This window comes from Hemiscyllium ocellatum, chromosome 5 (genome assembly GCF_020745735.1).
Source record: "Hemiscyllium ocellatum isolate sHemOce1 chromosome 5, sHemOce1.pat.X.cur, whole genome shotgun sequence".
Classification (NCBI taxonomy): domain Eukaryota; kingdom Metazoa; phylum Chordata; class Chondrichthyes; order Orectolobiformes; family Hemiscylliidae; genus Hemiscyllium; species Hemiscyllium ocellatum.
In genome coordinates, this window is record NC_083405.1 from 135,853,029 (window position 1) to 135,985,646 (window position 132,618).

The 132,618-nt window shown below is 42.5% G+C and overlaps 1 protein-coding gene across 3 annotated transcripts; it reads left to right on the forward strand.

Moving 5' to 3' along the window:
• The first annotated feature begins 50,714 nt into the window (after window positions 1-50,714).
• Window positions 50,715-121,678, forward strand: smpd5 (sphingomyelin phosphodiesterase 5). 3 transcript variants are annotated; one of them, XM_060825227.1, is made up of 8 exons: window positions 50,715-50,889; window positions 70,926-72,237; window positions 75,910-75,985; window positions 101,493-101,633; window positions 103,704-103,793; window positions 105,806-105,869; window positions 108,844-108,994; window positions 120,883-121,678. In XM_060825227.1, exons 2-8 carry the CDS (start codon window positions 71,101-71,103, stop codon window positions 121,012-121,014), a joined length of 1,791 nt encoding a protein of 596 aa, XP_060681210.1. In that variant the 5' UTR covers window positions 50,715-50,889; window positions 70,926-71,100; the 3' UTR covers window positions 121,015-121,678. The 3 variants fall into 3 exon arrangements, with proteins under 3 accessions (XP_060681210.1, XP_060681211.1, XP_060681212.1); XM_060825228.1 differs by having other exon boundaries at window positions 103,707-103,793; XM_060825229.1 differs by lacking the exon at window positions 108,844-108,994 and having other exon boundaries at window positions 120,883-121,023.
• The last annotated feature ends 10,940 nt before the right edge of the window (window positions 121,679-132,618 follow it).

Below are 132,618 nucleotides of genomic sequence, written 5' to 3' on the forward strand. Positions count from 1 at the left end.
ACAAAATTACACAATGAAATACAAAGAACGGAATAAAGAACTCCTAATTAGAATCCAAATTAGACTTAATTATGCTGTTCCGAATATCCACTATAGTCCAAATAAGCAAACCCCCTGCTTACAAGTTTAAGTTAGAAGGGCAGAAGGAGAGAGAGTCTAGCAGCCTGTTTTCACACAGCTGAACTCCCAACTAGTTCTGGACTGAACTTCTCAGCCTTCAAAACTGACTACTCCCCTTTCATTATACAAGTCACCTTTAAAACATGATCACTATGGGCTGAAGTCTCATCTGTTTACATATAAACAAAAATCCTTTTTCATCTCTGTACCAAACTAACCACCCCAGAGCCAGGAGGGTTTTATAACCTCTGAAAAAAAAAACAAGGACACAGTATCCTTGAAAAAGGAACAGCTTTTTAGAAAAAAGGACCAACTTTGTGACACTTTTTCTTCACCAAAACTTCAATTTCTCTCATCATCCAGCATTCCCTATACCGAGCAGCCTTTCCTTTCACACTAACAGGAATATACTGTCTCTGGACTCTTGTTATCTCATTTTTGAAGGCTTCCTATTTTTCAGCTGTCCCTTTGCCTGCAAACAATTGCCCCAATCTGCTTTTGAAAGTTCTTGCCTAATACTGTCAAAATTTACCTTCCTCTAATTTAGAAATTCAACTTTTAGATCCAGTCTATCCTTTTCCATCACTACTTTAAAAATATTTGGTCACTGGTCCCAGAGTGCTGCCCACTGACACCTTCATCACTTACCCTACCTTATTTCACAAGAGTAGATCAAGCTTTAGAACAAAGAACAAAGAAAACTCTCAGCCCAAGAACAGGCCTTTTGGCCCTCCAAGCCTGAGCCGATCCAAATCCACGGTCTAAACCTATCACCCAATTCCTAAGCATCTGTACCTCTCTGCTCCCCACCTACTCATGCATCTGTCCCGACGCACCTTAAATGAATCTACCGTGCCTGACACTACTACCTCTGCTGGCAACACATTCTAGGCACCTATCACCCTCTGTGTAAAGTACTTGCCGCGTACATAGAACATAGAAAAATACAGCGCAGTACAGGCCCTTCGGCCCTCGATGTTGCGCCAATTCAAGCCCACCTAACCTACACTAGCCCACTATCCTCCATATGCCTATCCATTGCCCGTATAAATGCCCATAAAGTGGGAGAGTCCACCAGTGTTACTGATAGGGCATTCCAAGAACTCACGACTCGCTGAGTAAAGAATCTACCCCTAACATCTGTCCTATACCTACCACCCCTTAATTTAAAGCTATGCCCCCTCGTAATATCTGACTCCATACATGGAAAAAGGTTCTCATGGTCAACCCTATCTAAACCCCTAATCATCTTGTACACCTCTATCAAGTCACCCCTAAACCTTCTTTTCTCCAATGAAAACAGCCCCAAGTGCCTCAGCCTTTCCTCATATGGTCTTCCTACCATACCAGGCAACATTCTGGTAAACCTCCTTTGCACCCATTCCAGTGCCTCCACATCCTTCCTATAGTATGGCGACCAAAACTGCACACAATACTCCAGATGCAGCCGCACCAGAGTCTTATACAACTGCAACATGACCTCAGGACTCCGGAACTCAATTCCTCTACCAATAAAAGCCAGTATGCCATATGCCTTCTTCACAGCACTATTTACCTGGGTGGCAACTTTCAGAGATCTGTGTACATGGACACCAAGATCCTCTGCTCATCCACACTACCAAGTATATCCCCCTTAAACTTTTCATCTCTCACCTTGTACGAGTGACCTCTCATTATTGAATCTCTCACCATAGGAAAAGCTTATCTCTATCTACCCAATCCATACCCTTCATGATTACACAATGAAACACAAAGAACGGAATAAAGAACTCCTACAGAACACAGTCTATCCAAATTAGACTTAACTATGCTGTTCCAAATATCCACGATAGTCCCAATAAGCAAGCCCCCTGAAACACAGTAAAAATGAAACAAAAGCTTACAGGTTTAAGCTAGAAGGGCAGAATGAGAGAGAGTCTAGCAAATCCTATCTTCCTGCACATGGTCTGTATCCTTCTATTTCCTACCTGTGTAGGAAATGTGTCTGTCTAAATGCTTCCTAAACCACACTATCATATCTGCTTCTACCACCTCCCCTGGCAGCATGTTCCAGACACTTGTTGCCTTCTGTATAAAAATCCTTTAAACTTTCCCACTATCACTTTAAATGTATACCCCCTACAGATTTCCACTCTGAGAAAAAGACTCCAACTATCCACCCTATCCATGCTTCTCACAATTTTATATTCTTCTAACAGATTGCCCCTTAACCTCTGACACTCCAGCAAAAATAATCCAAGTTTGTCCAACCTCTCTTAATAGTTAATACACTCCAACGCAAGTAACACCCTGGTAAAACTCTTTTTGCACCCCTCCACAGCCTCCACATCCTTCCTATAATCATTCCAGAACTGCACACAATACTCCAAATGCGACCTAACTAATGATGCGACATGACTTGCCAACATTTATACTCAATGCCCTGAACAATTAAATCAGGCATGCCATAAGCCTTCTTTACCACCTTGCCTATTTGTGTTGCCACTTTCAGGGCACTCTGTTCCTCTATCTCCCTCTGGACATTTGGAGGCCCATATTATAACCCCATTATAGTGGCTACATCTTTCTTATTCTTGAGCTCTACCCATATGGCCTTGGTACATTAGTCCTCCAAGATATTTTCTCTTAACGTAGCTGTAGCATTGTCTTTAATCAGTAATTTGATATGATTTGATTTACTACTCTCAGTATGCACTTACCAAGTTACAGTATTGTTTTGCATGCTAACCAGACAAGTCATATCTTACACAAGTACAGCAGGATAATAGAACAGAATGCAGAATATAGTGTCATAGTTACAGAGTTGGTGCAAAGAAAGATCAACTCTAATACAGAGTTATAGAGTCCTGCAGCATGGAGACAGGTCCTTCAACCCAAACTGGTCCATGCCGACCAAAATGTCCATCCACACTAACCCCATTTCCCTGCACTTGGCCCATATCCTTCTAAACCTTTCCTATCCATGTATTTGTCAAAATGTCTTTTCAATGTTGTTAATGTACTCACCTCAATCACTTCTGCTGGCAGCTCATTCCACATGCATATTACCTCTACGTAAAACAGTTGCCCCTTAGCTTCCCTTTTATTCTTGCCCCACTAACCTTAAACTGATGCCCTCTGGTCCTTGATTCCCCAACCCTGTGAAAAAGATTGAGTGCATTCACCCTATCCATGCCTCTCATGATCTTATACACTTCGATAAGATCCACCCTCAGTCTCCTCAGGTCTGAAGAAAAGGACCTAGCTTGTCCAACCTCTCCCTCTTACTCAGACCCTTGCATCCTGGCAACATCCTTGTAAAGTTATTCTGCAGTCTTTCCAGCTTAATAGCATCCTTCCCGTAGCAAGGAGATCAAAACTGAACACAATACTGTAGGTGTGGCCTCACCAACATCCTGTACAACTGCAACATAACTTCCCAACTTCGAGACTCAAAGCCCTGACTGATTAAGGCCAGTGTGCCATAAGCCTTCTTCACTGCCCTGTCTACCTGTGACTTCACTTTCAGAAAACAGTGCACCTGAACTCTAAGGTCCCTCTGTTCCACTGCACTCCTTAAAGCCCTAGCATTCACCATGGAACGCCTACCTTGATTTGACTTTCCAAAATGCAAGACCTCACACTCAGCTATATTAAACGCCATTTGCCATAACTCAGGCCACTTCCCCAGCTGATCAAGGTTCTGCTGCAATTACTGATAACTTTCCTCACTGTCCACGCTACCACTTGTTTTAGTGTCATTTGCAAGCTTACTAATCATGCCTAATCATTACTAATATATGAGAAGTCCATACATAAGTGATAACACCTGTTCTTGAGTCTATTGATACTTATTTTCAAACTTTTGTATCTTCTGCCCAATAGAAGAGGGTGGAAGAGAATATAACTAGGTTGAGAGGGGTCTTTGATTATGTTGGCTACTTTCCTGAGGCAGCGGGAAGTGTAGACAGAGTCAATGGAAGGAAGTTTAGTTTTTGTGATGGACAAAAGTTACAGAGTTGCCTTCACAACTCTGTAATATCTTGCTGTCTTGGCAGAGCAATTGCCATACCGAGCTATGATGTATCTGGATGGGATGTTTTCTCTGTTGCATCTATAAAAAGTTGTAAAACTCATTCTGGAAATGCTGAATTTCCTTGGCCTTCAGAGGTGGTAGAGGTGTTGGCGTGCTTTTTTGACTGTAGCATTGATGTGGATGGACCAAGACAGATAGGTGACTATACTTACTCCTTGGAACTTGAGAATCTCAACCATCTTTATCTCAAGAGGGTTGGAATATAAAAGCAGTGACGTGCTTCTGAGACTTTATAAAGTGCTAGTTAGGCCCCATTTAGAATACTGTGTCCAATTTTGGACCCCACACCTTCAGGAAGGATATACTGGCACTGGAGTGTTTCCAACGGAGATTCACATGGATGATCCCTGGAATCGTAGGCCTAACATATGATGAACAACTGAGGATCCTGGGATTGCCTTCATTAGAGTTTAGAGGGTTGAGGGGAGATCTAATAGAAACTTACAAGATAATGCATGGCTGAGAAAAGGTGGACGCTGGGAATTTGTTTCTGTTAGGCGGGGAGACTAGGACCCGTGGGCACAGCCTTAAAATTAGAGGGGGTCAATTTAGAACGGAAATGAGGAGACAATTGTTCAGCCAAAGAGTAGTGGGCCTGTGGAATTCATTGCCATGGAGAGCAGTGGAGGCTGGGACATTGGGTGTCTTTAAGGCAGAAATTGATAAATTCTTGATATCACAAGGAATTAAGGGCTACGGGGAGATTGCGGGTAAGTGGAATTGAAACGCTCATCAGCCATGATTAAATGGCGGAGTGGACTCAATGGGCCAAATGGCCTTGCTTCCACTCCTATGTCTTATGGTCTTATCTCCACCTCAGCATCATTGATACAGACAGAGGTGTGTCCTCCACATTGGTCCCTGAAGTCGATGACCAGATCCTTTGTTTTGCTGACATTGAGGGAGAGATTGTTGTCTTTACACCATGTCACTGAGCTTTCTATCTCTTTCCTGTACTCTATCATGTTGCTATTTGAGACTTGACCCACTAAGGTGGCGTCATCAGCAAATTTGTAAATGGAGTTAAAGCTGAATTTGGCCTCATAGTCATGAGCTTGGTAAAGGACTGATTGCACAGCCTTTCAGGGCACCAGTGTTCAAAATTATCATGGAGGAAGTATTGTTGCCTATCCTTACTAATTATGGTGTGAGGGTCAGAAAATCAAGGATCCAGTGGCAGAGTGGAAAGTAGAGTTCTAGGTCTCGTAGTCTGAGGATGAGTTCAAATTTTGATGTGGAAGATGGAGCTAAAGTTAATAAATAGCAAACTGATGTAGGCGTCCTTGTTATACAGATGCTCCAGGGATGAGTCCAGGCCAGGAAGATGGCATCTATCATGAACCAACTGCGACAGTAGGCAAATTGTAATAGATTAAGGCAATCTGGGAAGCTGCAATGAATGTATGCCATTACTAACCTCTCAAAGCACTTCAGATGATGTGTGTCAGAGCCAGTAGTCATTCAGCCACACTGCCTGATCTTTCTTTAGTCTAGCATAATAGTGGTGTTCTTGAATTAGATGGGGACCCCAGATCAGAGTAAGGACAGGTTAAAGATGTCTGCGAATATTTCTGCCAGCAAGTCTATACACAGTCTCAGTGCACAGCTGGGACTCCATCTGGGCTAGTCGGTCTATCTATGCTGATCTGATGTCTACAGCAAGGACTGTGGGTACGTGTGCACCCAAGGCTGTCGGAGCAGATAACATCATTTCACTGACCTCAGGTTCAAAATGAGCATGGAATGAATTGAGCTCATTGGGGAGGGATACATTGTTGTCAGTGATTCCACATGAATTTGCTTTGTAACCTGTTATATCATTTAAGCCTTACTTCTGTCAACATGTGTTGTGTGATTTGTCTGGGACTCTATGTAACTCCTCTCCTCCTTTTACATCCCTCTCTATCACGCCTGAAATATCTAAACCCTGGAATGTTGAGTTGCCAGTCCTGTCCTTCCCTCAACCAAGTTTCTGTAATTGCTATTACATCACAGTCCATGTATTGATCCTGATTCTGAGATCATCTGCTTTACTTGTTGTTGTCCTCACATTAAAATAAATACACTTAACCAGGCGCTGCCCATTCTTCCTATTAGACTTACTTGATTTAACTTCTACCTTCTCCTTAATCACTCCACATGCTGACATATTGCTCTAGTTCTCAACCCCTGCCACATTAGTTTAAACTCTCCCAAATGGCACTAGCAAACCTCCCTATGCAGGGAACCCACATGTACCTACAGTCCTGGCTGCAGACATCATATCAGCAAAGATAGACCAACTGGTCCAGATGGAGTGCCAGCCATGCACTGAGACCCTGCAGAGACTATTGGTGTCCTTCTGGTTTATCTGCAAACCACCCTTCTTGTGAAGAACCCTCCTGCCCAGGAAGAGATCCCTATGATCCAGATATCTGAAGCCTCCCAGGTACTCCATCTCTTCAGCCATACATTTAGCAGTACTATCTTCCTATTTCTGGCCTCAATAGCATACGGCATAGAGAGTAATCCTGAAATTACAGCCCTGAGGCTTTTCAACTTTCTACCCTACTCCCTTTGCAGATTCCCTTTACAGGACCTTGTCTCTCTTCCTGCCTGTGTTGTTAGCATCAATTTATTTTTATTCATTCATAGGATGAGGGCACCACGGGCTAGGCCCATTTACTGCCCATCCCTAATTGCCCAGAAGGCAGTTAAGAATCAACCACATTACTGTACGTCTGTAAGCTAGACCAGATAAGGATGATAGTTTCATTCCCTAAAGAGTATTAGTGAATCAGATTTTTTTTCTCGACAATTGGCAATGAACTCATGGCCATTATTAGATCCATCAATTTCCACGATCTACCATGGTTGAATTTGAACTTGGGTTCCCAGAGTCTTACCTGGGTCTCTGGATTAATAGAATAGCAATAAAACCATGAGGCCAATGCCATCCCAACCACGACCTCGGGCTACTCACCCTCCCCTTTCAGCACAGTATTTGCATGCTCAGAGACAATCTTGGTCCTGGCACCACGGCACCAATACACCATCATGGAGTCTCACTTGCAGCCACAAAAATACCTGTCTGTGCCCCTGACTCTGAAGTCCTTAACCATTACTGCTTGCTGACACTTTGACCTTCCTTGCTGTGTAACAAAGCCAATTGTGGTACTACTGATCTAGCTTTTGCTGTTGCTTTCCTCTGAGAGACTATCTCAACAACAGTATCCAAAACAATCACTTGTTTAAGAGGGAAATAGCCACAGGAGACTCCTGAACATCCTGTCTGTCTCTTCCGGCAATCACCCATCCATTAGGTTGAACTTTTTGTGTAGCCACATTCCCCCAACTCCTACCTACAAATTTTTTTCTGCCTCCTATATGCTCCTCAATGATCCAATTGCCACTCCAACCAATCCACTCAGTCTGCAAGGAGCTGCAGGTGAACATACTTCCTGCTTGTCCTCCTCATTGATGTCTAACACTCACCAAAGCTTGCACTTTCATCTCAAACAGCCTGGTACTCAATGTGGTGCTCCTCCAGAGCAAGCAGTAAGCTACAGTTGCCAGATACCAATACTGATTTCCATGTTAAGATTCTAGCCTTGTTGGTGTGTTTAGTAAAATGCAAAGCATGAGGTGAGTTGGGCTGTTGGTAAGTTGTTTGACGAACACTAAACCAGATTACTGACGAGCCACTGCTGCCTAGTAAGAAACTCGCTGTGCAACTTGTCAAAGGCTTAAACGATTGTACAAGATGTATCCGATGTTGAGACAGGCCTGGCAGGATATCTTGTCCAGTTCTGCCATGAAACCCACTATCGCCCAGGAAACTCAGACCAATATAAGATTTCCCTCCCTTAGTCTTTTATTGTGGCAAAAGTTGGAATAAACAGAAATTATTAAGTATAAATTATTGCATTTTTCAGGCACATCAATAGTAAAAGAAAACCTAAGTTAGTAATCTAAGTTAGTAACCTAAACTACTGAGGGTGTGTGAGACTAGCCCACAGGAGAGGAAAAGGCAATACAAAACAAATAGTTTGCCTCATTTTTCACTCAGGAGGCAAACAAATACAGAATGGCAACAAAATAAGCCAAGAAGGTCAAGTTTAGTCATAGAAATGTACAAAGCTCGAAGGCAAAATAGCCAAATGTAAGCAAGATAAGATCTGGTGTCCATACTGCATGCATAACAAAACTCAAAAGAAACTAGAAATAACAAGTACTAATATCCACAAATAAAACTTCAATCAAAATGAGAACATCATAAAGCCGGACAGCAAATCTGACTCCTATTTTCAAAAGAGGTAATAGAACTATTTCTGTAAACGAAAAGCCAGTTGATTTATTTGTTGTGATGTATATTTTATTACAAAATACAGTGAAAAGTGTTATATAGTGTTGCCATTCTCCAGCACCATCTTAAAACACAGAAAAATAAACCAAATCATAGAATATGAAGGCAGAAAATTGAAGAAATAAAGGAAGCGTCCAAGTTTACAGTCCTTGTTAAGTGCTCCATCCTCGGCCACATGCCTGCCAGCCAAGCATGAATCACATTCACTGCATTGCCTCCGCTGGAACAAAAGTTGATACTCTTCAGTGCTATCTCGCCTCCATCAACACCCTCGCCAATACCAGTACGCACTGGACCTCGCCAATGCAAACGCCAGTGATGCTGTTTGGTACCAAACTGGCCCACTCGTCTCAACTGCCACCATGAGACCGTTTCTGGTTCACCTCACAGATGCAGCTGTTGCTGATCCACTGGGTTTCACACAGAGACCAAACTTACCTGTGCCACTGCTTCCATCATGAATCTGCACTGGGAGCAGACACCGCCAGTAACCCACTTCAATGTTGCAGGAGCCACCAGGAACCCAAACGCACCTCCAACTCCACCATGTGTGCACGCTGCTGGGCCTATGTGAGTCCACACCATTGAGCTCTTCACCAAGAGCTAAGTAAAATAAAATAGAAGTGAAACAGAAACGAGAGAAGAGAGAAAATAAAGAAAAGAAATGAAAAGAAAAGTGTAATGAAGCAGACATGCCCCAGGCTCAGAAGCCCTATTCCACTTCCATCTTACTGGAAGTTACCATGAGTAATTAGGTAAAGCATAGAATTTTTACTAAAAGATTGGAAATCAAAATATCTAGAGATGGAAAATGGTGAACAGTTTTTGTTTCTCTACTCAATATCCCCTTCCCCAAAACGCATAACCATGGGTAGAATATAGGGTCTGCCATGTCATCATGTTTACAGCCTAAGCTGCAATGAGAAATAAAATAGGATTTTTTGAAAGAAAGCTGGCTTTCAGTTGAAGCTCTGATATTCTCTGGCCTGTCTCTCTTGTTGAAAATAACATTCAAGTTAAAACTGTCCATTTCGTACCAGTGTCCATTGGATGTTCCAATGTTTCCAAAAGACCTTAGGAAATAAGAGTCGAAATAGGCCATCACTCCATCTAGTCTATTCCACCATTAAATGAAATCATGCCTGATCTGATATTCCTTGACTCTACTTTTCTGCCTTGCCCAATAAATCTTGATTCCTTCACTAATTAAAATTCGTCTTTCTCTGCCTTGAATATACTTAATGGCCCAGCCTTGATAGCCCTCTGCTGTAAGGAATTCCACAGATTCACTATTCTTTGTGAGACAAAACTCCTCATCTCTAACTTAAATGAGAAATCCCTTGTTCTGAAATAATACCCTCTGATCTTAGATTCTTCCCGACAAGAAAAAAAACAACCTTTCCATATGTACCCTGTCAAGTCTCCTAAGAAGACTTTATGTTTCAATAAGGTCATCTCTCATTTTTCTAAACACCAGTGAATACAAGTAGTGAGCTTCTAGTACTTACATGCATCAGCTGAAACCATCGATTTTGATTGAAACACGTCATCATCTCCAAAAGATTCATCGTATAAGTAATTTGCTAAGGTGTCATTGGCAGATGAATCTGTTTAAAAAGTCAATAGGTAAAAGCATTATTTATTATTTGATATTTGCATCCTTTTTAGTAGCTCTTTGAAACTTAGGATATCTCAGAAAACACTTCAGTAGCACAGCAGCAAGATGCTCATTAATCTTTTGAAATCAATCAGAATCATTAAAATAAGTAGGAATCAAATGGAAAACTTGGCTGTTTGGATTTATAGTCAAGAGTCTGGTGCTGGAAAAGTGCAGCAGGTCAGGCAGCAACCGAGGAGCAGGAAAATCGACATTTCAGGCAAAAGCCCTTCATCAGGAATGAGGCTGGGAGCCTCAGGGGTGGGGAGATAAGTGAGATGTGGGTTGGGCTGGGAGGAAAGTAGCTGTGAGTGCAATAGGTGGATGAAGGGTAATGGTGATAGGTCGGAGGGGAGGGTGGAGTGGATAGGTGGGAAGGAAGAGGGCAGTGCTGAGCTGAAAGGCTGGAGCTCGAATAAGGTACGGTGGGCGGCACGGTGGCACAGTGGTTAGCACTGCTGCCTCACAGCGCCTGAAGACCCGGGTTCAATTCCCGACTCAGGCGACTGACTGTGTGGAGTTTGCACGTTCTCCCCGTGTCTGCGTGGGTTTCCTCCGGGTGCTCCGGTTTCCTCCCACAGTCCAAAGATGTGCGGGTCAGGTGAATTGGCCATGCTAAATTGCCCGTAGTGTTAGGTAAGGGGTAATGTAGGGGTATGAGTGGGTTTCGCTTCGGCGGGTCGGTGTGGACTTGTTGGGCCGAAGGGCCTGTTTCCACACTGTAAGTCTAATCTAAAAAAAAAAGGTAGGGGGAGGGGAAATGAGAAAGCCGGTGAAATCCGCATTGATGCCATGGAGTTCAAGGCAGAAGATGAGGTGCTCTTCCTTCAGGCATCGGGTGGTTATGCAGTGGTGATGGAGGAGGCCCAGGACCTTCATGTCCTGGGCAGAGTGAGAGGGGGAGTTGAAGTGTTCGGCCATGGGGTGATAGATTTGGTTGGTGCGGGTGTCGGTGGTGGGGTTGGTTGGTGCTGGTGTCCCGGCGATGTTCTCTGAAGCACTCTGTGAGTAGGTGTCCTGTCTCCCCAGTGTAGAGAAGATTGCATCAGGAGCCACAGATACAGTAAATGGCATGTGTGAGAAATGCAGATGAAACATTTATGAATGTAGATGGCCCCTTTGGGGCTTTGGATGGAGGTGAGGGGGAAGTGTGGGTGCAGGTTTTGCAATGCCTGCAGTGGCAGAGAAAGGTGCCAGGAGAAGACAGTGAGTTGTTGGGGGGGGACGTGGACCTGACATGGCAGTCACGGAGGGAACGGTCTTTACGGAACGTGAATATGGGTGAGGAGGGAAATATATCTCTGGTGGTTGCGTCTGTTTGCAGAAAAGGTGAAGGATGATGCAATGTATACAGAGGTTGGTGGGGTGGAAGTTGAGGACCAGGACGGGCTGGTGTTCTGTCCTTGTTGCAGTTGGAGGGGTGAGGTTCGAGGGCAGAGGTGCAGGAAGTGTATGAGATGCCCTGGAGGGCATCATCAACTACGTGGGAGGGGAAATTGCAGTCTTTAAAGTAGGAGGCTATCTGGTGTGTTCTGTGGTGGAACTGGTCCTCCTGGGAGCCGATGCGGCGGAGGCGAAGGAATTGGAAATAAGGGATGGCATTTTTGAACTCTCGAACCCCCTCACCTCCATCCAAGGCTCCAAAGGAGCCTTCCACATCCATGAAAGTTTCACTGGCACTTCCACACATGTCACTTACTGTATCCATTACTCCCAATGCAGTCTCCTCTACATTGGGGAGATGGGACACTTACTCACAGAGCGCTTCAGAGAACATCTCCAGGACACCTGCACCAACCAACCCCACTATCCCGTGTCCAAACATTTTAACTCCCTCTCTGACTCTGCCCAGGACATGCAGACCTATCACCATTACCTCCACCTCCATCCACCTATCACACTCTCAGCTACCTTTGCCCCAGCGTCACCCCCATCCCACTTTTCTCCCCAACCCCCGAGGCTCCCAGCCTCATTCCTGATAAAGAGCTTTTGCCCGAAACGTCGATTTTCCTGCTCCTCGAATGCTACAAGATCTGCTATGTTTTTCCAGCACCATACTCGTCTCTAATCTCCACCATCTGCAGAATTCACTTTCTCTTGTCTGGATTTATACCCAACTTAAAAAAAATTAGTTGCGCCAATGATCACAACCCTGGAACTTTGAAATGAGAGTTCTAGAGTCAAACATTTTAGAATCATATCATAGTTGCAAAGCAAACAAAGGCAGATTGGTCTATTGTATTTCTACTGGCTCCCTGCAAGACCCATTCGAAGTATTCACCTGTCTTTTGTACATAATACTTTTCTTTTGAAAACAATGATTGAATCTGTTTCCACCACACTCCTGAGCAGTGAATTTCAGATTCCAACCACACAAAAAGATTTTCCTCATGTCACCAGATTTTCTACCAAGAGTTGGGGATGTTATGGACCAGGCCCGAGCCCTCAAAACATTTAAAAGCAGGCAGCCCAAACCGTAACTTCGCTGCTAGTTTTAGGTAAATATATAGTGGATATTCCCAGAATTAATTAGCTGATCCAACTGGGAAGGTTTAAACAAACAAGTTATTTACAAAATTACAGAATGAAACACAAAGAACAGAAAATAGAATACAGGATGACTTACCCTATTCAAAAACCTGACAGACTATCATGACTTAATGATGCTGTTCCGAAAATGCTTGCAACAATAACCATAAGCCTTAGCACAAAGAGTAAAAATGATACAAAATGCTTACAGGTTACGAAGTCAGAAGGACAGAAGGAGAGAGAGAACCTGCAGCCTTTCTTCTCACACACTGTTGCTGAACTGAATCAAAAACTCTAAATGAAGGCTAGATACACAGCTAGCTGGCCACTCCCCTTTGTTTATACCAGTTTTTTAAGACATGAAAGCCTTAGGCCAGAGGCATTATCTGTCAGGGGTAAACAAAAAGGGCCCCAATAAACCTTTCAAACTCAGCCTAGTTGCAGCCTGGCCAATTACCCACTCTCTGGGAAAAAAAACTCAAGACCGTAGTAACCTTGTTAAAAGACCAACATTACGTCACCTCCCCCTTTAAAATAATGAACTATCAATATTCAAAGACGGCTTCATTTTTCAAAATCCCAAAAAATATTACCCTAAAACACACATATACATTCACTGACCATAAACATGCAAACATGCACAACTACATTCGGATTCAGTCTGTGGTTCTCTCCCTATCGAACACTTCTATCTTTCATTTGAGTCTTGATAATGCATCGTAAGTATATTTCCTCAACCTGCCACATGCACAATTTTCAACTTGAATGGCTGTAACAACAGGCTCCATCTTAAATAGTCTGGCATTTTTGTCCTTAAATTTCTCCACCGATTTCAATGGATTATGATCAGTGTATACGATTGTCCCAGATACGTCTCTGATAATATAAATACTGAAATGTTGTAGTGTCAACATCAATCTCAAAGTCTCTTTCTCAACTGTCGAATATTTCTGTTGATGAATGCTCAACTTCCTGGAAAAATACCAGATAGGTCTTTCTGTCTTCTCGTCATCCTCCTGCAGGAGCACATCACCGACTCCCACACTATTCACATTGATAGCCACCTTGAAAAGCTTTGCATAATCAGGTGCAGCTAATAATGGGGCTGTGGTTAACAGAGTCTTCAGGTTGTCAAACGCCATCTAACAGTCCACTGTCCACTGAAACTTCTTGCCTTCTTTTAGTAATTCAGTGAGTGGAGCAGCCACACTGCTAAAATTCGGCACAAACTTTTGATAAAATCTACTCAATCCCAGGAACCGTAGTACTGCTCTTTTTGTTGAAGGTTTGGGGAATTCCCCAATTACTTTCTTTTTAACATCCCTTGGGGCCATTTGTTTATGTCCAAGAACAAGGCCTACTACGGTGACTTGGGTTTTGTCAAATTCACTCTCAGCTAGGTTTACCGCCAAGCCTGCCTTTCGAACTCAATCGAACAAGTCCGATAAATGTTACTTCCCTGTGGGAATAAAAATCACCAGGTCATCGATGTACACCACACAGTTGGGTAATCCAGCAATGACCTTATCGGTTAGTCTCTGAAATGTGGCCACAGCGCTTTTCATACCAAATGGCATGACTTTAAACTAATACATTCCATTTGGATTTACGAAAGCCAAAATTGCCTTTGCTCTTTCTGACAAAGGTACCTGCCAGTAGCCTCTGAGCAGGCCCAACTTAGGACTGTAAGTTGCTTGACCCTCCTTTTCAATACAGTCTCCTTTTCAACACAGTCATCTAACCACAGAAATGGATATGCATCAGTCTTTGCAACTGCATTGAATTTGCGGAAGTCCACACATAACCATTAGGTACCATCTGACTTTGGCACCATTACTATAGGTGAGTTCCAGTCATTGTAACTCACTTTTTTTTAGATTAGATTAGATTACTACAGTGTGGAAACAGGCCCTTCGGCCCGACAAGTCCACACTGACCCGCCGAAGCGCACCCATACCCTTACATTTACCCCTTACCTAACACTACGGGCAATTTAGCATAGCCATTCACATCTTTGGACTGTGGGAGGAAACCGGAGCACCCGGAGGAAACCCACGCAGACACGGGGAGAACGTGCAAACTCCACACAGTCAGTCGCCTGAGTCGGGAATTGAACCCGGGTCTCAGGCGCTGTGAGGCAGCAGTGCTAACCACTGTGCCACCGTGCCGCCCATAAAATTATGTCATCTTGGAACATGCATTCTTCCCGATTTTTCACAGGAAGGTAGCTCAATAATTTATCCCAATTTTTGACAACTTCCTCATTGTCCAATTTAATTTGAGGAATGTCCAATTCAGAATCCGCTGAACTTGGTTCTTCTTTCTGCGTTGTAATCATTAACACCTTCTCTTTTTGCTTTCCATCTCTGTCAAATTATCCTTTGAGCATACTCACATGACACACTCTGTGAGATTCGTTCCTGTCTGGAGTCCCGATCAAGTACTTCACCTCACTCAATTTCCTTTCGATTTGCTAAGGTCAACTGAACCTTGTTTTTAAAGGTTCCCCTATTACTGGAAGTAACATTAATACCATATCCCCAATAGTAAGACTGTGAATTTTTGACTTCTGTTTCATTGCCTGCTACAATATTTTTAAATGCTGTCTTGCCAACTCCCCTGCTCTATTCAATCATTCTCTAAAACTTCACACATAGTCAAAATTCATGGTCTCTGAATTTTATCTTACTAACTTCTCTTTAATCAATTTTAATGGTCATCTCACTTCATGCCCAAAAACTAATACAAATGGACTGAATTTGGTCAATGCATTTGGAGCATCTCTGATCGCAAAAAGCAAAAACGGAATTCCCTTATCCCAATCATCTGGATAATCCTGACTATAAGCCCTCAACATGGTCTCTAATGTTTGACACCATCTTTCTAGCATTCCCTGCAACTTTGGGTGGGACGCAATAGATTTCAATTGTTTTATTCCTAAGATGTCCATAACTTCTTTGAATAATTTTGACGTGAAGTTTGACCCTTGATCTGACTGTATCTCTATCAGTAGCCGTATCTAATAAAAGATGTAAGTAATTCCTCTACAATCCTTAGTGTGATATTGCATAATGGGATGGCCTCCGGATATCTACTCTATAGATCCATTATTGTTAACAAATACTGATTCCTATTTTATGTTTGAGGTAGGGGACCTACGCAATCAATTAAGATTCTTTGAAAGGTACTTCAAAACCTGCTATTAAAAGTGCAGGGTTTATTACCGCCTGTGATTTTCCAATTACCTGACATGTATGACACGTCTGGCAAAATTCAACAACATCCTTGTGCAGTCCAGGCCAGTAAAAATGTCTTGTATTTTAGCCTGTGTCTTCCTCACTCCTAAATGACCTCCAAGTGGTAGCTCATGCGCCACTCGCAACACCTCCCTTCTATACCCCACTGGCAAGACAAGTTTATGAATTTCTGCCCATTTCTTACCTGCTTGAATATATGATGGTTTCCATTTCCTCATTAAGACATCATTTTCAGGTAATAACACTCAGGGGTACATTCAAATTCATTCCCTGAATGTGTCTTTTGATACAACTGCTTTAAATTTCTATCTTTCATTGAGTTTTGCAGAGCTAAAGAATCACCTATTTGCTCTTGTTTTGTCTGAACTATCTGATTGAACACTGTCTCTGTTAATGCCACTTCAGCTTCCTTATCTGTCCCCTTTGATTTTTCCTGTTTCAACTGGTGATTCTGTGACCTCGTTACTACACAATCAGGTAAGATTCCAGGTAAAAATTCTGCATTGCTTCAGTTGCCTGAGTCTCAATTGGCTTTTCAACCACACTAGGCTGCACGTTTACAAGTAAATCAGCAATATCATCAGCAAGGACAAACTGTATTCCTGGCCTCATTTTACATTATTAAGTGCATTTGTCTCACAATGAATTCTTGTTACCTGTACCTTTTCTCACAGTAGTCCTTTAGGAGTATATATCTTCTAATCTTTCTGCATCACAGACTGAGAGGATCCTGTGTCTCTTAACATTGTAACCTCTTTACCTGTTGATCCTGGTCTATGTGAATAAACTTTAACTTTGCAGGTATATTTTCTCAGCAGATCTGGCACTTCCTCCTTAAGCAACCTCTGATCAGTTTGTACACTCTGATGCAACTTTCTAGCTTGATTAGATTAGATTACTTACAGTGTGGAAACAGGCCCTTCGGCCCAACAAGTCCACACCGACCCGCCAAAGCGAAACCCACTCATACCCCTACCCTTACATAATACTACGGGCAATTTAGCATGGCCAATTTACTGTGGGAGGAAACCGGAGCACCCGGAGGAAACTCGCACAGACACGGGGAGAACGTGCAAACTCCACACAGTCAGTCGCCTGAGGCGGGAATTGAACCTGGGTCTCTGGCGCTGTGAGGCAGCAGTGCTAACCACTGTGCCACCGTGCCGCTTCCTTTGTGCTTTCTGTTACCATTCCATCTGGCTTTTTCCGAGCACACCAACACTGTGATTTCATGTGGCCCATTTTATTGCAATGAAAACACTGGAGCTTTTTACCTTCTTTGTCCCCTTCAAGGGTTTCCTTTTTACCCTGTGGTAAGTTATCCTTATAATCTTCAACCAAGATCTACCTTTCCCTTTCTGCATAAGGATTTCTCTTTTCTCCAATTTCTAAGCTTCATGGACTGAAATTGATTCTGGAAGCCAAACCATGTTTTATGGACCAACTCATAATCATCAGTCACTTCAGCTGCTAACCTTGGTTTTAACTCTCTGCTCTTCCACGAGTTCGCACTACTTCAGGCAGTGAATTTTTGAACTCCTCTAAAATAATCGTCTCTCTTAGAGCATCATAAGTTTGCTCTTTTTATAAAGCTATCATCTACCTATCAAAACAGGTGATGGATGGATATAGGACAGATGTCAGAGGTAGTTCCTTTACTCAGAGAGTAGTAGAGGTGTGAAAAGCATTACTTGCAACAATAGTAGACTCGCCAACTTTAAGGGCTCTTAAATGATGGTTGGATAAACATATGGATGAAAATGGAATAGTGTAGGTTAGATAGGCTACAGATTGGTTCCACAGGTCTGTGCAACATTGAGGGCCGGAGGGCCCATACTGCGCTGTAATGTTCTATGTTCTATGTTCTCAAATTATTTTGTTTAACCCTTTCAAATTCAATATAGGTTTGACCAGGGTCCGTCCTTAGATTCCTGAAAAGTTGTCTATAGACTTCTGGTATCAGCTCATATGCACTTAAGATAGCTTTGTTCACCTCCTCATACTCCCCAAATACCTCCTGAGATAGTTATGTGAATACACCACTAGCTCTACCCACAAGTTTGGTTTGGATCAACAAAACCAATATGGTCACTGCATTTATTTAGTCACTTTCTCAAATGTGATGAAAAAGGCTTCCACATCCTTCTCATCAAATCTAGGCAAGGCGTGAATATATTTAAACAGTTTCTCATCAGGCTTTTGACTACCATGGGTTTGCTCATCCTCATTCTCTTCCTCACTACATTTACCTTCAGTTTTCATCTCCAGCCTTTTAAGCTGACTTTCCTTTCTAAGTGTCATTTTCTGAAGTCCAAACTCTCTCTCTCTCTCTCTCTCTCTGTTTCTATCTCTCCTGCTTTTAATCCTAACTCAAAATATTTCATTTCTGCTGCCCTTTCCTTAACCCTTGCCTCTAACTCAAACTGTTTCATTTGCAATTGAAATTTTTGCCATCACTACAGATCCTGATATTGTTTTCAGCAAATTTAAATGCTGAGCTATTGCTGTAATCATCTCATCTTTCCTCACATTAGGAGGTAGCTTGAACTCCAGCTTGCTACTACTAATTCCCATAGCTTGGCCTTAACTACTTTTTGTAAAAGCCCCAAGGTCACTTCTTCCACCCCTAGAAAACTCTTGGTGTCTGAAAGAGCCACAGCTATCCCAGTGCTGTTTCATCCAATCAAATCAACACCTGGAACAAAGATGTCAACACCTACCACTCACTGTTTAAATCCCACAAAGAGCCCCCAGTCTGTAATGGACCAGGTCCAACCCCTCAAAACATTTAAAAGCAGGTAACCCAGACCCTAACTTTGATATTTGTTTTAGGTAAGTATATAGTGGATATTCCCGGATTGAATTAGCTGATCCGACTGCCAAGTTTTAAACAAACATAATTTATTAACAAAATTACAGAATGACACACAAAGAACAGAAAATAGAATACTGGATGATTTATCCTATTCAAAAATCCAACAGACTATCATGACTTAGTGATGCTATTCCGAAATGCTTGTAACAATACCCATAAACAGACCCCTTAGCATAAAGAGTAAAAATGACACAAAAAGCTTACAGGTTATGAAGCCAGAAGGGCAGAATGAGAGAGAGAACCAACAGCCTTTCTTCACACACACTACTGCTGAACTAAATCAAAACCTCTAATCTAAACAAAGACTAGCTACACAACTAGCTGGCCACTCCCCTTTGATTATACCTTTTTTTAAGCTATGAAAGCTTTAGGCCAGAGGCATTATCTGAAAGGAGTAAACAAAAAGGGTTCCATTAAGTCTTCAAACACAGCCTAGTTGCAGCGCGGCCAATTATCCCCTCTATGGAAAAAATTTCAAGGGCATAATGTGTGTGTGTGTGTGCGCGTCTGTGTATGTGTGTGGGAGTGTCTGTGTATCTGTGTCTATCTGTGTGGTGCATCATTCTGTGTGTGTTTATAGTAAAATGGGGTCACCTGTAGTGTGACATGAACCCAAGGTCCTGGTTGAGGCCATCCCCATGGGTACTGAACTTGGCTATCAGCTTCTGCTCGGCCACTTTTCGTTGTTCCCTGTCACAAAATCCGCCTTGGAAGACGATCACCCAAAGGTCCAGGGTCAAATGTCCTAGACCGCTGAAGTGTTCTCCGACAGGGAGAGAACACTCCTGTCTGTTGATTGTTGTGCGGTGCCCATTCATCCGTTGTCGTTGCCTCTGCTTGGTCTTGCCAATGTACCATGCCTCAGGGGATCCTTACCTGCAGCATGTGAGATAGCCAACATTGGCTGAGTTGCATGAGTACCTCCCACACACATGGTGGGAGGTGTCCCCACGCGTAATGGCAGTATCCTTGTCGACATTCTGACACATCTTGCAGGGTCCACCGTGACAAGGGTGTTGTCCTGAAAGCCAGTCAGTTTGCTACGAACAATGATCTGTTTGAGGTTTGGTGGCTGTTTAAAGGTGAGAAGTGGAGGTGTGGGGAAGGTCTTGGCGAGGTGCTCATCCTCATTGATAATGTGTTGCAGGCTACGAAGAACATGGCATAGTTTTTAGGCTCCTGGAAAGTACTGGGCAACAAAGGGTATCCTATCGTTTGCAGCTTGTGTCTGTCTCCTAAGGAGGTCATTACGGTTTCTTGCTGTGGCAATCAGAACTGAGCATCGTACCCTGTTCTTATGAAGGCACCCTTGAGTACTTCCAGGTGCCCATCACATTCCTCCTCATCTGAACAGATCCTGTGTATGAGTAGGGCTTGTCCATAGGGTATGGCTGTTTAATAGAACATTACAGTGCAGTACAGGCCCTTCGGCCTCAAATGTTTTGGCCTCAACCGGGACCTTGGGTTCACTCCACACTATAGGCGACCCCATTGCACTATAAACACAGACAGATGCACACACACACTGACAGACACACACAGACACTCCCACACACATACACTCCTATACACACACACCCCTACAGACACACACACTCTCCTACAGATACATACACTCACACATACTTTCTCTCATACGCTCACACACTCGCATGCACCCTCTCACAGATGTATATCCCTTTATACTCACACTCACACACATACACACTCTCTCACAGACACTCATAACCCCCCAACCCCCACCAAACACACACCCACATACATATATAAGTTTGTGGGGTGAATTTATACTTGCAGATTTACATTTTATTTTACTCAAAAACTGCACAAATCCATGTTAGATTCTGTAAATCCCTTTTTTAGAAATACAATCAGTCTGAACATTGGGGCAGAGACAGCTAGATTTTAACCTCACACTTTCAATCTATTATTTGAGCTGACATGCCACCTATTGTTGAAGTTCATTTGAGAATGTAGCTTTAAAAAAGTTCTGGGATTTGCATATGAAAGAACTGAAACCAACATGGTCACTCTAAAAGATGACAGATTTAATAAATAATCCAGGAATTTTTCAATATATCATTTCAGTTGCATCACACTAACCTTTCGCTATAAATTCTGTATCTTACGATCTTATACTGAACAACCACCTCACGAAGCAGCAGTGCTCCAAAAGCTAGGGATTCCAAGTAAACCTGGTGTTGTGTGATTTTTAACCTTGTAAAAAGACCAACATTGTGACAGGGAGGAGAAGCAAGGGTGCAATTATTAAGGATACACAGAGCAAAAGGCAAAGTAAGTATCAATGGCAGCAGAAAAAGATAAAGAGGAAAAGTTAGTGGTGGATGTAAGGATCAAGAATTGGCTGAGCTCACTCACTTTGAACAATTTCTCCCTTAACTCACTTTCCCCAAATAAAAGGTGTGGCTATGGATACCCACACAGGTCTCAGTCATGCCTTTATTTTGTGATGTAAAAGGAATAATTCTTGTTCCAGACCTACTCAGGCCTCTACCTGTAAATCTTTCTCCAATACAGTATTGGCTACAACAATGCTACTTCCTGTTCTTTTCAAAACTTCAAATATTCACAAAGTTTGCTTCCAATTTGCATTCTACTGTAAATTTCACCTGCTTGATCTTTGATTTCACTGTTCCCACCAATATCCACTACAAATGCACCAACTGCCAAAGTTACCCTAACACACGAGGTCACATTCTGCTTCCTGTTAAGCATTCTCTCTATTTCTCAATGTTGTACCTGTTTCAATGACAACACCATGGTGTTTCCAAAGTAACCTCTTTTCCTCACAAGTGATCAGTGGCTCCCCACCATGGTTGACAGTGTCTGACCCCATTTCCCACACCTCAGTCCTCAACTCCTTCAATCCCTTCCAAAATGACAGAGGGATTCTGTTGTCCTCACTTTCCACAATGGCAGCCTCTGTATTCAAAGGATCATCTTCTGCCATTTCACCTATTTCACAAACAACTACATTTCTCACCCTCCCCTGTCAGCATCCACACAGATCATTCCCTTTTCAACACCCTGGTGCACTCCTCTATCACATCCAATTCCTATTCATTCCCCCAAGTCACTTTCTTATGCAACTGCAGAAGGTTTTACATTTGCCTCTCCTCACAATCCTTACATTTACAATCTCCTCACTCCTCACTGACCAAGTCAACAAATATACCTTCCAAGTGAAGAACTGATTTGCTTATAATTTTTTGTAAAATTACATAAGACTGTACTTACTGCTTGTAATACAGCCTCCACTAGATTAGTGTATAGTGTGATGATGATGCTCGTTTAACAAAGTTATGGTGTCAGTAGCTTTTTGTTTCAGAGAAGTCATAAAAGACACAGACTCCAAAAAGTCTGAATTTCAAGGATTTTAGGGCCAGGTTGATTAAAGCTAACCGGTACCGCCTCAGACAAAAAGATTTCAAGCAAAAGAAAACACATTTGTACAATGAAAGGGGAGATGCCTGTTCTCACAGCTCAGCTTTTCTCTGGTTTGAGATGGAAAATCATAGCAGGACAGGCAGCATCCGAGGAGCAGGAAAATCAACGTTTCGGGCAGGAGCCCTTCATCAGGAATTTCTTGTTCTTTGAATGCTGCCTGACCTGCTGTGCTTTTCCTGCACCACTCTAATCTTGACTCTAATCTCCAGCATCTGCAGTCCTCACTTTCACCATTTCTCTGGTTTGATTCGGTTTTTGGTGGTCTGGTTATTTACTGAATAAAGAACAAAGAAAATTACAGCACAGGAACAGCATTTGGGCCTTCAAGCCTATGCCTATCCAAACAATCAAGCAATTGTAAAAGCTGCTGGACCCAAAGAAGCATGTCCAGGCTGATTCTCCTCTCTCTCTGACATCTCTCCTGTAAGACTCTGTGTTTGATTTTACCTTTTGAGCACGGGGTGTTCATGGGGATTGTTGCAAGTATTGGAAACAGAATCATTAAGTTGGTACAATCTGTTGGGTTTTCGGATAGGTTAAGTGATTCAGTATTAAGTTCTCTTTTATTTGTGTTTCATTCAGTAATCTTGTAAATAAATTGTTTTATTTAAAACAAAGTGGTTTGAGCAGCTGAATCTCTCCTGGGATATTAATTTTCTACCCGCTTAAAACAGTCAGCAAAGTTAGGGTGTGGGTCACTTTCTTGAAATGTTTTGAAGGGGTCTGGCCTTATCCATAACAGATAGGTAGCTCATCCGGAATTTATTGTATAGTTCCGATTTTGGATTCGGGTTGTTAGACTTGAAGGCAGCGAGTGTTAGGTGTTAGTGTCTTTTGTTCCAGGTGTTGAATTTGGTTGGTTTAAACAGCATGTGGAATAGCAATGCCTCTTTCAGTTACCAAGAGTTTTCTGGAGGTGGAAGAAGTGACCTTGCGTTCTTTGCAAAAAGTGATTAAGGCCAAGCTATTGGAATTAGCAGACAAGCTGGAGTTGAAGCTGCTTTCTCTCATGAGGAAAGGAGAGATATTTACAGCAATAGCTCAGCATTTAAATTTGCTGGAAATGCCATCAGAATCTTTAGGGATGGCTAAAATTCAATTGAAAATGAAACAACTTGAGTTATAGGCGAAAGAAAAGGAAAGAGCAACAGAAATGAAAATGTTTGAATTGTGGTTAAAATAGAGGAAAGAGAAAATGAATGAGTTGTTTTAGCAGAACTAAAAGAAAAAAGAAAGAAAGACAGAGAGAAGAAAGGAAGAAAGAGAGAGAGTTTGAATTCAGAAATTGATAGGAAAGTCAGCTTAAAAGGATGGAAATGAATGTTGGAGGTAAGCTCAGTGAGGAAGAGAGTGAATATGAGCAAACCTATGGCAGCCAAAAACCTGATGAGAACCTGTTTAAATATATTCAAGCATTGTCTAAATTTAATGAGAAGGATGTAGAAGCCTTTTTCATCTAATTTGAGAAAGTGACTAAACAAATGCAGTGGCCAGTAGGTACAGCTAGTGAGGTGTTCACATCACTATCAGAGGAGATATGTGGGGCATATGAGGAGGCAAAGAAATCCATCTTAAGTACATATGAGCTGGTGCCACAAACCTACAGACAATGTTTCAGGAATCTGAGAAGGGGCCCTGGTCAAACCTACATTGAGTTTGAAAGGATCAAACAAAGTAGTTTTGATAGGTGGATAAGGGCATTAAAAATACAGCAAACCTATGATGCTCTTAGAGAGATAATTATTTTGAAGGAGTGCAAAAATTCACTTCCTGAAGTAGTGAGAACTCATGTAGAAAAGCAAAGAGTTAAAACAGCAAGATTAGCAGCTGAAATGGCTGATGATTATGATCCATAAATCAAAGTTTGGCTTCCAAAATCAATTTCAATCCATGGGGGATAGGAATTGGGGAAAAGAGAAATCCTTGTGTGGAAAGGGAAAGGCAAATCTTGGTGAAGATCGGATAACTTACCACAAGGTAAAAACAAAACTCTTGAAGGGGAAAGAGAAGATAAAAATCTCTGGTGTTTTCACTGTAATAAAACAGGCCACATGAAATGATAGTGTTGGTGAGTTATGAAAACCACTGGGAAGCTGGATGTAGGAAAGCAAGATAAGTCAGGGAATTGCATTGGAATGGTAACAGAACGTACAGTGGAGGCTAGAAAGCTGTACCAGAATGAACAAGCTGCTCAGAGATTGGTTAAGGAAGATCTTCTTAAATCATGTTCCTGCGAAGGTAGAGTTTACTCGCATAGTACATGAGCAGCAGATAAAGAGGTTACAATATTAAGAGACACAATATCCTCTTAATCTATGATGCTGACAGATGAGGAAATATGCACTTCTGAAGGACTATTCCCAAAAAAGGTACTAGTAACAAGAATTCACGGTGAGACAAGAAGCGCTCAATTATGTAAAATAAGGTTACAGTGTCCACTGAAGAGTGGAGAAGTTGTGACAGGAATACTGGACAAACTCTCAGCTCCAGGAATACAATTTGTCTTGCTAGTGATATACTGGGTCACAGGTAGGGGTGCTGCCAACTGTGGTTGAAAAACCAGCGGAAACTCAGGCAACTGAACTCACATATCCTGGGACTTTTTTCTGACTGTGTGGTAACAAGGTCACAAAGTCACCAGTTGAGACAGGAGAAATTAAAGAGTACAGATAAGAAAGTTGAAGTGGATTGAGCACTGACCCTTTATGATCAGATGAGGGAGACAAACCAGGAGCATAAATGACAAAGTAGACATCTTTAGTTCAGATAAGTTAACTGAGTTATAGTAGAAAGATGAAATTTTAAAGCAAATGTTTCAAAGGTCATACACAGAAAAAGAATCCGCATGCATCCTTGAATGTTATTATCTTAAAAATGATATCTTAATGAGAAAATGGAGACAATCGGAGATTTAGGCAAATGAGAAATGTGCAGAAGTCCATCAAGTTGTCTTGGCAGTGGGTTATAGAAAGGAGGTGTTGAGAATGGCATACAAGTTAACACTAGGGAGTCAATCAGGAGTGAGTAAAACTCAAGCTAAAATACAAAAACATTTTTACTGGCCTGGACTGCAAAAGAATGTAGCTGAATTTTGCCAGACCTGTCATGCATGTCAGCTAATTGGAAAACCCGCACCTTTAATACCAATGCCTGCATTTAAAGAAACTTTGACAAGTGTCTTAACTGACTACGTAGGAATGTCTTCCTAAAAGTGGGAATCACTATTTGATAACGATAATGGCTGGGTCCACTAAATGTCCAGCAGTTGTTCCATGATGCAATATCACACCTAAAAGGATTATAGAGGAATTACTCAAAATTTTCACTAGATACGGACTATCAACTGAGATATAATCAGATCAAGGGTCAAACTTCACATTAAAATTATTCAAGCAAGTTACGGACAGCTCAGGAATAAAACAATTCAAATCTATTGTGTACTATCCAGAGTCACAGGGAACACTAAAAAGGTGACATCAGACACTAAAGACCACGGTGAGGGCTTATAATCAAGTCTATCCAGATGATTAGGATAAGGGAATTCCGATTGTACTTTTTGCAATCAGAGATGCACCAAATTAATTGACCAAAATGAGTCCATTTGAATTAGTTTTTGGGCATGAAGTGACAGGACAGCTAAAATTGATCAAGGAGAAATTGGTAAGTCAGAATTCAGAGACCATATATTTGGAATACATGTCAAAATTTCATGAACGATTAAATTGAGTGGGGGAGTTGGCTAGACATTTAAAAGTATCACAGGGAGCAGACAAGAAATCAAAAACTTGTAATTTTGATATCGGGGATAGGTTGTTAGGGTTACTTCCAGTAATGAGTGAACGTTTAAAAGTAAGGTTTAGTGGACATTATCAAGTCGAAAGAAAACTGGGTGAGGTGAACTACTTGATAAGGACTCCAGACAGGAAGAAATCTCACAGAGTGAGTCATGTGACTATGCTCAAAAGGTATTTTGAAAGGGAAGGAAATCCAAAGGAGACTGTGTTATTGGTTACAACACAAAGTGAAGAACCAAGGTCAAAAGATTCTGAATTGGACATTCCTCAAATTAAATTGGACAATGAGGAAGTTGTCAAAAATTGGGATAAATTATTGACTTACCTTCCAGAGGAAAATCAAAATGACCTGAAAGGGTATTACCACATGGGAAGATTTTTAGAAATAAACTGGGAAGTACTAACCTAATTATGCATGATGCAGATACAGGAGATGCTGTTCCAATTGAGCAACATCTTTATAGTTGGCACAGAAACAAAAGGAGATTGAATGCATGCTCCGAGATGACATAATTGAAGTGAGTTACAGTGACTGGGGCTCACCTATAATAATGGTGCCAAAACTAGATGGTATCCAATGATTATGTGTGAACTATTGCAAAGTCAATGCAGTTAAAAGACTGATGCATTTCCAGTTCTGCATTTGGAAGAGTGTGTTGAAAGGGTGAGTCAAGCAACTTATATTTCTAAGTTGGACTTACTCAGAGATACTGTCTATATCCTCTGTCTGTAAGAGCAAAGGCAATTCAGCTTTCATAATGCCAGATAGACTGTATCAGTTTAAAGTCATGCCATTTGGTATGAAAAATGTACCATTTCAGAGACTAACCAATAAGGTCATTGCCAGATTACCCAATTGTCTCATATATATTGATAACCTGATGATTTTTAGTCACACGTACACGGAAAGAACATTTGCAACATTTATCAGTCTTGTTTGATCGACTTTGGAAGGCAGGCTTGGTGATAAACTTGGCTAAAAGTGAATTTGCCAAAGCCCAAGTCACCTTCCTAGACCATGCTATTCAACGTGGACAAATGGCATCATGGGATGCAAAAAGAAAGGTAATTGGGGAGTTTCCCATACCATCGACAAAAAGAAAAATACTATGATTCCTGGGATTGAGCCGATTTTATCGAAAATTTTAGTCATGTGGCTGCTCCACTCACTGAATTGCTAAAGAAAGGCAAGATGTTTCAGTGGACAGTGTTATGAAGATGTGGATGAACTATACCTTTCAAGAGAGTTAAAAGCTAGCAGTGACAGCATCAAGTGTTCTCAATAAGACACAATGTAACATGTGCTCCAGTTACTAGAGTTGCTAGTTGCCTGGAAATGACAAAAAAAAAACAGATTTGAATCAGGCCAATCAGTTTAAATTATTCCCTAAAAAAATACCAATTTCTAATCAAATTTGAATTGAGTACATTGACAATCTTAAAAGCCAATGACACAATCCAATGCTCTGGAGTAGAAGACCGGGGAAAATTTGAACAGTTGGGAGGAGAACTGCCAATGTCCAGCATGTAAAATATCTCTCTTAAAAGTACCCTTTTCGATCAGTAACCTGTGAAGCAGAATCCCTAAGAAGAAGAAAAGTAGACACAAGAAGATCCAAACAGAAGAACCGAAAGCTGCCTGGGGTTTTGAGATAAGAAGTTTTGTTTTGTCAATCTTAATTGGGAATTTTATTGGACTAGTATCATAGAAAGGAAGGTAACAGATAGATTAAGGAATTGATTGGGTAAGGAATTGTAAATAGTTGTTAGTTAATTATTCTCTGTTTTACTTTAAGAAATAAAGTTGTTAATTTTTACTTTAAATAGTTCTTGGCCACTTGAATTTTTACAGATTGCTGCACAGGATAAATCTTTTCTGCATTGCTGGTTTTGAATTAAGCAGGAGGGTCTGCCCCTGTCATAACAATAGCGGACTGTCAAAAGGTATTTGACAGTCTGAAAACTGTGTTAACCACTGTCCCAGTATTAGCCATACCTAATTACATAAAGCCATTCAAGGTGGCTATCAATGCAAGTGATGTGGGATGTCAGCGCTGAGAAGATAGAAATACCTATCGGGTATTTCGCCAGGAAATTGAACATTCATCAGCAGAAATATTTGACAGTTGAGAAGGAGACTTTGAGCTTGGTGTTGGCATGACAACATTTCAATGTTTATGTTACCAGTAATGTATCTGAGACAATCATATATGCTGATCATAAGCCATTGACGTTTGTGGAGAAATTTAAGGACAAAAATGACAGACTGATTAGATGGAGCTTATTGTTACAGCCATTCAATTTGAAAATTTCATGTGGTAGGATGAGAAAACATGATTGCTGACGCATTATCGAGACTTGAATGAGAAACTGAGGCATTCAGTGGCAGGAGTAAAGCAGACTGAAACAAAATGTAGTTGTGCATGTTTGCAATGTTTATTGTCAAAGTAATGTATATGTGTGTAGTAGAGTACTAACTATATAGGATTAAGGGGTTTTAAAATGAAGTCATCTTTGGATATTGATGATTTGTTTTTAAGAGGGGAAGGTGTAATGATGCTGCTCCTTTAACCAGGTTATGTTGTCCTTGGTTTTTTTCTTTCAAACAGGTCATAAAAGACACAGACTCCGAAAAGTCTGAGTTTCAAGGGTTTTAGGGCCAGGTTGATTAAAGCTAACAGATACCGCCTCAGACAAAAGGCTTTCAAGCTTCCAAAAAGAATACTTGTACAATGAAAGGGGAGTGGCCAGTTCTTCTAGCTTAGCTTTTCTCTGGTTTGATTTGGTTTCTGGCAGCCTGGCTATTCAATGAAAGCAGTCAAGCAGTTGTAAAAACTGCTGGACCCAAAGAAACAGGTCCAGGCTGATCCTCCTCTCCAACTCTAACATCTTTCCGGTAATCATGATTTGGAGATGCCGATGTTGGACTGGGGTGTACAAAGTTAAAAATCACACAACACCAGGTTATAGTCCAACAGGTTTAATTGGAAGCACACTAGCTTTCGGAGCAACGCTCAGGTGACTACCACCTGATGAAGGTGCATCGCTCCGAAAGCTAGTGTGCTTCCAATTAAACCTGTTGGACTATAACTTGGTGTTGTATGATTTTTATCTTTCCGGTAAGACCCTGTGTTTCATTTTGTGGTAAGGAGTGTTTACAAGCATTGTTGCAAGTATTGGGAACTGCATCATTATGTTGGTATAATCTGTTGGATTTTCGGATAGGTTAAGTTATTCTCCGCTATCCAAAAGTAGAATGTTCCTATGAAACCTTTCGTAAGCCGAAATGGCGTAAAGCGAAGAAGCATTAATTTATATTGGAAAAACGTTGCCTTTCTCACAAAAGTGAAAATCCTCTTCAGATGTTTCTCAGTTAGTGAAAACGGGTACTAATATCAGTCTTTCTGTTCTCTTTTATTGTGTTTCTCTAGGTAATCTTGTAAATAAATTGTTTGTTTAAAACTAAGTGGTTTGACCAGCTGAATCTCTCCTGGCATACCCACTTTACACCTGCTGAAAACAACTAGCAGAGTTAGGGTCCGGGCTACTTGCTTGAAATGTTCTGAGGGTCTGGCCTGGTCTACAACAGTAGTACTGGCATTTTTAGGAGTTTTGATTTTAAAATATTGGTATCATTTATTTTTGTGAAAGGATTTAAAAACAAGCGAGGTCAGTCTTTCTGTAAATATGATTTTAAACCAGTACATAGAGTCAAACAGCATAAAACAGACCTTTTCGTCTAACCAGTCCAATCCGATTATGTTCCCAAACTAAACTAATCCCATCTGCCTGCGCTTAGCCCTTATCGCTCCAAACCTTTCCTATTCATGAACTTATCCAATTGTCTTTTAACTGTGTAATTGTGCCTGCATCCATCTCTTTTTCTGGCAGTTCATTCCACAAGCAAACCACTGTCTGTGTAAAAAGGTTGCCCCTCATGTCCTTTTGAAATTTTTCTCTTCTCACCTTAGAAGTCCCCTAGTTTTGAACTCCTCCACCCTAGGGAAAAGACCTTTGCTATTTATCTTACCTATGCCCCTCATGATTTTATAAACCTTTACAAGATCACCCCTCCACACCCTATGTTCCAGTGAAACATTCATAGCCTATACTTATAACTCAAACCCTTCAGTTCCTCCAAAACTGCACACATTACTCCAAAAGTAGAAGTCCAACTCCGATACTCAATGGTCTGAGTAATGAAGGCAAGCATGCCAAGTGCCTTCTTAAACACCCTTCCGACCTGTGATGCGAATTTTCAAAGAACTATGTGCCTGAACCCCTAGGTCTCTCTGTTAAACAACTCTACCTAGGGCCCATGAGCTATATAAGACTGACATGGCTATATAGAAAAATACCTGAGGAAATGAAACAGAAAAAGAAAGCTTATGATAGTTACAAAAAACCCAATGCTGCAGGTGGCCTAGAGGGGTTGTGTTGTTTTGCTACACCTACAAACCATCACAATTTAAAACCAACTGCTGCTTCACAGTATCAGGAACCCAGGTTCAATTCCTGTCTCGGGCAACTATCTATGTGGAGTTTGTACATTTTCCCTGTGTTTGCGTGGGTTTCCTCTGGATGCTCCGGTCTCCTCCCACAATCCAAAGACGTACAGGTTAGATGAATTGACCATGCTAAATTTCCCACAGAGTTCAGGAATGTGTAAGTGAGGTGCATTAGGCAAATTTAGGGTAGGGAAATGGTCTGAGTGAGTTACTCTTCAGAGTAACGAAGGGCCTGTTGGACCGAAGGACCTGTTTTCATATTGTAGGGCTTCTAATTCTAATTCTTAAAAAAATTAGTAGTTATGAGCTTCTGGCCACACTTAAGGACCTATATCACAACTGGATCCTGCCCTAGGAACAGGTGTGGGCTGTGATTCAACACCTTCAACCCTGAAATATTTTCATCATAACATACACTTGTCCAGCAAATATCAAATCAACCTTTATCAAATTAATTGATTTGATTTATTGTCACATGTACCCAAATACAGTGAAAAGCTTTCTTTAACAGCAGTACAGACAGATCATAGAAATCAAGAACATACAGATCATAGGGTGAAAAAGCAATTTAGACAGGGGCATGCAGGTTACGTCGCACAACGCGTGCTCTAGACAAGATTAACATTAGTAAGACCAACATTATTTGAAGTTACAGTCCATTCATCGGTCTCATAACAGTGGAGAAGAAGTTGTTCCTGAGCCTGCGGTGCAAGTGTGCTGTATCTTCTGCCTGATGGAAGAGATTGTAGGAGAGCATTACCGGGGTGCAATGGGTCTTTGGTGATGTTCACAGCCTTCCCACGGCAGCAAGCCATGTAAATGGAGTTCATGGATGGAAAGTTCACTTAAACAATGGTCTGGACTGTGCACACCACCTTCTGTAGTTTCTTCTAACATCTACATGGGAAATTCAGGACAGATTGTCAGTTATCATCACCTGTAGGAACTTGATGTTCTCCATCCTCTCAAACTCAGCTTCGTTGATGTAGATGGGGGTGTGTTCTTCTTGTTTCTTTCTGAAGTTTCTAATGGAGCTTTGGATGTGTTGGCATTCTGCTGCTCCTTTAAATATATACTTTGACTGTGACACTGTCTAATAGAGCACTGCATACAATCACAGTGACCCTCACTGAGCCCTGCATATACAGCCTATACAGGAGTTTGGAAAGTACAGGGTTCAAGTAAAAAAGGAAATAAGGAAATCAAAGAGAGGGTATGAAAAAATATTAGCAAGCAAGATAAAGGAAAATGTAAGGACACACTAACAGTATATAAAGTACAGAAAGATAGTTAATGAAAAATTGGGAATTGTCGGCTATAAAGAAGTGAACTTGTATGAAGATGCACAGAATATAGGAAGAATTCTAAACAGATATTTTTTGTCTTCAATTTACAAAAGAAAGGGAGGATGTGGATGTTGTAAACCAAAAGGAGCAGTGTGAAATAATCATAATGAGAGAGGAAAGGTTAGAGGAATTGGAAACCTTGAAAGTGAATAAGCTACCAGCGCCAGATTATTCACTAGGATGTTGGAAACCTACTGTTCATCTACAGTACATCTTTTCTCTAAAACCTTTAGCAAGCCCTTTGTTGTTGTGAGCATTCTTACGGTCTGCTCTTTCTCACCACATTTTTTAGTGTGTAAAACCTATCACTTTTCCAGCCCCTCCTCGGTTTCAAAGAAGAGTCATAGAATATAAGACAGAACAGCACACCTCCAGAAAACTAGAGGATGGAAAATGTTGTGCCGTTTTTTAAGAAAGGCTACAAGGAAAAGTCAGGGGACTATAGACCGGTGAATGTGACGTCAGTGGTGGGTTAAGTTATTGGAGGGGATTCTGACAGATAGGATTCCCATGCATTTGGAAAGGCAAGGACTGATTAGAGATAGTCAGGACAGCTTTATGCATGGGAAATCCTACTTCACAAATTTGATTATGCTTTTTTGAAGAGGTTAACAAGAAGATAGGTTAAGGCAGAGTGGTAAACATTGTCTACATGGACTTTAGCAAGGTCTTCAACAAGGTTTTGTTGAATAGACAGAGCAAGGGGTGCTGGTTCACAGTTTCTTGAAAGTGGAGTCTCAGGAATACAAGGTGGTGAAAAAGGCATTTGGCACATTTTCCTTCATTGGTTAGAGGATTGAGTGTAGGATTTGGGATATCACGTTACAACTGTACAAGACAACAGTCAGACCACTTTTAGAATACTGTGTACAATTCTGTACGCCCTGCTACAAGGATGCTGTAATCTAAAACGCAGACAAAAAAAAATTTACAAGGATATAGCCAAGACTGGAGGGTTGGAGTTATAAAGACAGGTTGAACAGGCTGGAGCATTTTTCCCTATCATCAGAGGCTGAGCACCTGATTCTAGACCTTATAGAAGTTTATAAAATCATGAGGGGCATGGATAAGGTCTAAGATATAGATAAGAATAACCGAGGTCTTTTTTCAAGAGTAGGGGATTCCAAAACTTGTGAGCAAAGATTTAAGGTGAGAAAGGAAAGATTTAAAAGGGAGCTGAGGGGCAACTTTTCACAGAATGATGCATGTATGGAATGAGCTGCCAGAGGAATTACAACATTTAAAAAGCATCAGGATGGATACATGAATAGGAAAGATTTAGAGGGAAATGGGTCAAATGTCGGCAAACGGGGCTAGTTCAGTTTTGCATAGTTGGTCGGCACAGACGAATTGGACTGAAAGATTTGCTTCTGTGCTATGACTCTATGGGATGTGCTGACCATGATGCCATTCTAAACTAATCTCATCTGCCTGCACGTGGACTACTTCCCTCTATTCCCTGCCTATTCATTTGTCTGTCTCAGTGTTTCTTAAACATTGCTTACTGTCTCTGCTTCTACTACCTCCCCTGGCAGCACACTCTAAGAGAAAGTGAGGACTGCAGATGCTGGAAATCAGAGTCGAAGACTATGGTGCTGGAAAAGCATATTCTGTCAGGCAGCATCCAAGGAGCAGGAGAGTCGACGTTTCGGGCATAAGCCCTTCATCAGAAATTGGGCTTGTGGGCCAAGAGGGCTGAGAGATAAATGGAGGGGTGAGGACTGGGGGGATGGTAGCTGGCAATGCGATCGGTAGATGAAGTTGGGGATGAAACTGATAGGTCAGAGAGGAGGGTGGAGCAGATAGGTGGGAAGGAAGATGGACAGTTAGGATCGTTCAAGGGGACGGTGATGAGTTGGGAGGTTGGGACTGTGATAATGCGGGGGGAGGGGAAAAGGGAAACTGGTGAAATCTACAAAGTGTCCCAAGGTGGAAGATGAAGCGTTCCTCCAGGTGCCAGGTGGTTAGGGTTTGGCAATAGAGGCAGCTCAGGACTTGCATGTCCTTGGCAGAGTGAGGGGCAGAGTTAGTGTTCAGCTACAGGGTTGTGCGGTTGGTTGGTGCAGGTTTCCCAGAGATGTTCTCTGAAACAATCTGCAAGTTGGTGTCCTGTCTCCCCAATGTAGAGGAGATCACATCAGGTGCAACGGATGTAGTAGATGACATGTGTGGAAAGACAGATAAATTTCTGTCAGATGTAGACAGATCCTTTGGGGTCTTGGATAGAGATGAGGGGGACATGTTGGCACAGGTTTTGCACTTCCTGTATTGGCAGGGAAAGGTGCCAGAGGGGAGGGTGGGTTGGTGGGGGGTATCGACTTGACAAGGGAGTCGCAGAGGGCACGGTCTCTCTGAAATGCAGATAAGGGCGGCAAGGGAAATATATCTCAGGTGGTAGGATCTGTTTGTATGTGGCAGAAATGGCAGAGGATGATGCGATATATCTGAAGGTTGTTGGGATAGAAGGTGAGGACTAGTGTGGTTCTGTCCTTGTTGCAGTTGGAGGGGCGGGGTTAAAGAGCTGAGGTGTGGGAAGTGGAGGAGATGCACTGGAGGGCACCATCGACCAGGTGGGAGGAGAAATTGCAGTCTTTGAAGAAGGAGGCCATCTAGGATGTTCTACGGTAGAATTGGTGCTCCTGGAAGCAGATGCAGCGGAGGCGGAGGAATTGAGAATCTGGGACAGCATTTTTACAGGAGGCATAGTGAGAGGAGGTGTTGTCCGGGTAGCTATGGGAGTCAGCACATTTGTAGAGGATGTCTGTGTTGAGTCAATAAGCAGAATTGGAGATGGAGAGGTCCAGAAAGAGGAGGGGGTGTCTGATATGGTCCAAGTGAACTTGAGGGTTGGGGTGAAAGGTGTTGGTGAAGTTGATGAACTGTTCAACCTCCTCAGGGGAGCATGAGGTGGCGCTGATACAATCATCCATGTAGCGGAGGTCACTCTAGGCACCTACCCTCTGTCAAGAGTCTATTACTGAGAAAGCACAGCAGATCAGGCAGCATTCGAGAAACAGGAGAATGATTCCTGATGAAGGGCTCCACGAATGCTGCCTGACCTGCTGTGCTTTTCCAGCAACACACTCTCGACTCTGATCTCCAGCATTTGCAGACCTTACTTTCACCTCCCACCTTCTGTGTAAAAAATCTTTGCTTGCACATCTGTAAAACCTTCCCGTTTCACTTTAAGCCTATGCCCCCTTGTATTGAAAAAGATTCCAACTGTCCACCGTATCCACGCCTCACATAAATTTTTAGTCTCCTATCAGTTGGCCGCATATTGGACTCAAAATGTTAACTCTGGACTGAATGTAAGCCAAATAACGTAAGTCTGAGTTGCATCAAGACCTTTGGAGAGTTTTTCACCATGTGGCTTCAACAATAGTTTTTCTCACCTTTCTTACTAAATTTTCGTGGACTCAGCTCCACTTACCCACCTGCTCACCATAACCTTTAATTCCTTTACTTATCAAAAATCTAGAGTAATAGGGTAAGCGAATGGGTTTGGGTGGGATACTCTTCGGAAGGTTGGTCTGGACTTGTTTCCATACTGTAGGGATTCAATGATTATCTATCTGTTAGAACAACATTGTTGCACCTTGAAATTTCATTAGCAAACATCTTCACTTTCACCTTATGACAGAGGGAATGTCATTAATGAAGTAGCTGAAGATAGTTGGGCTGAGCATAATACCCGAAGACCTCCAGCATGAATAAGACAACTGACCTCCAACAACTACAATCACCTTCCTCTATTCTAAGTATGACTCTAAATAGTCAAGAGTTTGCCCCCGATTCTCATTTATTCAAGTTTTGCTAAGGCTCCTTAATGCCACACTCAGCCAAATAAGGCTGTCACTCTCACATAACCCCTGGAATTCCATGTTTGAACCAAGTTTTGTCCATGTTTGAACCAAGGCTGTAATGAGGTCAGGAGCTGAGTGACACTGGATGCCACTGGGCAAGGTTATTGCTGAGCAGATGCTGTTTCATAGCACTGTTCATACTTTTCCATCACTTTACTGACGATTGAGAAGAGACTGATAGGGTGGAATTGACTAGGTTGAAGTTGTCATGCTCTTTGTGCACACGACATAACTGGCCAATTTTCCACATTGCTGAGTAGATGCCAGTTCTATTGCTGTACTCAAGTTCTCAAGCAGAAGTCATCAGTATTATTGCTGGAATGTTGTCACACCCCATAGGCTTTGAGGATATCCTGTGTCTCCAATCATTTCTTGATATCCAGGCCTTGCACTCACAGCATGTGCAGATCAACTGGCAGAGGTCTTTAGATTAGATTAGATTACTTACAGTGTGGAAACAGGCCCTTCGGCCCAACAAGTCCACACCAACCCGCTGAAGCACAACCCACCCATACCCAATCACCTACATTTACCCCTTCACCTAACACTACAGGCAATTTAGCATGGCCAATTCACCTAACCTGCACATCTTTGGACTGTGGGAGGAAACCAGAGCACCCAGAGGAAACCCTCACAGACACGGGGAGAATGTGCAGACTCCACACAGTCGTCTGAGGCAGGAACTGAACCCGAGTCTCTGGCGCTGTGAGGCAGCAGTGCTAACCACTATGCCACCGTGCTGCCCACATCTTCGACATCTGAGACACTGAAGGTACTGAGGGATATATATTTATATTTAGAAAGGAATGGGCTTATCAGTAATAGGCAACATGATTTTGTGCAAGGAGATCATGCATTACCAACTTAACAGAGTTCTTTGAGGAAGCGACCAAGTTGATACATGAAGGAAGAGATGTAGATGTCATACCCATGGACTTTAGTAAGGCGATTGATAAGGTACGCTATGGTAAACTATTAGAGAAAGTGAAGTCACATAGTGTGCAGGGTGTTCTAGATGGTCGATAAAGAACTGGTTGAGCAACAGGAGACAGAGAGTAGTAGTTGGAGGGAGTTGCTCCAAATGGAGAAAGGTGACCAGTGGTGTTCCACAGGGATCAGTGCTGGGGCCATTGTTGTTTGTGATATACATAAATTATCTGGAAGGGGGCATTGTTGGTATGATCAGTAAGTTTGCAGATGACACGAAGATTGGTGGAGTAGCAGAAAGCATAGGGGACTGTCAGAGAATACAGGAAATGGACTGGAGAGTTGGGCGGACAAGTGGCAGATGGAGTTCAATCCAGGCAAATGTGAGGTGATGCATTTTGGGAAGTCTAATTCTAGAGCGAATTATACAGTGAACAGATGAGCCTTGGGAAAAGTTGATGAGCAGAGAGATCTGGGAGTTCAGGTCCACTGTACCCTGAAGGTGGCTGCACAGGTGGATAGAGCAATCAAGAAGGCATATGGTATGCTTGCTTTCATCGGATAGCGCATTGGGTAGAAGAGCTGACAGGTCATGTTAAAATTGTACAAGACTTCGGTTTGGCTACGTTTAGAATACTGTGTACAGTTCTGGTCACCACATTACCAAAAGTATGTGAACGCATTGGAGAGGGTGCAGAGAAGGTTTACGAGGATGTTGCCTGATATGGAAGGTACGAGCTATGAAAAGTAGTTGAGTAGATTAGGATTGTTATCATTAGAAAAAAGTAGGAGGGACCTGATTGAGGTCTACTAAATCATGAAGAGTATAGACAGGGTAGATAGAGATAAGCTTTTTCCCAGGGTGAAGGATTCAATAATGAGAGGTCATGCTTTCAAGGTGAGAGGTGAAAAGTTTAAGGGGGATTCATGCAGCAAGGACTTTACTCAGAGGGTAGTAGGTGCCTGAAATGGCAGAGGTAGTAGAGGCAGGCACAGAAGATTCATTTGAGATGCATCTGGACAGATGAATAAGTGGGGAGCAGAGGGATACAGATGCTTAGGAAATGGACAATAGGTTTAGACAGTGGATTGGATCGGCTCAGGGTTGGAGGGCCGAAGAGCCTGTTTCTGCGTTGTAAATTTTCTTTGTTCTTTGTCTCCCTGCAGCAGGGATGATGTTGGCTCTGCCTGTTTCAAGTGGGCCAACATCATCCCTGTGCCTAAGAAGGCTCATGTAGCATGTCTTGATGACTTCTGCTCAGTGGCCCTAACCTCGGTGGTCACAAAGTGCTTTGAAAGGCTGGTCCATGGCATTAATCACCTCCACCCTCCCCACAACTCTTGACCCACTCTAATTTACCTGTCAGACTAACAGCTCCACATCAAATACTATATCACTTGCACTTCACTCCTCCCTAGAACATCTTGACACCAAGAACAGCTGTGTAAGAATCCTACTTGTTGACTACAGTTCAGCCTTCAACACTATTATCCCCACGAGACTGATTACTAAACTTAGTGATCTCGGACTAAGTCCCACTCTCTGCAACTGGATCCTCAGTTCCGTAACACTCAACACTGGAGCCTCCCAGGGTGCATACTCAGCCCCCTAGTGTACTCACTGTATACCTGTGACAGCATCGCCAAATGCCAGACTAATGCCATTTACAGATTCGCTGATGACCATAGTTGGTCAAATCTCAAATAGCAATGAAACATACTAAAGACGAGAGGTGGAAAACCTGGAAAAATAGTGTACTGAGAACAACCTAGCTCTCAATGCCAGCAAAACCAAGGAACTCATTATTGACTTTCGGTGGAATGTTACTTATGCCCCCATACACATTAACAGCACAGAGATGGAACGAGTGGAGAGTGTGAAGCTCCTGGGAGTAGTCATCAACATCAAGCTTTCTTGGACTTTCATGTGGACACACTGGTTACAAAGGCCCAACAACATCTCTTCTTCCTCAGGCAGCTGAGAAAATTTGGCATTATAGCGAGTACCCTTGCCAACTTTTATAGGTGTGCCATCGAGAGCATTCTGTCTGGATGTATCACTACCTTGTATGGCAACTGTACCATCCAAGAACAAAGATGGTTTCAGAGAGTGGTGAACTCAGCCCGGACAATCACAAAGGCTAACCTCCCATCTATAGAATCCATCTACCAGGCCCGCATCAAGGAAAGGCCGCCAGCCTTCTCAAAGATCCATCCCACCCTGGCAATCCTTTTCTACAACCTCTACCATCGGGGAGAAGATACAGAAGCCTGTACACATGCATCAGCCAGTTTTGAAACAGTTTCTACCCTACTGTCGTGAGAATACTGAATCCACTCACAAACTCTTAGCATTTGCCTGTACTTGTGTTTTTGTTTTTGCCACTATTTACCAATTATTTACTTATCCATGCTATTTAACTATGTCATCCGCTTGTATTGCTCGCAAGACAAAGCTTATCACTGTGTCTCAGTACACGTGACAATAAATTCAATTCAAATTCAAATTTTTTTCAACGACTACTCATAGACAAAAAACGCTGGCCTTGATAATCATGTTCAAATATAGCAGAAATGTTAATTTTCTGTGCAGGTGCCCAGTTAAGTAAAATTAGTGTGCAAATTACGGTAATTTGAAAAGATGGTAAGGCAACAGCCCCATTTATATCTCTCCTGAATTTTATACTCACCCACTCAAAATCCTACACATGACCACAACAGTCACTGGATTATAGAATACAGAATGCAGAACATAGAACAGTACAGCACAGGAACACGCCCTTCCGCCCACCATGCCTGTGTCACTCATGATGCCATTCTACATGAATCCCACCTGCTAGCACATGGTCCCTGCCTGCTCATGTGTCTATGTAAATGCCTCTGAACCATTACTATTTTGTCTGCTCTTACCGCGCAACCCCTTCACGCCCCCCACTCCAATACCGCAATATTCTCAGTAACTATCCACCCTCTGTGTCAAAAAAAGCTTTCTCACACATCTCTTTTAGACTTTTCCCCTCTTACCTTAAACCTACGCCCTCTAGTATTTGATATTTTCAGCCTGGGAAAAAGACTCTGATCAGAGATGAGAATATGAATGTATGTGTTTGTTAGACCTTCTCTTTCTACTTCTCAGGACAAAGGACCCAGAAACCAATTTGTCCAGTGACACCTATACGACCACAAGCCAAGCAGAGAACCTAGCAGCATATATGAGAATCACATCATAATTAGATGCTTCCAACTTGCATAAATTATAATTTAGGGGTCCTTTTAACCAAACCTGTCCATGAATAAACAAACACAGTTGAATGTATTGCTGGTTTATCCCACCCAGAATAATTCTCCACTAACTTCAATAAAGAATCGTAATATTGGACAGGGTTTATCACTGCCTTTCCACTCAATTCCATTGAAATTCCACCTTGCAAATTCGAACTCTCTACCTCTAGAAACAAGGCAGCAGAGTGATTCACTAACATCAGTTTACAAAAGTGTCACCAAGCAGCAGCAGAAACATCTATTTACAGACTAACCATTAAGTGAATCACATGGTTGGTTAGGTGGTGTAGCCATATCCTTCTCCTCCTCTGGTTCCTCTACTTGGCTAAAAGCCCTTCGCAGAAAGGATATGAACAACCCATCCTGAGGTGACCAGTTTAAAGCTTTGTGACATATTAGAAAGCTAATGATGCAATCAAGTTGCTACTGCAAGCATCAAATTATGATTCACTATGTTGTGAGAGTTAAAAATTGTTTCAGCTGAACAGGAAATTGTGGTTGGTGTTATACAGAGGTACTTGAAGCATTGGGAAGAGCAGGCCTCAGCCTAAGGTCACGTATATGGCTAAGGGAGGCCTCATTCTCCTTCATTTCAGTTAGAAGTTGGAAGTTGGGTATAGTCATTGTTTTTCAAAATAGGTGTGAGACCTCTTGTATCCTATTCGTGGTCCCATTAGCAGCACACTGAAGCCCAAAATACTACTGAAATTTCTAAGGACCCCAACTGTGCTCAAATTCAAAAGTTACAGTATGTATGGACTCCAGATTTTCTTGTGCTGTCTTGCCAGGACATCCAAGCAAAAACACCTTTAAAGTTAAAAGTCACACAACACCAGGTTATAGTCCAACAGGTTTAATTGGAAGCACACTAGCTTTCGAAGCGTCGCTCCTTCATCAGGTGGTAGTGGAGGGCTCAATCCTAACACACAGAACTTTTAGCAAAAATTTACAGTGTGATGCAACTGAAATTATACATTGAAAAATTGATTGTCTGTTAAGCCTTTCATCTGTTAGAATACCATGATAGTTTCACTTCTTTCATGTGTAAATCACAAAACTTTTTTTAAAAAGTTGCATTCTCAAGTTAGCTGTTAACAATGGTGATAGCTAGACAATATGTTGAAGGTGTTAGCCCCCTGTGTTCTCTGTCTATGCCATGATGTTTAGATTGATTCTAATCTAAAAAGTGAGATAACGGAGTTTTACATGAATTCATGCGCTTTTTGAGCTCAGAGTTCTACACAAATGCATGCAGTTTTTGAGCAAAGTACAATGTAACCCTGCAAGTACAAATTCACCCCACAAAATATATGCATGCAGATGTCTTTGTCTGTGTGTGTGTCTGTCATGCACACATATATTTTGTGGGGTGAATTTGTACTTGCAGGGTTACATTGTACTTTGCTCAAAATCTGCATGCATTCGTGTAGAACTCTGAGCTCAAAAAGCGCATGAATTCATGTAAAACTCCGTTATCTCACTTTTTAGATTAGAATCAATGTAAACATCAAGGCATAGACAGAGAACACAGGGGGCTAACACCTTCAACATATTGTCTAGCTATCACCATTGTTAACAGCTAACTTGAGAATGGCAACTTTTAAAATAAAAGTTTTGTGATTTACATATGAAAGAAATGAAACTATCATGGTATTCTAACAGATGAAAGGCTTAACAGACAATCAATTTTTCAATGTATAATTTCAGTTACATCACTCTGTAAATTTTTGCTATAAATTTGCAGCTATAAATTCTGTGTTAGGATTGAGCCCTCCACTACAACCTGATGAAGGAGCGACGGTCCTAAAGCTAGTGTGCTTCCAATTAAATCTGTTGGACTATAACCAGGTGTTGTGTGATTTTTAACTTTGTACACCCCAGTCCAACACCGGCACCTCCAAATCATATACACCTTGACTGTTTGCACATATATTTCTGTTGATTTCTCTTGCTGCAGGAATACAGTTCTTTAGGTCAAAAGGAATGTCTAAATATTCTTGTCATCCCAGAAGCCTCTGCTCCCTGACTTTCTAGGTCCAGATTCACCCTGTCATCACATCAATGCCTCTACTTTCTCGGAAGGCTAAAGAAAATCAGCAAAATCACAATGACTCCTACCAGTTTTTAAAGATGCACCACAGAAAGCATCCTATCCAGATGCAACACAGCTTTTACTCTGCCAAGATCACAGGAAATTACAGAGAGTTATGAAAACAGCTTTTCTTCCATTGACTCTGTCTATACCTACACTGCCTTGGGAATGGAGTCAACGTAATCAACGTATCCCACAAAACATAGTGTCAGGTATTATCAGTGGGATCTTGATCAGATGGGCCAATGGGCTGAGGAGTGGCAGATGGAGTGTAATTTAAGTAAATGCGAGGTGCTGCATTTTGGGAAAGCAAATCTTAGCAGTACTTATACACTTAATGGTAAGGTCCTAGTGAGTGTTGCTGAACAAAGAGACCTTGGAGTGCAGGTTCATAGCTCCTTGAAAGTAGAATTGCAGGTAGTTAGGATAGTGAAGAAGGCGTTTGGTATGTTTTCCTTTATTGGGCAGAGTACTGAGAACAGGAGTTGGGAGGTCATGTTGCGGCTGTACAGGACATTGGTTAGGCCACTGATGGAATATTACATGCAATTCTGGTTTCGTTCCTATTGGAAGGACATTGTGAAACTTGAAAGGATTCAGAAAAGATTTACAAGGATGTTGCCAGGGTTGGAGGATTTGAGCTATAGGGAGAGTTTGAATAGGCTGGGGCTGTCTTCCCTGAAACGTCGAAGGCTGATGGGTGATCTTATCAAGGTTTATAAAATCATGAGGGGCATGGATAGAATAAAAAGACAAAGTCTTTTCCCTGGGCTGGGGGAGTCCAGAACTACAGGGCATAGGTTTATGGTAAGAGGGGAAAGATATAAAAGAGACCTAAGGGGCAACTTTTTCACACAGAGGGTGGTACACGTAGGGAATGAACTGCCAGAGGAAGTGGTCGGGGCTAGTACAATGGCAACATTTAAAAGGCAACTGGATGGGTATATGAATAGGAAGGGTTTGGAGAGATATGGGCCGGATCCTGGCAGATGGGACTAGATTGGGTTGTTTCCGTGCTGTACATCTCTATGACTCCACAAGGACTGAGCGGTGGTCATTCTTACTGATACTGTCATGGACAGATGCATCTGTGGCATGGAGATTGATAAGGATAATGGCCAATTGGGATTGGGAAATAAATCCTAGCCAGAGATGCCCATATCCCATGAATGATTTTTTTTAAATGCCCAGTTCGGGTTTCACCAGAGTTGCTCTGCTGCTAACCTCAATACCTTGGTTCAAACATGAACAAAACAGCTTCATTCCAGTGGTGGGGTGAGAGTGAAAGTTCTTGACAAGCCACATTTGACTGAGTGTGGTATCAAGGAGTCCTAGCAAAACTGGAGTCAATGGGTGTCAGATGAAAATCTCTCCAATGGTTGGACTCATATCTGATGATTGACCAAAATGAAATTAAATCAAGAGGAAGAAAGCATAGAATCTATGTGGGAAGAGCTGAGGAACTGCAAGGGAGAAAAGACGCCAATGGAAGTTCTCGACAGTAGTAGTCCCCCTAGCGGTAGTCAGGATGTGAGGAAGAAAATAAATCAGGAGATACAAAGGTAAGTAAGAAAGGTACTACCACAATAATCGTGGGGGACTTAATTATGCAAGTGGACAGGAAAATCAAGTCAGTAGCAGATCTCTAGAAAATGAATGTGGAATGTTTACAAGATTTTCTAGAGTAGCCAGAGATATTACCCACTAGGGAACAGGTGATTATGAATTTGGTGATATGCAATGAGGTAGACTTGATTAGGGAGCTGCAGATGAAGGAACCTGTAGAGGGCAATGACCATAAAATGAAAGTATTTAACTTGTGGTTTGAGAGGGAGAAGCTGGAATCAGATTTAACTATTTTATAATTGAATGAACGTAACTTGACATGAGGGAGGGACTGACCAGAGTTGACTGGAAGGGGAGCCTAGCAGGAAAAATGGTGGAACAGGAATGACAACAGTTTCTGGGAGCAATTCAACAGGCACAGCAGAAATTCATTCCAAAGGAAAAGAAACATACTGAAGGGGAAACAAAGCAACCATTGCTGACAAGGGAAGTCAGAGACAGCATAAAAACAAAAGAAAAAGCATGCAATGTGTTGAAGATTAGTGAAAAGTCAGAGACTGGCAGCCTTTAAAAAGCAGCAGAGAATAATTGAAAAAGCAATAAGGGGGTGGTGGGGCGGGGAGAAGATTTCATATGAAAGTAAGCTAGGCAGTAATACAAAAGAAGATTGGAAGAGTTTTGTTTAGCTATCTGTAAGTAAGATGGAGGCAAGAGTGGATATTGGACCACTGTAAAATGTGGTTGGAGGCATAATAATGGGGAACAAAGAAACAGATGAATTAAATAAGTATATTGCATCAGCTCTTACAGTGGAAGACAGCAGCAGCATACCAAAACATTAAGAGAATCAAGGAGGTAGAGATAAGTGTCATGGCCATTACTAAGGAGAAAGTGCTGTGGAAGCAGAAAGGTCTGACAGTAGATAAATTACACAAACCAGATGGACTACATCCCAGAATTCTAACAGAGATAGCTAAGGAGGTTATGGAAGCATTAATGGTAATGTTTCACGAATCCCTAGAATAAGGGAGGGTCCCATGGCTCATGTAACTTCCCTGTTTAAGAAGGGAGGAATATAGAAGACAGGAAACTATAGGCCAGTCAGCCTGACCTTAGTTGGTGGTAAGATTTTAGAGTCCATTTTAAAGGATTAGGGTGTGGAATACTTGGAAATGCATGTAAAATAGGGCTGAGTTAGCATGGATTCATTAAGGGGAGGTCATGCATGACAAATCTGCCAGACTTTTTTCAGGAGGTAACAAGCAAGTTAAACAAAGGACAGCCAGTGAATGTGATTTATTTAGATTTCCAAAATGCCTTTGACATGACACTGCGCAGGATGCTATTTAAAAAGAGCCGAATAGGGACAAGGTATTGACATGGATAGAGGATTAGAGCTGAAAATGTATTGCTGAAAAAGCGCAGTAGGTCAGGCAGCATCCAGGGAACAGGAGATTCGACGTTTCGGGCATAAGCCCTTCTTCAGGAATCCTCATGGATAGAGGATTAGCTGACTTGCAGAAGGCAGCGAGTGTAGATAAAGATGGCAACCCTGACTAGTGGATTTCCACAGGGGCCAGTGTTGGGAGCACAACTACTCACATTATACATTAACAATCTGGTCAAAGGAACTGAGGGAATTTTTGTTACATTTATGGATTATACAAATATAGGTAGAGGGACGAGTAGTGTTGAGAAAGTAGGGAGACTGCAGAAGGATTCCTGATGAAGGGCTTTTGCCCGAAACGTTGATTCTCCTACTCCTCTGATGCTGCCTGACCTGCTGTGCCTTTCCAGCAGCACACTCTCGACTGCACAAGAATTTGGACAGATTAGGAGAAAGAACTGGCAGATATAGTACATTGTGGGAAAGTGTGAAGTTATGCACTTTAGTAAGATGAATACAGGAGAAGACTACATTCTAAACAGGGAAAGGTTTCAGAAATCTGAAGCAGAATGGGAGTCCTAATTCAGGATTATCTTAAGGTTGTCTTAAGGAGTTCAGTTGGTGGTAAGGAATGCAATGTCAGGACTCATTTCAAGAGAGCTGGAATACAAGAGCAGGGATGCAATGCTGAGGCTATATAAGATTCAGGTCATATTGCACTTGAAATGTTGTTTGCAGTTTTGGGCCCCATTTCCAAGGAAAGATGTGTTGGTACTGGAGGTGGTCCAGAGGAGGTTGATAAGAATAATCCCAGGATGATGAGCTTGTCATCTGAGGAGCGGTTGAGGAATCTGGTTCTGTATTCAAAGAGTTTAGCAGGATTAAAAGGGATCTGATTGAAACTTACAGAATACTGAAACTTACAGAATAATGTGGATTCTGGATTAGTGGTGCTAGAAGAGCACAGCAGTTCAGGCAGCATCCAACGAGAGTGAAAATTTCGCTGCTCGTTGGATGCTGCCTGGACTGCTGTGCTCTTCCAGCACCACTAATCCAGAATCTGGTTTCCAGCATCTGCAATCATTGTTTTTACCTAGAACGGATGTGGAGATGTTTCCATCAGTAGTAGAGACTAGTACCCGATGACACAGCCTCAGAGAGAAGGAATGACCCTTTAGAACTATGAGGAATTTATTCTGCGAGACAGTGGTTAACCTGTGAAACTCATTGCCACAGAAAGCCAAGGAGGTCAAGTCATTGAGTGTATTTCAGACAGAGATAGATAGGGTCTTGATTGGTAAGGAAATCAAGGGTATGGGGAGAAAGCAACAGAATGGGATTGAGAAATATATCAGCCATGACCAATGGCACTGTAGACCCTTCTGCTGGTTTTTAAAGTCTTACCAATCCTCTGGCTTCCTAATTATCTTCTCCCCATTATATTACACAATCATCAAGTCATAGAGTCCTACAGCACGGAGAAAGGCCCTTTGGCCCAAACTGCTACATGCCGACCAAAATGCCCATCCACACTAACACCATTTCCCTGCACTTGGGCCATAAACTTCTAATCCTTTCCTATCCATGCATTTGTCCAAATGCCTTTTAAATGTTGTTAATGTACCCACCACTTCTGCTGGCAGCTCATTCCATATGCGTACTATCCTCTGTGTACAAAAGTTGCCCCTCAGGTTCCCTTTTATTCTTTTCCCTCTTACCTGAAACTGATTCCCTCTAGTCTTTGATTCCCAACCCTGGGAAAAAGACTGAGTGCATTCACCCTATTCAAGCCTCTTATGATCTTGTACACTTCTATAAGGTCCCCCCTCAGTCCCCTATCCTGTAAAGAAAAAAGTTCAGGCTTGTCCAACCTCTCCCTGTAACTCAGACTATTGAGTCCAGGCAACATCCTTGTGAATTTTTGCTGCACTCTATCCAGTTTAATAACATCCTTCCTATAACAAGGTGACCAACACTGAACACAATACTCCAATACTGTGGCTTCACCAACATCCTGTATATCTGCAACATAACTTCCCAACTTCTATATTCAATGCCCTGACTGATGAAGGCCAGTGTGCCAAATGCCTTCTTCACTGCCCTGCCTACCTGTGACTCCACTTTCAGAGAACTGTGAACCTGAATCCCAAGATCCCTGTGTCCCACTACACTCCTTAAGGCCTACCATTCACCATGAAACTTCTACGTTGATTTGACTTTCCAAAATGCAAGGCCTCACACTTATGAATATTAAACTCCATTTGTCTTTCTCGGCCCATTTCTCCAGTTGATTGAGATCTTGCTGCAACTTCTGATAACCTTCCTCACTGTCATAATACTGCCTATTTTAGTGTCATCATATTCTTTTCATAAAACATAGAACATTGAACAAAATAGCACAAGCCCGTTAGCTCTTGATGTTGTACCTGCCCTTGGTCCATTCCTTGCATATTCATGTCTCTCTAAAAGCCCTTTAATGTCTCTATCATATCTACTTACATCACCATCTCTAGCAGAGTGCTCCAGACTTTTACCGCGCTGTGTAAAAACTTGCCCTTCATCTCTCCTTTGAACTTTTCCCCCCTCAACTCAAATACCAGCCTCCCAGTATTGGACATTTCAACCCTGGGAGAAAAATTCTGATCATCATGCTATCTACGCATCTCCTAATTTTATAGACTTCTATCAAATCTCCCCTCAGTCTCTGCTACTCCAGAGAAAACAACCTGAGTTTATCTAGTCTATCCTTATAGCTCATACCCGCTAATCTAGGGAGCATTCTGGTAAACTTCACCTGTACCCTATCCAAAGCCTCCCCATCCTTCCTGTAACGTGACAACCAGAATTCAATGCAATACTCAAATGTAGCCAATCCATAGTCTTATAGAGCTGCAACATGACATCCTCACTTATGTACTCAGTGCCCCATTCAATAAAGGGGAACATGCCATACACCTTCTTTACCACTCTATCTACTTCTGTGCACACTTTCATGGAGCTATGGACTTGAACCCCAAGATCCCTCTGCACATCAATGTTGTTCAGGGTCCTGCCATTAATTGTATACTCTTCCTTAACAGTTGATCTTCCAAAGTGCTGCACCTCACATTTACCTGGATTAAACTCCATCTGCCACTTCCAAAGTGCTGCACCTCACATTTACCCGGATTAAACTCCATCTGTCACTTCTCTGCCCATATTTCCAAGTGATCTATATTGTGCTGTATCCTTTGACAACTTTCTACACTATCCATAAATCCACCAATCTTCGTGTCATCTGCAAACTTACTAACCCATTCATCTACATCTGCAGACTTACTAATCCATCCAACATCCAGGTCATTTATATAGTACAAACAATTCAGAGGTCCCAATGCAGATCCCTGCAGAACACCACAAATCACATCCAACCAGTAAAACACTCTTCCACCATTACCTTCAGTCTTCTATGGGCAAGCTAATTCTGAATTCAAGTGGACAAGTCACCACTGATTCCATGCATCTTAATTTTCTTGTTGGGCCTACCATGAGGGACCTTGTCGAAAGCCTTATTATAATCCACATAGACAACATTCACAGCTCTATCCTCATTGACCGCCTTTGACAACAAGGACTCTATCTCACCTCCAGAATTCAGTTCTTTTGCCCATAGTTGAGCCAAGGCTGTTATGAAGTCACGCGCCCAATGACCCTGGGGAATCACAAACTGGGACCACCAAGCAGGTTATTGCTGAGCAGTTGCTACTTGGTAGTACTGTTAATGACACCTTCCATCACTATACTGATGATTGAAAGTAGACTGATTGGGCAGTAATTGGTTGGGTTGGATTTGTCCTTTTTTGTATACAGGACATACCTGGGAAATTTTCCATAAGGTCAAATAAATGCTCCTGTTTTAACAGGACTGGAACAGCTTGGCTCATGGTGCGGAAGGTTCTGAAGCACAAATCTTCAATCCTATTGCTGGAATGTTGTCACAGCCTGTAGCCTTTGCAGTATCCAGTGTCTCTATTCATTTCTTGATATCACATGGAGTGAACCGAATTGGCTGAATGCTGGTATCTGTAATGCTGGGGGCCATTGAAATAGGACAAGTTGGATCATCCACTCGGCACTTCTGGCTGAAGATTTCTGCAAACTCTTCAGCCTTATTTTTTGCATTGATGTGCTGGGCTCTTCCATCATTGAGGACGGGGATATTTATGGAATCTACTCTTCCAGTGAGTTGTTTGATTGTCACCATCATTCACAGGTTCAGAACTGCAGAGCTAAGATCTGAGCAGTTGGTGGTGGAATCGCTTATCTGTCACTTGCTGCGTTTGCTGTTTGCCAAGCAAGCAGTACTATCTGGTAGCTTCACTAGGTTAACACTTTACCTTTAGGTGAGCCTGGTGGTGACCCTGGCATGCCTTCCTGCATTCTCCATTGAACCAGCATTGATTATCTGGCTTGATGTTAATGGTTGAATGGGGAATATGCCAGGTCATGAGGTTGTAGATTATACTGGGTTACAATTCTGCTGCTGCTGATGGCCCACAGAGTTTCAGGGATACCCAGGCTTGGTTTTTAAATCTGTTTGAAGTCTGCCCTATTTAGTACAGTAATAGTGCCACACAAGTATTGACTGTGGAGAAACACATGGAAATTTGGAGGGGGGGGGGAGGAATAGTGATGTCTTGAAAACAGCCCACATTAAAGAGGTGCCTGACAGAACAAGACTTATTATATGAAAGCAACTGGTACAAGCTACACTGACTAGTTAACATAATTATAAAGACTATCAGGAATCAGAGATGATGCATCAGGGACACTCCTTTCTTCACCTATGTGACATCATTAGATTGCGTAGAGTTTAGTGGAGCTTCAACTTCGAGTCTTCTGAAGTAAGTCATGTTCCAATCCAGACATGGCAAATTGAGAATTGAAAAACTGAATAGATGAAAATGACCGAAGAACTGCCAGATTGTTGTAAAATCTCAACTCGCTTGCAAATGTTCTTTGGGAAGGAAATATTCTGTACTGAGCTGACACGTCTACATCTGAAGGTAAAAACAAGGACTACAGATGCTGGAAACCAGATTCTGGATTAGTGATGCTAGAAGAGCGCTCATCAGGAATACGTCTATATCTGAAACCAATCCCACATCAAGGCGGCTGACACTCAGCTACATGACGTAGTTGGATATATTGTTCTGTTTTACAGGGCGGCGAGGCATCAATAATAAATGCCAACCTTTTTAAACAATTCTTCCACGTCGAGAATAAGAAAGCAAAACTTAGTTGTCCACGGAGAACTGACAATCCTTTCCCTGACTACCTTTTTGAAAATATTTTATATCTCCGTTCTCTAAAGAAGCCGAAACAAAAACACAAAATGGAAGTGATAAACATAAGAAATATAAATACGGAAGCATATCTTCGTAAAATCACTGGGTGACCCACACCCGCGCAAAACAAAATACAAATTTTGCCTCGAGCTACTTGGGCGCGCGCGCGCGCAAATCCCAACGGTCACTCCACCCTTTCGGGACCGCCTTCGGACCGTACCTGCCGGGGGGCGGGACTACGTTCGTACGCGATGATGTCAGGTGGGCCGGCAGGTGGTGTGTGGATGAGAGTACGCTTGCGCGGAGGGCAGGTGATGCGGAGTTGATTGAGGCGGAGGAGGGGAGAATTCCAGGAGCTTCTTCTCGTACGGCTGTGTCGCTTCCAGGTGAAGAGGATAGGAGCCACTTGTGTGTCTCTGCGCTGTGTGACACCACCGCTCTCGTCCTGCGATGGATACGCGGCTGCAGGTGAGGTCGTGCCCCTCAGTCGAATCAAAGTGAGCAATGTTGGCCCTCCTCTTCACACCGGTTCCTATGGGCGTGCTCAACCTTTCAGTCCTGTGCTTTGCTGCTCCTTGGATGCTGCCTGAACTGCTGTGCTCTTCCAGCACCATTAATCCAAAATCTGGTTTCCAGCATCTGCAGTCATTGTTTTTACCTCGGTATGTGGAATAGTCCATCTTCCACAGCTACACCAGCATCACTCCCCATGTTTTCCTCTGCTACATTGATGATTAGATCGGCATCAATGTGTGCTTCCATGAGGAGGTTGAACAGTTCATCAATTTCACTAACACATTCCACCCTGACCTTAAGTTCACCTGGACTACATCAGGCACCACAGTCCTCTTCCTGGAGCTCTTCAACTCCATCAAAGGTGGCTGACTCAACACGGTCATCTTCCAGAAATCCACCAACTCCCATAGCAACCTAGACTATACCTTCTCCCACCTTGCCTCCAGAATCCTTTCCATCCGTTACACCGAGTAGTGTACTGTATCTCTTTTACTCTTTCTGCCTGACGTGATAAATCAAATGATGTGGATTGTATTATTAAATTCGGTCGTAATTTGTCGCTTTAACGCCTGAGTGAATCTTGCCATTGTGGTTCTCGACTTGTCAAGTCTGTGATGGGATGTGATTAGATTACTTACTGTGGAAACAGGCCCTTCAGCCCAACAAGTCCACACTGACCCGCTGAAGTGCAAACCACCCATTCCCCTACATTTACCCCTTTACCTACCATTAGCATGGCCAATTCACCTGGACATCTTTGGACTGTGGGAGGAAACCAGAGCACCCAGAGGAAACCCACGCAGACACGGGGAGAATGTGCAAACTCCACACAGTCAGCAGCCTGAGTCGGGAATTGAACCCGGGTCTCTGGTGCTGCCTGCCCCTCTCTTTTTTTTAAAGAAAGGTCTTCTAGATAATTAAAAATGTGTTGCTGGTTAAAGCACAGCAGGTTAGGCAGCATCCAAGGAATAGGAAATTCGACGTTTCGGGCATAAGCCCTTCATCAGGAATGTCTTCTAGACAATTGTCCATTTAAGGATGGGAGGAAATCAGTTTACATGGGGAATGAGTCACACATGCATAGAGGTGTACAGCATGGAAACAGACCCTTCGGTCCAACCCGTCCATGCTGACCAGATATCCCAACCCAACCTAGTCCCACCTGCCAGCACCTGGCCCATATCCCTCCAAACCCTTCCTATTCATATACTCGTTTAAGTTGGTGATGAGGGCAATTGATAAATAAACTTGGCCAAGCCTATTTATTTCATTACTGATTTAAGCTTCTCAACCATTAGTTTTCTGGAATATATATGATTTTTAAAAATTGTTATTTTTTTAGTTCTTTACTAAATTCAGAGATTGTCATGTACCTGTGTGTTTCTTAGACACAGCAAATAGTATCAAGAATAGAGACCTGGTTAGGACCTCTGGATGAATAGGAGTGTGAGTACTGTCCTTACAGATTGAAGTTTAGACGAAGGATGGCTGGGCTTACTGAAGGAAGGTGACTCAGTTGCACAATCTTTATTACAGTATAGTCTTTACTCTCTGGGTGACTGGACCTGACTAAAAGAAGGGAGAGTGGGCTGGAATTGTGAGATCTGCAAACGTAAGCTTGTAATGAAAAATCAGATTGCTGGTGTTGGACTGGGGTGGACAAAGTTTAAAAATCTCTCAACACCAGGATATAGTCCAACAGGTTATTCTGGAAGGGGGTGGTGGTGGTGAGGAATGTGTGTGTGCGTGCCTGAGTGTGTGTAAGTGTATGATAGAGGGTCTGTGCCTGTGTGTGTGTGTTAGTGTAGTGTAATGGGATCACCTGGAGTGCAACGTGAATCCATCCTCATGGGTTTAGAGGGGCTATCAGCCTCTGCTTGGCCATTCTGAGTTGTTGCATATCCCAAAGTTGGCCCTAGAGGACGGTCACCCAAAGATTAGAGGGTAACTATGAAGTATTAAGTATGAAGACAGTAAATAAGTATTACAAAGCATCAGGTACACACTCTTGGCCAACTGGAGTGATCCAGAGACCTTTTGACGCATACTGGGAACACCCATGTGTCATCCAAATTTAATTATCTGAGTCCGGGCATCCCCCTCTAAAACAGTGCACAGTGACTACCTGGGCATGCCTGTTGTTTTCGAGGCAGGAGTTCAATTTAGCACCTGCCAGTTCACAGAGAAACAGTAGAATAGCAAGCTTTTGCCGCGCCTTTGGCAGCTCGATCAGCTCTGGCATGTTGATGTCCATATTGTCCATTACTTGCGTACCACATTATGATTATGGCCAATTGCATAGGGAGGAGGTTTTGAACATGTAATCAGTTCTGAATAGGCCTCCCTGAGGAGGTCAGAAATCTCTTTTGTGACCATGGCTGGTTATCAATGTCATTATTTTAAAGCATTATTGGCAGACCAGACATGTTAGGAGGAACTGGATTAATGGTGCTGGAAGAGCACAGCAATTCAGACAGCATCCGAGGAGCAGTAAAATCAGCGTTTCAGGCAAAAGTCTTTCATCAGGAATACAGGCAGAGAGCCATCTCTCCACCCTTCAGGCTCACCACTAAACCAGAATCTGGTTTCCAGCAACTGCAGTCATTGTTTTTACCAATGTTAGGAGGAACCTCCATTTTATTCCCACCTGATGGTCTGGCTTGGCATTTCAACCCTGATTCCTTATTTTGTCTCTCCTTTCTCAATTTTTCCTATATTGTTTTTCTCCAATCATGTCATTAATCCTCACACTGACTCTTCAGCACCATCCAAGACTTAGGATTTCTGTCATGTTCACACACTCTAATCCCTCTTTAATGTCTGTTATTCTCCCAGCTGGCCTATTTAGATTTGTTTGTTATTTCCTCGGCAGTCTTTCTCCACGTGGATATTAAAGTTTTCCATTTAGTCCCCATATTACGTTTCCAAATTACAATTCCATTTATCTATATCTCAAGTTGCTCCGAGCGGCCAAATTTCATTTCTCAATTTTTTTATTTAAACATCCTGACTGACGCCTGAACCATTCCTCATTTTGGGAGGCATCCCGGCATAACCAATGCAAAGAGATTCCAACACCTGACTTGTCCAATGTCTATCCCATTTTTAAGTCTCAACTTCCAAACTTATCTCTATATACTAGTCCAATGCTTTCAGTCTCCACATGCACTTCAGCATCCTGACCTTCGCATGGGGATTTCCTGTCTCAGTAATCTGTTTAAGGCAGGGTATTTGAGACAGTACATAAGATAAATGATAACTACTTGTCTATGTTCTGGGGCCTCATATCCCTCTATTAGAAGACTCTAAACCCCAAATTCCAGGGGTACTCTAATCTCCCTGGGACGAACTCGTCAGCATGGAAGTGCAAAGGTTACCTCCGAGATTTCCTGTCACTACAGAGTCCTAGAGGACGAGGGGTCAACTGAGTGATAAGTTAGTGAGAAAGATCAAGGTAAATCTTACCAAGTGGGACCGTCCATCTTGCGTTACCATCACGCATGTGATCACTTACTCAGTCTGTCTAGAATCTCTGTATATGTTGAAATCTCACCGCTGCCACCAAATGTTAGGTTCTTCTTGAGATTCTTATGTGCTTGATGCAAATGCAATGTGCTAACTTCTGTGAACAGCCACAATTTATTTCAGCAAGTACCCAAACAGTGTGAGATTAGGTTATTCCTTAAAACAGTGTGTGATTAATGTAGACTATGATTAATCATTGCCTAACAATGATTAATGATTAGGGCGGCACAGTGGTTAGCACTGCTGCCTCACAGCGCCAGGGACCTGGGTTCAATTCCCGCCTCAGGCGACTGTCTGTGTGGAGTTTGCACATTCTCCCCGTGTCTGCGTGGGTTTCCTCCGGGTGCTCCGGTTTCCTCCCACAGTCCAAAGATGTGCGGGTCAGGTGAATTGGTCATGCTAAATTGCCCGTAGTGTTAGGTAAGGGGTATATGTAGGGGTATGGGTGGGTTGCGCTTCGGCGGGTCGGTGTGGACTTGTTGGGCCGAAGGGCCTGTTTCCGCACTGTAAGTAATCTAATCTAAACATACAACGGACGGATCCTGGGATTGTATTCATTAGCGTTTAGAAGGTTGAGGGGAGATCTAATAGAAACTTACAAGGTAATGCAAGGCTGAGAAAGGGTGGATGCTGGGAAGTTGTTACTGTTAGACAGGGAAACTAGGAGCAGTGGGCACAGCCTTCGAATTAGAGGGGGTCAATTTAAAACGGACATGAGACATTTCTTCAGCCGGAATGGTGGGCCTGTGGAATTTGTTGCCATGGAGCGCAGTGGAAGCTGGGACATTATCAATCTCTGCCTTGAAGACATTTAAAGTCTTGATCTCACAAGGAATTAATGTCTACAGGGAGATTGTGGATAGGTGGAGTTGAAATGCCCGTCAGCCATGAATAAATGGCAGAGTGGACTTGATGGGCCGAATGGCCTTACTCCCACTTCTATATCTTTTATGATTATGATTAGGTTATTCTTTAAAACAGTGTGAGATTTAGGTTATTCCTTGAAACAGCATTTGCAGAATATAATTAGATTGTCACGTCCTGCCTCCAAGACAGAAAAATACATTCCAAGAACATCCAATTTCTTACATGTTAGCAGAACAAATTAATCTTTTAACATTTTAGAGGTGTTAGTGGGTAGCATGAGCGCCCCCTATGGACAAGGAGGGAAAAGTCTCCTTTTTCTGTTGGTTTACTGTCAGAGTAGATATTGGGGTGCTATAGCAAATGTTTTGGAAGGGATCTTGGGAACCGAAGTCAAGGTAGATTCATTATCCCTCCCCTTGGGCCTGTTGAATCTGCCTTCTTTAGATGAGCATGGGAAGAAACTTTCATATTCTTACATGTTGTACAAGGAAGAACATTCTGATGAGCTGGATCTCAGAAAATCCCCTTGGCCTATTGGGATGGCACAGGTTAGTTATGGAACATGTCCTGCTAAACTTCCTTACAAGTGTGGTGCATCAGAAAACGGAACTTTTTTATAAGAGTGGCGGCCCTTTCTGAACTATATAGATGCAGACTTGTTGGCTATGTTGATTAGGTCCTTTGTATAGCCACGAGGACTGGGTCTGTCAGGCCTCATGGTCAGAGAGGAAGAATCCTGAATAAATATAGGTACTGATGCTCACAATGGGGTTGTGCTGAGTGGTGTAATTTAATTTAACTTTAAATTAATTTATTCTGTTTAATTATTTATTGAGTTGTAGTATGGGCAGATTTTTTTCTTTGATTTGCTTTGTAGAGTAGTAGTTAATTTATTATTGTTATAATATAGGATTGTTATACTATTCTTACTGTAATATTATAACTTTATTGAAATAGGTTTTTATTTCTGATAAACAAAAATCAGTGTAGCCCCCTTAAGTCACCCAGGCAAGCCACACCTCTAGCTGCCCATAGTTTAAACCCAAGAGTCCATCATCCCCAGCCAAAAACCTACATACCAATTGTAGTTGTATTTTTAAAAAAAGGTTTTAGCAGTATTGCCCTCATTCTGACGTAATGCCTTCCATGCTTTAATAGAATTAATAACAATTAAGCTATGGCAATATTCCTTAACTGTCCTCATATTTTGTCCAAGAACAGCAAGCTAGTAAGGGAGCATCTCACCTGAGATGCTTCAATGTCCAACCACAGTGAGTGAGGGTCACCCTGGGCCCAGTCATTCACATAAGATAGCAGTGAGCTTAATTAATAGTTTTTCATATCTGGGAGGTCCATTCCTCCCAGTCTCTGGGGTAGCTGCAGTTTAATAAGAGGTCACTTGTGATACCAGATTAGGGAACTGAACCAACCATTCAGTCTTCTAAATGTTTGCTTAGTAAAAAACAGAGAAAGCATAGGATACAGCAGATGGGGGAGAATGTTCATTTTAACAAGGGCTATCTGACCTAACCAAGAGACTGGAAGCGCCTCCCATCTTTGAAGGTCTTGTTTCATTCTGTTGAATAAATGGGTAAAATTTATTTTTAAATAGCTGATCAAAGACAGGAGTAATAAATATACCTAAGTAGAGAAATCCCTCCTGTGACCGTCTAAAGGGAAATAGAGATTCATCCTCAGGACCAGGCATTTTTGGGAGACCTCCCAAGGGCATGGCCTCTGATTTCACAAAGATGATTTTGTAACCAGAAAAGCTGCCAAACAAATTAATGCATTGTATCAGCTGAGGCACCAGAACTGTTGGGTTTGATAAGACAAGAACATCATCTACATGTGATGTTGTGTGAATTGTCCCCATTTCTGGAGCAGATATACCGGGATCCGTATTGCCTCTTCCAGCAGTGCAATCATCAATGTGAAAAGCAACGGTGATAAGGGACAGCCCTGTCAACTGCTCTTAAAAATACTGAAATTGCTTGACTGCACACCATTGGTGAGGACTGCGGCAAGAATGTCACTACACAAAACACTTATCCATCTGCTAAAGACCTTGACCAAGCCAAACCACTTTAAAGTGTAAACAAAGATATGGCCAGTCGACCCAGTCAAATGCCTTCTCCACAACTAAAGAGATCACTAATCCCTGTACCAATCGTTGTTGACAATCTTGTGTTAGGTTCTTTTTCTTGAGATTCTTACATACTTGATGCAACATCAATGCACTAAATTCTGTGAACAGGCAAAATTTATTAAGCAAGTACAAGCTTGCCGAACATGTCAAGTGAGGCTACTGAACAAGGGAACAGATCTCCTTTTTACACGGGGTATGACATCAACAGTAAGTCATGCACACAAGACACCACCCGCTGCCACTCCTCCATAGTCGCATGCTATACAAAAATAAAGTAATTCACTTATTTCCAGAAATAGTGTTTGATTGGTTATTTCTTCAAAGTGTGTGAGTGTAATTATATTTAATTATATTGACACAGCCTGATTGCAAGACGTAAGTCTCCCAACTCTTTCACCCCCTCGCCCATGACATCCAATTTCTTACATGTCAGGAGAACAAATTAACCCTTTAACATCTTGCTTTGATCATATTAAGTAACCACCTGACATTATTCGGCGATGTGCAACCTTTTATAAAAACCCTCTGATCTTCAATGATGGAGGGCAGCACAGGTTCTAGTCTTAGTGCAAGACTTTTAAATAGGATTTTGATATCAACATTCAGGAATGAGATGGGCCTATAGGAAGCACAGTCCTCTGGGGTCTTTCCTTTTTTAAGGATGAGAGAGATCTTTGCCTCTTGAAGATGATGGGAAGAGGCCCCGGCTTTGTGAATCGTCATTGGTCCTGACAGTATACTTAAGCTCCTTATAAAACTCACTGGGAAGTCACATACCACCAATTTAAAATAGTGGGAATGGAGGTTAGGACAGTTTAATGTTCCTCCTGCACAATGTGGGAGGTAAGGGTCCCTGCTGACTTCCTTTGTGGGAAGTGTACCCAACATTTGATTCCTCAAAACATGTTAGGGAACTGAAGCTGGATGAACTTTGGGTCATTTGAGAGGTAGAGGGGTCTATTGAGAGGAGTTAAAGGAAAGTAGTCATACCTCAGGTACAACAAAAAGTCAGATGAGTTACAATCGGGATGGAAAGGCAACGGGTAGACAGTGCAGGGATCCCCTGTGGCCGTTCCCCTCCATAACAAGTATACCATTTTGGATACGGTTGGTTGTGACGACTTACCAGGAGTAAGCCATGGAGTTCAGGTCTCTGGCACAGAGTCTGTCCTTGTTGCTCCGAAGGGAAGGGGCGAGAGGAGCAGAGTATTAGTCATTGGGGAGTCCATAGTTAGGGGTCAGAGATTCTGTGGGAGCGGGAGAGATTCTTGTGTGTTGCCTCCCAAATGCCAAAGTTTTTGATGTCTGAGGTTTTGGGATCCTTGAGGAGGGTGGGGCAGTCCCCAGTTGTGGTCACATAGGCACCAATGACATAGGTAGGAAAAGGGACAGGGATTTAAGGCAAAAATTCAGAGAGCTAGGGTGGAAACTTAATGCTCCAAAAAAAAGAGTTGTTATCTCTGGTGCGTTACTTGTGCCACGTGCTAGTGAGGCAAGGACTAGGGAAAGAGAGCAGTTGAACACATGGCTGCAGGGATGATGCAGGAGGGAGAGTTCAGATACCTGGATAATGGGGGCTCATTCTGGGGTAGGTAGGACCTCCTACAAATGGGATGGTCCTCACCTGAACTAGAGGGATACCAATATCCTGGCGGGGGGTAGATTTGCTAATGTTCTTTGGGAGGGTTGAAATTAATTCAGCAGGAGGATGGGAGCCTAAATTGTAGTTCCATTGTCCAGGATGTTAAGAACAGTGAGGTCAGAAATGAGGTTTCTAGGTCACGAGTTCACTGCAAGCAGGAAGGTGGTTTGAAGTGTGGCTACTTCAGCACCAAGTGCATCCGGAATAAGGTGGGTGAACTTGCAACTTGGGTTGGTACCTGGGATTTTGATGTGTGGCCATTGTGAAGGGCAGGGAAGGGTTTTGGTTGTTACAGATTCCTGGATTTAAATGTTTCAGTAAGAACAGAAGATGGTAAAAGAGGGAGGTGTAGCATTGTTAGTCAAGGGCAGTATTACGGTGGCAGAAAGGATATTTGAGGACTTGTCTACTGAGGTAATATGGACTGAGGTTAGAAATAGGAGGAGAGTGAGGTCTGCAGATGCTGGAGATCAGAGCTGACAATGTGTTGCTGGAGAGGCACAGCAGGTCAGGCAGCATCCAAGGAACAGGAAATTCGACATTTCAGGAATGAGGAAAGTGTGTCCAGCAGGCTAAGATAAAGGGTAGGGAGGAGGGACTTGGGGGAGGGGCAATGGAGATGTGATAGGTAGAAGGAGGTCAAGGTGAGGGTGATAGGCCGGAGTGGGATGGTGGCGGAGAGGTCAGGAAGAAGATTGCAGGTTAGGAAGGCGGTGCTGAGTTCGAGGGGTTCGACTGAGACAGGGTGGGGGGAGGGGAAATGGGGAAACTGGAGAAATCTGAGTTCATCCCTTGTGGTTGGAGGGTTCCCAGGCGGAAGATGAGGCGCTCTTCCTCCAACCGTCGTGTTATGTTCTGGCGATGGAGGAGTCCAAGGACCTGCATGTCCTTGGTGGAGTGGGAGGGGGAGTTGAAGTGTTGAGCCACGGGGTGGTTGGGTTGGTTGGTCTGGGTGTCCCAGAGGTGTTCTCTGAAACGTTCCGCAAGTAGGCGGCCTGTCTCCCCAATACAGAGGAGGCCACATCGGGTGCAGCGGATGCAATAGATGATGTGTGTGGAGGTGCAGGTGAATTTGTGGCGGATATGGAAGGATCCTTGGGGCCTTGGAGAGAAGTAAGGGAGGAGGTGTGGGTGCAAGTTTTGCATTTCTTGCGGTTGCAGGGGAAGGTGCCGGGAGTGGAGGTTGGGTTGGTGGGGGGTGTGGACCTGACGAGGGAGTCACGAAGGGAGTGGTCTTTTTGGAACGCTGATAGGGGAGGGGAGGGAAATATATCCCTGGTGGTGGGGTCCGTTTGGAGGTGGTGGAAATGACGGCGGATGATACGCTGTATATGGAGGTTGGTGGGGTGGTAGGTGAGAACCAGCGGGGTTCTGTCCTGGTGGCGGTTGGAGGGACGGGGCTCAAGGGCGCAGGAGCGGGAAGTGGAGGAGATGCAGTGGAGGGCATGTTGGTTCAGGGGTCCCAGAGGTGTTCTCGAAAGGAGCTTGAAAAACAGGGTAGTTGTTATGGGGAATCTTTTATTTTTCCAAATATTGACTAGAAATACTATTGTTTGAGTACCTTAGATGGATCAGTTTTTGTCCAATGTGTGCAGGAGGGCTGCCTGACACAATATGTAGACAAACCAACAAGGGGTGAGGTCACATTGGATTTGGTTCTGGGTAATGAACTGTACCAACTGTTAGCTTTGGAGATAGGTGACCACTTTGGTGATAGTGACCACAATTTCTTTACTTTAACGAAGGAAAGGGATAGGTATCCACTGCAGGGCAAGACTTATTGCTGGGGGAAAGGCATTTATGATGAGGTTAATCAAGATTTAGGATACATAGGATGGGGAAGAAAACTGCAGGGAATGGGTACAGTTGAAATGTGGAGCTTATTCCTTTAAGTATGTGCCTATCGGGCAGGAAGGAAGCGGTCAAGCAGGGAAGCTGTGGTTTACAAAAGGAGTTGAATCTCTTGTCAAGAGGAAAAAGAATGCTCACTTTCAGATAAGTGAAGGCTCAGTTAGGGTGCTTGAGAGTTACAGGTTAGCCAGGAAAGACCTAAAAGAGAGAGCCAGGAAGGGTCATGAGAAGTCATTGGTGGATAGGGTCAAGGAAAACCCTAAGGTTTTCTATAGCTACATCAGGAATAAAAGAATGGCCCTAATCTTTCTTTCTTCAATCAAGAATAGTAGTGGGATGTTAAGGGAAGTCCGAGGAGATAGGGGAAGCGCTAAATAAATTTTTTTTGTCAGTGTTCACACTGGAAAAAGACAGTGTTGTCAAGGACAGTACTGAGATACAGGCTACTAAACTAGATGTGATTGAGCTCAACAAGGAGGAGGTGTTAGCAATTCTGGAAAGTGTGAAAATAGATATATTCCCTGGGCCGGATGGGATTCTCTGGGAAGCCAGGGAGGAGATTGCAGAACCTTTGGCTTTGATCTTTGTCATTGTCTTCAGGAATAGTGCCAGAAAACTGAAGGATAGCTAATGTGGTCTCCTTCTTGACAAGCCTGGTAATTATAGACCAGTGAGCCTTACTTCAGTTGTGGGTAAAGTGTTGGAAAAGGTTAGAAGCGAGAGGATTTATAATCATCTAGAAGGAATAAGTTGATTAGGGATAGTCAAGTGTTTTTATGAAGGGTAGGTTGTGCCTCACAAACCTTACTGAGTTCTTTGAGATGGTGACCAAACAGATGGATGAAGGTAAAGTGGTTGATGTGGTGTACATGGATTTTAGCAAGGTGTTTGATAAGGTTCCACACGGTAGGCTATTGCACAAAATATGGAGACATGGAATTGAGGGTGAATTAGCAGTTTGGATCATAAATTAGCTATCTGAAAGAAGACGCAGGGTGGTGATTGATGGGAAATGTTCATCCTGGAGTTCAGTTATGAGTCATGGGCCGCAAGGATCTGTTTTTAGCCCCTGCTTTTTGTCATTTTTATAAATGAACTGGATGAGGTTGTAGAAGGCTGGGTTAGTAGTTTTACTGATGACACGAACGTCAGTAGAGTATAGACAGTGCGACAGTTGCCGGTTATAGAGGGACATAGATAAGCTGAAGAGCTGGGCTGAGAGGTGGCAATGGAGTTTAATGCGGAAAAGTGAGGTCATTCACTTGGAAGGAGCAACAGGAATAGAGAGAACTTGGCTAATGGTAAGATTCTTGGTAGTGGAGATGAGCAGGGAGATCTGTATCCATGAAAGTTGCCACCCAGGTTGATAGGGTTAAGCATTGAGTTTGAGCCATGAGGCCATGCTGCAGCTGTACAAAACTCTGGTGTGGCCGCACTTGGAGTATTGCATGCAGTTCTGGTCATCATGTTACAGGAAGGATGTGGAAGCTTTGGAGAGTTCAGAGGAGACTTATTAGGATGTTACCTAGTATGGAGGGAAGGTCTTATGAGACAAGGCTGGGAGATTTGAGACTGTTTTCATTAGACAAAGGTTGAGAAGTGACTTAATTGAGACATATGAGATAATCAGAGATTTAGATCGGATGGACAATGAGTTCCTTTTCCACCTATCCACTCCACCCTCTCGGACAGTGATGGTTAGCACAAGGCTACATAGCTTTAAATTGAGGGGTGATAGATATGAGGACAAATGTCAAAGGTACTGGATTAGTGGTGCTTGAAGAGCTCCATCTCCATTAATGACGATTGACTTGACACTGGCATTTTTTTACAAACCCACCAACTCCCATAGCTACCTGGATTACACCTCTTCCCACCCTACCTCTTGCAAAAATGCCATCCCGTATTCCCAATTCCTCCGCCTCCGTCGTATCTGCTCCCAGGAGGACCAGTTCCACCATAGAACACACCAGATGGCCTCCTTCTTTAGAGACCGCAATTTCCCTTCCCATGTGATTAAAGATGCCCTCCAACGCATCTCGTCCACATCTCCGCCCTCAGACCCCACCCCTCCAACCGTAACAAGGACAACGCCCCTGGTGCTCACCTTCCACCCTACAAACCTTCGCATAAACCAAATCATCCGCCGACATTTCCGCCATCTCCAAAAAGACCCCATCACCAGGGATATATTTCCCTCCCCATCCCTTTTTCACCTTCCGTAAAGACCGTTCCCTCCATGACTACCTGGTCAGGTCCACACCCCCCTACAACCCACCCTCCCATCCTGGCACTTTCCCCTGCCACCACAGGAACTGTAAAACCTGTGCCCACACCACCTCCCTCACCTCTATCCAAGGCCCTAAAGGAGCCTTCCATATCTATCAAAGTTTTACCTGCACATCCACTAATACCATTTATTGTATCCGTTGCTCCCGCTGCGGTCGTCTCTACGTTGGGGAGGCTGGGCGCCTCCTAGCAGAGCGCTTTAGGGAAAATCTCTGGGATACCCGCACCAATCAACCACACCGTCCCGTGGCCCAACATTTCAACTCCCCCTTCCACTCTGTCAAGGACATGGAGGTCCTGGGCCTCCTTCACCGCCGCTCTCTCACCACCAGATGCCTGGAGGAAGAACGCCCCATCTTCCGCCTTGGAACACTTCAACCCCAAGGCATCAATGTGGGCTTCAACAGTTTCCTCATTTCCCCTTCCCCCACCTCACCCTAATTCCAAACTTCCAGCTCAGCACTGTTCCCATGACTTGTCTGGACTTGTCCTACCTGCCTAGTTCCTTTTCCACCTATCCACTCCACCCTCTCCTCCCTGACCTATCACCTTCATCCCCTCCCCCACTCACCCATTGTACTCTATGCTACTTTCTCCCCATCCCGACCACCCTCCTCTAGCTTATCTCTCCACACTTCAGGCTTACTGCCTTTATTCCTGATGAAGGGCTTTTGCCCGAAACGTCGATTTCACTGCACTTTGGATGCTGCCTAAACTGCTGTGCTCTTCCAGCACCACTAATCCAGAATCTGGTTTCCAGCATCTGCAGTCATTGTTTTTACCAAATGTCAGAGGTAGTTTCTTTACTCTTGGTAGGCATGTGAACATACTGCCTGCAACAGTAGTTGACTTACCAACTTTAAGGGCATTTAAATGGTGATTGGATAAACATATGGATGAAATTGTAATAGTGTAGGTTAGATGGACTTCAGATTGGTTCCACAAGTTGGCGCAACATTGAGGACCAAAGGGTCTGTGCTGTAACGTTCTAAATCCATCAGGGCCAGGCACCTTTCCATCCTGAAGCTGCCTCACAACCTCCTGCAGTCTTGCACCGATAACAGAGCATTAAGGAGAGACTGTTGCTCAGGGGTAATTTCCAGGAGGTCCAAGTTCTTCAGAAAAATACTCCATCCCAAGCCGCCCATACTCTCAAATTTCAGGCTGGTATAATTCAGAGTAAAATTTCCAAAATGCCGCATTAATCCTTTTAGAATCATGGCTTAAATTTCCAGTATCTTCTCTGATCGAGGCAATGGCTTGAGGAGCACTAGTTTTCCTGGCGAGATATGCTAAGTACTTACCTAGTTTATCCCCAAGCTCAACTAACCTTTGTTTTGCAAATGTAAACTCCCTCTTGGATGTCTGTGTGAGCATGGATTTCAGTGTGTACCAAAGTGCTGTGATCCCTTGCAGATTAGCCAATGAGGGCCTAGCAAAGTATGCCTGTTCAATTATCTTCTTCAGCTCTGTCTCGAGGAAGCATTGCTTTTCAGCCTTCTGCCGTTTCTTATGAGCAGAATAGGAAATAACTAACCCCCTAGAGTAGGCTTTAGCAGTTTCCCAGAGAATGGATGGATTACTGGCTGAGTCTGAATTCAGTAGAAAATAATTCTGTAAACTTGCAATGTCTGGGGTCCAGTCACCAGTGCCTTGAGTCTACCACAGTAACTCTTAATCAGTAGACACACTGGAGCATGATCAGAAATCATGAGATTGCCAATTGTACATGACACCACCAAGCCCAAATGCGCTGCAGGGGTCCAAAAGAGATCAATCCTCGTACGACATTTGTGCGGATTCGAGAAAAACATAAAGTCCCGTGCCTCCAAACATCTTCTAATCCTAGTTCAGTGCACAAATTCCTTTAATTGCTTAGGGAAGAAATCATCGGGAGCCTTTAGGCAATCTATCCACTGTATGTCTGTTAGATAATTAAAATTCCCAACTATAATAATATGCGAGGTTAAGCCATTTAAAAAGTACATCTATGAAGACCTTGAGGGAGTGGGATAGGAGACAGTAAACATTTTAAGATCTTATATTCCTCCCCATTTACCAAAGCTTTAAGGATTACAGATCTCCATGAATGTCTTTAATACAATGTAACAACTTAAATGGGAGATTCATCCTAACAAGTACTGTCACCGCCTCTCTTCTCCACCCCCCCACCCACCCCACCAAACTCCCAGTGTTGAAAGCTGAGAAATAAACCTGGTCATACATTCTGTTGCAGTTTCAGATGCTCTGCATCATCTGTGTATTTCTTGCAACAAAGCAACATCCACCCTCTACCTTATTCCTCTTGACCGGTGAGTGACTCCCCTTAATGTTCTGGGTACACCATTTGAACACATCCTGAGCTGTAACCTTCTCTAGCACCATTTAGCCTCCAGAGAGGGAGAACTGTAATTATGAATTGCTGAGCTTCAGTACAAGAAGGTCTATAAAGCACAAACTAGATAAACTAAAACAGCTACAATCCACAAAACTTGTAAAAATTATATACACCAAAAACAGAAAAACAAAGAAGAACCAAAGGCACTGATTGGAGGAATTTACCCCCCCCCCCCCCACTTTCTCTCTACCCACCCCCACACAACCATTCAATGGTGGCACCTACACATTCCAAAACCCTGTTAACCATTCCCACCACCCTCTTTATCCTGCTAGCTAGAGTCGCGCCACAGACACAGGCAATGTATTAGGAAAAAGCAAAATTAATAATATACACAGGTAAATTAAAAGTAAATACGTCGCCCATCACTTGGTATAACTTAGAAATTAAAGGTAAATACTCTATCCGTCTCCAGCATAATTTAACATTGCTTATTACCAACAAAAGAAGACTCCACCAAGTCCTCTCTAAAGAAGGTCAAACCCAAACAACTCTTATCTGTGCCTTTTCAATCATCTGGCTTAAGTCAGCATGTCCTCTCTTTCTGGTGAGTCAAAGGAAACAGATCCATTATAATTAATCCAAAGCACCACTGAATATCTTAGAGTACAGGATCTCAAGCTCTCTGAATCTTCTTGATGCTGCCATAGGACTTCCTTTTCTGAAAAGTCTCAGAAAAACATGACCTTGGAGCCCTCACACACCAACACCCTCTGATCCTTCCCTTGGTCTCTGGAAGCTTCCAGTGACTCGCTGTTTGTCTTTATAATGGAACCGAATCATGACCTTCGTGCCGCGACTCTGTGGGCTCTCAATCTTTAGATGAAAGTGAGGACTGCAGATGCTGGAAATTAGAGTAGACAGTGTGATGCTGGAAAAGCAAAGCAGGTCAGGCAGTAACTGAGAAACAGGAGAGCCAACATTTTGGGCAAAAAGCCCTTCATGATTGAGGCTGTGAGCCAAGAGGTGGTGAGATAAATGGGAGGCGGGTGGGTTTCTCTCACGAGATGCAATTCGTACACACCAACTTCTGCAAACAGTTTATTAAAGGTTTTACAAGCTAGGTGGCCCCCTTTGACCCTCTTCACAGGCATGTGAAGTTGAGTTAAAGTAAGGCCATGAACAAAGAGAACAATCCCCTTTATGCAGGTCAGTTGGCAATGCTTATGGATACTCTGGCCACTCCCCACAGTCACATGCCACCCAAGACACACGCGCACGCACACGTGTTACCTCAGGTACAATGGTAGGATGAGATCATCATCTGACATAATGCAAATGTAAATGCCCTAATCTGGAGCAATCAATTTGCAGATGATTTCCTGACTGAGTAATTCTCCAAGACAATGTAGGTGTGATACACCTAGCTTCAGGGAATGGCTAGAAAGCATTTCTAAATGGAAGAGATTGAATGATGGTTTAATTTGATAATAGTTGGGGAAGTAGTAGCAAATGACTATCCAATTGGAGTCGGAATCATTTGCATTCCTGCACGACTGTCGCCCCCATCTAAGACAACAGTGCATTTTTACCCTTTAATATTACATTAATGTCCAGAGAGAGAGTACAATTTAATCTTTTAATATTACATTCCTCCCTTATATCATTCCAGGATAACCACCTAGATGACACTGCCAGCTTTCATAAAACTCTGACAGCTAGTATTTAAGCAAATTATTGACACACAGCATGCAATGATTATAACAACAAAAATTACTAGTCCATATAGTAAATAGAATTTTCAGAATCCTCCCATGTGGAAAACAAAGTTCACCAGTAAAGTTCTTAAATCCACAGATATTAGTGACCACTCCTTCCGCCCCCCTAGTCAAGTGGAAACAAGTCAGTTCTCCAAAAACTCCCTCTAGTAAAGTCCAGCCTGAAAACAAAATTCAGTCTGTCCTTGCACACCACTCTATGAAGAAATCTGAATTCTTTGATAAGGACAGTTAAATACTTAACAAAACGGATGGGCCTTCCATCCTTCCGGAGATGCTTCACATGGAGGATACAAACTTATCTGAGCATGCAGCAGCAGGCCAGGTGAACCCTGCATTCTTTGCTGCTTCTGCTCGTACTCTGCTGTTAAATGTAACAAAGCCAACTGGCTGTTGTGATGTTAGCTTGATCAGTGAACTTTCATTTCACTTAAATGATCGAAAGACTAGGTGAAGTTCACGTGGTTTAATATCCATATAAAGGCCACTGACAAAAAGTGTATAAACCTCCTCTTCACTGTTGTTAGCTTCTTCACTTTATATCCTCTTGACTGAGGAGCTGATGGAACCTGATCCAACAGATTCAAGAGGGGTGGGTAGTGGTCCAAAGGCATGCTTTACCTGTGAATGGAGAAACTCTAGAGACGATATTCGCTGTTGAAAGTATCTCTGCATTTTCTCTGTCATTCCTTGCCAAGGTGGTTATCAGTATGAAGACAGTCAACATTTGGCAACACTAAATTGTGTTTGCCTATTTCAACATTCTCAGTCATCTTGAAGTCTGTTACTCTGTTCACCATTTATGACATTATCAAGTTTTATGCAGTCCATAAACATCTAAATTGTACTGCCTAAACAATTCAGTCAATTATGAACAACATTCAATGGTCCTAAAATCAAACCCCTTGGGGGACTCCATTCAGGTTATTCAAAAATTATTTTCCTTTAATAAATTTAAAGTAATACTTGGCTAATGTGAAAACTGTCAGGAAAAGTATTTTAAAAATCTGGAACAGCAAGAAAACTACAAAATGTTTCTTGTGCTTTAGCAATTGAAGAGGCAGTTTCAGTTCAGATTTAAATCTCAAATATTTCCGGGAAACATGCAGAATATATATAAGACATTCAGAATTACAGTGACAAATTTGACGCAGATAACATTCTTTTAATTTGCAATATGAGGAGGCCAATGAGGTCTTAGTTATAATTGACAGAATTTAAACAGCTCAGCGTCAAGTTCTGATATTTTGCAAAATCTTAACAAAACAAACTTAAAATGCACTCTTCTTTTTGTCTTTGTTTTTATTATGCAGAGTTTTCACATCTTAATGCAATACTCTCATCTGGCTAAAGGACAACCACTGACACAATTACCTTTTTAAAACAGGCAGTGTAGAATTTGAAATCAATCAGGGACTCAAGGCACCCAGCCTGTTTCAAGGTTACAAGTTTGATCATTTTAAAAGAACCTTTCAGTATAAAAACAAAATCTGCCCTTTTTCATAGCCCACAAAACACATTGGATTGAAATCCTGATTCAAACAAGGCAAAACAGTTACTTAAAAGAATTTTCGAAACCAGTATTCTAACCAACCAAAATATTTAAATATCAAACACTCTCAGCATGGCATAATTTACATTGAAACTTCATTCCTCGACCCAAGTATTAGTACAGCCTTAATTTTAGCATTTCTCTTCGTTTTGAAGAACCTCTGGTCAGAATTCTTCTCATTTTAATACAGGGAGAAAACATGCACATTTGAGGCCCCCCTCAGTTCACCCAGTGATGATCCGTGAAATGGAAATCGAAGAGTCAAAAAGCTGGAGGAGGTGGCTCCAAAAGATCCACACCAAAGTCGGACAAAAATAAATCACGTCCACAAACTCCCAATCAACCACCACGGCACAGAAAAAAAAACACTAGCATTGGTCCAAGATTCCCAAAGCTTCACGAACCCCACAGCACCTGGCGCGTGCACACAAAAAGCTCATTAAAATATCCTCACCTCAGTGGAAACCAGACACAGGAATGCCACCTCACCACCGAATGCAGCTGTAAAGGAAAAAAAGACCAGCCGTGCCTTCCTGGCAAAATCACACCGACAAAAAAAAAGCTCTCGCAGCAAACCACATGGCACTGCGGTCCAAACAATTCCCCTTCCCCCAGAAGAGAAGCTTGTAGAGTTGGGTCCACAGCCCAGAAACTGGCTCCCACAACAAAAACCCAGATAAAGCTTCCCGACAGTCAATGCATTCCGAGCAGACTGGCTCCACTTTCTCCCCTTTTTCCTGGTGACACCATATTGCCCTAAAAGTACTTTTAAGGGGAGGTGTGGGGGACAAAGGCAACAATTCCAATACTAAATTCTAACTGTTTTTGGAGTTGCAAACCTCATGTTTGTAGAGGACTTTAACCCCTTTTTCACTTTACTTCTCACTTTTTAACCCTGGAGACTCTAACCCCAATTTAACTCTTTTTGCACAAGTATGCGAGTTACTCAAGAATTCCGTCACCACTGAGTCCCAGGAGACAAGGGGTTGACTTAGCCTCTCTCTCAACTTAATACTAAGGTGGACCTTACCTTGTGGGCCAATCAGTCTCACGCAACCAACACTCAGTTGCTTATCCAGTCCTCCTGGAAGCACTATTTATGTTTGAATCCCACCATTGCCACTATATGTTAGGTTCTTTTCCCAAGGTTTCACATAAGAGATGCAATTCACACACACCATCTTCTGCAAAAGTTAAAAGTTATTAAAGGTTGTACAAATTTGGACTTGTCATGAGTACTTAAGTGCAGAAATATAGTGAAAAGACAAAGTTGCCGTTCTCTCAATCTTAAAATACAAAATCAGAATTTAAAAAAAATAAATAAAAGAAGCAGATCCAAAAGAAAAATGTCCAGAGTCCTTATCCAAAAGAAAAGTGAGAAAGTACAGATATTAATGTCTTATCTCCTTGTGCCTAGCCCTGGCCTGGGGTTTCTGTAAACCTCCTCTTGGGATGAGCTCCACCAATCACCTTTGCTACTGCCACTAAAAGTCAATTGACATGATGAATGACCAGACTGTGTGTGTGTGTGTGTGTGTGTGTGTGTGTGTGTGTGTGTGTGTGTGTGTGTGTGCGCGCACGCGAGAGAGAGAAAAAGTGTGACTGAGAGAGAGAGAGAGAATGAATATTGATTGAATGATGATAAATATTCATCTTGATACAAAGAAGCTCTTCACTTCAAAAAGTGGTATTTTAGGTCACTTGGGAAGGCAGAGCTGCAATGGAACACTTGATCTGAAAGACTGCACCTCTGACCATGCATATTCCTTGGATGCTGCCTGACCTGCTGTGCTTTTCCAACACCACATTCCTTGACAACAAGGAATGTGGTGTTGGAAAAGCACAGCAGGTCAGGCAGCATCCAAGGAGCAGGTGAATTGATGATTCGGGCATATGGCCTTCATGAGGAATATCGGGCAACATTCCTTGTTCTGTACACAGGTTGACAAGATCACTTCTATTTTAAGAAAGGATACATAGTGTTTGTTTTATTATAGGTAACGAGCGGGCAAAGAAGAGTCATCTGCTATAGCCACCATTCTGATTCAAGAGCTCCTGAAATGTGATAAAATGCAAGATATGCACAACAATATATAATGGTAAATGATCGTTTTTGCAGTCTGGAACCAATCAACTGCTTCAGAAAGTTAAATACAAAATTTGTATGTAAAGATGGTTCTACGTGAGTCTCCTTTCCCCAATGCCTGTGTCCATGACTTACACACTGCAGCCTGGGCCTTGATTTTCCCCTGTTTCTGGTCCCTAGATCACATGGTAGCTTCTTTTAAACCAACAACTTATGAGCAGCAACAGAAACAAGAGCAAGAGTGCTATATTTGGCCAATGAAAGTTTTCTTCAAATTCCTTATGTATCTGATTCTATTGGTAATCTCTATACCATTGGCACTAGTTGGGTTCATCATCTGGGCGCCTCTACAACAGGTGAGAAGACCCTTCAGTTTTTCCCATGTGAAAACCCCAAAGGTATACCTCCAGGAAGAGTGGATGGGATATGGAGATGGCAAAGGATTTAGCTTTGTGGAGGCAAACCTGTGTTTTCTGCCCAACTGCTTGGCCCGCTTTAACAATCTGTCTCAGACTCAAAGGAGAGCTGTTCAGATTGCTGGCCATATCAGCGATTCTGTCAACCGGCCAAGGATTCAGGTTTGCGTGGACTCTCCAACAAGCATGACTGCTAGCTTACAGAGCAGCCCCTTGACTGCTGTTAGACAAGTATCCTACAGTGCAACTGGAACAGAAGGGTCTGTTCTGGCTGTGAACAATCTACACCATATTGATAGCTCGGAGGAGAATAGCGAAGTAGAGAATGTACATGAATATTTGGATGAATGTCAAAGCAACAAGGATCCTTTGGATCTTACAGTGGTGGAAGAAAACAACATGTCAAGTGCCATGGATGAGATGCAAGCCAACCAGCCCAGCAAGCAGCAAGCTGTGTCTTCCAGCTCTCTGAAGTGCCAAGGTAAACCTCAGAAAAAGCAAAACGGGAAAGACGACCTACCTGCAGAAATATCTCCACTCTTTCCTGCTGATGTAGCCTTTGTCTGCCTTCTGGAAGTGTTTGAGAAACGGGCAGCAGCCAAACTGAAGCAGCTTCTCCAACCAGTGTTTGGACACATCCTTTATGATGTGGGTGTTTATGGCTTCCAAGGCTGTTGTGAGTTTAAATTCTTCAACAGTGGCATATTCCTTGCCAGCCGCTATCCCATCATAGATGCCAAGTTTCATTGTTTTCCCAGGATCCGAGGAGAAGATGGACTTGCTGCTAAAGGTCTCTTGTGTGTTAAGGTAAGGGAAGATTTATTTCCCAGAATTGTTTCCATTCATGTTTTCTACATTGCTACTGGGATTCTAGTACATAAAAATGAGGGCATGCTATTCAATGTTCAAGCTATGATTTGACTGACTAATTTTGCTGCTTTAGATTAGATTAGATTTACAGTGTGGAAACAGGCCCTTCGGCCCAACAAGTCCACACCGACCCGCCGAAGCGAAACCCACCCATACCCCAACATTTACCCATTACCTAACACTACGGGCGATTTAGCATGGCCAATTCACCTGACCCGCACATCTTTGGACTGTGGGAGGAAACCGGAGCACCCGGAGGAAACCCACGCTGACACGGGGAGAACGTGCAAACTCCACACAGTCAGTCGCCTGAGTCGGGAATTGAACCCGGGTCTTCAGGCGCTGTGAGGCAGCAGTGCTAACCACTGTGCCACCGTGCCGCCCACCATTGGATGTTTAGTTGGATGTTAACATCAAACCTTAAGAATTCACAGCTTCACTCTTGGCTACCTGAACTTTCTGGGTGCATATGTAGCTTTTTGTTTTGATCTGATTGAAAAATTAATTGGGCCATGGAATAAAAGGTGGGTGGGAGGGAGGGGCCTTTGTTGGCTACAGGAATCTGGAGTAAGTCAAAAGAGGATCTGAGCCGTGAATCAGCAAACCAGTGGCAGATGCAAAAAGAAATGAGTGCATTACTAAAAAGAGACCAGAAGTCAAAGCTTTCATCTTGCCTTCGTACATGCTGTAAATGCTCTTTTTTACACTCATTAGAATGCAAGATGAAAAGCTTTGATACTTCTTCTAGAGAAAATTGAATATGTACAGTTGGAGTTCAGCAGAATGAGAGGTAATCTTATTGAAGCATAAAAATATTCTTAGGGTCTTGACGGAGTAGATGCTGTGACATTGTTTCCCCTTGTTTGTGGGCAAGTCTAAGACTAGAGGGCATGATATTAGAGTAAGGGATCATCCATTTAAAACCAATGAGAAGGTTCTTCTCTGGTCGGCAGTCTGTGGAATTCTTTACTGTGGAAGGCTGTTGAGGCTGGGTTGTTAAGAGTATTTCTAATTTTTAATTAGATCAGCCAAGACATCATTGAATGGCAGAACAGACTTAATGGGCAAAATGGTCTATCTCTACTCAGTCAAATGGAGAAACTAAAATTGTTATTGGAGTACTTTTAATACTTTTTAACATGGAGAATTTAGGTAGATAAAATCTTTAGAAACCTTTTCCAATGACTTGAGTCCATAGTAAAACAGCCTAGCTTTAAAGTGATCAGCAAAATTCCTAGAGAAGGCACAAGACATAGGAACAGGTGAAGATTATATGGCCACTCAAGTCTGTTCTATTGTTCAATAACTGGAATTTAAATCACTTTTGCTTTCTGTCCAATCCTGTGTCTTGCTAAATTTGTGGATTCAAAAATTCAACTCAATCTCGAATATACTTAATGACTGAGTACCGCACCCACTGAAATAAAGAGTTCCTAAGGTGAGTAAAAACCTTTTTTATGCAACAAGTCATTAAGGTTTGGAATATCTGCCTGATATGGTGTTGAACACATACAAAAGTGGTTTCTAAAACGTTGGAAAATTCTTTTGAACGAGGGGAAAAAAAAACTGAGAATCATTCAGTACCCTAATTAGTATGCTCTTCCAAAAAAACTGAAGGAAATTAAATGGCTATCTTGTTTCTCTGATCCTCTGTTCAATTAAATAAACATTGGAGATGGGGTGTCAAAATCCTGTATGTGATAGCTGTCATGTCCCATAAGGTAGAGGTACCTACCAAAATAGAGGAGGGCACGATTAGGCTTGCAGAATGATAAATGATATCCAATACGTAACTATTACGTGCTTAATTTGGGAAGGTGAAATAAGAGGCTGTTTAAGAGCTTTGACGAAGGGTCAGTTCGACTCAATGTCAGTTCTTTTCTCTCCTTACAGATGCTGCCAGACCTGCTGAGATTTTCCAGCATTTTCTCATTTGCTTTTGTCCTTTACCCTCATTCTTTTTCTCAATGCTGATTCAGCAATTCTGATCTCCATCCATTTTCTGATTCTGATCATCAATATTGAATGGGGCACCCAATGGGAATATACAGTTGTGTTATTAAGAAACTGGCAAAGCAATTAGAATTCATCCCAAATTTGAGTTGTTACTGTTCAGCCAAATGATGGCCTCCTCTGCCATAAGGTCTCCGACTCAGTGACTTGAAACAAACAAAATGCTTCCTTATCCACATGTTAACTTGAGCCAGTGTGTTCATTCTACCCAGTGAAAACAAAGAACGACAGATATTGCAAATTAGAAACAAAAACAGAAGTTGTGCAATATTTCAGCAGGTCTGGCAGCATCCGTAGAGAAAAATTAATGTTTCAGATCCAGTGACACTTCATTCTGAGAAATGGTACGTAAGATTAACTCTGATCTTTCTCCACAGGGTTTTTACAAATATATTAAGGTCAAAAGGGTAACTAGGGAGAGAATAGAGCCCCTCAAAGATCAGCAAGGTGGCCTTTGTGTGGAGCCACAGAAAATGGGGGTGATACTAAATGAATAATTTGCATCGGTATTTACTGTGAAAAAGAAAATAGAAGATATAGACTGTAGGGAAATAGATGGTGACATCTTGCAAAATGTCCAGATTACAGAAGAGGAAGTGCTGGATGTCTTGAAACGGTTAAAGGTGGATGAATCCCCAATGCCTGATCAGGTGTACCGGAGAACTCAGTGGGAAGCTATAGAAGTGATTGCTGGGCCTCTTACTGAGATATTTGTATCATCGATAGTCACAGGTGAGGTGGCGGAAAACTGGAGGTTGGCAAATGTGGTGCCACTGTTTAAGAAGGGTGGTAAAGACAAGCCAGGGAACTATAGACCGGTGAGCCTGACCTCTGTGGTGGGCAAGTTGTGAAAGGGAATCCTGAGGGACAGGATGTAAATGTACTTGGAAAGGCAAGGACTGATTCGGGAGAGTCACATGGCTTTGTGTGGGGGAAATCATGCCTCACAAACTTGATTGAGTTTTTAGAAGAAGTAACAAAGAGGATTGATGAGGGCAGAGCAGTAGATGTAATCTATATGGACTTCAGTGAGGCGTTCGACAAGGTTCCCTATGGGAGACTGATTAGCAAGGTTAGATCTCATGGATTATAGGGAGAACTAGCCATTTGGATACAAAACTGACTCAAAGGTAGAAGATGGAGGGTGGTGGTGGAGGGTTGTTTTTCAGACTGGAGGCCTGTGACCAGTGGAGTGGCACAAGGATCGATGCTGGGTCCTCTACTTTTTGTTGAATGTCTTACTGAAGTCCAAATAGATCACGTCGGCCACTCTGCCCTCATCAATCCTCTTTGTTACTTCTTCAAAAAATCTCAATCATGTTCTTAAGAGGTGATCTTCCATGCGCAAAGCCATGCCGGCTATCCCTAATCAGTCCTTGTCTTTCCAAATACATGTAAATCCTGTCCCTCAGGATTCCCTCCAACAACTTACTCACCACCAATGTCAGGCTCACCGGTCTATAGTTCCCTTCACTTTTCCTTAACACCTTATTTTTGCAAACCACATCCTGGTGATGTATAGACCAGATTAATAAAAAACAACAGTCTTATAATGTGACAGCAACAAACGCATCATAAACATTTTTTTACTTTCAGATCCAGGTTGGTTTGACTGAGAAAGGCCAGAAGATTGTGGGGTATCTCAGCTGCACTCACCTGCACGCCATAGCAGGTAAAGAACATAGGTTGTTGGCCACTGAAGTAACTGAAATTGAGCTCAGGGCATTACCCTGAGGAACTCTCTCAATGCTGTCCTGGGACAGAAATGATCAACCTCTGAACAACTACAAGCACCTTCATTTGTACTAGATATTGCACCAACTAGTGCCGAGTTTTCCCTCTGTATCCTAAGAGATCTAAACACCACACCGCACTAGACATTACATGCAGCCTTGTATCCGTTGCTCCCGATGCGGTCTCATCTACATTGGGGAGACTGGGCACCTCCTAGCAGAGCGCTTTAGGGAACATCTCCGAGACACCCACACCAATCAACTACACTGCCCCGTAGCCCAACATTTCACCTCCCCCTCCCTCTCTGCCGAGGACATGGAGGTCCTGGGCCTCCTTTGCCGCCGCTCCCTCACCACCAGGCGCCTGGAGGAAGAACGCCTCGGAACACTTCAACCCCAGGGCATCAATGTGGTCTTCAACAGCTTCCTCATTTCCCCTTCCCCCACCTCATCCTAGTTTCAAACTTCCAGCTCAGCACTGTCCCCATGACTTGTCCGACCTGCCTTGCTCCTTTTCCACCTATCCACTCCACCCTCTCCTCCCTGACCTATCACCTTCATCCCCTCCCCCACTCACCCATTGTACTCTATGCTACTCTCTCCCCACCTCCACCCTCCCCTAGCTTATCTCTCCACGCTTCAGGCCCACAGCCTTTATTCCTGATGAAGGGCTTTTGCCCGAAACGTCGATTTCGCTGCTCGTTGGATGCTGCCTGAACTGCTGTGCTCTTCCAGCACCACTAATCCAGAATCTGGTTTCCAGCATCTGCAGTCATTGTTTTTACCTCATTAGGTTATTGTCAGGATGTGTAATGTTTACTGATTCCAGTGTATCCTCGGTATCAGCAGAAGTGAAGTTGGCCCCTGTGATGAAGATGATCCCAGGCAGAAACATACAACTTTGTGTTCTATGTAGAAGGGCATTGAAGTCCCTTGAATACCATCATTTACTAGTTTTTCATTAATTAAAAAAAACTTTCCCACCAAATTCAATAGCCTTATATTTCCTATCATTAAACTCCATCTCTTCTTCTCCACTCACCTAAAACTATCTGATCCTTTTACGGGACATTGTGTCCTCCAACAGATTAGATTGACACTTAACTTTGTCTCATCACACCTGGATACATTTTTATTGAATTAAATTCAATTAATTGAATTTATTCGCATGTGTACTGAGGCACAGTGAAAAGCTAGGTTGTTCTTGGTGCACCACCTTCTCGGTCTTGTACCTCCCGTCTTAGTCTATTTTGTCACCATCTGAGATTCGACCTTCTATGATGGTGTCATCAGCGAACTTGTAAATGACATTAGTCTGGTATTTGGTGACACAGTCATGGGTATCCAGTGAGTACAGTAGGGAGCTGAGTATGCACCCCTGGGCAGCTCTAGTGTTGAGTGTTAGTGACTATGAAATATTGTCTTCATTGATTGTGGCCCGTGGGTCAGGAAACTCAGGATTCAGTTGGAGAGAATGGGGCTTCGTCCAAGATCACTAAGTTTAGTAATCAGTTTCGAGGGGATAATAGTTTTGAAGTCTGAACTCTATTCTATGAGTAGGATTCTTATGTAGCTGTTCTTGGTGTCAAGATGTTCTCTCGTAGAATGTTAGCATCACTGGCTAAGCCAATGATTTTGCCCATTGCTAAAGAAAAGATGGTGAGTTGCCGTCTTGAATCACTGCAGTCAATGTGATGTTGAACATTCAAAGTGCGCTTATACTTCATCAAAGTCCTCCTCCATAAAATATGAAAATGAGGCCCAGAACTGAATCATGTGCCACATGATTAGGAAATCTTTCAACCTGAAAAATGGCCCATCCATCCCTTCAACCTGTTTCTTGTTCTAAAATCTTGCCATGTTAATACACCACTTTTTCCTTTATTCTTGTCACTTATTTTGATTATGTAAAATGTTTAATTATAATGCATCGACTTGTTTGCCTTTATAGGGGCAGATTATGCTGAGCAACAAAGAGAAAAACAAATGAAATTACAGTCAGCATTCCATAATGGTTATTTGTTTGTATTCTTTATTGCAATATCAGGATTGTATTCAAGGATAGCATGTGTTACCCATCCCATAGGTTGATCAGATCCTATATCAAAAATCTTTTCAAGAAAAGATTCAAATTTGTGTTAGAAGCAAAATACTGCAAATGTTGGAAACCTGAATTAAGAACAGAAAATGTAGGAAGTACACAGCTGATGTGGCAGCATCTGAAGTAAAATAAGCATTTCCTGTCTAGGATCTAGTCCCCTTGCATCAGAAATAGGAAACATTCCACATGAGTACAGAGGGAGGCAATGGGTTGGGGTGACTATGGGGGGAGAACGTGGAATGGCTGTGACAGTGCAAAAAGCTGCAGATGTAATATGTCAAAAGACGAAAACGTGAGGTAAACAAAAATGGTAGTGAACAAGTTTGTTGATTTATGATCCTTGCCCAAAGGCAAATACTTAGCTCAATGTCAGCTGACTCTCAGGCATTTCCTTGGCTATTTTTCTATGATGACTTACCATTGCATCTCCTTCATAGAGATACAAAGAACAAAAAAAAATTACAGCAAAGGAACAGGCCCTTAAGCCCTCCAAGCCTGCGCCAATCCAAGTCCTCTATCTAAGCCTGTTGCCTATTTTCCAAGGATCTATATCCCTCTGCTTCCTGCCCATTCATGTATCTGTCTAGATACATCTCACATGATGCAACCATGCTCTCTTCCACCACCTCCACTGGCAACATGCTCCCGGCAACCACCACCCTCTGCGTAAAGAACTTTCCATGTATATCTCCCTTAAACATTTCCCCTCTCACCCTGAACTCGTGATCCCCCATAATTGAGTCCCAGCTCGGAGGGAAAATGCATTTTATTATCCACCCTGTCCATACCCCTCTTGATTTTATAGACCTCAATCAGGTTCCCCCCACAACCTTCATCTTTCTAATGAATAAATCTTAAACTACTCAACATCTTTTCATAGCTAGCACCCTCCATACCAGGCAACAGCCTGGTGAACCTCCTCTGCACCCTCTCCAAAGCAACCATATTCTTTTGGTAACATGGTGACCAGAATTGTATGCAGTATTCCAAATATGGCCAAACCAAAGTATTATGCAACTGTAACATGACCTGCCAACTCTGTACTCGGTAACCCGTTTGACGAAGGAAAGCATGCTGTATGCCGGCTTGACCACTGTATTGACCTGTGTTGCTACCTTCAGCATACAATGGACCTGAACACCCAGATCTCTTTGTACATCAATTTTCCCCAAGGCTTTTCCGCAGATCGCTCTTGAATTGGATCTTCCAAAATGCATCATCTCGCATTTGCCCAGATTGACCTCCAACTGCCGTTTCTCTGCCCAACTCTCCAATCTAACTATATTTTGCTGCATTCTCTGATAGTCCCCTTCACGATCTGCTACTCCTCCAATCTTAGTGTCCTCTGCAAGCTTGCTAATCAGACCACCTATACTTTCCTCCAGATCATTTATTTAAATCACAAACAGCAGTGGTCTCAGCACGGATCCCTGTGGAATACCACTGGTCACAATTTCTCCATTTTGGGAAACTCCTTTCCACTACTAATCTGTCTCCTGTTGCCCAGCTAGTTCTCTATCCATCTAGCGAGTATACCCTGGACCCCATCGACTTCACTTTTTCCATCAGCCTTCCGTGGGGAACTTTATCAAACACCTTACTGAAGTCCATATATATGACATGTACAATTCTTCCCTCATCAATTAATTTTGTCATTCCTCCAAAGAATGCTATTAATTTGGTAAGATATCATCTTCCCCACATAAAACCATGCTCCCTATCACTGATAAGCCCATTTTCTTCCAAATGTAAATAGATCTTATCCCTCAGTATCTTCTCCCACTGTGGGCTCACCGTTCTATAATTACCTGGGTTATCCTTGCAACCCTTCTTAAACAAGGGGAACAACATTAGCAATTCTACAGTCCTCTGGGAACTCATTCATGTTCAAAGATGCTGCAAGAGTGGATTCTTTCTTGATTATATGTTTTTGGAGATAAAATATCAGCCATAGCCATTAATTTAACCTGGGGCAGTGTTTGTAGAGGAATAAGACGGCGTTATTTTCTGGGTCTGTAGGTTGTGAAGGAGCAAAAATGGCCTTTGCAGTGATATGTGCTTCTTGTCAGATGTGGGAGTTTAAAGAGAGTTTAAGGGTTACTGCAGATTATATCTGCCATAAATGCTGTTGGATGCAAATCTTATCACATCGAGTGGATCTGTTGGAGACACAAATAGAAGCGATGAGGAATTTGCAACAGCTACAGTATGTGATGGATGGCAGTTATAGAAAGGGGGAAAAAGTCTCAGATACAGTCACATAGATGGGTTAACTCCAGGAAGGGTGAGAGGTAGGCAGCTAGAGCAGGAGTCTTTTGTGGATATTTCAAACAGGTATTCTGTTTTGGAAAACATAGAGGATGATGAATTCTCAGGGGAACGTAGCACAAGCAGCCAAGTTTCTGGTATTGAGACTCGCTCTAATGCAACGAGGGGTACATGGGCTTCCAAGAGATCAATTGTGTTAGGGGATTCTGTAGTCTGAGGTACAGACAGACGTTTCTGTGGCCAGCAGAAATCGCAGAATCGTGTGTTGTTTCCCTGGTGCCAGGATCAAGGATGTCTCAGAGAGGGTGCAGAATGCTCATACGGGGGAGAGGGGCCAGCAGGAGGTCATTGTCCACATTGGAACCAACGACATTGGAAGGGAAAAGGTTGAGACTCTGAAGGGAGATTACAGAGAGTTAGGTAGAATTTTAAAAAGGAAGTCCTCAAGGGTAGTAACATCTGGATTACTCCCAGTGCTACGAGCTAGTGAGGGCAGGAATAGGAGGATAGAGCAGATGAATGCATGGCTGAAGAGCTGGTGTATGGGAGAAGGATCCACATTTTTGGATCATTTGGAATCTCTTTCGGGGTAGAAGTGACCTGTACAAGAAGGATGGATTGCACCTAAATTGGAAGGGGGCTAATGTACTGGCAGGGAAATTTGCTAGAAATGCTTGGGAGGATTTAAACTAGTAAGGTGGGGGGGTGGGACCCAGGGAGATAGTGAGGAAAGAGATCGATCTGAGACTGGTACAGCTGAGAACAGAAGTGAATCAAACAATCAGGGCAGGCAGGGACAAGGTGTGACTAGTAAATTAAATTGCATTTATTTCAATGCAAGGGGTCTAACAGGGAAGGCAGATGAACTCAGGGCATGGTTAGGAACATGGGACTGGGATATCATAGCAAGTACGGAAACATGGCTCAGTGATGGGCAGGACTGGCAGCTGAATGTTCCAGGATACAAATGCTACAGGAAGGATAGAAAGGGAGGCAAGAGAGGAGGGGGAGTGGCATTTTTAATAAGGGATAGCATTACAGCTGTGCTGAAGGAGGATATTCCCGGAAATACATCCAGGGAAGTTATTTGGGTGGAACTGAGAAATTAAGGGATGATCACTTTATTGGGATCGTATTATAGACCCTCCCAATAGTCAGAGGGAAATTGAGAAACAAACTTGTAAGGAGATCTCAGCTATCTGTAAGAATAATAGGGTGGTTATGGTAGGGGATTTTAACTTTCCAAACATCGACTGGGACTGCCATAGTGTTAAAGGTTTAGATGGAGAGGAATTTGTTAAGTGTGTACAAGACAATTTTCTGATTCAGTATGTGGATGTACCTACTAGAGAAGGTGCAAAACTTGACCTACTCTTGGGAAATAAGGCAGGGCAGGTGACTGAGGTGTCAGTGGGGGAGCACTTTGGGGCCAGTGACCATAATTCTATTTGTTTTAAAATAGTGATGGAAAGGATAGACCAGATCTAAAATATGAAGCTCTAAATTGGAGAGAGGTCAATTTTGACGGTATTAGGCAATAACTTTCAAAAACTGATCGGAGGCAGATGTTTGCAGGTAAAGGGACAACTGGAAAATGGGAAGTCTTCAGAAATGAGATAACAAGAATCCAGAGAAAGTATATTCCTGTCAAGGTGAAAGAGAAGGCTGGTAACTATAGGGAATGCTGGATGACTAAAGAAATTGAGGGTTTGGTTAAGAAAAAGAAGGAAGCATATGTAAGGTATAGACAGGATAGATCAAGTGAATCCTTAGAGTATAAAGAAAGTAGGAGTATACTTAAGAGGGAAATCAGGAGGGCAAAACGGGGACATGAGATAGCTTTGGCAAATAGAATTAAGGAGAATCCAAAAGGTTTTTACAAATATATTAAGAACAAAAGGGTAACTAGAGAGAGTATTGGGCCCCTCAAAGATCAGCAAGGCGGCCTTTGTGTGGAGCCACAGAAAATGGGAGAGATACTAAATGAATATTTTGTATTTACTTTGGGAAAGGATGTGGAAGATATAGACTGTAGGGAAATAGATGGTGACATCTTGCAAAATCTCCAAATTATAGAAGAGGAAGTGCTGGATGTCTTGAAATGGTTAAAGGTGGATAAATCCCCAGGACCTGATCAGGTGTACCCGAGAACTCTGTGGGAAGCTAGAGAAGTGATTGCTGGGCCTCTTGCTGAGATATTTGTATCATTGATAGTCACAGGTGAGGTTCCGGAAGACTGGAGGTTGGCAAGCGTGGTGCCACTGTTTAAGAAGGGTGGTAAGGACAAGCCAGGGAACTATACACCAGTGAGCCTCGGTGATGGGCAAGTTGTTGGAGAGAATCCTGAGGAACAGGATGTACATGTATTTGGAAAGGCAAGGACTGATTCGGGATAGTCAACATGGCTTTTTGCATGGGAAATCATGTCTCACAAACTTGATTGAGTTTTTTTGAAGAAGTAAAAAAGAGGATTGATGAGGGCAGAGCAGTAGATGTGATCTATATGGACTTTCAGTAAGGCGTTCGACAAGGTTCCCCATGGGAGACTGATTAGCAAGGTTAGATCTCATGGAATACAGGGAGAACTAGCCATTTGGATACAGAACTGGCTCAAAGGTAGAAGACAGGGTGGTGGTGGAGACCTGTGACCAGTGGAGTGCCACAAGAATCGGTGCTGGGCCCTCTACTATTTGTCATTTACATAAATTATTTGGATGCAAGCATAAGAGGTACAGTTAGTACGTTTGCAGATGACACCAAAATTGGATGTGTAGTGGACAGCGAAGAGGGTTACCTCAGATTACAACAGGATCTGGATCAGATGGGCCAATGGGCTAAGAAGTGGCAGATGGAGTTTAATTCAAATAAATGCAAGGTGCTGCATTTTGGGAAATCAATTCTTAGCAGGACTTATACATTTAATGGTAAGGTCCTAGGGAGTGTTGCTGAACAAGGAGACCTTGGAGTGCAGGTTCATAGCTCCTTGAAAGTGAAGTCGCAGGTAGATTGGACAGTGAAGAAGGCGTGTGGTATGCTTTCCTTTATTGGTCAGAGTATTTGTTACAGGAGTTTAAAATCTGATTGAAGATTTGTAGCTCGGGTATCCGTTGTTGTGGTTCTGCTCGCCGAGCTGGAAGGTTTTGCTGCAAACATTTCGTTCCCTGGCTAGGGAACATCATCAGTGCTGTTGGAGCCTCGTGTGAAGCGCTGCTTTGATGTTTCTTCCGGTATTTATATTGGTTTGTTCTTGCCGCTTCCGGGTGTCAGTTTCAGCTGCAGTGATTTGTATGTGGGAACGAAACGTTTGCAGCAAAAACTTCCAGCTCGGCGAGCAGAACCACAACATTTGTTACAGGAGTTGGGAGGTCATGTTATGGCTGTACAGGACATTGGTTAGGCCACTGTTGGAATATTGCGTGCAATTCTGCTCTCCGTCCTATTGGAAAAATGTTGTGAAACTTGAAAGGGTTCAGAAAAGATTTACAAGGATGTTGCCAGGGTTGGAGGATCTGAGCTACAGGGAGAGGCTGAACAGGCTGGGGCCGTTTTCCCTGGAGTGTTGGAGGCTGGGGGGTGACCTTATAGAGGTTTGCAAAATTATGAGGGGCATGGATATGATAAATAGGCAAAGTCTTTTCCCTGGGGTTGGGGAGTCCAGACTAGAGGGCATAGGTTTAGGGTGAGAGGGGAAAGATATAAAAGAGACCTAAGGGACAACATTTTCACACAGGGTGGTACGTTTATGGGATGAGCTGCCAGAGGAAGTGGTGGAGGCTGGTACACTTGCAACATTTAAGAGGCATTTGGATGGATATATGAATAGGACGGGTTTGGAGGGATATGGGCCAAGTGCTGGCAGGTGGGACTAGATTGGGTTGGGATATCTGGTCTGCATGGACGGGTTGGACCGAAAGGTCTGTTTCCATGTTGTATACCTCTAAGACTGAGTATCCGTTAAGCCCCTAGCTACTTCCTCTCTTGCTTACCTCAGTACTCTGGGATAGATCCCATCCAAACCTGGGAACTTGTCTACCTTAATGCGTTTTAGAATACCAACACGTCCTCCCTCCTTTTTGCCAACGTGACCTAAAGTAATCAAACATATTTCCCTAACCTCAATATCTGTTGTGTCCTCTCCTCAGTGAATACCGACATCAAGTACCCATAAGAATTTCTCACATTTTCTCTGACTCCACACATAACTCCCCTCCTTTGTCCTTGAGTGCGCCAAACCCTTTCTGTAATGGAGATGGATATGGAAGATATAGAATGTGGGGAAATAGATGGTGACATCTTGAAAAATGTCCATAATACAGTGGAGAAAGTGCTGGATGTCTTGAAACACATAAAGGTGGATAAATTCCCAGGACCTGATCAGGTGTACCCTGGAACTCTGTGGGAATCTAGCAGATTGACTGCTGGGCCCCTGGCTGAGATATTTGTGTCATTCATTGTCACAGGTGAGGTTCCAGAAGACTGGAGATTGGCTAATGTGGTACCATTATTTAAGAAAGGTGGTAAGGACAAGCCAGTGAACACTAGACCCATGAACCTGACATTGGTGGTGGGCAAGTTGTCGGAGGGAATCCTGAGGGACAGGTTTTACACGTATTTAGAAAGGCAAGGATTGATTAGGAATAGTCAACATGGATTTGTGCATGGGAAAGCACTTCACATGAACATGATTGGGTTTTTTGAAGAAGTAACAAAGAGGATTGATGAGGGCAGAGCAGTGGATGTGATCTTTATGGACTTCAGTAAGGCATTTGACAAGGTTCCCTGTGGGAGATTGGTTAGCAAGGTTAGATCTCATGGAACACAGGGAGAACTAACCATTTTGATACTGAACTGGCTCAAAGGTAGAAGATGGAGGGTGGTGGTGGAGAGTTGTTTTTCAGGCTGGAAGCCTGTGACCAGTGGTGTGCCACATGAATCAGTGCTGTGTCCTCTATTTTTTTGTCATTTATATAAGTGATCTGAATATGAACATAGGAGGTGTCAGTAGTAAGTTGGCAGATGGCGCCAAAATGGAGGTATAGTGGACAGTGAAGAAAATTACCTCCGATTACATCGGGATGTTGATCAGATGAACCAATGGGCTGAGGAGTGGCATATGGAGTTTAATTTAGATAAAAGTGAGATGCTTCATTTTGGGAAAGCAAATCTTAGCAAGACTTGTACACTTAATGGGAAGTGTCACTGAATAAAGAAACCTTGGAGTGCAGGTTCATAGCTGCTTGAAAGTGGAATCATAGGTAGAAAGGATAGTGAAGAAGTCATTTGGTATGCTTTCCTTTATTGGTCAGAGTATTGAGTACAGGAGTCGGGAGGTCATGTTGCAGCTGTACAGGATGTTGGTTAGACCACTTTTGGAATATTGCGTGCAATTCTGATCTCCTTCCTATCGGAAGGATGTTGTGAAACTTGAAAGGGTTCAGAAAAGATTTACAAGGATGTTGCCAGGGTTGGAGGATTTGAGCTGTAGGGATAGGCTGAATAGGCTAGGGCTGTTTTCCCTGGAGCGTCAAAGGCTGAGGGGTGACCTCATAAAGGTTTACAAAATCATGAGAGGCATGGATAGGATAAATAGTCTTTTCCCTGAGGTAGGGGATTTCAGAACTAAAGGGTATAGGTTTAGGGTGAGAGGGTAAAGGTATAAAAGGGACCTAAGGGGCAACTTTTTCATGCAGAGGATAATGCGTGTATGGAATCAGCTTCCAGCGGAAGTGATGGAGGCAACATTTAAAAGGCATCTGGATAGGTACATGAGTAGGAAGGGTTTAGAAGGATATGAGCCAAATGCTGGTAAATGGGATATCTGGTCGGCATGGACGAGTTGGACTGAAGGGTTTGTTTCCATGCTGTACCTCTGTATGACTCTTATTAGCCTCTTGCTCCTTATATATGAAGAAAGGGCTTTGGGATTTTCCTCAACCCTGTTTGCTAAAGATATTTCATGACCCCTTTTAGCTCTCTTAATTCCTTGTTCAGCTTGGTCCTACTTTCCCGATGTTCTTCCAAAGCTTCATCTGTTTTCATTCACCTAGATCTAATGTATGCATCATTGCGAAGTGATTGTGAATTACCCTCAAACAGCTGCTCCAATTCCCATTCCTCAGCTCCTGCCAAATTTTGGTATAGTTGGCCTTTCCCCAATTTAGCACTCTTCATCTTTGTCCATGAGTATTCTAAAACTTACAAAATTGTGATCACAATTCCCAAAGTAATCCCAGATTGAAACTTCAACCACCTGGCTGGGCTGAAACCCAACACCAGGTCCTGTTGGACTATTTACGTAGTGCTCTATAAAACCCTCCTGGATGATCCTTGCAAATTCTGTTCCATCTAAACCTCTAACCCTAAGTGAATCCCAGTCAATGTTGGGAAAGTTTTCAGCTCTGATCTCCAGCATCTGCAGACCTCACTTTTTACTCAGTTTTAAATCTCCCATCACCACCCCCTGTTGGTTCTTCATCCTTCCATAATCTGTCGACATATTTGTATGTATCAACCCTTTCTGATAAAGGGCTTTTGCCTGAAACATCGATTCTCCTACACCTCGGATGCTGCCTGACCTGTGCTTTTCCAGCACCACACTCTCTACTCTGATCTCCAACATCTGCAGTCCTCACTTTCACCTACATGTTTTCTCCTCTTTCTCATGCTCACTGTCAGTAGGCCTGTAGTACAGCCCCAACATTGTTACTGCACCCTTGCTATTTCTGAGCTCTGCCATATTGCCTCACTGCTCGAGTCTTCCGTAGTGCCCAGCTTGAGCTCCTCTCTGACGAGTAATGCAACTCCTCCACCCCTTTTACCACATCCACTATTCTGCCTAAAGCATCAATATCCTGGGATATTTAATTGCCAATTTTGCCCTTCCTTCAACCAAGTCTCGGTAATCGCAATAACGTCATGCTGCCAGGTACGAATCCAAGCCCTAAGTTCATCTGCCTTATCTACTATACTTCTCTCATTAAAACAAATGCATCTCAGGCCACCTGTCCCTTTGCTTTCATCATCTACTCCATGCCTATTCTTTCCCCTTAGTCACGCTGACTTCATTATCTAGTTCCTTCCAGGTTTTAGTTGCTGCTTCCTTACTGTCCACTAATCACCTCATTTGATTCCCATCCCCTGCCATGTTAGTTTAAACCTGCCTAACAACATTAGCAAAAGCATCCCTGAGGACATTGGTTTCAGTTCTGCCTGGTGTAGACCATCCGATTTGTAATAGACCCACCTCCTGCAAAACTGGTCCCAATGTCCCAAAGATCTGAACCCCTCCCCTCCTGCCAATTCTTTCTTTGCTACCAGTGGCACATGCTAGTAGAAATCTTGAGATTACTACCTCTGAGATCCTACTTTTTAACTTGGCTCCTCAATCCATAGAATCTGCTTGTAAGACCTCATCCCATTTATTATCTATATCGTTGGTCACAACAGTTGACTGTTCACCCTCCCCCTTCAGAATGTCCTGATCTGAGGCATCCCTGACCCATGCACCTGGGAGGCAACATACCATTCATGAGTCTCATTTTTGACCACAGAACTGCCTATCTACTCCCCTTATAACTGAATCTCCTATGACTATAGCCCTTCCACTGTTTCCTGCCCTTCTGTACAGCAGAGCCAGCTGTGGTTCCTTCCCCTGGTGAGCCTGGGATTGGATGAGGAAGTATGTCCCAAGCCTGGATTCAACTGGGAATGGGAATTGAACCTGATATGATTAAAGTGATTGTTGGAGATCAGCCATTCCTGTTCCAGGACATTTCATACAAGAGTTCTTCAGGGTAGTGTCTGTTAGGACGGAATTCGTCCAAGCGTGTTCTTTTAAGGAGTGACCACACTTACCCAATTATTTGATAAAAAGCAGGTACGTTTATTTAGCAGCAGAAACTTAGCTGTTACAGCGAAGCACGAAAGATCGAATGGTTCGCTGGAGAAAATGTACAAGTTCTGAAAATCTATCGATAAGCTCCATTAGTTATACTATTTTCTAATCTCAATTCATGCAACGTGATCTTTCACAAACAAAAGCCTTCTTCAAAATGGTATAATTTGCAAACAAAGGTTCTATGTATTCTGGAAACATTTTTACAAAGGCTTTACATATATTAGGAACATTCTGTATCATGGACACAAAGAATTACTATGATCGAGACATTTTTCCTAGTCTTTTTATCACATAGTTTACCTTAATCTAATCACTTAGTTTAGCAGGCAAAATTGACCTTGCTGATGTTCTTTCATTTGAACATCAGCTTTGTTAGTTGGCATGGCAACAAGCCCAGAATTAAAAATTACTTTGATCATTTTAAACTATAGGTTCACAGCGCCCCCAATGTCCTAAGAGGTAACTACATCTCTGTCCTCTCATGGGCTTCTATAATATCCTAACATTCCCCCCCTTGGCCTCTTCAGAGGCCATAACAACATAAACCGTTACAAACGCAATATTGTGCGGCAACCGGGGCCAGGTGTCTCTACGGACGCATTCTTCGTGTCCTTTTTGCTTTTCTGAACATATCATCTTGACCTGGCCGTCTGGTTCTAAGGAGACATCAGTTAAAAGTGTAGGGGTCCCTAAGCAGCATCTTACTACAAAAAAATCAACAATTAGTATTTGATTCTAAATTATTCTTATTTTCACAAAAGAACTACAAAAACTTTATTAAAATTAACAAAATATAAAGTATAAATGAGCATGATAACAAATAGTAGAGAACCATAGAGAAAAAAAATGAATGAGCTTGGATGCTTGTAGAGTGAAGGTCAGTTGTCCAAAGAACACCAGATTGTACACCCACCAATTAACCAGTCACACTATACTATATCATGAAATCCCAAAATAGCTTTTCATATTACTGGCACAATGCCGAATTTTCTTGTAATAGATTTAAATCGGCTTCAAAATCAGCCGTATAGCTTGCATTTATTATTTATCTTATCAAAAACAATGTGAATATAATGTGCTGTGTCCACAACTTACTTATATCTGCTGCTCAGCAAGCCAGAGACTAGTCCAGATTCCCAAGACAGATGCCAAGGCCAGGCATCCGTTAAAACCACATGTCCACAGGCCACCATTCTGAAAGTCAATGCGCGACTGTGCCTGTCTTAGGTTGTCCCTCAGCTCGAGGAATCTTACCCGTCATTGGCTAACCAGTCGTTCCTCAATGACCAATGCAATCCACATTCATTTCAACGTACAGGGCAGTGGCACCTGGCTTATCATAGTGATCAGTGGCTCTCGATACCAGACGATGTTTAGGAATCTCTTGCGTGATCAATAGTCTCTCAAGCCTCGAGACACACAGCACTTCAAAATTCCTGACTATTAAGGCACAAATTTAACTGTCTCCAATCTGTAACGGGAGAGGAGGAAATAAAACACAACTAGGGGGTCTCTGGACTACAGCCCTCACAATTAGAGCTTTGGAATGAGTAGGATTAAAAAAATACAGTTATATAGTAAAATCATTAGTTGTCCTGCGCTTCTCTTAGACATGTCTCCTCCATCCTCTCTGGTTCTGATTCCGTAATCCTTCCCTGAGCTGCCCCCATCACAGGCTCCTTCAGCTCTGCTGCGGAGCACCAGTATGCAGGTGTTGAGTCATCCTTTCTCGTCCGGTCATGGTCAATCGTTCGTGTCACCAGCGTCCTGATACATGGCACACATATAACAATAACCACAGGTAATAAAAATAGCAGCAGGGATGCGTAAACCAAGGGTTCCCCCCCCACCCCCCCCACTAACAACAGAAGCTACTGACATGCAGCCAGAAAGTCACCAATTCTGTCTGACTTGTTTGCTTTTCTAGTGTATGAGCTTTGCCAATAGTGATGGAACACTGCACAGAAGCATACCGTGTCATTCCATCTCCAATAGGGAGATTTAACTAGTTGTGCTACCCTTGAAACATGCTTCTTGCTGGATAGTGACAGAGTTTTGTTGGCATAAACTGTAGAAACGTTTTCAGCCTAAATTGAGATTGATACAGCATTGAATTCTGTAAGGATGGATTAGCAAAGCTAGATGTATTGGTCTGCTCTGTACCAGGTAAAAAATGTAACTGATTCAATCTTCTGGTGATTTTACACATACTTGCAACTATTTGGTACAAATTTTACTGATCTGTTGGTTTTGAAATTACTAAATGTATTGCTCTTCTTTAAGTAGGGCAGCAAGTACTCAATTGTTGCTATTGACAGAGCAATAATTCAAAACATCAATTGCGAGCAATCTTAATCATGCAATGATAAATTCAGAAATCTCATTTTTGGAAATTTATGTAATATATTGATACCCCATCTGATTTTAACAAGTAACTTTTTAATCTAATTTTGTTAGTGATCCTGCTAGTGACCATGATAGCTAGTTAGTTTGGACTATATAATTTGCAGATTGATTTACACTCTAATTCTATATACAATTGGCTTTCAATTTTTCTCCTAATTACCCCATCAACCGCAGCTATCGCCAATTTCGCCTTCTGCTTCTGTCACTCGCCCTCTCTCTCTTTACAAACACTTTCCGTGCCCCTCCTAACAATGCGTGATGACAAAATGTTCAAGAACAAACCTTTCAGCTCAGTGAGTAAACTTAGAACCTGAGCTACATATCTTCTCAAAAACTGCAAATACACCTCCTTTCTGAAAGATAGTCCTAATTTACTAAACTAGGCAAGATTCACCTGTGATCTGTTGTTGAATCTCAGAAGAGATTAGCGTCTGGTATTTGTACTGTAACCCATACCCATTATCCATTCACAAATTAATTACAGACCCATAAGCTCCTCCTTCAACAGGGGTAGGGTCATCTTCCAGTTTTTTGAAATCTTGTACTAAATTCATATCCAGTACTTAATAGTGAACAAGGGGAATAAGTCCCTTACTCTTAACCACAACTAAAATTTAGTGAATGAAAAAGCTAAAGTTAATCATAGCTGTCTTTGTACAGCCTACTAGGTATGTGTCCAGATGCTTATTAACGAAAACCTGTTCAAAGTATTAAAAGATTTTAGCCACCATCAGATCTGCATAATTGAAAAAATGGAGAAAGTGCTTGACTTGAAGTCTGTAGGAATATAAATGCAACATTTTAGTACATAGTGTTATATTACCAATATGGAAAAATCTATCTGATTTCTTATCTCCTCTTTCCTAGAACCGTCATAACCAGGTTTGGAATTGTGGAATTAAAATTAGGCGTTTGACCACAGTTGTATTAGGAATTGGCACAAAATCTGTGAGACCAGGACTGAATCCCTCCTGTTAGTGAATAGCTGTGAAAAGTACTATAAAACAACCAGAAATTTAAATCCAGACTTTGTAATACAAAAATATAATATTACTCTATCATCCAAGCATCCTTAAGACTTAAAATTTATTCCTCTTCAGAAAATCCCATTTCCCTCTAGAACTAAATTTCGAATCAACCTTGTGCAAATAAACCATTTAGCAAAATTGATACCATAATGATTTCATTCACTGTAGAGTGCGAAGCTTGAATAGATAGAGTTTCAACACCCATTCCACACAATAAGCTCAGCTCAGAATCTAAGCAAAACCGATGGCAGAATATTGGCATCTCAAAATCATTGATTACTGAGGCTAAAGCAGTAGCACGATGGATCATGTAAAAATGCTTGCCTGCAGGTCTTAGAAAAGACAGACATAGAGACCTACTAAACTTCCTCCACAAAACTAAATATTAAATTGAGAGAAAAAAAATGCTGTTTGATTATTTTGATAAACTGCAAACAACTCCGGATGGTGCAAATGTCTTGTTAACACAAACAAAAGATACATCATTCCAGTCACTTTATGTGAATAGCCTGATAATTATTTACAATGTGGCGAGAAAATACAAAAAATAACAAAACGCATTGAAGTAGAAGACTATCTGGAGAGGGAGGGAGGAAAGAACAGCAGCAGGTTTCACTTTCCGTAACACAATGCTTTCAACAGACGAGCGCTCCAGTATCCCCATATAAGTTTCCTTTTTTCCCTAGTAAATAGTATATTTAAATTAGACATTAAACCAGCCCACATATACATACTGGGTTTTTATCATAGATTAATCTGTTCTGAAAATCCTATCAAATTCTCAACCAAGACCGTTATTTCCTCTTATATGTTCCGACCTCCCCACTAGTGAGGGGAACACAGACTCACCTAATCTCCTCGTCTCCTATCGGTACTTTCCAAAGTTACAAGTCATTACGTTCTTCCCTTTTCCTTTATTCTGAGAAATATTGCAATGTCCTTAGATTCCCATATCCTTAAACACCAATTTACCAATTCATGCTTGTCTTACTTTAATGCCTGTAACTAACTTGTAAGCATATTTATATATTTACGTCCATTTATCCAGTATTCAATTTTCAAAATGTAAAATGCATACAGTTACCAATTTTGAAGACCATTGTGATCACTCAGTTTTAGTTCCCCATTTTAGATCCAAAATTAGTTTTCTTAAGTACTGCTGGTCAATCATTACTCAATTAAAATACTTTAGGTCTTAAAATAATCAGAGATGTCTTACAACAATTTGTCAATTCCAGTTTAAAAACTTCTAACGCATGCACAATGGTCGAATCCAAGGTCATAGATAATAACCATGGAAGTTTTTGTTTTTACAACTACCCACTGTTGAACTTAAACTTCAACTGACCTTCACATATTTTGTATGTAAAAAGATAAAAGAAAAAGACAGTTAGACACTCAGTTTAATCATGTTAAGTTTTCATAAAACTCACATTTAAAACAATCCTGGAACTCAAACTTCAGTGAATAAAACTTACTCATTCAATCATCAACAAATGTGCATTCAAACCAAACCATAAGGTGTTAATTGTTTTGCTAGCTGTACACACACTCTCCCTCTCTTTCCACAGTCTTTTGTGAGTATCCTTACCCCTAACCCTTATTTCTCGCAATCCTTCTATCCGCCCTTCTCTTGGTTCCTCTTCCCTTTGTCTCCTTCACCTTCCATTTTTCTTTATCTATCTCTGTTTGTTCTGGAACTTCAGTTTGTTATTTTGGTTAAAAGAAAAATTAACTCTGTCTGCAACTTGACCATGAAGTCACTGTCAACATAATACTGGATCCAGGGCACTACATATTTTGACGCACACACGCGCACACACACACACCACAGTCTATGGAAAAAAAATCATTATAAACCACAAGCAATTCACACCCCAGTGGCAATGGAAACCAGAGAGAAAAGAAAAGAAGAGAAAAAAAATTGAAAGTCAATGACTGCCAAACCATAAAAATATATACATTAAAACATATTTACAATTTATTTGGAAGTTGTACTTGCTATGAACTGACACAGGGAGTACATAAAAGGGAACTTTATAGGTTCAGTAATTATACCAAAGTTCAAAGCTTTTCTTTTTCGTAATGTTTTAAAAACTTTACTCACGCAAAATAGAGTGTCTGAGCTATAGCCGAATCCCATAATACAAATACTCTAATATCTGGACTAAAAATTGCTTCACTTATAATCCTTATCTGCAGCTTTAATACTATATTTTGAAATTGAATCAACAATTATTAATTTAGAACATTAATTATTAAAATCAGTTTGTATTTCATAACTGATTACTAAATTCCATATTAATTTAGTTGCTTTACTGTCCTGATTCCCACAATGCAGACATCCCAAGCTTTTTGGACCCTATCCAATAAAATGCACTCTAAACAAGATTTTTTTTTGAAATATTAATTTTGTTTTCCAACGTGTTACCTGGTGTGATAAATTTTGAGCACGATTACCTACTGTCTCTTCTATATTTATAAGAACATTGGAATAGTCGGATGGAAAACTTTTTTTTATAATAGAACATAATCAAATCTGCCCTGTCTATCCCCAGCTAACTCTGCAGTCTCAATAGTGGGCAGCGTTAGTAAGTGGCTCTGGAATCGTGCCAATAATTCCCGTAGATAGACGTCCTCATCATCTACTTTCGTTGACAATTTGATTTTACTAAAAACATTTTCCTTTGCTTCCTCTTTTCTCTCTGTCAAATTATCTTTAATTTTTGATTGAAATTCGTCAAAATCAGCAGCTGTAAAAAACAGTTGGTCATCTGCGGGGAACCCGTTTCTGCTCCTCCACAGCTTAAGATTCTTATCCAGATTCTGTATTTTTCTTTGAGCTTCTTTAAATGTATTATTTTTTTCAATAAGTTTCTTAACGTCTTCTAAAACCTTCCCTGCCTGTGTTATCGGGTTTGTCGTTACAGGTGCTGGGTTGGACTCATTATTTTTTAACTCCGGGGGGATGTACACAGACGCTACCAAACAGTTCAAATCCCATTGTGGTGTAAAAGTTACCACAAATTTGGTCTTCCACCCCAGTGACTCATTCGTGTCCTTACTTATCCCCTTGGTAGGGGGTTTGCCCAAGTCAATCACTTGGCGTACTAAAGTATTAGGAGATTCTCGAAGACCCTCTAGTCATTAATGTAACATTCTGAAAAGTCTCCTTAATCTTTTTTATAATAATTTCTTTTTGATTTAAAGCCTGTCCTAAGACTAGGTCTAAAGTTTCTTTCTGTAAAGCTACACAGTCCAATAGCAGTCGACCCGCTAGGGTCGTATTCCCACCTAGACTGAGTCTCCACCAGGGAACTCCAGGACATTCTGTCCTGAGGTGGCGCAATTTTGGTGGTCCAAAATTTAATTCCTCCATCTTATTTTCTCTTATCTGACTCTAAGCTTGCCCCCCCTTTGTTTCTGTTTCTATCTTTCTTTGACACTTTCTCCTTTTTCTCACTGTAAGCTGTTGTCAAAAATAATTTTTTCTGCTGTCCACCTTATACTACTTTCATTTAAACATTAAATTTTCTCTCAAAAAATGGGGTTTAACCTTATCAGTTACCAACTAATCTTTTCTCCTTTCTCAATATCTATTAAAACTCTATCCTGAAAGAAAATCACGTTAAGTATTCATAAAATTACAATAAAAAAAATAGCACACTGAATCAAATGACAAACAACAAGTTTCAAACATAAAACCATTAACAAACAGATGAATTCAAGCCAGAGCACAAAGTGTTAAACTGCTTGTTAGCTGAGAAGCCTTCTGCTCACAGACAGACACACTGATAAAGCTTGCAGCAGTAAAATTCTCTCTCTCTTTTTGAGATATGACACGCAGTTTCTTAATTTCACTGACCCATACAAATTTTCAGAGATTTTTTTTTTACAGAGATTTTTATACAAAAAGATTCTTACACACACACAAATTCTCACATACACACAGAGACTACCTTTCTCTCGCAATCAGTTTTACACACACACAGATTCTTATACACACTTAGATCTTCACAAATACAGAAACTCTCTTACTCTCACAGATTTTTACAAACTTAAAAATACTTAAACACACAGATTTTACACACCCAGAGACTCTCTCTCTCTTATAACGAATAGATTTTTTACTCATACATACACATAGTCATTTATATTAGCAGCTTCCGTTTGTTCTTCCTATTCTGGCCGGCCCCTTTATCACATACTTACATAAACATACAAATTCAGATATCACTTCAATCATCTGACTCTTCTCCCTATTGGTGTCCACTTTCAAAACAGTACATCTTTAAGAATAGACGTCTGAGCGGAAAAAATCCCTATAAGGAAACGGTTCAGACTAATTCCTACTGTAAGTCTCCTCACTCCCAAGAATTTTTAGTGTACACTTTGCGCGTCAAGGTTAGCCACACCCCTCACTTGGAAGAATTTTAAACTGGCGGAGACAAATTCTACGACACTTTCCCTCCTCACTTCTAGGACTTTTACATTTGCACGGCAGAGATAGCTAATCCCCTCACCTAGAAGAATTTTAACGGCGGAGACTCCTCACTTCTAAGAATTTTCAGTGTACACCAGCGCGTCGGAGTTAACCAAACTCCTCACTTAGAAGAATTTTAAAGGCGGAGGCTCCTCACTTCTAGGAATTTTTAGTGTGCACGACGGGGTCCGCGATTCCCCTCACCTAGAAGAATTTTAACATCGGAGAGAAATTAACACTAGAAGATTTAAAGTGACTTACCAGCTAAGATTCTGTACCTTTGTGTCCAAATCAATTCAATTTCAAGTTGGTGAGGACTAAAAAGCAGACAAATGTCTAACTCAAAAGTTAACTACTGGAAGCTTTTGATGTAACAGGCGCTTCCTCACCTTAAAGTTTCGGCCGAAAAATTTGTCTGCCTCCCAATCTGCCAACCTGTGGCCTCCTCCTCCATTTAGAGGGTCACCATCTGTTAGGACGGAATTCGTCCAAGCGTGTTCTTTTAAGGAGTGACCACACTTACCCAATTATTTGATAAAAAGCAGGTACGTTTATTTAGCAGCAGAAACTTAGCTGTTACAGCGAAGCACGAAAGATCGAATGGTTCGCTGGAGAAAATGTACAAGTTCTGAAAATCTATCGATAAGCTCCATTAGTTATACTATTTTCTAATCTCAATTCATGCAACGTGATCTTTCACAAACAAAAGCCTTCTTCAAAATGGTATAATTTGCAAACAAAGGTTCTATGTATTCTGGAAACATTTTTACAAAGGCTTTACATATATTAGGAACATTCTGTATCATGGACACAAAGAATTACTATGATCGAGACATTTTTCCTAGTCTTTTTATCACATAGTTTACCTTAATCTAATCACTTAGTTTAGCAGGCAAAATTGACCTTGCTGATGTTCTTTCATTTGAACATCAGCTTTGTTAGTTGGCATGGCAACAAGCCCAGAATTAAAAATTACTTTGGTCATCATTTTAAACTATAGGTTCACAGCGCCCCCAGTGTCCTAAGAAGTAACTACATCTCTGTCCTCTCATGGGCTTCTATAATATCCTAACATGTCCTAGCTCCAAGCATCTTCAGCTCTCCATCGATTACCTTCCCTCCATTAGGTTAGAAGTGGGGGTGTTTGCTGATGGCTGCCCTAGTCATAATTCCTCAGACGCTGAAACAGTCCATGTCAAAATGCCGCAAGACTTGGGCAAGATGCAGGCTTTGGCTGAAAAGTGGCAAATGCCAAGCAATGACCATTTCTAATGAGATACCGTATAGCCATCACCCCATGACATTTAAGTGTTATCAACGCTGAATCCCTGCTATCAACATGCTCAGGGTTACCATTGACCAGAAATAAGAAATATTCCCCACATGCCCATTCTGCAACTTACAGAATACTGAATGGCCATACAGAGTAGATGTCATAGTCATAGAGATGTGCAGCATAGTAACAGACCCTTCGGTCCAACCCGTCCATGCAGACCAGATATCCCAACCCAATCTAGTCCCACCTGCCAGCACCCGACCAATATCTCTCCAAACTCTTCCTATTCATATACCCATCCAAATGCCTCTTAAATGTTGCAATTGTACTAGCCTTCATCACTTCCTCTGGCAGCTCATTCCATACGCGTACCATAGCTCCTCTGCACCTTTTCCAATGCTTCCACATCCTTCCTGTAATATGGTGACCAGAACTGTTCACAATATTCCAAGTGTGGCCACACCAGCAGTTTGTACAGTTGCAGCATGATATTGCGGTTCTGGAACTCAATTCCTCTACCAAGGAAACCTACCACACTGTAAGCCTTCTTCACAGCACTATCCACCTGGGTGGCAACTTTCAGGGTTCTATGTACATGGACTCCAAGATCTCTCTGCACATCCACACTACCAAGAATCTTTCCATTGACCCAGTCCTGTTTTCTTCCCAAAGTGCATCACCTCACATTTAGCTGCATTGAACTCCATTTGCCACCTCTCAGCCCAATTCTGCAGTTTATCCGAGTCCCCCTGCAACCTGTAACATTCTTCCAAACTGTCCACTACTCCACCAACTTTAGTGTCGTCTGCAAATTTACTAATCCATCCACCTATGCCTGCGTCTAAGTCATGTATAAAAATGACAAACGGCAGTGGTCCCAAAACAGATCCTTGTGGCACACCACTAGTAACTGGACTCCAGGCTGAATAGTTTCCATCACCCACCACTCGCTGCCTCCTTCCAGAAAGCCAGTTTCTATTCCAAACTGCTAAATCACCCTCCGTTCCATGCCTCTGCATTTTCTCCAACAGCCTACCATGTGGAACCTTATCAAAGGTTTTACTGAAGAACATGGATATCACGTCAACTACCCTACCCTCATCTACATGCTTGGTCACCTTCTCCAAAAGCTCAATGAGGTTTGTGAGACACGACCTGCCCTTGACCAAACCATGTTGACTATCTGAAATCAAGTTGTTGCTTGCTAGATGATTATAAATCTTATCTCTTACAATCCTTTCCAAAACATTTCCTACAACAGAAGTAAGGCTCACTGGTCTATAATTACCTGGGTCATCTCTGCTGCCCTTCTTGCACAATGGAACAATACCTCCAGTCCTCAGGTACCAAAGCTTAAGACAATGACGACTCGAATATCAAAGCCCTAGCTTCCTAGAAAATCCTCGGATAAATCCCATCCAGCCCAGGGGATTTGTCTACTTTTCATTCCTTCTAGAATTGATAACACCTGTGCATAACTAACCTCAATCCTTTCTAGTCTAATATCTCGTATCTCATTCTTCTCCTCTACAATATTCTCCTTTTCCTGAGTGAACACCAGTGAGAAATGATCATTTAGCACCTCTCCAATCGCTACTCAACTTCCCACTTCTGTCTTTGACTAGACCTATTCCTACCCTGGTCATCCTTTTATTCATCATCCTAGACAACATCCTAGTAAATCTTCTCTGCACTCTTTCCAAAGCTTCCACATCCTTCTTATAATGCGGTGACCAGAACTGGACACAGTACTCCAAGTGTGGCCAGAGCTTTGTACAGCTGCAGCATAACCTCCTGGTTCCGGAACTCGATCCCTCTATCAATAAAGGCCAAAGCACTGTATGCCTTCTTAACAATCCTGTCAATCTGGGTGGCAACTTTCAGGGATCTGTGTACATGGACACTGTGATCTCTCTACTCATCTGCACTCCCAAGAATCTTGTCATTAGCCCAGTACTTTGCATTCCGATTACCCCGTCCAAAGTGTATCACCTCACTCTTGTCCACATTAAACTCCATTTGCCACCTCTCAGCCCAGCTCAAATCCTATCTATGTCTCTCTGCAACCTAATACATCCTTCGTCATTATCCACAATTCCACTGACCTTATTGTCATCCGCAAATTTACTAACCCATCCTTCTAAGCCCTCATCCAGGTCATTTATAAAAATGACGAACAGCAGTGGACGCAACACCGACCCTTGCGGTATGCCGCTAGTAACTGGACACCAAGATGAACATGTTCCATCAACTACAACCCTCTGTTTTCTTTCAGCAAGCCAATTACTGATCCAAACTGCTTTGTCTCCCACAATCCCATTCCTCCACATTTTGTATAATAGCCTACTGTGGGGAACCTTATCGAACGCCTTGCTGAAATCCATATACACCACATCAACCGGTTTACTCTCATCTACCTGTTTGGTCACTGTGTCAAAAAACTCAATAAGATTCATTCGACATGACCTACCCTTCACAAAACAGTGCTGACTGTCCCTAATCAGATTATTCTTTTCTAGATGGTTATAAATCCTATCTCTTATGACCTTTTCCAACACTTTACCAACAACTGAAGTGAGACCCACTGGCCTGTAATTACCAGGGTTGTCTCTTACTACCCTTTTTGAACAAGGGAACTACATTTGCTATCCTCAAGTCCTCTATTCCTGTCGACGATGATTTGAAGATCAATGCCAAAGGCTCGACAATCTCTTCCCTTGCTTCCCAGAGGATCCTAGGATAGATCCCATCCGGCCCAGGAGACTTGTCTATTTTCACACTCTGCAGTATTTCTAATACCTCTTCTTTGTGAACTCAATCTCTTCTAGTCTAGATGCAAGTATCTCTGTATCTTCCTCGCCAACATTGTTCACTATAGAAAATGAAAATGTTGAAAAATATTTTAGTGCTTTCCCTATCTGTACACATTGGAAAAAAACCAATTCATCCGATGTAATAGAGCTATAACATTTCCAGTCACTGTTGGGGAAGTTAAATCCCCCACAATGACCACCCTGTTCCTTTCACTCCTACTCAGAATTGTTTTGCTAATCCTCTCTTCCACCTCCCAGAAAATCTGCGGAGGCCTATATAAAAAAAAACTCCAAGCAGTGTGACCTCTCCTCTCCTGTTCCTTATCTCAGCCTACACCACCTCAGTAGACGAGTCCTCTCAGCTGCCGTTATACTATCCTTGACTAACAAGGCCACGCCTCCCCCTCTTTTACCGCCTTGCCTTTTTTTAATGAAAGATCTCAACCCTGGAATCTGCAAAATCCATTCCTCACCCTGCTCTAGCCATGTCTCCAAAATGGCCACAACATCGAAGTCCCAGGTACCTATCCACGCTGCAAGCTCACCTACCTTATTTCGGATACTTCTGGCCTTGAAGTAGACTCACTTCAAACCAGCTTGCTGTCTGCCAGCATATTCCTGTGACCCTGAAATCTTGTCCCTGTTCTTCCTATTCTCGTCCTCCTGTACACTGCAGCTACACCTCCGGTTCCCATCCTCCTGCTGAGCTAGTTTAAACCCACCCAGATGGATGTGATCTAACTGAGAACAACAGGTGGTGTCTGAAAAATGGATACATTGAAAGTTATGATTTGAAATTATTAAACATCACAACCTACAATTCCCCTCCAAGCCACTTGCCATCCTGATCTGGAAGTATATCACTGTTCCTTCATTGTCGCTGCATCGAAATCCTGTCACACCTCCCTAATAGCAATGTGGGTCTACCTACAATGCATGGACTGCAGCAGTTCAAGAAAGCAGCTCAGCACTGGGGCAATAAATGCTGGCCGGCCAGCCAGCCACATGATTTTTGAGTTTGTCTTAAGTAAAATTTGAGTGGTTATCATTCCTGATATGTGTAAAATTGAACTTCCCTCTATTTAAAATGTCAAACTAAGACTGCTAATTCAAATGTGATTTTGAGTCTCGGGTTTCGAGTCTGTCTGGTTTCAAGTCTGTATGCCTCTTCCAGAGGATTGTCACATTCGTCAAAGTCAACTCAGTCACATAATCGTGTGGATCAATGACTTCCAAAGCACATCTCGGAGTGAGGAAGAGAAGGTTGTGTTTGATGTTCTTTGTGGGGATTTCAATTTTGACAACTGCTCACTGGGTAAGTTTCTGTTCGTACAATGAAAAATAATGCTCTCTGCTCCACTGCTAATGACACCATGGTCACTTTTCTTACCTAATTTAGTCTGGCAACAGTCAAAAGCTAGCCATATTTGTCAAGTCTTTGTGTCACTATTGATCTGACCTAATTTGGACTACTACCTATTCCCATCTTAGTAACTTTTTCCCAACTTTGCCCATTTGTATTACCTCATCTGCTGAAATCATTAACCGAGCTTTTGTTGACTCCTGTTCAAACAAGAGTTGAGTTTTAAAATTCTGATCCTTGTTTACAAGTCCCTCCTTGGCCTTACCCCTCCAATCTCTCAAATTTTCCTTCAGTTTTGTAACCCTCCAAAGATATCTGTACTACTCTAATTCTGGCCTCTTGTACATACCAAATTATAATATTTCAATATTTGTGGTTCTGCTTTTAGTTGCCTAGACACCAGGCTGTGGAATACTCCCTAAACATTTATGGTTTAAGCAGCATAAAGTGTACCACGTTAACCAAGCTTTTGGTTATCTAATCTAAAATCTCCTCAAGTGACTTGGCGTCATACTTTTGTTTTATAATGTCCAGTGAAGTGTTTTGATAGCATCTTGAACATAATAAAAATGTATGTCAGTATTTTGTTGTAGTTAATCATCTGTGCGGACTGTTCACTACAAATGTAAATTTGAATTCCTGTTCTGGATATATCACTCGTAATTTGGGCTTTTACTACCATAGAAGATAAGGGCTGCCTTCTGAGCACTTTGGATCGAGATTAGAATGGTGCTGGAAAAGCACAGCAGGTCAGGCAGCATCCGAGGAGCAGGAAAATTGATGTTTCGGGCAAAAGGCCTTCATCAGGAATAAAAGCAGTGAGCTTCCGAGGTGGAGAGATAAATGGGAGGGGGTTGGGGCTGGGGAGAAGGTAGCCAATGGTACAATAGGTGGATAGTGGTGGGGATGAAGGTGATGGGTCACTTTGCTTTTCAGTGATTCACTTGACCACTTAGGCAGTGACCAATTTGCATGGGACGAGATGCACCAGTTTGGTTAATGACTGCAAGTTCACTTTGGTATAGGACATTTAGACAGGGCTGTGAAGAAGGCTTTTGGCACACTGGCCTTCATCAGTCAGGGCAGTGAGTATTGAAGTTGGGAAGTTATGTTGTAGTTGTACAGGATATTGGTGAGGCCACACTTCGAGTATTGTGTTCAGTTTTGGTCACCTTGCTATAGGAAGGATGTTATTATACCAGAAAGAGTGCCGAGGAAATTTACAAGGATGTTGCCTGGACTCAATGATCTGAGTTATGGGAGAGGTTGGACAAACTAGGACGTTTATCTTTAGTGTGTAGGAGACTATGGGGGGACTTTATAGAACTGTATAAGATAACGAGAGGCGTGGATAGGGTGAATGCATTCCATCTTTTTCCCAGGGCTGGGGAATCAAGGATTAGAGGACATTAGTTTACAGTTATAGGACACAGAATAAAAGGGACCCGAGGGGCAACTTTTTTTTTAAAAAGAGAGAGTGGTATACATATGGAATGAGCTGCCAGCGGAAGTGGTTGAGGTGAGTATATTAACAACATGTGAGAAGGCATTTGGACAAAGACCTGGGTAGGAAAGGTTTAGAAGAATATAGGCCAAGTGGAGAGAAATGGGATTAGTGTTGATGGACATTATGATCGGTATTGACCAGTTTGGGCCAAAGGACCTGTCTCCGTGCTGTACAACTTTGACTCTAGGACATTATTAGATGAGTAAGGTGTTACTGAACTTGCACTACAATTCAGCTGCTGGTTATTTTTATTTAGCCAGTGTTAGTAAAATCTAAAGTTGTGCTGGAAGAACCCAGGTTTAGCCTTGATCTCTGCAGAAGTATCTGGTCTTAATATTATTATTAGATAGTCTTATCTGGAAAATTAAAAGAAGATTATCTAATTTTGTTGTATTAGAGCTGAATGCTAAAGTAGTTCCACTCCAATCTACTCAATCCTGAGGCCATTTGAGGATTCTACTTGGACTGGGTGATGCTAACTGAATAACACCCTTAACTACTACTTTTTCCTCCAGAAGACCAATTGGAACAGCAGCATCAGATACTCCAAATATATAAAGATCCCTGCTGTTCTGGACCGGGTCAAGAGAAACCTGGAGTCATAGGTTAGTACAGGTACTCTGTTAACTTACTCAGTCATAGATTCTTAAAGCACAGAAATAGAACATTCAGTTCAGCTATTCCATATGGACCAAACTAAAACTAGTTCCGTTTGCCTGTTTTCTAAATGTGACTCCTAATTTTATTTGTTCTTTTAAGGGGTGTGGGTCTTCCTGGTAAAGTCAGTATTTGCTTACTTCAAATTTTCCTGAACTGCATGGCTTGCCAGTCCATTGCCGTGTCAACCACATTGCTCTGGGTCTAGAGTCATATGTAGACCAGACTGTGTAAGGGAGTTAACGCAACTCTTATTTTTCACTCTCTCTGGGCTCCATCTCCACCTATCGTTTACTCTTTTTTGTTTCTTTTTCCCCTCCTCCCAGCCCCCCCCCCTCTCTGGCACATATGCCAACCTTTTCTCAGCTACACTCAGTTCTGAAGAAGGGTCACTGAACCTGAAATGTTAACTCTGCTTTCTTTCCACTGATGCTGCCAGACCTGCTGAGATTTTCCAGGTATTTGTGATTTTGTTTCCATTACTAAGACTGCTGCTTTTCACCCAACTCCATGGATCCCAGCTTATCTGCTACTGAAACCCTCATTATGGTTTGTTACCTTTTACACTTCCAATGTACTCTGAGCATCCCATCTTTCTCCTTCAAAAATATAAGAGCATCTGAAAATTTATCCATGTTTGGTCTCTCTCCAACATCAGTTCACCCATCACACTTCTGTCTCACTTGAAAATGTTAAAAGCATTATTTTCAAAATTCTCATTTTTTGTTTTTAAATCCCTTGTTGGACTCTACCCTCCCTAAAATTCTCCGACACCTACACTCCTCCAGTACATGGGCGTTAACTTCAGGTGCCAAGGTCCTGAGCTCTGCAATTCCATCTGTACACATCGCTGCCCCACTATCACTTTCTTTCTTCTTTTAAAGATTCTTCTTTAAACCTATGTTTTTGATCAATCTTTTGATTATAGATTCCCTACAGTGCAGATAGAGGTCATTTGGCCCTTCAAGTCTGTACCAAATGTCCAAAAAGCATCTCATTCAGACCCATCCCTACAACCCTGAATTGAACATCCCCCTTCCCCCGCGCCCCCCCCCCCCAACCTTAACCCAATTCCAACCTTTCAGTTCAGCACTGCCCTCATGACCTGGCCCACCTGTCAATCTTCCTTCCCACCTATCCGCTTCACCCTCCTCTCTGACCTATCACCTTTACCCCACCTCCATCCACCTATTTCACTCTCAGCTATCTTCTCCTCAGCCTCATTTCCCTCCCATTTATCTCTCCATCCTCAAGGCTGCCAGCCTCATTCCTGATGAAGGGCTCTGGCCTGAAACATCGATTTTCCTCCTTCTCAGATGCTGCCTGACCTGTTGTGCTTCTCCAGCAATACACTCAACTCTGAATTTAACATGGCCAATCCTCCTAACCTGCACACCTTTGGACTGTGGGACAAAACCAGAGCATCCGGAGGAAATCCACACAGACACTGGGAGAATGTGTAGACTCCACACAGATGGTCGCCTGAGGTTGGAATCAAACCTGGGTCCCTGATGTGAGGCAGCAGTGTTAAGCACTGTGCCACTGATATCCAGCCAAACTCCCATTTATGACAATCAAGTTTTGATACAACTCCCATGTCTTGCCTTGGGGCCTTTTACTGCATTAAAGGGCTGATGTACTGTGTAAGTTGTTATGGGTGAATAGCTTAGTCTAATTTCTGTGTTCCTGGAAGAAATCAAAATTTTAAAACCAACTTCATCAAAGATCTAATCTTTACCATTCAACTTGGATTGAATAGGTCTTCAGTAGGTCTGTCCCATGGGATCCCAAGGAGTTATTAACATCCCAAGTCTCTTTAAGGTGGTGGTCTGACTGTTCCCGGGCAATTATCCCATGGTCATCTTGTTGCAAACAGATTATCTAAAAGGATCCACAAAGAAAGTTGTTAGCCACAGATATCCTTGTGTAATAAAAGGTTTGTCCCATCTTTTTTGTTTAGGTACGCTGTTACAACAAAGAACCATGTATGAAGATCCAGTGAAGAGCCCAGAAAGCTTGCAGCGGTGAGTATGGGCATGAGATGGAGTGAACAAACAATAGAACTGGACTCAACTGCAAAATTCTCTGCACTTGAGTGCCAATTGTGGCTCACTGGGTGAGACATTTGCCTTTTAATCAGAAGATTTTCTTCATTCACTTGTAGTACGTAAGTGTCTGAGCACTGAGCTGTTCTGCACTGTCAGATGGCAAGTACTTTGGGAGAACAGTTTTCCTGGAAGAGCCATATTTTGAATATGACATTAAACCAACATCTGCTTTCATAGACAAACAAATAGATCTTCTGCCAAGTTTCACAGGAATAGAAAGTGCTTCTCAGCTCCTAGCGAATGTTTAAATATAAATATCTGACCATTTATCTCACTGCTGTTTGTGGGACTGGACTTTGCATGCATTGGATGCCACATTTTCTTTATTCAGTCATGGGACATGGGCATTGGTGGCTGGTCAGCACCCATTGTCAATCCTAGTTGCCCTTAAGATGTTGATGGTGAGCTGCCTCCTTGAACCGTTACAATCATGTGTTCGAGGTTGACCCAGTGCCCTGAGGGAGGGAATTCCAGAAATTTGATCCAACAACAGTGAAAGAATGGCAATATGTTTCCAAGTCAGGATGCTGAGTGCATTGGAGGAGAGCTTGAAGATGGTGGTGTTCCCATGTCTCTGATGCTCTTGTCTTTCTAGATGGAAGTGGTAAATTTTGAAGGTGCTGTCTAAGAATCTTTGATTTTTGTGCAGTGCATCTTATGAGTGTTGGTGGCGGAGTGAGTGGATGTGGTGCCAGTCATGCAGGCTGATTTGAATTGGATGGTGTCAAGTGTCTTGAGTGTTTTTGGAGCTGCACCCACCGAGGCAGCTGAGGAGTATTCCCTCGGACTCCTGACTTTCCCTTTGTAGATGGTGGGCAGACTCTAGGGAGTCGGTTGATGCCTTAGTATTCCTAGCCTCTGACCTGCTTTTGTAGTCAGTGTTTATTTGCCAAGTCCACTTGAGTTTCTGATCAATGGTAACCCCAAGGATGTCAATTCAGTGATGGAAATGCCATTGATTGTCAAGGGTTAGATTTTTCTCTTATTGGAGATGATCTTGCCTGACATTTGTGTGGCACAAATATTACTAGCCACTTGTCAGCCAAAACCTGCTTGTCCGGATCTTGTTGTATTTGAATATAGACTGCTTCTGTATCTGAGGAGTCTTGAATGGTGCTGAGCTTTTATACAGTCATAGGTGAACATCACCACTTCTGACTTTATGATAATAGGAAGGTCATTGAAGCACTTGAAGAAGGTTGGGCCTAGGACACTATACTGAAGAGCTCCTGTAGAGATGTCCTGGAGCTTAAATGACTGACCTCCAACAACCACCCCAATATTCCTGTGTGTCAGTTATAACTCCAACCAGAGGAGAGTTTGCTCCCAATTCCAGTTGGTCTGGGGCTCCTTGATGTGACACTTGGTCAAATGCAACCTGGATATCAAGGGCTGTCATTCTCACCTCAGCTCTAGAATTTATTGATTTTTATTTTGTCTGTTTGAACCAAACTGCAATGAGGTCAGGAGATAAACATAGTTAGGCCTAGAACACCTGCAGTGAGATCCTGGGGGTGAGATGACTGACAACAACTACAACCATGAGTGTTCCTGGCAGAATCCAAATTGGACATCAATGTGCAGGCTAATATTGAGCAGGTGCTTGACAGCTCTATTGATGCCACTTTCCATTGCTTTACTGATGATCAACAGTAAACTGGGGCAGTAATTGGTTGGGTTGGATTTGTCGCACCTTTTTTGTACAGAACATACCTCGGCAATTTTCAATATTGTCAGACAAATGCCTGCATAGTAAATATACTGGAACTTCTTGGCTCATGGTGCGGCAGGTTCTGGAGCACAAATCTTCAATCCTACTGCTAAAATATTGTCAGGGCCCATAGCCTTTGCAATATCCATTTCTTGATATCACGTGGAGTGAATTGCATTAGCTGAAGGCTGGCATTGATGATGCTGAGGACTACTAGAGAAGGTCAAGATATACCATCCACTTGGCATGTCTGGCTAATTACTGTCATGGATAGATGCATCTGTAGCCTGCAGATTGGTGATGAGATCAGATGGTTTTTCTTGGTTCCCTCACCACCTGCCACAGACCCAATCTAGTAGTTACATTCTTATAATCCATTCAGTAATGCTGCTGTCAAGCAACCCTTGATGGTAGATATTGAAATCTCCCATTCTATTTTGCACCCTTACTACCCTCAAAAGTTCCTCCAATAGTTGCTCAATGTTAAGGAGTACTGATTCATCAGCCGAGGGAGAATGGAATGTGATCACCAGTGGGTTGACTTGTCTGTGCAACATTTTTCCCAATTTTGGCACTAGTCCCAGATGTTAGTAAGGAGGACTTTGCAGGATTGACAGGGTGACTGTATAGCTATGTTATGGGATCTTGCCAGTGATATGTTGTTGTAATGTGGTTCAGTACTTTGTGAAAGATGCTATAAATGCAAATTTGGCATTTCAATTTCTTAATAAATGCAGCTTTAAATAGTTCGGTTTGCATGACTGACTTTGAGCTATTTCCATACTGGATTTATGTTCAGCTGCCCCTGTGGCGCATTTCTTTTTTATTTTTAGAATCCCCACAGTGTGGAAATAGGCCATTTGGCCCAACAAGTTCACACTAACCCTCTGTAGATCATCCGACCCAGACCCATCCCCTACCTTATCCCTATAATCCTGCATTTCCCATGGCTAAGGTATCCAACCTACACATCCCTGAACACTGGGTAATCTAGCATGGCCAATCTACCTAACTTGTACATCTTTGGACTGTGGGAGGGAACCGGAGCACCCAGCAGAAACACTTTCAGACGCAGGGAGAACGTGCATAATTACTGGCTAAAGCGATTGCTAGAAAATTACAGAATGAAAGATAAATGAATGATCCCAGATTTAAAACACACATCTTCAATCTTTTCAGAGCTTTAGAGATTGAAGAATTGAGGAAACAATACCTGGAATTTCCCATCAATCCTGCTGTCAACAGCACAGAGCAGAGAAGTGTAGGAGGTGGACGTAGAATTGATTATTTGCTGTATCGGGAAGACACTGTTGCAAAAGGAGTGATTACTGTGAGTATGACCTATCTGTACTCTTATCTCCTGGTTCCATTCACCCAACAGTCTTGGGCTCACTGACTTAAATTGCAGCATTGCCAAACCAATCTAAAATTCTCATCCTCTCCTATTCCCCCATGGTTTCACTCCTCATCATCTCTGAAACAGCCCTGCAAGCTGACAAGATCTTGCAGTTCAAATGTTCAACATTCCATGACTGGTGGTTGTACTTCCAACTATCTTGGTCTGAAATTTCCTCCCTAAATCTCTAACTTCCCTTCCTCCTGCAGTATGCTCCTTTAAAACTTCCATCTTAGACAAAAGGTTTGTCACATGATAACTCATTGACAGAAATATTTTTGATAATATTCCAGGAAATTTTATTGCATGCCACGTAAATGCAATGTTTTTTAGTACTGTCAATCAGTGACACTTAATCGTCAAAACTTGTTTATAAGATGATTAACACTTGCTTCACTAGTTCTGAAGCTATGTTTTTAATGTTCACACTTGAATGTAGGCAACACAGAAAGCTACTCTTCACAGCACTTTTCTTCCTGCAACTGAATGGCGTTGACTGTTAACTGGGCCAAGCAAATAATTGTGCCTACAGGAATGATGAGTAACTCACCTCCTAACTTTTTTTAAAGCCTTTATGTATAGGCACAAGTCAGGAATGTAACAAAATTCCAACTTGCCTGTATGAGCGCACTGCCACCAACATTCCACAAGACTATAAGATGTAGGAGCACGAGTAGGCCATTCAATGAGACTGAAGCTAATTTAGTAATCCTCAACTCTACTTACTATATGTCTGTAACGCTCAGTTCCCTTACTGATTTTAAAAATCTAGGTAAAAAAAAATGACTGCAGATGCTGGAAACCAGAGTCTACATTAGAGTGGTGCTGGAAAAGCACAGCAGTTCAGGTAACATCCAAAGAGTAGTAACATCGACGTTTCATTCCTGATGAAGGGCTTTTGCCTGAAACATCGATTTTACTGCTCCTTGGATGCTGCCCGAACTGCTCTGATTTTAAAAATCTGTCCATGTTGGCCTTGAATATATTCAATGGCACAGCCTCAAAATCCTTTGCAGTTAAGAATTCTCACAAGTTCAGTATTCTCTGAAAGAAGAAAATGATCCTTCTCTGTCTTAAATGTACAATTCCTTATTTTGAGATAATGGTCTCTGGTTCTAAACTATACTGCAAGGGGAAACAACTTCCTACACCCTAATAATCTTATGTTTCAATAAGGTCTCTTTGCATTCTTCTAAACTCCAATGAGTACAAGCCCAACCTACTCAACTTCTCTGAAGAAAATCCCTTCAAACCTTAAATCAATCAAGGGCAACTTCTCTGGACTGCCTCCAATCTCCATATATCTTTCCCTGTATAGAGTGCCCAAGACCGTTCACAGTACTCCAGCTGTGGTCTGACTAATATATTGTATAGTTTTAACAAGACTCCCCCTCAATTAATATTCTCTTCCCATAAAATCATAACATAGAGGAGCAGAATTAGGCCATTCAGCCCACTGAGTCTGTTCCGCTATTTGATCGTGGCTAATATGTTCCTCAAGGAGAAAGTGAGGACTGCAGATGCTGGAGATCAGAGCTGAAAATGTGTTGATGGAAAAGTGCAGCAGGTCAGGCAGCATCCAAGGAGCAGGAGAATCGACGTTTTGGGCATGAGCCCTTCTTCAGGAATCAGGCTAAGAGAGCCTGCTTGGCACACTTTCCTCATTCCTGAAGAAGGGCTCATGCCAGAAACGTCGATTCTCCTGCTCCTTGGATGCCGCCTGACCTGCTGTGCTTTTCCAGCAACACATTTTCAGCTAATATGTTCCTCAACCTAATTCTTCTGCTTAATCCTGTGTATTAAGAACCTATCCATATCTGTCTTAAATGCACTCAATGACCTGGTGTTCCACAGCTTTATGCAGCAATGATTTCCACAGATTGAAAAGAATTCTTCTCTGACTGAAGAAACTCACCCTCATTTCTTCTCTCTCAGGCTGTGCCATCAGGCCAAAGTTTCTCCTAATGAAAACATCTTCTCCATGTCCATTCTGTGCAGGCTTCTCAGTATTCTGTAAGTTTCAGTCAGAACCCCCCCCTCCCTCAACCTCCTAAACTCCTTAGAACGTAGACCCAGAGTCGTCAACCACTCTTCACGTGACAAACCCTTGATACTGAGGATCATTCTTGTAAACTTCCTTTGGATTTTTTCCAATACCAGCACATCCTTGCTTAGGTACGAGGCTCATGGTATTCCATATGTAATCTGATCAGAGCTTTCTGCAACATCAGCAGTATATCGCTACTTTTTTTTTTCCAAGGCCTCTTGAAATGAATGTTAAGATTGCATTTGCCAAGTGAACCTGCATGTTAACCTTAAGAGAATCGTGAACCATTACTCTTAAGTCAAGTCAAGCCTTGGATTTCTGAAGCCTTTCCCCTTTAGAAAATAGTCTACCCTTTTCTTCCTACTGAAATACATAATTTCCCATTTGTATTCTATCTACCATTCCTTCGCTTGCTCTCTTAGTCTGTCCAACTTCTTCTGTAGCCTCACCACTTCCTCAACACTATCTGTCCCACCACCTATCTTTGTGTCATCTGCAAACTTAGCAACTATGCCCTCAGTTCCTTTTGTCCAGATGGTTAATATACAATGTGAATAGTTGTAGTCCCAGCTCGGACTCTTACTAGGACCTCCACTAATTACCAGCTGCCATCCTGCAAAAATCCCTTCATCCATTGTCTCCCCCTCCTGCCAGTCAGCAAGTCCTCTATCCATGCCAGTACCTTTCTCCTAACACCATGGGCTCTTATCTTACTTAGAAGGCTCCTGTGCAGCATCTTATCAAAGGCCTCCCAGAAATCCAAATAGATTGTGTCCACTGGCTGTCTTTTGTCTAATGTGCTAATTTACTCCTCAAACAATTCTAACACATTTGGCAGGCATGACCTCCCCTTAATGAAATAAAAACTGAAAGAACTGCAAATGCTGTAAATCAGAAACAAAAATAGGAATTGTTGGAAAAGCTCTGCAGTCTGGCAGCATCTGTGGAGAGAAATCAGTGTAATGTTTCAAGTCAAGTGACCCTTCCTTAGAAATGAGGAAGACCCCAGTGTGTCTGCGTACTCCTCCTTCAGATGCATCGGATATAGTCCATCTGGTCCGGATGCATGGTTAGTAAGTTTGTGGATCACAACAAGATTGGTGGTATAATGGATGGTGAAGAAGAATTCAGAGAGATTTTGGTCATTTGAATGAAAAGGCTGAGGATTAATAGATAGAGTTTAATTTGAATAAATGCAAGGTATTGTATTTTGGTAAAACAAATAAAGACAGGGCTTGTAAAGACAGACCTAGGGGTTCAGACACACAATTCTTTGACATTGTGTCACATGTAGACAGGGTGGTTAAGAAGGCATTTAGCATGCTTGCCTTCACTTGTTGAGTATAGGAGTTGGGATGTCATGTTGAGATTGTACAGAATGTTGGTGAGGCCTGTTCTGGATTAATGCGTCCAGTTCTGATGCCCTGTTGTAGGGGATGTTATGAAGTCAGTGTTCAGAAGAAACTTACCAGGATGTTGCCAGGAAATGGAGGTTGAGTATAAAGATAGGCAGGGACTCTTTTAACTGGAGCTTTCATGGTTTATAAAAGTACTAAAAATCTTTGAGGGTTATAGATAAAATGAATGGCAGGTGTTCTTTCCCTGGGGTGGGGAATTTCAGGATAGGGGCGTATTTTTAAAGTGAGAGGAGAAAGATTTTAAAGACATTAGTGGTTCGTGTATGGAATGAATTTCCAGAGGAAGTAATGGATGGGGAAGTAATTCTCATAGATTTCCCCTTATCTGCTGTATCTGAAGTTAGATTTCTAACCTTTTCTATACCAACTGTCCTATTCTTCTAGAAACTCTAATAGCCTCTGCTGAGCTCTCCCTGTCCTTCACTTCAAAAGTTATGGGGAAAGCTAACACCATTGTCTACCCACTCATACTTTCTACCCCAATTATTTAGTCTAAATCACAATCCATTGCCATCATTCTGTAATTTGCCAAGACCCTGAATTCAGCATGAAACTCCCATTGAAACAGCCCTCTGCTTCTCCAGATGTGGTGCCAATGTCCAATGATTTCAAATCTATTTTTCCCATACCAATCCTTTTGAACCATGGGTTTACCTCTTTTTAATCTTGTTGACGCTCATGGTTCAGATAGGAATCCATAGGTTAATACATTTTGTTTTGGTTCTGGCTTTTTAATTTAGCCCATAGCTGATCATTCTCTCTCAGCAGAACCTCTTTCCTCTTGCTATCTATGTCATTGGTACCAATGTGGACCCCTGCAACTGAGGCTTTCCCTTCACACTCTTAATTCCTTTGCACCCCAAATGCTCAGAGTTCTACATGAGTGCATGCAGTTTTTGAGCAAAGTACAATGTAACCCTGCAAGTACAAATTCACCCCACAAAATATGTGTGCATGTGGGTCTTTGTCTGTCTGTGTGTCTGTCTGGGTTGGGGGTTGAGTATAAGAAAGTGTATGGTGTGTGTGTGTGTGTGTGTGTGTAGGAGTATCAGTGCATGTGGATATAGTGCAATGGTGGTCACCTGTAATGTGACATGAACCCAAGGTCCCGGTTGAGGCCCTCCCCATGGGTACAGAGCTTAGCTATCAGCCTCTGCTCAGCCACTTTTCTCTGCTGCCTGTCCCGAAGTCCACCTTGGAGGATGGTCAGCCAAAGGTCTGAGGCTGAATGTCCAGGACGCACACGCGCACATTTTGTGGGGTTACATTGTACTTTGCTCAAAAACTGCATGAATTCATGTAAAACTCTGTTATCTCACTTTTTAGATTAGAATCAATCTAAACATCATGGCATAGACAGAGAACACAGGGGGCCAACACCTTCAACATATTGTCTAGCTATCACCATTGTTAACAGCTAACCCGAGAATGCAACATTTTAAAAAAAGGTTTTGTGAGTTACACATGAAAGAAGTGAAACTATCACTGTATTCTAACAGATGAAAGGCTTAGCAATCAATTTTTCAATGTATAATTTCAGTTACATCACACTGTAAATTTTTGCTATGAATTCTGTGTTAGGATTGAGCCTTCCACTATCACCTGATGAAGGAGCATTGCTCCGAAAGCTAGTGTGTTTTCAATTAAACCTGTTGGACTATAACCTGGTGTTGTGATTTTTCAGTTCTCATTCTAGTTCACAGTCAAAAATACAGAAAAATAAAAGATGCGGTCTCTCCAGGTTACTCGCTATCCTGACTTGGATCTTTAATCACTGTTCTTTCAGTGTTGCTAGTTCAAAATCCTTTATTAACCTTTTCACTAGACCTCTGAAGTTTACACTTGTTTAATATCTATTTGGGGAAAAAAAACAATGTTCCATTTGTTTTTCCTATTTCCTGCTGAACCTGCTGTTAGCTTTCCCCAGCTCTGTGCTGCAGCTTCCTGCAGCCTTTCTCCATTTACATTCAGCTCTTCTATTCTTCCTGAAAAAGTGCATACTCTTTCATTTCCCCACATTTTATTCCATCTGACAAGTTTCTGCCTGCTGTCTTGCTGTCTATCTCATTTTTCTTCTGTAAATGCTGTGTCATCCTCACTATTTGCTTTCACTCAAAACTCAGCACCATTCTAGACAAAACCTACTGCTTGTTCACTTTAAACATTCACATGGGAGCAGTGTTCTATGTACAAGGAAGTACTGCAGAAACCTGCCTAAGCTCCTTTAACAGTGCTTTCCAAGACCACAGCCTCCAGCAGTTAGAGGAACAAGGGCAGCAGCAGAAAAGCCACTTATCTTAATCAACAGTAATTGTCATTCCTTCACTGGATCAAAATCTAGAGCTCCCTCACTGCATGCAGCAGGCCATCAAATACATTGGTCGCAGCAGTTCAGAATTCTCACAAACTTGATTGAGGTTTTTGAAGGAGTAACAGAGGATTGATCAGGTTAGAATGGTGGTCATGATATATTGATTTTAACAAGGTTCCTCATGGGAGAATGGTTAGCAAGGTTACATATCATAGAATACAGGGAGAACTAGCCATTTAGATGCAAAACTGGCTCGAAGGTAGAAGACAGAGGGTGGTGGTGGAGGGTTGCTTTTCAGAATCTAGGCCTGTGACCAGTGGTGTATTACAAGGATCAGTGCTGGATCCACTGTTTTTCATCATTTATATAAATGACGTGGAGCTATAGGGGCACAGGAGCTATAGTTAGTTTGAAGATGATACCAAAATTGGAGGTGTAGTGGACAGTGAAGAAAGTTATCTCAGAATACAATGGGATCATGATCAGATGGGCCAGTGGGCTGAAGTGGCATATGGAGTTAAATTTAGATAAATGTGAGGTGCTGCATTATGGAAAGGCAAATCAGAGCAGGACTTAATGGTAAGTCCTGGGGAGTGTTGCTGAACAAAGATCTTGAAGTACAGGTTCATAGCTCCTTGAAAGTAGACTCACAGTTAGTTGGGATAGTAATAAAGATCAAAGAAAATTTACAGCCCATGAATAGGCCTTTCGGCCCTCCAAGCATGTGCCGATCCAAAACCACTGTTTAAACCTATCGCCCAATTCCTAAGGATCTGTATCCCTCTGCTCTCTTCTCTCTTTTCCCCCCCACCCCCAACTCATGTATCTGTCCAGATGGACCTTAAATGAATCTACCAGGCCTGCCTGTACTACCTCTGCTGGCAACGTGTTCCAGGCACCTACCACTCTCTGTGTAAAGTGCTTTCCACGTGTATCCCCTTTAAACTTTTCTCCTCTCGCCTTGAACGCGTGACCTCTCGTTATTGAATCCTTCACCCTGGGGAAAAAGTTTTTCTCTACCTACCCTGTTTATACCCTTTATGATTTTGTAGACCTCAATCAGATCTCCCCTCAATCTCCTTTTTTCTAATGAAAACAATCCTAACCTATTCAACCTTTCTTCATAATTAGCATCTTCCATATCAGACAACATCCTCGAAAACCTCTGCATCCTCTCCAAAGCGTCCACATCCTTTTGGTAATGTGGCGACCAGAACCATACACTATTCTAAATGCAGCCAAACCAAAATCTTGTACAATTTTAATATGACCTGCCAGCTCTTATACTCAAATACCCCAGGCGACTGACTGTGTGGAGTTTGCACGTTCTCCCCGTGTCTGCGTGGGTTTCCTCCGGGTGCTCCGGTTTCCTCCCACAGTCCAAAGATGTGCGGGTCAGGTGAATTGGTCAAGCTAAATTGCCCGTAGTGTTAGGTAAGGGGTAAATGTAGGGGTATGGGTGGGTTGCGCTTCGGCGGGTCAGTGTGGGCTTGTTGGGCCGAAGGGCCTGTTTCCACACTGTAAGTCTAATCTAATCTAAAAAAAAAATCCCCGTCCAATGAAGGCAAGCATACGCTTTCTTAACTGCTCAATCTACCTGTGCAGCCACATTCAGAGTACAATGGACCTGAACTCCCAAAATTCTCTGCTAATCAACTTTTCCAAAGTTTCTTCCTTTTACAGTATAGTTCACTGTAGAATTAGACCTTCCAAACTGCATCACCTCTCATTTGCCTGGATTGAACTCCATCTGCCACTTCTCTGCACAACTCTCCAGTCTATCTATACTCGCCTGTATTCTTCGACAGTCCCCTACGCTTTCTGCTCTTCTACCAATCTTTGTGTCATCTGCAAACTTGCTGATCATACCAACAGTGCCCTCTTCCAGATCATTTATGTATGTCACAAATAACAGTGGCCCCAGCAATGATCCCTGTGGAACACCACTGGTCACCTTTCTCCATTTCAAGAAACTCCCTTCATCTCCTACTACTCTGTCTCCTGGTGCTCAACCAGTTCTTTATCCCCTAAATAGAACACCCTCCACACCATGTGACTTCATTTTCTCCATTAGTTTATCATGGGGAGCCTTATCAAGTGCCTTACTAAAGTCCATGTCTGTGACATCTACAGCCCTTCCTTCATCTATCAACTTGGTCACTTCCTCAAAGACCTCTTGAGTTGATAAGGCACAATCTCCCCCACACAAAATATAAATAGATCCTATCCCTCAGTACCTTCTCCAGTACCTTTCTCACCACTCACGTAAGGCTCACTGGTCTGTAGTTACCTGGAAAATTCCTACGACCCTTTTGAACAGGGGGACAACATTAGCAACTCTCCAGTCCTCCGGCACTTCACCTGTGTTTAAGGATGCTACAAAGATATCTGTCAAGGCCCCAGCTATTTCCCCTCGTGCCTTCCTCAGCAACCTGGGATAGATCCGATCCGGTCCTGGGGATTTGTCCACCTTAATCTCCTTTAGCCTACCCAACACTGCCTCCCTCCTTATGTCAACGTGATCCAGAGTAAACAAACGTCTATCTCTAATCTCATCCATTTTGTCAGGTTCAACACAACCTTCCTTCCTTAAACATTAGTGGACCAACCATTTCTCTCGTTGCCGTCTTGCTTCTTACATGTGAATAGAAGGCCTTAGGATTCTCCTTAATTCTGCTCGCTAAAGTTATTTCATGACGCCTTTAAGCCTGTGCTGTTCTTAGCTGCCTGGACCTTATGTACGCTTCCATTTTCGTCTTGGCTAGTCGCATGATTTCTCCTGTCACGGTTCACAAATCTTGCCTTTTCTATCCCTTATTTTCAATGGGACATGCCTATCCTGCACTATCTTCAACCTATCTTTAAAAGCCTCCCACATATCAAATCTGGACTTTCCTTCAAATAGCTGTGTCCAATCCACATTTCCAGCTCATGAAATAATTGGCCTTAGCCCAGTTTAGTACTCTTCCCTTAGGGCCACTGTCATCTTTGTCTACGAGTATTCTAAAACTTACAGAATTGTGGTCACTGTTCCCAAAGAAATCCCCCACTGCAACCTCTACCACCTGGCCTGGCTCATTCCCCAAGACCAGGTCCAATATGGCCCCTTCTGGAGTTGGACTGTTGACATACTGCTCTAGAAAACTTTCCTGGATTCTCCTTACAAATTCTGTCCCATCCAGACCTCTGACACTAAGTGTATCCCAGTCAATATTAGGAAAATTAAAATCTCCCATCACCACCATCCTATTGCCTCTGCCTTTCTATATTCTGTTTACCTATTTGTTCTTCTACCTCTCGCTTACTGGCGGGAGGCCTGTAGTACTGCATCGACAATGTAACTGCACCCTTCTTATTTCTCAGCTCTCCCCATAATGCCTCACTGCTCAAGCCCTCCATATTGTCCTCCTTTAGCACAGCCATTGCATCATCATTAACCAGCAATGCAAATCCTCCCTGTCCTTTTACTTCCCTCCCTGTCCTGTCTGAAGCATCTATATCCTGGAACATTTAGTTGCAAATCATGCCCTTCCTTTAACCAAGTCTCTCTGATTGCAATGACGTCATACTCCCAGGCACCAATCCAAGCCCTAAGTTCTGGATGTAGATTTGCTCACTGAACTGGAAGGTTCATTTACAGACGTTTTGTTACCCTACTAGGCAACATTTTAAGTGGGCCTCAGGTGAAGCAATGCTGAAAATTCCTGGTTTCTATTTATATGTTTGGGTTTCTTTGAGTTGGTGGTGATATCTCCTGTGGTGAAGTTGCTTCCTGTTCCTTTGTTAAGAGTTAGACTCCATCTACCATCCCTGAGGAAAAGGAACAGGAAGTGACTTCACCACAAGAAATAACATAATCACAGGAAATGACATCACCAACCCAAAGAAACCCAAATATATAAATAGAAAGCAGGAATTTTCAGCATTGCTTCGCCTGAGGCCCACTGAAGGTGTTACCTAGTAGGGTTACAAAACGTCTGGAAATGAACCTTGCAGCTCAGTGTGCAAACCTACACCCAAAACCTCGACCTGAGCTACACATCCTCTCAGAACATGCTAAGCCCTAAGTTCGTCTGCCTTACTATTTTTTTCCTTGCATTAAAACATATGCACTTCAGGCCACCAGTTCCTTTGCATTCACCTTCTCTCTGCCTACTCTTCCCCTTGGTAATGCTAACTTCATGATCCTGTTCCTTACAGTCTCTAGTTTCCACCTCACTGTCTACTAGTCTTCTCTTCTGGTTCCAAGCCCCTTGCCACATTAGTTTAAAACCTCCCCAACAGCAGTAGCAACAACTCTCCCAAGGACATTAGTTCCAGTCTGGTTCTGGTGTAGACCATCCAATTTGTAATTGTTGCACCTTACCCAGAACTGGTTCCAATGTCCCACAGATCTGAACCCCTCCCTCCTAAACCATCTCTCAAACCATGTGTTCATCCCGCCTGTTTTTTCATTTCTACGCTGGCTAGCACATGGTATTGGTAATAATCCCGAGATCACTATCTTTGAGGTCCTCCTTTTTAACTTTTCTCCTAGATCTCTGTATTGTGCTTTCAGGACCTCACCTCGTTTTTTACTTGTATCATTGGTGCCTATATGCACTACGACTACTGGCTGTTTACCCTCCCTTTTCAGAATGCTCTGCAGCCGATCTGTGACATCCCTGGCCCGAGCACCTGGGAGGCAACATACCATCCGAGAGTCTCATTTTAGGCCACAGAGTCGCCTCTCTATTCCCCTCACAATAGAGTCTCCCTATGACTGTGGCCCTACGAGTCTATTTCCTACCCTTCTGAATGGCAGTGCCCACGACGGTGCCATGATCCTGGCAGCCACTGCCCTCTCCTGGTGAGCCATCTCCCCCAACAGTATCCAAAACGGCATACCTGTTTTGGAGGGAGATGACCACAGGGGACACCTACACTGCCTTCCTACTCTTTCTCTGCCTTCTGGTCACCCATTCACTGACTCCAGCAATTCTAACCTGCAGTGTGACCAATCCACACAACCTCCTCAGCATCACGGACACTCCACAGTGTGTCCATCCGCAGCTCCAGAGCCTTCATGCAATCAAACAAGAGCTGCAGCTGGACACAATTCTTGCAAGTGTAAGAGTCGGGGACGTCAACCGCTGCCCAAATATATACTAAGTCCATACCTTCCTGACAACTCCCTGGTCCCAACGTCACCTCTGCTCTGTGTCCCGCTGCTCCTGGACAGGAAAATGAAGGTGTTTGGTATGCTTTCCTTTATTGGCCAGAGCATCGGGTATAGGAGTTGGGTGGTCATGTTGCAGCTGTACACGATATTGGTTAGGCCACTGTTGAAATATTGCTTGCAATTCTGGTCTCCTTCCTATCAGAAAGATGTTGTGAAACTTGAAAAGGTTCAGAAAAGATTTACAAGGATGTTGCTAGGGTTGGAGGATTTAAGCTGTTGGGGGTGGGGGGGAGGTGGTTAATCGGCTGGGGCTGTTTTCCCCGGAGTGTCAGAGGCTGAGGTGTAACCTTAGAGGTTTATAAAATCATGAGGGGCATGGATAGGATAAATAGATAAGGTCATTTCCTTAGTTTGGGGAAGCCTAGAGCTTGAGGGCATAGGTTCAGGGAGAGAGGAAAAAGATATAAAAGGGACTTAAGGGGTAACTTTTTTGCGCAGAGTGTGGTGCATGAATGGAATGAGCTGCCAGAGAAAGTAATGGAGGCTGGTACAATTACAGCATTTAAAAGGCATCTGGATGAGCATATGAGTAGCATGGGTTTAGAGGGATATGGGCCAAGTGCTGGTAAATGGGACTGGATTAGGTTAGGGTTTCTGGTCAGCATGGATGAGTCGGACCGATGTGCCTGTTTCTGTGCTGTACATCTCTGATTCTGTGGTGATTCATCACCTCAAGGTCAATTGCCAATGGGCAGTCAATTCTGGCTTTGATGCTCACATCCCATGAATGATGTTTTTAAAGTGTATTATAAATTCTGAATAATGTATCCTGATTTGTTGACTGAAGTTATTCAAATGTATTGATTTTTTTTTCCCACTTGGCAGGAGCTGGAAGAATTCACCTTTATCACCCAGCTGGCTGGACTAACTGACCATCTTCCTATTGGAATGAGGCTCTTCATTTCCATGGTGCCAGAGGAAGATGATGCAAGTCATGATCTAGCTGATGAACTTTGACCAACACCCTGCCACCACTGCTACCAAAAGGATTTGAATAAGTGCCAAAATCCTCAGAGAATAATGAACAACTTTTTTTTTGTTAGAAATTTTAAATACAACTTCAGAATTTCTCAATGCTGATCTGAACAAAAATGATAGAAAGAATTCTTCAGCTGCTCCAGATGAGCAATGTTGATAATGGAGAGTCGGGCATACACCAAAATAGACACTTGGAACTATGTTTTCATCATGGTTGGGAAACGTGCAAGACTTGTTAGTAGCTATGGAACCTACCTGAGGCAGAAAATTAATTAAAGTCACAGTTTTCAAGGGCATGGACCCTTAACTGATTTCAAGACTAATTCCCTGCTCAACTGGAATCAGTGGGAGTTGGTCAGGTCAAGTGTGGGACTTCATTGCTGATTCCCATGGGAAGTTTAACTGAGGTTTCTGTTTGTCTGAATGGAGAAATCTGATGCTATATCTTCTGGCAGAGGTGAGGAAATTGCCACAGGAGACCCACATTCTTAACACAAAGCAGAACTGACCCAAATCTAATGTTGGCTGGGAAAGAAAAGGGTGTTATGTGTAGGCTGCTGTAGGTGCAGAGCACTGTCTGTCATTTTTACTGTCTCTGGAGTGTTTTCCTCTTTTGCACTGTATAAATGACATTTAAACAAGACATCTGCGACTCATTGCTCATATAACAGAAGAGTAGCAGGTAGTGACACAGATAACTAGATGATCCACAGTAAGAGTAAAGCCTCTGGACACATGGGCTTCCTCCCTTTGTAAGTGACTAGTCCAGGCTTTATCTTCCATACTTTATTTTCTCAGCTGCCCAACCCATCATCTTGCACACCATGCCTTGAACCTAAGTCATTAGCTGAGTTGAAATGTTGTTGTGGTTCTGTTCGCTGAGCTGGAAGTTTTTGCTGCAAACGTTTCGTTCCCTGGCTAGGGAACATCATCAGTGCTATTGGAGCCTCCTGTGAAGCGCTGCTTTGATGTTTCTTCATAGTGGTTATAAATACCGGAAGAAACATCAAAGCAGCGCTTCACAGGAGGCCCCAATAGCACTGATGATGTTCCCTAGCCAGGGAACGAAACATTTGCAGCAAAAACTTCCAGCTCGGCGAACAGAACCACAACAACGGACACCCGAGCTACAAATCTTCAACCAGACTTTGAGTTGAAATGTTCCTGATGCAGAAGATCTTTAACCTCCAAGGCATTCCCCAAAATGTTGACTACTTCACCTCCTGATGCTGCCTGGCTTGCTGTGTTCTTTCAGCCTGTCTATTTTGGATTCAAGCATCTGCAGATTTTTTTGTCTCTATTCCTATTGCATGAAGCATTTGGCAGTAGTATTGAGGATATGGCCTGTATTGCCTTCTGCTGACTCTTCCCACACTTATGCCTTTCTGATGTGCAGGATTCCAACAGTTTTGTGGATGGTATTGTTTCTTCTTGCCACTGAGCCCAAGCTCATGCTTGTCTCCCTTACCAGGGGCAGTTTTTCTAATACTAAGTAATTACCTCCTTTTCACCTGCCCTCTCACCAATACCAGGGGTTGACAGCTTCAGTTTAAATCCATAAGTTTTGATTGGCCACGCTCCTCCTCATGTAAAGTCTCATCTCCCTTTTTCCCATTGATCTTCATACTGGGCTGGGGCAGTCTCCCAGAGAACCATTACCAGCTCCACACAACATGCCCATCTACCTAATAACAAGGAACATAGTATGGTCTTTCAGTGCAGGAACAGAGACAAGTTAAGGATTTTATCAAATGGAAAGACGTACAATCCTGAAATAATGATTCATAGTTTTCTCATTCTCCAGTCTAACAGTAAAGTAAATTTAAAGGGGAAAAATTGGAAATAGTGTATTTTGTTCACTCCTGAAATGTTGGCTTTGCTAACTACATTTATTGTGTATCCCTAGTTGCCCTTGAATGTGGTACTGAACTGGTGCCTTGAACCACTGCAGTTCTTTTGGTGTGAAGTAGACCCCCCCTATTAGGAAGGGAGTTCCAGTATTTTGATCCAGCGACACTGAAGGAACAGTGATTGTACTTCCAAATCAGGATAGTGAATAGCTGAAAACGTGTTGCTGAAAAAGCGCAGCAGGTCAGGCAGCATCCAAGCAACAGGAAATTCGACGTTTCGGGCATAAGCCCTTCATCAGCCTTCCTGCTGTGCTTTTCCAGCAACACATTTTCAGCTCTGATCTCCAGCATCTGCAGACCTCACTTTCTCCTCCACGATAGTGAATAACCTGGAGAGACCGTACACTTATTTTTTTCTGTATTTTTGTTTGTGAACTACAATGATAAAAGATCTGCTTGTGGAAGAAATTGCTGCAATCTTTAAAAACGTAGGTGGTGTTTACATTCCTTGCTTTGCTCAACCAGGAATTTGCCAGGAATTGGTGTTGGAGAGACTGTTAGGTCTGAAGGCTGATACGTCCCTAGGGCCTGATGGTCTACATCCCAGGGTACTGAAGGAGGTGGCTCGAGAAATCGTGGATGCGTTGGTGATTATTTTCCAGAGTTAGATTCTGAATTGGAGGGTGGCTAATGTTGTACCACTTTTTAAGAAAGGAGCGAGAGAGAAAGCAGGAAATTATAGACCAGTTAGTCTGACCTCAGTGGTGGGAAAGATGCTGGAATCTATTATAAAGGATGAAATTACAGCATATCTGGACAGCAGCAACAGGGTAGGTCAGAGTCAGCATGGATTTATGAAGGGGAAATCATGCTTGACTAATCTTCTGGAATTCTTTGAGGATGTAACTCTCAAGATGGACAAGGGAGATCCAGTGGATGTAGTGTACCTGGACTTTCAGAAAGCCTTTGATACAGTCCCAAATAGGAGATTAGGGTGCATAGTATTGGGGGCAAAGTACTGACTTGGATTGAAAATTGGTTGGCTGACAGGAAACAAAGTGTAGTGATAAACGGCTCCCTTTCAGAATGGCAGGCAGTGACCAGTGGGGTATCGCAGGGATCAGTGCTGGGACCGCAGCTTTTTACAATATATATTAATGATTTAGAATATGGTATTAATAGTAACATTAGCAAATTTGCTAATGATACAAAGTTGGGTGGCAGGGTGAAATGTGATGAGGATGTTAGGAGATTACAGGGTGACCTGGACAGATTAGGTGAGTGGACGGATGCATGGCAGATGCAGTTTAATGTGGATAAATGTATGGTTATCCACTTTAGTGGCAAGAACAGGAAGGTAGATTATTACCTAAATGGAGTCAATTTAGGTAAAGGGACAGTACAAAGAGATCTGGGTGTTCTTGTACACCAGTCAACGAAGACAAGCATGCAGTGAAGAAGGCTAATAGCATGCTGGCCTTCATAACAAGACGGATTGAGTATAGAAGCAAAGATGTTCTTCTGCAGCTGTACAGGGCCCTGGTGAGACCGCACTTGGAATATTGTGTGCAGTTCTGGTCTCCAAATTTGAGGAAAGACATTCTGACTATTGAGAGAGTGCAGCGTAGGTTCACAAGGTCAATTCCTGGAATGGCAGGACTATCTTATGTTGAAAGATTGGAGTGACTGAGCTTGTACACCCTTGAGTTTCAAAGACTGAGAGGGGATCTGATTGAGACGTATAAGATTATTAAAGGATTGGACACTCTGGAGGCAGGAAACATGTTTCCGCTGATGGGTGAGTCCCGAACCAGAGGACACAGCTTAAAAATAAGGGGTAGGCCATTTAGGACAGAGATGAGGAGAAACTTCTTCACCCAGAGAGTGGTGGGTGTGTGGAATGCTCTGCCCCAGAAGGCAGTGGAGGCCCAGTGTCTGGATTTGTTTAAGAAAGAGTTGGATAGAGCTCTGAAGAATAGTGGAATCAAGGGTTATGGAGATAAGGCAGGAACAGGATACTGATTAAGGATGTAAAAAACAATGACTGAAGGGCTTTTGCCCGAAACGTTGATTTCGCTGAACTTTGGATGCTGCCTGAACTGCTGTGCTCTTCCAGCACCACTGATAGAGATACTGATTGAGGATGAAAGCCATGATCATAATCAATGGTGGTGCAGGCACGAAGGGCAGAATGGCCTACTCCTGCACCTATTGTCTATAACCAGCGGTGGAAGGCTAGTTGTACTCAGGCTGGCACAGGTAACTGGTTTGTGGAATTGTAACCAGGTATAGATGACAAAGGCCATCTGCCTGCTAGCAACTATTGGGTTGGCTTCTGGTTAACTGAACAATTTGTAGGTATGAAGGAAAGTGCTCGAAGCTTTTGAACTTATGGAACAGGAGGTGGTCTGTCTCTTTGCATTTTAAAAAAAACATCTGAAGCCTGAAGAAAGCCAATTAACTTCTCCCAGCAGTTGCCGTGAGCTGTTTTTGTTAAGAAATAAGTCAGAGACTTTATCATTTGTGAGCCAGTCAGTGTCTGCTGCAAGAAAGTGCAAAGTACCTGGAGAAGAGCGATTGAAAAACAGGAGGTCCAGCAAGCAAAAGGGTCATCTGTGAATCCTGTGGATAGGAGGCCATTGAGTTAACTTCCCCGTTTTTTTTTTTCTTTGCCCACCATACGACTTACCTTTTTTTTAATCTGAGTATAGGGATGTTTTATAGGGGGGGTTAGAGTTTTAACTAGAGTGATATGTTAACGGGGTGGTTGCTCGCTGAGCTGTAGGTTTGATATCCAGACATTTCATTACCTGACTAGGTAACATCATCAGTGGCAATCTCCAAGTGAAGCGAAGCTGTTGTCTCCTGCTTTCTATTTATATGTTATGTTAACAATTCATAGTTATTTACCTGCAGCTAAGCTTTACCTATTTAAAGTAAATAGTCATTGTTATTAAGTACAGAAACTTAATCAGTATTTTCTGTTTGACTGGATCTAGACAGATAAGTAAACCGTGGACCTTTTGCATACTTCAGTAAGATATTTAACTTTTGTGATGACCTTGGAAATAGTGGGGCTTGATTTTCAGCATGAAACACAAAGGAGCTAATGGCAAAGTTTGAGAATTTGTCTGAGGATAGAGCATAGAACATTACAGCGCAGTACAGGCCGTTTGGTCCTCGATGTTGCATCAACCTATGAAACCAGTCTGAAGCCCATCTAACCTACACTACTCCATTTGTCATATGTTTACCCAGTGACCATTTAAACACCCTTAAAGTTGGCAAGTCTACTACTGTTGCAGGCAGGGCATTCCATGCCCTTACTACTTTGAATAAGAAAACTACTTCCAACATCTGTCCTATCTATCACTACTCAGTTTAAAGCTATGTCCCCTCCATTACCATCAGAGGAAAAAGGGTCTCACTGACCACCCCATCTCATCCTCTGATTATCTTGTATGCCTCTATTAAGTCCCCACTTAACATTCTTCTCTCTAATGAAAACAGCTTCAAGTCTCTCAGCATGTCCTCATAACACCTTCCCTCCATATCAGGCAACATCCTGGTAAATCTCCTCTGAACCCTTTCCAATGCTAGCACATCCTTCCTATAATGCAGTTATCAGAATTGTACTCCAAGTGCAGTCACACCAGAGTTTTGTATAGCTACAATATGACCTCATGGCTCTGAAACTCAATCCTTCTACCAATAAAAGCTAACACACTGTATGCCTTCTTAACAACCCTATCAAACTGGCTTGCAACTTTCAAGGATCTATGTACGTGGACACAGAGATCTCTCTCTGCTCATTCACACGACCAAGAACCTTATCATTAGCCCAGTACTCTGCATTCCTGTTGCTCCTTCCAAAAGTGAATCACCTCACACTTTTCCACATTAAATTCCATTTGCCACCTCTCAGCCCAGCTTTGCAGCTTATCTATGTCCCTCTGTAACCTGCAACATCTTTCTGCACTGTTCACAACTCCACAGACTGTAGTGTCATCTGCAAATTTACTAACCCATCCTACGCCCTTATCCAGGACATTTATAAAAATGACAAACAGCAGTGGTCCCAAAAAAGATCCTTGTGGTACATCACTAATAACTGAACTCCTGGAGGAACATTTCCCATTCACCAATGCCCTCTGTCTTCTTACAGTTAGCCAATTTCTGATCCAACTACTGAATCACCCTCAATTCCATAGCCTGCTGTGGGGAACCTTATCAAACTCCTGACTGAAATCCATACACCACATCAACTGCTTTACCCTCCTCCACCTGTTTGGCTACCTTCTCAAAGAACTCAATAAGGTTTGTGTTGTATGACCTGCCCTTGTCAAAACCATGTTGACTATCCCTAATTAAATTACTCCTTTCTAGATTATTATAAATCCTATCTCTTATCCTTTCCAACACTTTTACCCACAACCAAAGTAAGGCTCATAGGTCTATAATTAGCAGGGTTGTCTCTCCTCCCCTTCTTGAATAAGGGGACGACATTTGCTATCCTCCAGTCTTCTAGTGCTATTCTGGTAGACAATGACGACATAAAGATCAAAGTCAAAGGCTCTGTAATCTCCTCCCTGGCTTCCCAGCAAATCCTAGGATATATCCCATCTGGCACAGGGGACATCTCTTTTTTCATACTTCCCAGAATTGCTAACACCACCACCTTGTGAACCTTGATCCTGTCTCATCTAATAGCCTGTATCTCAGTATTTGCCTCAACAACATTAGTATTCACACAGGAAAAAGACAATGAATAGTACTCACTTAGTGCCTCTCCATCTCCTTGGACTCCATGCACAACTTTCCACTACTGTCCTTGACTGGCCCTAATCTTACTCTAGTCATTCTTTTATTCCTGACATACCTGTACAAAGCTTTAAGATTTTCCTTGATCCTACCTGCCAAAGACTTCTCATTTTCCCCTTGTGGCTCCTCTTAGCTCTGTCTTTAGGTCCATCCTGGCTAATTTGTGACACTCAAGTGCCATGACTGAGCCTTCATATCTCATCTTTACATGTGTCTCCTTCTTCCTCTTGACAAGAGATTCAACTTGTTCAGCCATGATTCTTCCCTATCTGGCAGGTACATATGTATCAAGGACATGCAGTAGCTGTTCCTTGAACAAGCTCCCCATTTCAATTGTGCCCGTCCCTGCAGTTTCATTCCACGTTCTATGCATCATAAATCTTGCCTTATTGCATTATAATTTGCCTTTCCCCCAGCTCTAACTCTTGCCCAGTGGTATATACCTATCTCTTTCCATCGCTAAAGTAAACTTAACCAAATTGTGGTCACTATCACCAAAGTGCTCACCTACCTCCAAATCTAACGCCTGGCTGAGTTCATTACCCAGTACCAAATCGAATGTAGCCTCTCCTCTTTTTGGCCTGTCTACATACTGTATCAGGAAACCCTTCTGGACCCATTGGCCAAAAACTGACTCATCTAAAGTACCCAGCTATAGTGTTTCCAGTCAATATTTTCAAAATTAAAGGCCCCCATAACAATATTTTGTTACTTTTGCACCTATCCAGAATCATAGATGTCTGGGAGTGGATTGAAATGGAAAGTGAGATCAGGTTACCCATGATATCCACTGTTATAGAAATGTTGGCTTTTTTTTGTGTAGGTTTAAAAACTTAATGTAGAAGCCAAGTTTAAATCTGGCTGGACTTTGTAGTTGGCAGACGGCACAGCTGGAACAGATGGTATTTATCCGGTCAACCTGTGGAAAGTCAACTTTCTGTCAACCATTCAGGCCTGGAATTGATTCCAAGGGACCATATGTGCCCCATTTTGTTTTGGCACTCAAGGAAACCTGGGGAGCAGAAACATCCATAAAAATACTTTATAGATGGATCCTCTGTGGTGGAGAATAAACACCAATAGACAGGACATGGCATATATCTCAAACCACTAGGTGAGCCCTGAGTGGGATTTAGTGCTGCAGCTTCCTGATAAAATGGATACTCAAACCACTGATCTCGTAGTTGCAGTGTATATGGCCAGCCATTTGCACAGAATGCACGTGTGCAACAATTTTACTGACTTCCTGCCAATATGGGAAGCTAGAATTTTTTTTTTATTCTTGGCAGGTGGAAAACCTTTGCTGTCTGCACCCCGATGTAAATTTATTTTCTACGCTGACCAAGGCCATGAGTACGATATTATTCAGGAACTCTGCCACTTGCAAACAAAATGGCTGATGAGTTAGAAGTAGGAGCAGAGTCATCACAAACCTCCTGTCCCAGAACAGATAGATGCTGTTGCTGCTAGCCGAACTAAACTCAAGGATCTTATACAGGCTCATGCAGCATTGAGCACTTAAAGCAAATATGGGAGGGAACGTACCTAGCCTCCTTTAGTACGCCAAAGATAAACTGACGATCAAAGGCAGACAGTACAAGACTGAACCAGGTAATGCATCAAAGTATAGAAGCCATTGCAGAAAGCATTAGGGGATTTTGTGGTCAGAAATAATAAAGATGGAATACAATGTTCAAAACAATAACACTAGATCTCACCAGAGGGTGCTGAGACATTGCTTGCTTATATTCTGGGAGTGGACTTCGCAGTTAGTGTCAGTGTAAAGGGTATTGTGGAAGAACCTGCTGTCGAGGAATGGTTAGCCCCATCATTACATTATTGTAGGGTTTGCATCTCTCCTTCCAGGCAAGGTTCGGAGGAGAGGAGACAGGACATCATGAGAGGAAGGTCAGCAGTCCGTGTTCCAGTGACCACTTTAGCAAGTACCCCACCAACAACATCAGACCCAGTCCTGCCCAGGTGTAACTTGTCCAGTTTGTACAATCCCATCTTCCCCAGAATCCATCTCAAAGCCCCATGAATCTGAAACCCACACACTCCCACCATTTTATTTCAGCCACGTGTCCTTCCTACATATCCTGCTGTTTCCAGTCTGACCAGCTCGTGGCACTGGTAGTCATCTTGAGATAACCACCTTTTGAAGTCCTATAATTCAAGTTTTTCACACAAAAGGTGGTGAGTGCCTGGAAACTTACTGCTAGAGGAGGTGGTGGAAACTGACACGTGCAGCATTCAAGGGACACCTGGGGGAATACATTGAATAGGAAAGGAATAGAGGGATAACAAGTAGCCACTAGTTCCACTTGTTTTTTAGAGGAATTCGAAGTGATCCTACTCTAGTTCAGAGGCCATGAAAGAGACTGTCCCTTTGCTGAGGCAGTGCTCTCGCACATTTTGGAGGAACAAGGCCCCGATAGATTTAGGCCTTTCTCAGCACTCAAGTCATCACAGCCTGATTCAGGTACAGAGACCGTGTTGGGACGTTACAAGCATGAAAACTGACAGCAAATATTGGTAGATTTCAGAAAGGAGCTGTGTTTTTTTTCTTTTTTTCTTCTTTTTTTCCACCACCAGGAAGATAGGAAAACACCCAGGTTCGCCAGATTATATATTTTTTTCTTTTTTACCCCCACACTACCCCCTATCTGCGGTAGTGCTTATTTTTTTCCCCAGCACCCATGGTGTGTGTGTGTGCAGGTAGGAGACACAGTGAGAGACACAAAGTGCATGAATCTTTATTCAATTTCCACCACCAGGAAGATAGGAAAACACCCCGGGTGGCCAGTGACAAGCAGTGCCCTTCACATCAAAGGGCAATGCTGTGTGATCAAACAGTGAAGGGGAGGACAGGGACTAAATCAAAATAGAGTTGGAGGGGAGGAGCTGTGTTATGAGTACTCTGCTATGGCATGGTTTGCTGATAATACCAATCATACTTGGTGGCATGATGGTGGGCTATGAGTACAGGAGTCCATACTCTTGTGTGACTAAGCTGAATACCTGAAGAGGTGTTGTGGATATTAATGAACAGATAAAAGATTAATAGAAACTGCAGGCAGTGGGCTTAGTTCAAAGAAAGTGAGTTTTAGATGAAGGATGGTTAAGGGTACATTGACCTCAGTACTAAGATGACCAGTCAAACCAGGAGAGAATCGCCCTGCCCACGTTGATGTTCTCCTGCCACAGCAGCCCTGTGGTCCATCTGCACCACACCATAGTGTACAGATGTAACAATCAGCAAGCAATGTACAAGGAGAATAAATGGAAGTTCAAGGTATTGTTATGTAAGTGTTGAACCCACAGGTGACTGATTCTCCACCAACGGATGCACTGAACTGGGATGTTTGGCTGTTGGTCTGGAGAAATGATTGGAGCTAAGTCAAAGATACTGTGGAAAGCACATAGATAATACTTAGTATACGAAATAAGGATCAGATCAAAAGTGGCTGCTAAGTGCCTGTGCGCGCATGCACACATGTCCGAGAACTACCCTGGTGCTGCAGAATGGGTTGGTTTTAAAATACATAGATGTTGCCGTACAGGGATGCTGTGGTACTATGACAAATTGGTATCTGTGGTGTTAGGACATATCTGCAACTCAGCAGCCAAAGAAGTACCCTCCCCAACTTTAGAAACTGTACCTATATTTAAAAGGTAGATTCCTGAAACATAAACAGGAAGTAATATGGGTATGACCAGACCTAGACCAGCAAGGAGGATTACAAAGACATAATTAACAATGTGGTGACTGCTCACGGAGCAGGATTGACCACAGTTAATATTCTCGATTTGGTTAATTTGGACAGTAAACTCAGGATTTAAAGAAACAAGGTAAACAGGCTTAACATCAGATCAATCAAGACAATTGGCAAGAAGCCAAAAGGGAATCAAAGGAGAATCAGACTGGCCAACACTTGATAATGGTGCTAAAATGGCATCAAATGAAATCATCCAAGAAAAAAATAAATGTTGTCAGCAGGTAGCAAAATCAAACCATGTGCAGTCTCTATGGACAGTGGAGGGAGAACCTTGAACAGACTGGACAGGTGACAAGCAAATAGAGCACTTGTTCCGTCGGAAGAGAGACCCCAATATTTCAAATTGCCAGGTATTGCAAGGTTTGGTTTGATGGTAATTGCAAGGGAATCTAAGGAAAGGCCTGAGGCATGGTCTTTAAATGAAAATGGAAACTCACCGAGTTCCTGAATGAGAAACAACACTGGGCAGGCGTGAACAGAGAGCCAGGCTCAGCAACGTCAGGTACAGCAGTTTAGCATCCAAAAGATCCTGGGCAACTTGTAAATAAATTGATCTCTACAATGTCTACAATCATCTATTTAAGAATTGACTAATGTTTTTTTCTTTTCTATTATTTTATTAACAGTATTATCATAAGTGTGTGTAAGTTAGTGTCAGGTATTTGAACACTGTTCCTGGAAACTTGGTGTTACTGATTGATTTGATTTATTGTCATATGTATTTAATACAAATGCAGTGAAAAGTGTTGTCACTCTCCTAAAACACAATATAAAACCAGAAATAGAAAACAATAAGGTTCATCTTCCACTTATCTCAATAAAGTTAGGTGGCCTGGGTCCACCCAATGCCTTGAGTCACTGCTGCGAAATTGAGTTCATTGCTGTGACCACACTTCACCATACTTCCGCTGCTGGAAGAAAAACTCTCCACTCTCCAGTGCCGTTTCGACAACTCCACCACTGCCATCTATCTACGCAGGGCCAACCCCACCACTGCAGCCAGTGCCAGAGGTTCCTGCACTGGGACCAAATTCATGACATGGTCACTCCTGCCATCAGGCACCTGGGCCTAGCCGCAAACCTGCAGCCTCAGCTCAGCCTGAGTGTCTGGACTAGGGTATTAGGCATGGGAA

Excerpts from the sequence above, each read along its gene's own strand:
- smpd5 (XM_060825227.1), top strand. The coding sequence starts at position 71,101 with ATGGTTCTACGTGAGTCTCCTTTCCCCAATGCCTGTGTCCATGACTTA. Across the intron at positions 75,986-101,492 it reads TCACCTGCACGCCATAGCAG|AGGATTGTCACATTCGTCAA; the intron begins GTAAAGAACATA and ends TGCCTCTTCCAG. Across the intron at positions 105,870-108,843 it reads AGCCCAGAAAGCTTGCAGCG|AGCTTTAGAGATTGAAGAAT; the intron begins GTGAGTATGGGC and ends CAATCTTTTCAG.